The 143,612-nt window shown below is 45.1% G+C and overlaps 4 protein-coding genes across 10 annotated transcripts; 2 read left to right on the forward strand and 2 right to left on the reverse strand.

Moving 5' to 3' along the window:
• Positions 1-3,204: 3,204 nt before the first annotated feature.
• Positions 3,205-19,268, reverse strand: LOC124011373 (ras-related protein M-Ras-like). Of its 3 annotated transcripts, none has more exons than XR_006834576.1 (6): positions 19,123-19,268; positions 5,916-6,001; positions 5,698-5,760; positions 5,412-5,508; positions 3,487-4,810; positions 3,205-3,243 (listed from the first exon to the last, which is right to left on the reverse strand). XR_006834576.1 is itself a non-coding variant. In XM_046324687.1 (3 exons), exons 2-3 carry the CDS (start codon positions 17,471-17,473, stop codon positions 16,698-16,700), a joined length of 486 nt encoding a protein of 161 aa, XP_046180643.1. In that variant the 5' UTR covers positions 17,474-17,480; positions 19,123-19,268; the 3' UTR covers positions 15,783-16,697. The 3 variants fall into 3 exon arrangements, 1 of the variants encoding a protein (XP_046180643.1); XR_006834575.1 differs by having other exon boundaries at positions 5,916-6,696; XM_046324687.1 differs by lacking the exons at positions 3,205-3,243; positions 3,487-4,810; positions 5,412-5,508; positions 5,698-5,760; positions 5,916-6,001 and adding exons at positions 15,783-16,978; positions 17,269-17,480.
• An 809-nt stretch (positions 19,269-20,077) lies between these two features.
• Positions 20,078-62,930, forward strand: LOC124010802 (tyrosine-protein phosphatase non-receptor type 4-like). Of its 2 annotated transcripts, none has more exons than XM_046323477.1 (26): positions 20,078-20,496; positions 26,706-26,854; positions 42,144-42,251; positions 42,886-42,928; positions 43,026-43,104; positions 43,244-43,288; positions 43,384-43,436; positions 44,726-44,846; positions 45,153-45,240; positions 45,386-45,474; positions 46,333-46,396; positions 47,935-48,107; positions 49,240-49,308; positions 49,549-49,695; positions 49,925-50,086; positions 51,663-51,813; positions 51,927-52,067; positions 52,190-52,349; positions 53,726-53,922; positions 55,474-55,564; positions 55,712-55,776; positions 56,077-56,223; positions 56,411-56,539; positions 56,726-56,874; positions 57,220-57,355; positions 59,487-62,930. In XM_046323477.1, the coding sequence occupies exons 2-26, from the start codon at positions 26,717-26,719 to the stop codon at positions 60,015-60,017; spliced, it is 3,276 nt and encodes a 1,091-aa protein (XP_046179433.1). In that variant the 5' UTR covers positions 20,078-20,496; positions 26,706-26,716; the 3' UTR covers positions 60,018-62,930. The 2 variants fall into 2 exon arrangements, with proteins under 2 accessions (XP_046179433.1, XP_046179434.1); XM_046323478.1 differs by having other exon boundaries at positions 49,928-50,086.
• Positions 62,931-66,260: 3,330 nt separating this feature from the next.
• Positions 66,261-70,156, reverse strand: LOC124010885 (ras-related protein ralB-B-like). 4 transcript variants are annotated; one of them, XM_046323639.1, is made up of 5 exons: positions 70,015-70,156; positions 68,517-68,692; positions 68,116-68,324; positions 66,627-66,804; positions 66,261-66,395 (listed from the first exon to the last, which is right to left on the reverse strand). In XM_046323639.1, exons 2-5 carry the CDS (start codon positions 68,628-68,630, stop codon positions 66,285-66,287), a joined length of 612 nt encoding a protein of 203 aa, XP_046179595.1. In that variant the 5' UTR covers positions 68,631-68,692; positions 70,015-70,156; the 3' UTR covers positions 66,261-66,284. The 4 variants fall into 4 exon arrangements, with proteins under 4 accessions (XP_046179595.1, XP_046179596.1, XP_046179594.1 ...); XM_046323640.1 differs by having other exon boundaries at positions 68,517-68,695; positions 70,015-70,154; XM_046323638.1 differs by having other exon boundaries at positions 70,098-70,142.
• A 9,662-nt stretch (positions 70,157-79,818) lies between these two features.
• LOC124010884 (inhibin beta B chain-like) lies at positions 79,819-90,126 on the forward strand. Its single transcript, XM_046323637.1, has 2 exons — positions 79,819-81,017; positions 87,746-90,126. The coding sequence occupies exons 1-2, from the start codon at positions 80,603-80,605 to the stop codon at positions 88,519-88,521; spliced, it is 1,191 nt and encodes a 396-aa protein (XP_046179593.1). The 5' UTR covers positions 79,819-80,602; the 3' UTR covers positions 88,522-90,126.
• The last annotated feature ends 53,486 nt before the right edge of the window (positions 90,127-143,612 follow it).

The raw sequence follows: 143,612 nt of genomic DNA on the forward strand, positions 1-143,612 counted from the left end.
ACAACAGTGTACAAGGCATATTGACATTTGAGAGAGACATACAGCGAGGCATAAAGTAATCGCAGGTGTTGATTGGGAGAGCTAGCTAAAACAGCAGGTGAGACAACAACAGCTAATCAGCTAACACAACAACAGCAGGTAAAATGGCGATGACTAGGCAAAGAGGGTCGGATTAACTACACACAGAGCCTGAGTTTGCGTGCTGGGGCCAACAGATAAAAAATTTATAAACAGAATGGAGTACCGTGATTAATGACAGTCCAGCAGGCATCAGCTATGTAGCCAAGTGATCATAGTGTCCAGGGGGCAACAGTAGATGGAACAGGGAAGCCACCACTACGCTAGCGAACACAGCGTTCGCTAGTCTAGTAGTAGCCCTGGGTAGCCCTGGGCTAGTAGGAGCGTCTGCTCCGACGGAGGCCGGATGAAGGCACAGCGGACGGAGTATTCGTCGGCAGACCAGTCGTGGTGGTGCGGCAGGGCGCTGCGTCGACAGAGAATCCAAGCCAGATGGCGAAAGAGGTATTGTGGAATTTAGTTTGCTAGCCGGGAGATGTGCCTGGCTCACGGCTAACTGGTGCTAGCTTCGTGGCAGTGACGTTAGTCACTATATCCAATCGGTAGCAGCAGTGATCCGGTGCCAAGGTCCAGAGTTTACAGCAAGGATCCGGAGGAGTATTGGGCTCTAGCCGTGAATGAGTGGGGTTCGGGTGAACAGCTGAGTAGGCCGGGAGGTGGGCCTCAGGGATAGCTTCCGTACTGGGTACCACGGTGAGTGCAAGCTAGCTGTGAGCTAGCTAGCTGCAAGCTGTGAGCTAGATAGCTGCAAGCTAGCTGTGAAGATCAGAAGTAGTGGTCCAGGGATTCCGGCAGGAATCCGGCGTTGTTGTGGAGAGACAGTCCGATACTGGTAGACTAGCGAGTATTATTCAGGCTAAAAACAGGGCTGGTATCTGTGCAGAAGGTAAAAGCCGCTAGCAGTGGCTAACAATGACTAAATAGCTTGTAGCTAATTAGCTGGTTAGCTGCTGGAGGTTCTTGAATGTGTTCTAAAATGTAAAATAATAGCGATTCCGTATCACAATGGGTGAGTTATCAGGTTATCGGAAGGTATAATCTTATTAAAAATCGAAAAGAGATTGAAAATTAATTGAAATATATATACAAAAAATACGGGCTCCCAAGCCTCAGCGGGCTCGACGGGCTCCCACACCTCAGCGGGGGTGACCGGTCCACTCCTGATCCCCGGGATTGTCCCTTTGGTTGGCGTCCTGCAGCTGGAGCCGAACGCGCCAGGGAGGGGGTACCGTCACGTATGCTCTCTCCAGCACTCTAGGTTACCATGCTCCCGCGAGGTTCTTGAATGTGTTCTAAAATTTTAAATAATAGCGATTCCGTATCACAATGGGTGAGTTATCAGGTTATCGGAAGGTATAATCGAATTAAAAATCGAAAAGAGATTGAAAATAAATTGAAATATATATACAAAAAATATGAAAAATATGAAAAATACAAAAGTACATGAGAGGACAAACAAACATGCTTGTCTTCACTGCTACGCCATCTTGCCCAAAGGGGAGCATCAGGGAGTTTTTTTGTTTTCGTGTTGTAGGTGATGTCGGGTCCTGGTGTCAGAACTGGAGCTAAGGCCTCAGCCGTTTTGTTTGATTTCCACACCTCGGCTGGTTCGACCGGCTACCACGCTTCAGCGGGCTCGACGGGCTCCCACACCTCAGCGGGGGTGACCGGTCCACTCCTGATTCCCGGGATCGTCCCTTTGGTTGGTGTCCTGCGGCTGGAGCCGAACGCGCCAGGGAGGGGGTACCGTCACGTATGCTCTCTCCAGCACTCTAGGTTACCATGCTCCCCCGCGCCTCAGCAGAGGTGACTGGTCCGCTCCTGATCCCTGTTTGGTTGACATCCTGCGGCTGAAGCCGCGCGTCGGGGCGGGGGTACTGTCACGTGTGCTCCCTCTCTGGCCTATAGGTCACCAGGCTGCTCATCATGGCTCACACCTGTCACCATCGTTACGTGCACCTGCGCGTCATTACTCACCTGGACTCCATCACTTCCCTGATTACCTTCCCTATGTATGTCACTCCCTTTGGTTCCTTGCCGAGGCGTCTTTGTTTCAGTTTCTTGCCTGTGCACTGTTCGTGTTTTGTATTATGTTTTCATTTATTAAATTATTCACTCCCTGAACTTGCTTCCTGACTCCCAGCGCACACGTTACATCTGTAGCAATAATAATGTTTGTTTCTAAATCAATTAAAATTCCAGGTTTTCCCGAGAGATTGCGCAAGACACAAACGTTTGCAGAAACAGGGCGTGCCACAAAACAGCAATTGTGTTCGACATTGGGACAGGGTGTAAAGAGACTTTTGAAATATCAAACCTCAAAAAAAAACTGACTGGTGTGCGTAGTTTATGTAAGAGTTGGTGTTGGATGATGAATTATTCATATCACATGTAAACAACTTATGAAATTTCGACATGTTGAAATCAGGAACCAAAGTTCCAAATACAGCCCTGCCATTAGTTGAAGGCAGCCAATCATATAGTTTGAGAAAAGTAGTCACTTCCTGTGATCTGTATTCAAAAACTTTTTGAAGGAGTTGCTTTCTCAGATCTGTATTCAAATAGTTTTAAAAAGTGGTCAATTTCTGAGCGCTGTAGTCATTTTTTGGAATCTATATTTAAAAACTTAATTTCCCGGAAAAACGTACATTCTGCAAAGCATAGTTAAAACTATAGTTATCCACGGTCTGCTCTGTTCCGTATGTGGACATTCCACATCGGGACAGTGTGTAATGATAACTAAATGGAGTTGATATTTTCTGTGGTATTGGGTAATACATAATATAGACTATAAACTAGTTCTGTATATGACTTGTATATGACTTATCATATATAAACTGAACTTGCTTAGTGCAGTGCTCATGTTCCAGGCCATCACCTGGCTAATCACAGGTGAATTATGTCAAACAGAAATAATAATTAAATGCAAACTGTTTGGAAAAAAGTTTAACTTTATGTTACTTCTTAACAGTTTCAATCATGTGCATTGATTAGTGATATTCAGCTTAGTACAATAAATGGACTGTATAGTATACAGTATGTTAGACAGAGTATGTGTCTCTCAGTTGCATTGGTTGGTGGTGCAGCAAAAGGCATCAATGTCCTTGTTGCTTCCCAGCAGCATGCATTCTGACATCTTCATGCATCTCTTGAAGTACGAGATAGCTGTGGAGAGAGAGAAGCGAGACAGGGTAAAACACCAGATATGGAAGACACAAACCAGCACATTTTCTTGATTGGAAATAGCAAACGTTTCCTTAGATGTCAATCAAAAGGATCAGCTTTTTGTGTTTTACCGATTGGTTACTGATCCTCGGGTTACACACATAGTAAAGTGCCTAGTGAAGGGATATACACAGATGAAACTCAGGGTATACTGCCTAGTGAATGGGGATAATAGATACGTACGGAGTGGGGGCTTGAATAAGACCGTGCCGCATGTGTTATGGTCAATACGGCAGGTCTCCACTGTGTTCCTGCAGCCTTTGCCAACACAACGGTTGCATTTCAGGCCCTCTCCTGGAGAAAACAGAATAACAACATGACCTCTGTTGTATTAGAGGGAGTCTGGTTATCCATTGTGTAAACTGGGAGACTGGAGATTAAAGAATGGAGATAAGAATAAGCAAGCAAGCTTTAATCTGGTACAGATGAATGTGTTTATTTGGCATTGTCCCTGTCAAACTTTGATGGGCAGACTCACCAAAGCTACATGCCAGCAGCAGGAGAAGGAGAGAAAAACATATAGCTTTCATCTTTCCTTTGTCTTTCTTCAGGAGTCTGTTGAACTGTCGTTCCGACAATAGAAAAAAGGCATAACCAAAGACTCCCTCTCTGCAGTGGGATGTTCAACAATTGCTACATTTATTTTATTTTTTACCTTTATTTTACTAGGCAAGTCAGTTAAGAACAAATTCTTATTTTCAATGACAGCCTAGGAACAGTGGGATAACTGCCTGTTCAGGGGCAGAACAACAGATTTGTACCTTGTCAGCTCAGGGATTTGAACATGCAACCATTCGGTTACTAGTCCAACGCTCTAACCACTAGGCTACCCTGGTTTATTTGAGCACAGTATCATGAGACAAAGTTATTAGGTGCTGTAGATAGTAGAGTAGTTGCTCACCTGATTGTATTTCCTTTAGGTGTATTGAGCTTCCTTTACTCTCCTCTCCTTCTTCTTCTCCTTTTATACAGCATAGTATGCTAATAAAGCTGTTATCTATGAGTCACTTGTGTGAGATATTGGGCAATCTATTTACTCAGGTTTAGCACAAGTAGTACCCTATGTCTCTCTGTAAAGGAATGGAAATTCCCGGATTTCAAGTGTCATGTTCCACACTGGGACATTCCATATTGGGACAGGGTGTAAAGAACCTTTAGAAATATCAAAGCTCAACAAAACTGACTGGTGTGCATAGTTTATGTAAGAGGTGGTGTTGGGTGATGAATCATTCGTATCACATGTAAACAAGTTCTTCTTATGACATTTCGAGACATATGAAATCAGGAACAAAAGATAACAAATGCCATTTTCATATACTGAATGTATTCCATTGCCATTTGAACTGGGCTCCAGCCACACTCATACCAATGATACAGAAGGTGAGTATGGGCCATGGGTCTTATACGTTGCAGTTGTCCCAGTTGCAGCAGGTGACTCTCAGACCCTCGGTCACACCAAGCTTCAGGCACTCCATCATCTTGAAGCAGGACTTCTGGAAGGTGTTCTCTGGAGAAATAGAGAGAGAAAGATAGAGGGGGGGGGTGATGATGACGATACCCACTGGGCACAGGCATCAGTTCAACATCTAGTTCTGATTACATTTGGTTGAGTTGTCAACTAACGTGAATTCAACATGAAATCAACAAGAAATGTCACCATGACATTGGATTTAGGTTAAAAGCTGGGTGAAAAAAAGAGGAAATGCCCTAACATTGATTAACTTTTGCAAATCCAATTAGTCATCACATAGATTTTGGGGGGGTTAAAATGACGTGGAAACACCGTTGATTCAACCAGTTTTTGTCCAGTGGGTAATGACTGACGACTGAGTGATAATCTTGTAGGTCTACCTAGTAAATAGATTTTTGTTGTGTGTGTGTGTGTGTGTGTGTGTGTGTGTGTGTGTGTGTGTGTGTGTGTGTGTGTGTGTGTGTGTGTGTGTGTGTGTGTGTGTGTGTGTGTGTGTGTGTGTGTGTGTGTGTGTGTGTGTGTGTGTGTGTGTGTGTGTGTCTTTGATTGATTTTCTGGTCGGATTAATAAGGCACTGTGGCGTCTCTGCAGTGATTGTGGCTATATGCCATGCCGACTGAATGGTGTTGGGACTCACCATAAGGGGAAGGTGTCCAGCTCAGGAGGACAGGTCTCCACACAATCACCACTGCCTGGCGTGGCCCCGATACAGTTATGGCACTGCAGGGCCTCACCTGAGAGAGGGGAGAGAGAAAGAGAGAGAAATAGAGAAACATGAACGAAAACTCAACCTTGAAAGTCACTGGCCATAGTCATAGTGCGTAGTCTAGTGCACACTATCGACCTACTATCAAGGTTTTTTTTATCTGAACTTTTGAAAATAAAAACATTAGGATGGTTCAACATGAAGAGATGATATTTACCATAGATGACGGCCACCAGGAGCAGGAGACCAAAAGCAAAGACTTTCATGTTTGGATGTGGTTCTAGGAGATAGAAAGACACATTTCAACAGTATAACCGATATAGACACGAACGTTAACATATTGTTCAATGCCTGAAAGTCTTTCTGTCCTAGGCTCAGACAGACGTTTCAAGCAGGTTCAAAAAGTGTGAGGCAGTGCCCTTTCGCCCATCTTACCTTCTGGACCTCTGCAGGTTTCAGTGTAACTCTCCTTCCTCCGGCCCCTCCTGTTATACAGCAATATGAGACTGATAAAGACAGTGCTGTGGGTAAAGAACCAGATTTTATTTTTTTAAAGTGTTATTTTTAAAGCAAGGACAATGGTGCAGTGTCAGACGTGAATACATACAGTACTGGAATGGGTAGCCTATCACTCAAATGAACGGATCATTGGGTTTAATATCCTGAACTGGCATCAGCTGTAATTGTGATGTAGCCATGTGATTGTGCTATATAGCATTTACAGTAGCTAAATACACCTTTTCATCTTCCACCTATTTTTCATTTTTTTTAAAGGGTTGAAAAAGGTGGGGGGGAGATGAACTATTTGAAATAAACCTGTAAAGCTTTGAAAATTACAATTAAAACATTGAAAAGAAAAAAGGGGAAATATAAAGAGTTGAAATGTTAGGCCTTCCTAGCATGCCAAAGTGGTGGGTAACCTTGAAGAGAAGCCAAACCAAAGGATGAGGAGGCTGTGCAGCTCGCGCTGTGAACCTACCTGATGCTGCAGGTCTGAGTGGGTCCCATTTTGCCTGGCAAAAAAACAAAAAACACTGCATTCCACAGTAAGAACCTTATACAACCGGTCAAGCATGGTGGTTGTCGTGTCATGGTTTGAGAATGCTTTGCTGCCTCAGGATCTGGACAACTTGCCTTAATAGAAGGAACCACAAATTCTGCTCTGTATCAGAGAATTCTACAGGAGAATGTCAGGCCATCCGTCTGTGAGCTGAAACTGAAGCGAAGGTGGGTCATGCAGCAAGACAATGATCCAAAAACACACAATCAAGTCTACATGAAAATGGCTAAAAATAAAGAAATTTGAGGTTTTGGAATGACCTAGTTAAAGTCCAGAGCTAATCTCATTTGAGATGTTGTGAAAGGACTTGAAAACCCACAAATGTTGATGAGTTACAGCAGTCCTGCATGGAAAGGTGGGACAAAAGTCCTCCACATTGACGTGAGAGACTGATCAGCGACTACAGGAAACGTTTGGTTGGAGTCATTGCAACTACAGTGCCTTGCGAAAGTATTAGGCCCCCTTGAACTTTGCGACCTTTTGCCACATTTCAGGCTTCAAACATAAAGATATAAAACTGTATTTTTTTTGTGAAGAATCAACAACAAGTGGGACACAATCATGAAGTGGAAAGACATTTATAGGATATTTCAAACATTTTTAACAAATCAAAAACTGAAAAATTGGGCGTGCAAAATTATTCAGCCCCTTTACTTTCAGTGCAGCAAACTCTCTCCAGAAGTTCAGTGAAGATCTCTGAATGATCCAATGTTGACCTAAATGACTAATGATGATAAATACAATCCACCTGTGTGTAATCAAGTCTCCGTATAAATGCACCTGCACTGTGATAGTCTCAGAGGTCCGTTAAAAGCGCAGAGAGCATCATGAAGAACAAGGAACACACCAGGCAGGTCCGAGATACTGTTGTGAAGAAGTTTAAAGCCGGATTTGGATACAAAAATTTCCGAAGCTTTAAACATCCCAAGGAGCACTGTGCAAGCGATATTATTGAAATGGAAGGAGTACCAGACGACTGCAAATCTACCAAGACCTGGCCGTCCCTCTAAACTTTCAGCTCATACAAGGAGAAGACTGATCAGAGATGCAGCCAAAAGGCCCATGATCACTCTGGATGAACTGCAGAGATCTACAGCTGAGGCGAGAGACTCTGTCCATAGGACAACAATCAGTCGTATATTGCACAAATCTGGCCTTTATGGAAGAGTGGCAAGAAGAAAGCCATTTCTTAAAGATATCCATAAAAAGTGTCGTTTAAAGTTTGCCACAAGCCACCTGGGAGACACACCAAACATGTGGAAGAAGGTGCTCTGGTCAGATGAAACCAAAATTGAACTTTTTGGCAACAATGCCAAACGTTATGTTTGGCGTAAAAGCAACACAGCTCATCACACTGAACACACCATCCCCACTGTCAAACATGGTGGTGGCAGCATCATGGTTTGGGGCTGCTTTTCTTCAGCAGGGACAGGGAAGATGGTTAAAATTGATGGGAAGATGGATGGAGCCAAATACAGGACCATTCTGGAAGAAAACCTGATGGAGTCTGCAAAAGACCTGAGACTGGGACGGAGATTTGTCTTCCAACAAGACAATGATCCAAAACATAAAGCAAAATCTACAATGGAATGGTTCAAAAATAAACATATCCAGGTGTTAGAATGGCCAAGTCAAAGTCCAGACCTGAATCCAATCGAGAATCTGTGGAAAGAACTGAAAACTGCTGTTCACAAATGCTCTCCATCCAACCTCACTGAGCTCGAGCTGTTTTGCAAGGAGGAATGGGAAAAAATGTCAGTCTCTCGATGTGCAAAACTGATAGAGACATACCCCAAGCGACTTACAGCTGTAATCGCAGCAAAAGGTGGCGCTACAAAGTATTAACTTAAGGGGGCTGAATAATTTTGCACGCCCAATTTTTCAGTTTTTGATTTGTTAAAGTTTGAAATATCCAATAAATGTCGTTCCACTTCATGATTGTGTCCCACTTGTTGTTGATTCTTCACAAAAAAATACAGTTTTATATCTTTATGTTTGAAGCCTGAAATGTGGCAAAAGGTCGCAAAGTTCAAGGGGGCCGAATACTTTCGCAAGGCACTGTAAATGTGGCACAACCAGTTATTGAGTGAAAGGGGTTATTTACTTTTTCACACAAGGGCATTGAGTGTTGCATAACTTTGTTTATGAAATAAATGAAATAAGTATATCATTGTTGTGTTATTTGTTCACTCAGGTTCCCTTTATCTAATATTAGGTTTTGGTTGAAGATCTGATAACATTCAGTATAAAAATATGTAACAATAGAGAAGATTAGAAAGGGGGCAAATACTTTTTTTACAGCACTGTACTGACAATATGCCAAATAAAATGGGACTATACTGTACGTTTAAAACAGGTTAAAACAATAATGTTCTCACTTTATTTGTCACGCCCTGACCTTAGAGAGCGTTTTTATGTCTCTATTTGGGTTGGTCAGGGTGTGATTTGTGTGGGCATTCTATGTTCTTTATTTCTATGTTTTGGGTTTCTATGTTTTGGCAAGGGTATGGTTATCAGGGACAGGTGTCTATCGTTGTCTCTGATTGGGAATCATATTTAGGCAGCTTCTTTGGCCACCTTAGGTTGTGGGATGTGACGTTCGTTGTTCTTTTGGTTGGTGTTCAGATTAAATAAAGTATCATGAACACGTACCACGCTGCACCTTGGTCCACTTCTTCCGACGAGCGTTACATTATTTGCTTCCAGAGAAATAGAATACAATACATATAGAATAAAATGGATATACAGTGGGGCAAAAAAGTATTTAGTCAGCCACCAATTGTGCAAGTTCTCCCACTTAAAAAGATGAGAAAGACCTGTAATTTCCATCATAGGTACACTTCAACTAAGACAGACAAAATGAGGGGGAAAAATCCAGAAAATCACATTGTAGGATTTTTAAAGAATTTATTTACAAATTATGGTGGAAAATAAGTATTTGGTCAATAACAAAAGATTCTCAATACTTTGTTATATACCCTTTGTTGGCAATGACAGAGGTCAGACGTTTTCTCTAAATCTTCACAAGGTTTTCACACACTGTTTCTGGGATTTTGGCCCATTCCTTCATGCAGATCTCCTCTAGAGCAGTGATGTTTTGGGGCTGTTGCTGGGCGACACGGACTTTCAACTCCCTCCAAAGATTTTCTATGGGGTTGAGATCTGGAGACTGGCTAGGCCACTCCAGGACCTTGAAATGCTTCTTATGAATCCACACCTTCGTTGCCTGGGCGGTGTGTTTGGGATCATTGTCATGCTGAAAGACCCAGCCACGTTTCATCTTAAATGCCCTTGCTGATGGAAGAAGGTTTTCACTCAATCTCATGATACATAGCCCCATTCATTCTTTCCTTTACACAGATCAGTCGTCCTGGTCCCTTTGCAGAAAAACAGCCCCAAAGCATGATGTTTCCACCCCCATGCTTCTCAGTAGGTATGGTGTTCTTTGGATGCAACTCAGCATTCTTTGTCCTCCAAACACGACGAGTTGGGTTTTTACCAAAAAGTTATATTTTGGTTTCATCTGACCATATGACTGTCTCCCAATCTTCTTCTGGATCATCCAAATGCTCTCTAGCAAACTTCAGACGGGCCTGGACATGTACTGGCTTAAGCAGGGGGACACGTCTGGCACTGCAGGATTTGAGTCCCTGGCGGCATAGTTGTGTTACTGATGGTAGGCTTTGTTACTTTGGTCCCAGCTCTCTGCAGGTCATTCACTAGGTCCCCCCGCGTGGTTCTGGGATTTTTGCTCACCGTTCTTGTGGTAATTTTGACCCCACGGGGTGAGATCTTGTGTGGAGCCCCAGATCGAGGGAGATTATCAGTGGTCTTGTATGTCTTCCATTTCCTAATAATTGCTCCGAAAGTTGATTTCTTCAAACCAAGCTGCTTACCTATTGCAGATTCAGTCTTCCCAGCCTGGTGCAGGTCCACAATTTTGTTTCTGGCGTCCTTTGACAGCTCTTTGGTCTTGGCCATAGTGGAGTTTGGAGTGTGACTGTTTGAGGTTGTGGACAGGTGTCTTTTATACTGATAACAAGTTCGAACAGGTGCCATTAATACAGGTAACGAGTGGAGGACAGAGGAGCCTCTTAAAGAAGAAGTTACAGGTCTGTGAGAGCCAGAAATCTTGATTGTTTGTAGGTGACCAAATACTTATTTTCCACCATAATTTGCAAGTAAATTCATTAAAAATCCTACAATGTGGGGCTTCCCAGGCTCTGTCGTAACCGGCCGCGACCGGGTGGTCTGTGGGACGACGCACAATTGGATTAATCCTAAATTGGATTATCATGAATTGAACATCACTGGCTACATAAAGGGCTACATAAATCTGATTTGATATTTTCAGTCTCTAAATCTAAGAAACAACAAATTGATTCATTACGTAAACTAGATTTGGTTATTTCAATACTTAGATTTATATGGGATACAGTGCTTTCAGAAAGTATTCATACCCCTTGAAAATTGAAAATGGTTTAAATCTGTTTTTCTTTCATTACCCATCTACACACAATTCCCCATAACAAAAAATTAAAACATGTTTTCAGAAATGTTTGCACATTTATTGAAAATTAAATACATAAATATCTAATTTACATAAATATTCACAGCCCTGATTCAATACAAGTTAGAATCACTGTTGGCAACAATTACAGCTGTGAGTCTTTCTGGGTAAGTCTCTAAGAGCTTTGCACACCTGGATTGTACAATATCTGCACATTATTCTTTTAAAAATTCTTCAAGCATAGATTTTCAAGTCAAAACTGTAACTAGGCAACTCAGCAATATTCAATGTTGTCTTGGTAAGCAACTGCAGTGTATATTTGGCCTTGTGTTTTATGTTTTTGTCCTGCTGAAAGGTGAATTTGTCTCCCCATGGTCTGTTGAAAAGCAAACTGAACCAGGTTTTCCTCTAGGATTTTGCCTATGCTTGGCTCTATTACGTTTATTTTTACACTTAAAAACGCCATCGTCCTTGCCAAAGACAAGCATACCTATAACCTGTTGCAGCCACCACTATGCTTGAAAATATGAGTGTTATTCAGTGATGTGTTGGATTTGTCCCAAACATAACACTTTGTATTCAGGACATAAACTTAACTTCTTTGCAGGTTTAATTTAGTGCTAACAGGATGCATGATTTGAAATATGTTTTATTCTGAACAGGCTTTCATCTATTCACTCTGTCATTTAGGTTGGTATCGTGTTAGGAAGGACACCTGTCTAAGCAAGATTTGGTGCCCCGTCACCAAGAGGGCAAAATGTTTTAGTAGCCCCCCCTCTTGACGGCAGAGAGAAAAATGTATGTTTTAAAGTTAATTTGCAATTCTACCCATTTTGTCATGAGGCATACAGAAAATGTTGCAGTTTTAAAACATTTTCTGCAGTGCTACACATTTTGTCATGGGGTGGAGAGAAAATGTAGCAATTTTATAACAGATTTCAAACAATTCTGCTAATTTTGCAATTTGGCAGAGATACATTCTGCATTTTTAAAGCACATTTCCTTCAATTCTACCCATGTGGAGACTTAACCTAATGATGAACCTCGTATTCATAATTTTCAGCAACAAACCAGTGTCTACATACAGTGCCTTCAGAAAGTATTCAGAGCCCTTGACTTTTTCCACATTTTGTTAAGTTAGAGCCTTATTCTAAAATGGATTTTAAAAATCCTTAGCAATCTACACACAATACCCCATAATGACAAAGCAAAAACAGGTTTTTAAAATTTTTTGCAAATGTATTAAAAATAAAAAACAGAAATACGTTATTTAGATGTTTCTACAACTTGTTTCGAGTCTACCTGTGGTAAATTCAATTGATTGGACATGATTTGGAAAGGCACACAACTGTCTATATAAGTTCCCACAGTTGACAGTGCATGTCAGAGCAAAAACCAAGCCACGACAGAAGGAATGTCCGTAGAGCTTTGAGACAGGATTTTGTCAAGGCACAGATCTAGGGAAGGGTAGCAAAAAATGTCTGCAGCATTGAAGATCCCCAAGAACACAGTGGCCTCCATCATTCTTAAATGGAACAAGTTTGGAACCACCAAGACTGTTCCTAGAGCTGGCCACCCGACCAAACTGAGCAATTGGGGGAGAAGGGTCTTGGTCAGGGAGGTGACCAAGAACCTGATGGTTCCTCTGTGGAGATAGGAGAACCTTCCAGAAGGACAACCATCTCTGCAGCACTGCACCAATCAGGCCTTTATGGTGACCAGACGGAAGCCACTCCTCAGTTTGTTTGCACATGACAGCCGATTTGGTTTTTGCCAAAAGGCACCTAAAGACTCTCAGACCATGAGAAACAAGATTCTCTGGTCTGATGAAACCAAGATTGGACTCTTTGGCCTCAATGCCATTCGTCACGTCTGGAGGAAACCTGGCACCATCCCTATGGTAAAGCTGTGGGGATGTTTTTCAGCAGCAGGGTCTAGGAGACTAGTCAGGATCGAGGCAAAGATGAACAGAGCAAAGTACAAAGAGATCCTTGATGAAAACATGCTCCAGAGGGCTCAGGACCTCAGACAGAGACAAAGGTTCGGTTCCCCTTCCAACAGGACAACGACCCTAAGCACACAGCCAAGACAATGCAGGTGTGGCTTCGGGACAAGTCTCTGAATGTCCTTGAGTGGCCCATTAAGAGCCCGGATATCAAACATCTCTGGAGAGACCTGAAAATAGCTGTGCAGCAACACTCCCCATCCAACCTGACAAAGGTTGAGAGGATCTGCAGAGAAGAATGGGAGAAACTCCCCAAATACAGGTGTGCCAAGCTTGTAGCGTCATACCCAAGAAGAATCAAGGCTGTAATCACTGCCCAAGGTGCTTCAACAAAGTATTGAGTAAAGGGTCTGAATACTGATGTAAATGCATATTTTTTTATATTTTTTTAAAGAAATAAGCAAAAAATTCTATAAACCTGTTTTGGCTTTGTCATTATGTGGTATTGTGTGTAGATCAATGAGGGGAAAAAATAAAGGCAGTGAATGTGAAAACAGTGCGCGTCTATGATCTGTGGTTAAAAAGATAATGTCCTAAAACAAATGCTTCTCTGTGACATCACATGGTAGGATTAGAAGTACAAAACAGTGATTTTCAAAACCTGGATGTCACGGTGGTATGAAGAGAGTCGGGAGACAGGCGCAGGAATGTGTAATAGGGTTTTTTATTAATCCCAAATTACAGAGTGCCGTGTAAGGGCACGGCGACGAAGACCAAATAAACACACAATAAAAACACAGGGTTGAAACCCAAACAAAAGAGAGAGGAGTACCTTGAATAAATACACACGCGTACAATGATTAACCCACAGGATGAGACCTGTAATCATCTGCGCAATCCACAAGGGCACGAAAGCCAAAACACACAGCACAGGTACTCACACAGCACCAGCAGACATAGTAACAATAATCGACAAGACTATGGAAACCAAAGGACACATATATTCAAATGCTAATCAGTGAGAATAAGGGACAGGTGTGCGTGATGAAAGTTCCGGAGGGATTCGTGACACCTGAACGAGTATCTAGCACACGGTAGGGTATTTTCTTGCTCCCCACATCACCTTGAATCTCATATTGCCTAAATTTTTTTAACCTTTTGATGATGTCATCGGGTAGAACATTTCAACTTTATATTTAATTCTACAAAACTTAGAAATGAGCCAATTTCACATATGTTGACACTGGTATTGTGCTAACCCTAACCCTAACATGCAAATGAGGTTGAAAAGTTGCCCTTTAAAGCAAATTACCTGCCATTCTAATAATTTTGCCATGGGGCAGAGATTATTTTTTAAAACAGCACATTTTATTTGCTGGAGCACCCACCCATAGCACGCGCTCCAGCAGGTATATTTCACGGGTCACCTCCAATACCAATTCCTCCTTTGGTCGCCTTTCCTTCCAGTTCTCTGCTGCCAATGACAGGCACGAACTGCAATAATCACTGCAGCTGGAGACTCATATCTGCTTCACTTGCTTTAAGCACCAGCTGTCAGAACAGCTCACAGATCACTGCACCTGTAAATAGCTCATCTGTAAATAGCCCATCCAACTACGTCATCCCCATACTGTTATTTATTTTGCTCCTTTGCACCCCAGTATCTCTACTTGCACACTCATCTTCTACACACCTATCACTCCAGTGTTTAATTGGTATATTGTAATTATTTCGCCACTATGGCCTATTTATTGCCTTACCTCCCTTATCCTACCTCATTTGCACACACTGTATATAGACTTTTTCTATTGTATTATTGAATGTATGTTTGTTTATTCCATGTGTAACTCTGTGTTGTTGTTTGTGTCACACTGCTTTGCTTTATCTTGGCCAGGTCGCAGTTGTAAATGAGAACTTGTTCTCAACTAGCCTACCTGGTTAAATAAAAATAAATAAATAACACATTTAATGCAGTTGTACACATTTGCCATGGGGCACAGAGATATTTTTGCCGTTTTAAAGAAAGTTTTCTGCAGTTCTACACTTTTGCCATGCAGTGGAGAGAAAATGTTGAAATGTTATAACACGTTCTATGCAATTCTACTCATTTTGCCATGTGGCAGACAGAACTATTTGCCGTTTTAAAGCCAATTTACTGCATTTCTACAAACATGCCCCAAGTTTAGATAACTGGCCAGTCAAACTTAGCAATCTAAAAATTGTTAGCTGACATAGCTAATTGAGTGACTGTCAGTGACAGACAAAACAATATTTTGAACTTGCACCTTGTGTATTCGGCTATTTTAACTCGCAACAATAAGTTCAGACCCCGACTTAGTTCCAAAAAAAACACACATAAGCGACTACTTATGTCACTTATGCCTGGAGCCGGCCTTGGTAGTGACTTGGTGTATTGATACACCATCCAAAGTGTAATTATAATTATAATTACAACTTCACCATGCTCAAAGGGACATTCAATGTCTGCTTTTTAAAGTTTTTACCCATCTACCAATAGGTGCCCTTCTTTGCGGGGCATTGGAAAACCTCGCTGGTCTTTGTGTTTGAATCTGTGCTTAGAATTCACTTTATGTGTGGGGTACAGAGACGAGGTAGTCTTTTAAAAATCATGTTAAACAATATTATTGCACACAGTGAGTCCATGCAACTTATGTGACTTGTTAAGCTAATTTGTACTCCTGAACTTATTTAGGCTTTCAACAACAAAGGGGTTGAATACTTATTGACTCAAATGGAAGGCTGACATTTCAGCTTTTCATTTTTAAATCATTTATAAACATTTTGAAAAAACGTGATTCCATTTTAAAATGATGGGGTCTTGTGTGTAGACCAGAGACACAAAATCTCAACTTAAACACTTTTAAAGTCAGACTGCATCACAACAAAATGTGGAAAAAGTCAAGGGTTGTGAATATTTTTCTGAATGCACTGTATATCCCCAAAGCAAAGGACCAAATGTACAACCATGCTAAATGTTGTTCCATTCTTGCAATTACATTTATATCCACTGGAGGGCACTATTAACACACTAATATCCACTGAGAATGACAGATAGACAGACTTCTGTGTCATAATTATGGTTTTATCCAGACAAAACCAGTTTACCCGAGATGTGTACACATATAATAGAACACAAAATGTATTAACACACATTTATTACTTTGCTTACAAATGTTTTGTTCCTTCAATTTCTTAGTTAAGCTCTGTGCTTTGTGCTCTCTGGAGTAGCCTTGTACTAATGATAACACAGCTATAAATGACTTATATAAAATAAATAGTGAAATAGTAGCAAAGCAAAATAATATTCAAATGTGAAAATTAGATTTCATCGTCTAGGCCACAACATATCCAGGGCACTCATGCACACACAAACACACACACACACACCACAATTGTGTGTTTAAAGTGTTTTGGGAAGTACACAACTACATCCAGTGAGCACTGATAAGTCAAAATTGTCAAGGTTCATAAATGTACATTCAAATAAAGACATTTGGTGTGTTCAATAAGCTTACAATGCAGTTATATAACAGTCTTGTTCAGAGATTATAAAGACATTCTCCCTGTATAAGCTATGGGGCTACACATTGGCTGCCTCCCAGGCTTTGACACAATGTCTGGAGTCCCTTTGCCAGCTGCTATGCATTTGGAATCTCTCTTTCTCTCTCTGTATCTCTTTCCTCACTTTCTCTTCTTCTCTCTGTTGTCTGACAGGCCCACTGATTCTAACACAAACAGACACATCCTCTCCCCTCCTCCTGTTGTCCTGGCCACGGCCACCAGTGGGAAGTTAAGTAGTAAATCCCACCGGTCCTTCACCCTGAGGATGAGTTGATGGAAGCAGTCCACATGTTCAAAGCTGGCCTTGTCTGTGACAGAGAACACGATGAGGAACCCTTCCCCAGTCCTCATGTACTGTTCCCTCATAGCACTGAACTCCTCTTGGCCTGCTGTATCCAGAACTGCAGAGACAAGCACGATCAGACAGGTCCCACATGTAACATCTACACTGAGAACAGTATTATGAATGATCCTGGTTATCCATAAATATGTGTAGCTGTGTGCTGATCCCTCAGATCTAACAATGGCTGCACAATAATATGATCCTTTTTTCTCCTTATCACAGAACATTCCATCGTGTTCTTCAGTACATTGGAAAGATTATTACGGGGAAAACGAGATAGTACTTTTGCCAGGTTAAGAGGTTGGGCTTCTTATTTGTAATGTATGTGCTATCTATAAATCCATTTACCGTCCAATATGGCCCACTGGGCATCAATCTCAGTGTGTTTGAGGTAGGAGTCCTCGATGGTGGGGTCATAATCAGGGACAAAGATCTTCTGAAAGAACTGAATGGTGAGAGCACTCTTCCCCACTCCCCCATCCCCCACCACTACCAGCTTATACGTGGGGAGATTGTCGCTGAGAACAGTGCTCGTTGCCATAGTGACAGCCATGCTATACCTGAACACAGAGGGAAGACAGAAGATGGTGTATGTCTAAACTGATGCCATTTAGAATGGGCTTTTTGGCCCTCTCTTGCTCTGGACAAAAATACCTGACAAAAATCACAAATGAAATGCCACAGGTAATAGTGTGGTAATAGAATACATCTTAAAATGAATATTATAAAAGCAGAGATCCTTCTTTTCCACTGCAATGCATAGAAAACATGGTAATCATAATGTTTTATCTTCCATTCCTTATATAGTTGCTTACTCACTGGGCATAAAACAGTATCATTCTTATGTTGGAATACCCACACCTTCTCACTGAAAACATCAAACACTCAAACAAGGCTGAGGTCTGTACTGTAGCTGTCTATCCCTCGTCTGCTGGATCTTCACTGACGTACTTAAGTCAGGGAATCACCCACACACACACGCCATGAGTAAGCAAACCCAGCCTGCAGCTCCATACAATGGCACTGGCCTAACAGGATGAGGTCACACAGAGAGTTCTTCCTTCCTGCAGTCAACAATGGCGGGACGTGGATGGTTTCCTTTCTCGGTGGATACTGTAGCCTGTGTCCCTGGCCAAAGCAGGAAAGGGACCCAGATGCCCGTGGAACTTACAGGCCCTCCAGAACAATGTTGTAGCCAGAGAATGGGCCAAGGGCCGACCAACTCCAACAATTCTCAGTCAAACCTGGGGGCTGGGGGAGACCCTATTCTGAGGGATACTTCTCTGGGTTCCAAGGGGTATCATATTCTCTAGGGCAGGTTTGGCCCACATGGAGGGGGGGGGGGGATTTGTCCCCAAAGTGTTCAGGGAACAACAAAAATACATTTTTTTTACATAAAAGACTGTAAAAACACAAGGAAATCAGCTTCAAGTTATTTTAATCTAAGAAATATATTAAAGTATTCCCACGCATAATAGAGAGACACGTGATCTCATTCAAATGATAGCAAGGTTTTAAATAATTGTTGTAGATATTATATCTATTGGGCTTCTTGTGTACAATTTGATGTCTACAAATTATTTGCAATTATGTTCCAGCCCCCCGCCCACCCGCTCAAGAAAAACATCGGCCCACGGCTGAATCTAGTTGATGATCCCTGCTCTAGGGTCGTTATGAAAATACTGTTTTTTTTTGTTGAAGTATTCAAGATAGACCTTTAAGTTATTTTTCAGTTATATGTCATCAAAGGCTGTACTAATGGCATATTATGTAGGCCTACCTGCAGAGCACAACCTTTTGATCAAGAGGACTAATAATGTATGTAGTCTAACGTGGGTGAATCCTTATTTCTCAGACACATTTCGCGCACACATTCACCTCATTTGTGATCAGTCAGATCTGTGACTCATAAATCCCCATTCGTCTGTGATTCACAAATCCCATAACCCCACTGAACACTTTAGTTTTTATTGTGCCATATTCGACCCAATAACAAGGTTGAAAAATGATTTGCTTAGGCATAACCAGATACAGTGGGATCTCGTATTGTAAAATGCCTCGCCATACCATATTATGCCAAGGTATAATTTGATTTCACACACATTTCAGTAGGATACAGCTAGTTGTGACTTTACATCTGAAAACACCAGACATCTCAAAGCAACGCAATCTGTAGTAGCCGATTAAATAAAAAAAGCTTACCCCAATATATTTACTGTAAAGTCGCCTGCATGAAGTCACATTTCTTGCCTTCCCATGTTGACTTCATTCAGATCTGTACATTTCTATCCAATCAATTTCATATCACAGCTGCTGGAAAAGCCAGCATCTGCCACAAAAATGGAACAGTTACTTTGCGTTGCAACAGCTGATACGATAGGTTTGCTCCAAGCGGGAGAAGGGGGGGTCAACATTTCTTAATGGAAAATAAGCCATTATTTGAATGATTATAGGTCACATTTAGAGTTTGTCGGGCTTAATTTAAGTGCTTAAATTATTATTATGTTTTTTAGCCTGCCAGTTTTGGAGGGTAAGTAAAACAATATTTGAACAGGAGCCCCATGATGTAGAAATGGAGCATTCCACAATGTCTCAAGTCCAGATGTGATCATATACAAATAATGTAAGTAATTTTCAACCAGTGTATAGCCTATTGCTTATTTACAAAGTATCTATAAACTATCTACAAAAACGAATAAAGAACCATTTATTAACAACTTACAAACTCTCCATGAATCATTTTAAGTAGGCAACACCTTAATGTTACTTACGATTTACCTACAAGTGGGCAGTTCTAGATGAGGATGTACAATATCAGAGTTTCTGCATTTCATTTTGAAACTCCTTTCGATATACACGTTATTACCATTCATCTCAAATAGAAGTTGCATGAACATAGAATTGGCCACAAGATGGGAGTATAGGATATTTAATTGCAAAGGTAGATAAATGTTTAATAAGCGTTTAATATATCACACACAAACTACCTTTATGGAAAAATATTTGAAGTTACGTACAATCTAATAATATTAGTATTAATATTTGATATTTTTCCCATTTCTCACAATGTAGGCAGCACGCGCGTGCGTGTTGTGAAACCTGCACCTCAAATGCCACGCCTACTAGTTTGACAGACATCACCCCCGTTCAAAAAAAATCTGTTGTGGAGTTTACGCCATATTTCGTTGCTGCCCCATGGTTTATGCTGCACGGTTTAAATGATCAACGTCTTCAAACGAGGTTGTATTTGAATTGAAACTGCAGTTTGGTGACCGCGGAAAGGAAATTCTGTTTTTGTGTGGTCATACCTACCTGCTCGTGCTTGCCTTGCTCGCATTACAATGGTTGCGTCCTGTATTGACGTTTGCCTGGGTCCATCATCGCTGTGGTGCTGAAAAGAAACGAACCTGTGCGGCCGAAACGAACCTGTGCGGCCGTAGCGAGTGTATGCTGCTGCGAAGGATGAGGAGGTTTCTGTGGATCTGCAGCGGTTGAATTGCACCACCTCGCCCACTTATTGCTGTGTTCTTGATTTTATCCCTCAAAACCTGGACTCTACCGGCGCAGTTTATGAAGGTAACGTTAAGCAACCTGCATAATAATAACGTCATGCCATGGTTAGCTTGCTAGCTTGCATAGCCCAGCTGTTGTAGCAAGTTAGCTAACTAGATGTTAATCTATCCAGAGACAGTATAGCTACACCTCTACGTTAGCTGATGCTAGTCTTAGTGACAGTGACAACTATTTGATGGCCTGGTGGTTGACTTTCTAGCTAACTAACATCAATGTGTTGTTCTTTTTTCTCTGTCATATGCCAGTTGACAGCCATATGGGCTACAGTTAACTAGAATAGAATGAAACAGAACAGAATAGAGTGTGCATTTCTAACCTATGGCATGTTTTGGGAGAGGGAGGGAGTGTAGGACAGGGGAGAAGGTAGAGGCTAAATATATGTCTGGGTCAATAGATGGATAAACCTGTTTCTTGAATCAGTAAACAGAGAGACCCCACTGATTCTGATTACAGGTAGGCTACACACTGGTTTAGCTGGTTGACATAATAAACTCCACTCGGATTTCATACAAGTCCTGTTTGCCTAAAATAATGCATTTATAACACGTATTCATGTTGTATTCATGCTGCTGGATGCAAGACCCAGTGCTCGGTTCCTATCACAAGAAATGTGGAAGCTCTAGTCTAGTGCACTGAATGACTTCATAGAAACACTCCGTTTCTAATCTACCTGCTGCTACAAAGAAAGACTGAGTGAATAGAGCTTCGCCGAAATGGCATTGTCCCTGGAATCTATAGATTCCCCAGTGATGTCATCATGATATTTCCTTCTCTGCCTCCTTTGCTGACCATAGTGGAATATAGAGCTAGAGGAGCAGCCATTTGCTATCACATAATCTCTCTCTCTCTCTCTCTCTCTCTTTCTCTCTTTCTCTCTTTCTCTCTCTCTCTCTCTCTCTTTCTCTCTTCTCTCTCTCTCTCTCTCTCTCTCTCTCTCTCTCTCTCTCTCTCTCTCTCTCTCTCTCTCTCTCTCTCTCTCTGACCAAGAGGTGCAGGGCTATAGTGGAATATCAAGAGAAAGAGTAGAAAGGAGAGGATAATTGTATCCTCCATCTCTCTCTCTGTCTGTCTAAAGCAGCCTCACACTTTTAGAGACTGGGTCAGTTGTTGTCAAGTGCAAGGCTTTTGACAGTGCAGTGAATGAGAGTGATGGAGTACATTGGATTTGTTGGGGGAGAAGGGGGGGGGGGTGTGCTGCAGACAACGGAAAAGTGTGTGGTAAATGACATAAAACACATATGTGCTCATGAAGCTCTAAAACAGGATGAGTCACTAGGGTGTCTACACTGTAGCGTCCCCACCTCCGTGGTTGGGGGTGGTGGGTAAGTAGCTACACTGCTGCTGGGGCTAAATATTAGAATGAATGAGATCGATAGCAACAAACACCTCTGGAGCTTTAAGAACGGGAGAGAGAGGCAGGAAGGAAGGAATTAGGGAGAATGAGAATGGGGTTTTATCAATGGCAAAGTTCTCTAACCTCGAGCTCACAGCAATCGACAACGTAATGGTGTTTGTTAGGTTGTTCATCATTATGCACAATTCTGTGTGGACATAATTGATAGCCTATGTTGCACAGGAGTGCAGGTGATTTTAATTTGCGACCCAAAAGCCTTTTCAGAGTAAATCTCTTGTGTCATGAACAATGTTGTTTAGATTTGTGCCCAGGGTTAAATGGCTTGTTAGCTACTGTTGGCTTTAGCCTCACAAAGCTACGAAGGCTTGCTAGACCACGCACGGAAAAAAACTGAGAATAGTGGAAAGAGAGAAAAAAAGAGCGCAATACGCTCTCTAGTGTCACGCACGAGTGTGTGATCTGTGATGCATGTGTGGCGCTCCACATTTGATCTAATGATGGCAGCCCACCAAATGGCATCCTATTCCCTACATAGTGCACTACTTTTGACCAGAGCAATATGGTGAATAGGGTGCCATTTGGGATACATCTGTGGTGACTGAGGTCTGCAGAGTGGAAGATCTGAGAGGAAGGGGAACTCCCTTTGTGTGTGGAACATAACCTATCTGGGTTGTGTTCAGTAGGCCATATTGTAGCAAAACGTGTTGAAACGAAAATGAGTGTTTGTTATAGAGGTCGACCGATTAATCGGAATGGCAGATTAATTAGGGCCGATTTCAAGTTTTCATAACAATCGGAAATCTGTATTTTTGGACACCAATTTGGCCGATTTATTATTATTTTTTTACACCTTTGTTTATTATTATTTTTTACACCTTTATTTAATCTTTATTTAACTAGGCAAGTCTTATTTTCAATGACAGCCTAGGAACGGTGGGTTAACTGTCTCGTTCAGGGGCAGAACGACAGATTTTCACCTTGTCAGCTCAGGGGATTCAATCTTGCAAACTTATAGTTAACTAGTCCAACACTATAACCACCTGCCTCTCGTTGCACTCCACAAGGAGACTGACTGCCTGTTACGCAAATGCAGTCAGCCAAGTTAAGTTGCTAACTAGCGTTAAACTTATCTTATAAAAAACAATCGATCAATCATAATCACTAGTTAACTACACATGGTTGATGATATTACTAGTTTATCTAGCGTGTCCTGCATTGCATATAATCGATGTGGTGCGTATCGTTGCTCCAATGTGTACCCAACCATGAACATCATTGCCTTTCTTAAAATCAATACACAGAAGTATATATTTTTAAACTTGCATATTTAGCTAAAAGAAATCCAGGTTAGCAGGCAATATTAACCAGGTGAAATTGTGTCACTTCTCTTGCATTCATTGCACGCAGTCAGTGTATATGCAACAGTTTGGGCCGCCTAATTTGCCAGAATTTTACGTAATTATGACATAACATTGAAGGTTGTTCAATGTAACAAGAATATTTAGACTTATGGATGCCACCCGTTAGATAAAATACGGAATGGTTCCGTATTTCACTGAAATAATAAACGTCTTGTTTTCGAAATGATAGTTTACGGATTCGACCATATTAATGACCTAAAACTCATATTTCTGTGTGTTATTATGTTATAACTAAGTCTATGATTTGATAGATCAGTCTGCCTGAGCGGTGGTAGGCAGCAGCAGGCTCATAAGCATTCATTCAAACAGTACTTTCGTGCGTTTTGCCAGCAGCTCTTCGTTGTGCGTCAAGCATTGAGCTGTTTATGACTTCAAGCCTATCAACTCGCGAGATGAGGCTGGTGTAACCGAGGTTAAATGACTAGCTAGTTAGCGGGGTGCGCGCTGCATGGGTAACGCTGCTTCGAGGGTGGCTGTTTTCGTTGTGTTCCTGGTTCGAGCCCAGGGAGGAGCGAGGAGAGGGACGGAAGCTATACTGTTACACTGGCAATACTAAAGTGCCTATAAGAACATCCAATTGTCAAAGTTTAATGAAATACAAATGGTATAGAGAGAAATAGTCCTATAATTCCTATAACAACTACAACCTAAAACATCTTACCTGGGAATATTGAAGACTCATGTTAAAAGGAACCACCAGCTTTCATATGTTCTCATGTTCTGAGCAAGGAACTTAAATGTTAGCTTTCTTACATGGCACATATTGCACTTTTACTTTCTTCTCCAACACTTTGTTTTTGCATTATTTAATCCAAATTGAACATGTTTCATTATTTATTTGAGGCTAAATTGATTTTATTGATGTATTATATTAAGTTAAAATAAGTGTTCATTCAGTATTGTTGTAATTGTCTCTGATTTCTGTTTTATAACCCATAGTGATTACTGTATCAGATAGGTAATGCTGTCCTGTTGAACTTGGTGTGAAAGCACTAAAGACAACGGTAGGCCAATATATCACCTAATGGATCTGTAAAGCAATGTGTATCCTACTTTATTCAGGAGTTAGGTTACTAACTTCGGTCTAGGGCCTAGGAGTTGCATTGGGATTCAAGGTAGGCTAGCTACTCTGCATTTGGCATGGTGTCTGTCTGGTCTCTCCACCCAGCTCCAGCAATTCAGAGCTGTGGCTCTATTACTGAAAGGTCACTCAGCCCCATAGACTCATTCTATGATTTGGACTCTGTTATGGAGGGGGGTGGTGTTGGCAGGCGAGCCAGGTTGGAAGCGGGTTACACTGACACACAGTCTATCTTCTCCCATCCCTCAAGTTCATGGCTATTGGATGGGACCCACCCTCCACTCAAGGCTAGCTGCCATGGCCATTCACTGCCAACTTTGTGTGGTTGTCCTGGATGCTAGAGTGACAGAAAGTGCAGTAAATGAACACAGTGACAGACAGTAAAGGTCAAAGTAGGTATTTATGGATCAGTATGTTAACTAGGATTCTGCTGTGACTGTTCCATGTGTTGACATCTGCACACTGAAGGTGATGTTTTTGGACTGCAACTTTGTTCAAAGGAGGGCCTACGTTGTAAATAACATTAGTCTTTTTCTTTCTTTTTTTTGCACCCTTTTTTCTCCCCAATTTCGTGGTATCCAATTGTTAGTAGTTACAGTCTTGTCTCATCGCTGCAACTCCCGTACGGACTCGGGAGAGGCGAAGGTCGAGAGCCATGCTGTCAGGGCGTTTTATTAAACCAGCTCACAAATCACAGGACACTGGACTACAGCAGTAGCCACAAAACCCCACTCAGACACAGTCCAGGGAAACACAAGCCTTCGTTAAACATGAACTAAAGAAAACGCAACCCAAACTAACTGACAGTCAAACGCAAAAACAATCCTGCACAAAAACCCAAAGGAAATGTCGAGATAAATACCCTCCCCCCAATGAACCAAAATGAAACCAGGTGAAACACAAAACAGACATAACCAAAAGAAAAGGAAAAAGGATCGGTGGCAGCTAGTAGCTAGTAGACCAGCGCCACCCGGGAATAACCTTAGTCCTGAGACTCGTTGGGACATTTGACCTTTTTCTGTTGGTAAGCGATAGTAAACAAAAAAGGGTCATTTCCTGAATAGACTTGACTAGATAATAAGGTATGGTTCAAGCCAGGACAGCTCCACTCCCTAGATATTGTTTAGGCCTAGTTTGACCATTTCATTCAAGCATTCAGAACATGGAAAACATAGACAAAGTGCATGTGAACTGTTAAAAACATTAAATAATGGGAATGCTAAACATGGTAGAATAATAGCTAGTAGGTTTTTGAAGCGTCTGATCCCTGATCCCCCTGCTTTAACCTCTCTCTGACTGTGAGAAGTTGAGACCCGTGACATGGTATTGACCCATGTGGGCGTCTTTGAGAGGGGGCCAGTGTGACGACACCGTACAGCGCCTCAGCGTGTCTTTGTGTGTTGCACTGTGACATTCACAGGAACACCATTGTCACTGACAAAAGCCCTGCTGCTGGTGTGGCCATGGTTTATTTCGGGACCTTTCTGTGTGCAGTCAATGGATGATGTCATGCAGGGGTAAGGTCAAAGGTGACATAGCCTATCCTAGTTGTTTTAAAACTCTTTCTATGTTTCTGCAGTCACTTTTCTCCCTAATATTTGATATGATTGTGAAATATGATTTTAATAATTATCATCCTTCCCCCTGTTATTACAACTTTATAAATCAGAATTAGGCCTAACAGCATCCATCCGTGCGTGCATGCGTGTGTGTGGACTCTGGTAGGGACGTGAAGACTGCTAACCCTCCTGGGGAAGTCCTCTGTAGTGTGTGTAGCTCTCTTCCTCCCAGCGGTAGTGAACTGGGTCATGCCTCACTGAATCACTGAATCCTTTCATCGTACTGCAGCCTGACTGTGAGAGCATAGACCATAAAGGATCAAGGGCCTTGGATCTGCTAGGGATCTCTTTCTAGACAATACTAGAATGAAGTATGACATCCTCAGCATCAGTCACAGATTTAAGGAGTGTGTTGTCTTACTTGACTCAAATATGCTGTTGCCGACTGTTTAAATAAGAAGTGGTATAGTGGAGGACGAGGCTAACCATTCGCCATTGCAGAATTTTTATTTTTTATTTAACTAGGCAAGTCAGTTAAGAACAAATTCCTACCCCAGCCAAACTCTCCCCTAACCCGGATGATGCTGGGCCAATTGTGCAACGCCCTATGGGACTCCCGATCATGGCCGGGTTGTGATACAGCCCGGGATCGAACCAGGGTCTGTAGTGATGCCTCTAGCACTGAGATGCTGTGCCTTAGACCGCTGCACCACTCTGGGGCAATGTAATGTATTTAAATGCAGTATAATAAAAGGTCCCTCACCCTGCTGTTTTCTTTCTATGTGTTGCGGACCCAGTGTGGACAGTAATGACCTCACCCTTCCAGTTGCCAGCTGGCAGTAACTACAATGACCGAGCATCAGAGCTGGCACAAGACAGGCAGCACACAGAGGTGGTCTGTAATGTTCTTCTGCTGGATAACACAGTTCAAGCCTTCAAAGTTAACGTAAGTACTGTGCTATACTACTCCCGGCATCTACACTGACTGTACAGTCCTACATATCACCATAGAGAATGACTGGGTCAGGGCCTGCTCTCTCTTCTCTCAAGACCAGTTGTCTATCAATAGGCTACGCAGTAACCAAGTAGGCCTATAAAGATAAATTAGACTTTGTTTAAAGGGCAATTCTACCGCTTTTCAACCTGTTGTTCATTACCTCCAGCACCATACCAGTGTCTACGTATGTGAGAACGGCACGATTCTATGATCTGTGGTTAATTTTTTTTTTTTAAATGCTTCTCTGTGGACATCTCAGGGTAGGATTAAAACTAAGAAGAATGATGCATTTCAAAACTTGCAATGAGTTTCTAGCCAGAGGGAGGCTATTTTCTTGCTCCCCACAAATCTTATAGTGTTTAAAAATGTCATCGGGTAGAACTTTTTAACTTTATATATTTTTCTACATAATGTAGAAAAGCGCAATTTTCACACAGTGTCTTCGGAAAGTATTCAGACCACTTGACTTTTTCCACATTTTGTTACGTTACAGCCGTATTCTAAAATGGATTAAAACATTTTTTTTCGTAATCAGTCTACACACAATAGCCCATAATGACAAAGAAAAAACAGGTCTTTAGTATTTTTGAATATAAAAAAATAAACTAATACAAAATAATGAAATATCACATTTACATAACTATTCTGACACTTTACTCAGTACTTTGTTGAAGCACCTTTGGCAGCGATTACAGCCTCAATTCTTCTTCGGTATGACGCTACAAGCTCGGCACACCTATATTTGGGGAAGTCATTAAACAGTCATTCTTCTCTGCAGAACTTCTCAAGCTCTGTCAGGTTGGATGGGTAGCGTTTCTGCCCAGGTCTCTCCAGAGATGTTCGATCGGGTTCAAGTCCGGGCTCTGGCTGGGACACTCAAGAACATTCAGATTCTTGTCCCAAAGCCACACCTGCATTGTCTTGGCTGTGTGCTTAGGGTCGTTGTCCTGTTGGAAGGTGAACCTTTGCTTCAGTCTGAGATCCTGAGCGCACTGGAGCAGGTTTTCATCAAGGATCTCTCTGTACCTTGGTGGTTCCAAACTTCTTCCATTTAAGAATGATGGAGGCCACTGTGTTCTTTGGTACCATTTCCCAGATCTGTGCCTTGACACAATCCTGTCTCTGAGCTCTACGGATAATTCCTTTGACCTCATGGCTTGGTTTTTTGCTCTGACATTCACTGTCAAATGTGGGACCTTATATAGACATGTGTGTGCCTTTCCAAATCATGTCCAAACAATTGAATTTACCAAAGGTTGACTCCAATCAAGTTGTAGAAACAGGATGCACCTGAGCTCAATTTCGAGCCTTATAGCAAAGAGTCTGAATACTTATGTAAATACGGTATTTCTGTTCTTTATTTTTAATAAATGTGACTCACCACCTAGATTTTGTCTGATGTAGCAACATTTGAATTTCATTTATTTTTTATTTTTACATTGGATAAAAATAGACAGATCTACAAAATGGTGTATCATACACAGCATTTTTGAGGAACAATGGGAAAGTAATTCTACTTTGAAAGTTTATCCACTTGTAAACTCACTTTTGAGAAAAGGGCCTTTGAATGTTTTGATACCTACTAGAGAGCTCTCCTTTGTCTACACCCATTCAGCATTGTTCACACCCTCTTAAGCCAGGCCCACCCATCTCTTTAAGGATTCACATGACACTAAAAGTGGTAGTATCTTACAACAAGGAAACATTCCAGGTTAACAGAAAGTGTCCAGATATTTTTTTTTAAAATAAATATTAGATGACGCTTACCCAGTTACACTTGTCTAAATTGATGGGTCATGTGAAAGAAATGCTATAACCCGCCAGCCACATCCAGTGGTGGAATAAGTACTACATTGTCATACTTGCATGAAAGTGTAAATCATTTTAAATTCCATATATTACACCAGACGGCACAAATGTATGATAAGAAATAAATAATTTGATGGATCGTCAGGGGCACAATGTATTTAAGTATCAAAAGTAAAAATAAAAGTATTTCATTTCAACTTCCTTATGTTAAGAAAACCAGACGGCACAATTGTATTCTTTTTTGACAGATAGCCAGGGGGGACACTTCAACACACTTTGCAAACAAAGCATTTGTGTGTAGTGAGTCTGCCAGATCAGAGGCAGTGTGATGACCAGGGATGTTCTCTTGATAAGTGTTTGAAATTGACAATTTTCTTGTCAAAATGTAAAGAGTACTTTTGGGTGTCAAGGAAAATGTATGGAGTAAAAAGTACATTATTTTATTCACAAATGTAGTGAAGTAAAAGTTGCAAAAAAATATGAATAGTAAAGTAATGTAAAGTAAACTTCTGAAGTAGTGCTTTAATGTATTTTACCTTAAGGACTTTACAATCACTGTCCAAATGCTTTCACACCAGCACATTAGAATACTTTATATACTGTTACACATGCACTTATCACATAGTATTCCATACATAAGTTAAGGCCATGCAACCTGAGTTGAAACCTGAGTGAGGTACACATGCACAGTACATATATTTAAGTGGTGGGCACTTAATTCAGTCACATGATATTGTTGTGGAATGTCACAAAATCATGTTACGACCACACATACCAACAATATCAGCAACGGATGGCGTGTGTGTTAGGAGAGAGTGAATGTGAATAGAGGCACTGCAGATAGTGCTGATAACTTGTCCGTCCGAACCACGCATCAACAAGGGAATCTATAGTCGGAGAACCTGTTTCTGTCCTGCCCTTGACTTTGGTGCAGGGCATGTGATGTCCATAGCCTCTTCGTCGCAAAACTCCATGATCTTGTCAAAAAGATAGTTTGTCTAGCTTTGTCCAGTCCAGGTGGTGCTTTTACAGGCTATCTATGGGAGGAAGGATGCCAGCGTTGCGCTTCAGCTGAAACCTGGTCCCGACCGTCCGAACGCCCCTTGGCGACAACACCAGGCTCCAGAGCACCGAAGGTGTAAAACAGCAAAGAACAAAAAAAAAATCTGAATACATAAAATAATAACCTCATACAAATAAAAAATAAAATAATAATAATAAATAAATAAATAACTAGTAAATAATAAAAGCTGCTTGATGCGGCTGAAGCACAAGTCAGGGGCAAACTTGGTGTGGCCTGTGATCAGGTAGTGAAGGTCCAGATTGTTGTGGAGCTTGTGCATGGTCCACCAGGCACAATAGAAGAGCACAAACTTGCTCTTGTTTTGGCCGCTGCAGTTTTCACAATTCAGGTCCACATGTTTTCCCAACTCCGTAGCTGGTGAAGAAATGGTGCATGTAGTCGATGACTGCGCTGCTGCCTTTGCTTGCTTGGGCCAGCTCTCGTTTTGATTACTGTACTGACTGGTGTGTTCTACTGATGCTGAAAGACAAATTCCAGATACAAATATTTTAGCATTATTATACAATAGATACGAAATGGCATTCTGAGAACATCACTACACACAGTTCATACAGGTAATGCTTGCTACTGTAGTTAACCAGCCATCTAACGACAGCTGGCTAGCTAACAGCAAGCTTTAACTAGCAATACAAACGGATTGTCATAGCTATAAGTTCAATGTTAGCTATCTGACATTAGGCTATAACTAGGAATGCGAAATGGCATTCTGAGAAAACATCACTAATGTTAAACACACTTCATACACGTACAGCTGAAGTCGTAAGTTTACATATACCTTCGCCAAATACATTTAAACTCAGTTTTTCACAATTTCTGACATTTAATCTTAGTAAAAATTCCCTGTCTTAGATCAGTTCAGATCACCAATTTATTTTAAGAATGTGAAATGTCAGAATAATGATTTATTTTTGCTTTTATTTATTTCATCATATTCCCGGTGGGTTAGAAGTTTACATACACTCAATTAGTATTTGGTAGCATTGCCTTTAAATTGTTTCACTTGGGTGAAAGCCTTCCACAAGCTTCCCACAATAAGTTAGGTGAATTTTGTCCCATTCCTCCTGACAGAGCTGGTGTAACTGAGTCAGGTTTGTAGGCCTCCTTGCTCGCACACGCTTTTTCAGTTCTGCCCACAAATTTTCTATGGGATTGAGGTCAAGGCTTTGTGATGGCCACTCCAATAACCTTGACTTTGTTGTCCTTAAGCAATTTTGCCACAACTTTGGAAGTATGCTTGGGGTCATTGTCCATTTGGAAGACCCATTTGTGACCAAGCTTTAACTTCCTGACTGATGTCTTGAGATGTTGCTTCAATATATCCACATAATTTTTCTACCTCATGATGCCATCTATTTTGTGAAGTGCACCAGTCTCTCCTGCAGCAAAGCACCAACACAACATGATGCTGCCACCCCCGTGCTTTAAGGTTGGGATGGTGTGGTTTTGGAGCAGTAGCTTCTTCCTTGCTGAGCGGCCTTTCAGGTTATGTCGATATAGGACTCGTTTTACTGTGGATATAGATACTTTTGTACCTGTTTCCTCCAGCATCTTCACAAGGTCCTTTGCTGTTGTTCTGGGATTGATTTTTACTTTTCACACCAAAGTACATTCATCTCTAGGAGACAGAATGCATCTCCTTCCTGAGCAGTATTTCTTTTATTTTTTACCAGGCAAGTCAGTTAAGAACAAATTCTTATTTTCAATGACGGCCTAGGAACAGTGGATTAACTGCCTGTTCAGGGGCAGAACAACAGATTTGTCCCTTGTCAGCTCGGGGATTCGAACTTGCAACCTTTCGGTTACTAGTCCAACACTCTAACCACTAGGCTACCCTAGTCGGTATGACGGCTGCGTGGTCCCATGGTGTTTATACTTGCGTACTATTGTTTGTACAGGTGAACGTGGTACCATCAGGTGTTTGTAAATTGCTCCCAGGAAGAACCAGACTTGTGAAGTTCTACCGTTTTCTTTCTGAGGTCTTAGCTGATTCTGTGACTAAACCAACTAGGCTCATAATTTAACAATTGTATTCGTATTTACAGATGACATGCACGTTTGATATTAAGCCACATGAAAGTTCACATATTTGAGAAGGCATTTCTGACAAAAAAAAACTCATTTTGATTAAAAAAAGTAAATCATAATGTTCAAAAGGCTCTCCTGGGAAGTCGTGACTTGCGACATACCCCTAGTTTCCTGAATCGGGTCACAAATGTGCAAACATTTCTAAAAACCTGTGTTCACTCTGTCATTATCGGGTATTGTGTTTAGATTGATGAGGAAAAACATTTAATTTAATCAATTTTAGAATAAGGCTGTAACGTAACAAAATATGGAAAAAGTTAAGGCGTCTGAATACCTTCCGAATGCACCGTATATAGACACTGGTATTGTGCTGGAGATAATGAAAATGTGGCTGAAAAGTGATGGAGTTTCACTTTAAAATACAGATGCATTGTAGTAGTTGGGACCAAAGGAGCCCAGGTCATTTTAGATATCTGTCATTAATAGCAGCATAGCAGAAGACATAGCAGAATGTCTGGCATTCTGGTTTAAAAAGAGACTCCAGGGGTTACTAGCCAATGGAGTAAACACTTACACCAGGACTGAACTGCACACATCACAAAAGCGTGGGGGATATCTGGCCCGTGTGGTGGACTGTGGGGAACGGGGGCAGAGAGGCACAATGTTAATGCATTCCCCTCTGTGAGGTACTCTAATTACAACACACACACACACATAGGACCTCAGTCTAACCCCCCGACCATCTCTGTTGCCCCGATACTCTTTGTTCTGTTCTGGGTCAAATAAGTCTGCTCAGCTGCTGACCACTAATCCCCTGGTCATGAATTAAGATGAGTTCATTTCAGGGACTACAGAGTTGTCATTATGGAGTCCTCTGTCTTTACTAGTGCCATGCGGGGCCGAACCAGGTCAGGGCTTCACTGCCAGTCAGGATTAGGTGAATACAGGCCCTCATGTTTGTGTGCATATGTGTTTGATTTACTTTGTTGGCGTTGATGTGGGTTCTATCCTCTGGGAACCATCCAGTGTGCACAGACACACATCATGTATACACAGGTGAAGTTAGTACTGAATGACAACTGACAGCTCCATTATCATCTCCTCTGGCATTCTACCGCCATGCGGGCGCCACCTCCGATACTTGCACTGCACAGGGAATCTACAAGAAGGCTTCTAGTAGGCATCTATTTAACTTCTAGAGCTGGAGAGTTTCAGTAAAGCCCCTCGTTAGCTGGTAGTTTGGTTCCCAACGTGGCTGCTGTGCATTAGCCTAGTGGCTGGACAGAGTATGACCTGATAGCTGCTGAACGCTATGGTTAGAGCTCATCTCCAGGTTGACACACAGCACTCTGATTTCACCCGTTGGCGCCACATAGACTTGTGTGTGGTGTTTAGGGCTGTTGCGGTTACCGTATAACCGCCACACAGGCAGTCATGAGTCATGACCGTTGTAAAATTCCACGTGACTCGTAATCTCCTCTCATGCACTCTGGAATTGTTGTGGTAGTACCTAACTCGCTAACGGTCACATCAAACACTTAGTACCTAACTCACATCAAACACATCAAAACAGCATGTGCTTTTAAAACTCGCCTCACTGTGATGATCAATTTGAAGCAAGGAGTTCAGCAGCAGGTTGAAACTGAGTGTGAAACATGGTCCTTGTGGATGTTGTTTCAAAGCCTAACAACGAAATGGACAGCACTTTCTAAGGTGATGATTCATTCAAAACATATTAGAGCTTATGAATCAAAATGATAATTGTGCCGTTATACAATATAGCCTTCTGCATATTTCAAGTTTTCATAACAATCGGAAATCTGTATTTTTAGACACCGATTTGGCCACTTAAAAAATAAAAAAAAGTGTGTGTGTGTGTAATTCTTTTTTTTACACCTTTATTTAACTAGGCAAGTCAGTTAAGAACACGTTCTTATTTTCAATGAAGGCCTAGGAATGGTGGGTTAACTGCCTTGTTCAGTGGCAGAATGACAGATTTGTACCTTGTCAACTAGGGGATTTAATCTTGCAACCTTACAGTTAAATAATCCAACGCTCTAACCACCTGCCTCTCATTGCACTCCACGAGGAGTCTACCTGTTACGCGAATGCAGTAAGATGCCAATGTAAGTTGCTAGCTAGCATTAAACTTATCTTATAAAAAACAATGAATTATAATCACTAGTTAACTACACATGGTTGATGATATTACTAGTTTATCTAGCGTGTCCTGCGTTGCATATAATCGGTGTGGTGCCGATCGCGGAAAAAAGACTGTCGTTGCTCCAATGTGTACCTAACCATAAACATCAATGCCTTTCTTAAAATCAATACACAGAAGTATATATTTTAAACCTGCATATTTAGCAAAAATAAATCCAGGTTGGCAGGAAATATTTCTTTATTCTTTTGTGTGAATTTTACCAATTTTTCTCCCCAATTTCGTGGTATCCAATTGTTAGTAGCTACTATCTTGTCTCATTGCTACAACTCCCGTACGGGCTCGGGAGAGACGAAGGTTGAAAGTCATGCGTCCTCCGATACACAACCCAACCAAGCCGCACTGCTTCTTAACACAGCGCGCATCCAACCCGGAAGCCAGCCGCACCACTGAAACATCATGCACCTGGCAACCTTGGTTGGCGCGCACTGCGCCCAGCCCGCCACAGGAGTCGCTGGTGCGCGATGAGACAAGGACATCCCTACCGGCCAACCCCTCCCTAACCCGGACGACGTTTGACCAATTGTGCGTCGCCCCACGGACCTCCCGTTCACGGCCGGTTACGACAGAGCCTGGGCAAGAACCCAGAGTCTCTGGTGGCACAGCTGGCGCTGCAGTACAGCGCCCTTAACCACTGCGCCACCTGGGAGCCCCTAGCAGGCAATATTAACCAGGTGAAATTGTGTCACTTCTCTTGCGTTCATTGCACGCAGAGTCAGGGTATATGCGATAATAATAAACGTTTTGTTTTCGAAATGATAGTTTCCGGATTCGACAATATTAATGTCCAAAGGCTCATATTTCTATGTGTTATTATGTTATAATTGAGTATATGATTTGATATTTGATAGAGCAGTCTGAGTGAGCGATGGTAGGCAGCAGCAGGCTCGTAAGCATCCTATTCAAACAGCACTTTAGTTCGTTTTGCCAGCAGCTTTTCGCTGTGCTTCAAGCATTGCGCTGTAATGACTTCAAGCTTATCAACTCCCGAGATTAGGCTGGTGTAACCGATATGAAATGGCTAGCTAGTTAGCGGGGTGCACGCCAATAGCGTTTAAAACATCACTCGCTCTGAGACTTGGAGTAGTTGTTCCCCTTGCTCTGCATGGGTAACGCTTCCTCGAGGGTGGCTGTTATCGATGTGTTCCTGGTTCGAACCCAGGTAGGGGCGAGGAGAGGGACGGAAGCTATACTGTTACACTGGCAATACTAAAGTGCCTATAAGAACATCCAATAGTCAAAGGTATATGGAATACAAATGGTATAGAGAGGAATAGTCCTAAAAATACCATATTAACTACAACCTAAAACCTCTTACCTTGGAATATTGAAGTCTCATGTTAAAAGGAACCACCAGCTTTCATATGTTCTCATGTTCTGAGCAAGGAACTTAAATGTTAGCTTTCTTACATGGCACATATTGCACTTTTACTTTCTTCTCCAACACTTTGTTTTTGCATTATTTAAACTAAATTGAACATGTTCATTATTTATTTGAGGCTAAATAGATTTTTATTGATGTATTATATTAAGTTCAAATAAGTGTTCATTCAGTATTGTTGTAATGTCATTATTACAAATACATTAATTGGCCGATTGATCGGTATCGTCTTTTTTTTGGTCCCCCAATAATCGGTATCGGCGTTGAAAAATAATAATCGGTCACCCTCTACTTTTAGCTACAGAATATCTCACCACTATGTGTTTCCATCTCCTCCTCTCTCTCCTTTTATTGCTTTCTTCAGCACACAGAGGGGCTGTCAACAGTTTAGTGAACTTTGTTTCCTATGGATGTTCCTGAACAGATTTCACTTAGTTTCCCAAATGAAGTACAGGGTAGCGGCAGGAACAGGGTTGGAGAGCCCATGGCATACAGAGTGTGGGCGGAATATCACCTGTCTCGCAGCGAGTGAAATAAGTGTTGTATTTATTTCTCAGCTGCTCATATAAAGCACAGCTCCGCTATAAAACCTAAGTAGCCTATTTGCGTGCATATGGATGGCTCCCCCCCCCACCTGTTCATGCTCATTTGATAATGGGCCAATCTAAATCAAAACTAATTTGACATATTTGTAAAGACAGGATAAAAAAATAGTCTGATGGGTGAAAATAGGATCACTCGATGAGAGAACAACTGTGCAGCCTGAGGCAAGGAAAAGTGTGCAACCTTTTTTTTTTGCTACTTTGTCAAATCATCAATAGTCGCATCATATATGTTTTGATTTCTAAAACATTGAGGTTTGTATCATTCATAACTAAAGTTGCCAAATAACTGTAAATCTAGCATATAGGACTTGTTTCAAATGATCACTTTTACACTCGACATAGCCACTTCATATGCGCACTCGCTCTGTAATGGGAAAAATATATTTCTATTTCATTCAGCTAAGTTCAATTACATCCTTCTTACTATTGCACGACAATAACTGTCTGACAAAATGTCATGACTGCCACAGCCTTAGTGGTGTTTACTAATTTATGCAGATACTTAAAGGTTTCCAGTTATTATTCATTTCCTCTACATTATTGATCACTTAATGCCAGTTACACAGTCAAACACAGTCATGGAAATACTTCCGTTTCAGTGCATGGGGGCATAGTGAAGCTCTGTGAAAGTCACTGTTTCACTGAACAAGCCAGTCAACTGGTTGGTCCGGTTTATTTACATTACTGAGAGATTGGCGTATGTAGTTAGGTAATTGAAACATGCTTGTTCTGCTTTCTTGCCTGGTTGGCATTACAAGGTAGACTGTGATTGTGGAGCCTCAGTTGAGATTGAGAAGTATGGTGTTCCTCAAGGCTCCATGTTCGGACCAATGGTCTTCCTACTAGTAGTAGGGCGTCTGTTTGTCTTGTCCCATCCCATGTATATATCTTTTTCTTCGTATATATTTCGTATATATTTTTATATTTCAATTTCCAATTTACGGAAATTTTATACTTCAATTTCCATCTACGGACTAAACATACTCTCCTGCAACCCGCCTCTGCTATTTTTTACACCGGAACCCCCATCAGAAGCTAGCCATCTAACTAGCTAGTAGTCAGTTAGCCACTGCTAGCGGTCATCACTGTTAACTCGGACATCAGCCAATCTCAGCCCGGTCAATTCCTACCAGTCTGCACAGCGCGATATCAACCCAGAGCATATCGGACTGCTTTGTCTCTACCACATCTCCGGATTCCTACCGCAGACTCTGAACCTTTACACCGGATCATAGCAGCTAGCTAGCTGCTATCCGAGTGGCTACTCCTGACTAATGTCTCTATCCCGAAGCAAGCACCAGCTAGCCTCGAGCTACGCCCATCTCCCGGCTAGCTGAACAGGTCCATCAGACAATTATTGTATTCTACGTATTTTACCAATTGGCCTGGATCCCTTTTACTGTCGACACAGAGCCCCGCCGATCCATCACGACTGGTCTGCTGACGTAACCGTCCGAGGGGGTTTCAACAGGCTCTTCCGTTACGACGTCCCCTGAAGGACCATCTGCTTGCCTGCTATCCCCAGCCCGCTAGCTGTCTGAATCGACGTGTCTCCAGCTCGCCTAGCTACTCACTGGACCCTATGATCACTCGGCTACACATGCCTCTCCCTAATGTTAATATGCCTTGTCTATTGCTGTTTTGGTTAGTGATTAATGTCTTATTTCACTGTAGAGCCTCCAGCCCTGCTCAATATGCCTTACCTAGACATTTTGTTCCACCCCCCACACATGCGGTGACCTCACCTGGCTTAAATGGTGCCTCTAGAGACAAAACTTCTCTCATCGTCACTCAATGTCTAGGTTTACCTCCACTGTATTCACATCCTACCATAGCCTTATCTGTACATTATGCCTTGAATCTATTCTTCCACGCCCAGAAATCTGCTCCTTTTACTCTCTGTTCCGAACGCACTAGACGACCAGTTCTTATAGCCTTTAGCCGTACCCTTATCCTACTCCTCCTCTGTTCCTCTGGTGATGTGCTGAGAACCTGCAGCCCCCAGCACTACTCCCATTCCCCAGACGCTCTCATTTGTTAACTTCTGTAACTGTAAAAGCCTTGGTTTCATGCATGTTAACATGAGAAGCCTCCTCCCTAAGTTTGTTTTATTCACTGCTTTAGCTGCTTTAGCACACTCCGCCAACCCCGGATGTCCTAGCCGTGTCTGAATCCTGGCTTAGGAAGGCCACCAAAAATCCAGAAATTTCCAACCCTAACTATAACATTTTTCGACAAGATAGAACTGCCGAAGGGGGCGGAGATAGCCTGCAGAGTTCTGTCATACTGTCATACAGGTCTGTGCCCAAACAATTCGAGCTTCTACTTTTAAAAACCCACCTTTCCAGAAACAAGTCTCTCACCGTTGCCGCTTGTTACAGAGCCCTTTCAGCCCCCAGCTGTGCCCTGGAGACCATATGTGAATTGATTTCTCCCCATCTATCTTCACAGTTCGTACTGTTAGGTGACCTAAACGGGGACATGCTTAACACCCCGGCCATCCTACAACCTAAGCTAGAGGCCCTCAATCTCACACAAATTATCAGGTACAACCCTGAATCCGTAACCAACAACTAAATACAACTCTGCCTGCTTCAACCAGGATCTCAGCAATCATTGCCTCATTGCTTGCATGCGTAATGGGTCCAGGGTCAAACGACCACCCCGCATCACTGTCAAACGCTCCCTAAAACACTTCAGCGAGCAGGCCTTTCGAATCGAACTGGCCCGGGTATCCTGGGAGGATATTGACCTCATCACATCAGTAGAGGATGCCTGGTTTCTCTTTAAAAGTGCTTTTCTCACTGTCTTAAATAAGCATGCCCCGTTCAAAAAATGTAGAACTAAGAACAGATATAGCCCTTGGTTCACCCCAGACTTGACTGCCCTTGACCAGCACAAAAACATCCTGTGATGTTCTGCATTAGCATCGAATAAAGTACATGGAGAATAAGAGCACCTCCTCCCAGCTGCCCACTGCACTGAGGATAGGAAACATTGTCACCACGGATAAATCTACGATAATCAATCATTTCAATAAGCATTTTTCTACAGCTGGCCATGCTTTCCACCTGGCTACCCCAACCCCGGCCAACATCTGAGCACCTGCTGCAGCAACTTTCCCAAGTCCCCCCCCCCGCTTCTCCATCACCCAAATCCAGACAGCTGATGTTCTGAAAGAGCTGCAAAATCTGGATCCCTACAAATCAGCTGGGCTGGACAATCTGGACCCTCTCTTTCTAAAATTATCAGCCGAAATTGTTGCAAACCCTATTACTAGCCTATTCAACCTCTCTTTCTTATCGTCTGAGATCCCCAAAGATAGGAAAGCTGCGGCTGTCATCCCCATCTTCAAAGGTGGTGACACTCTAGATCCGAATTGTTATAGACCTATATCCATCCTGCCCTGCCTTTCTAAATTCTTCAAAAGCCAAGTTAACAAACAAATCACCGACCATTTCGAATCCCACCGTATCTTCTCCGCTATGCAATCTGGTTTCCCAAGCTGATCATGGGTGCACCTCAGCCACGCTCAAAGTCCAAAACGATACCATAATCGCCATCAATAAAAGACAGTACTGTGCAGCCATCTTCATCGACCTGGCCAAGGCTTTTGACTCTTTCAATCACCGCATTCTTATCGGCAGACTCAATAGCCTTGGCTTCTCAAATGACTGCCTCGCCTGGTTCACCAACTACTTTTCGATAGGGGCGGCAAGGTAGCCTAGTGGTTAGAGCGTTGTACTAGTAACCGGAAGGTTGCAAGTTCAAACCCCCAAGCTGACATGGTACAAATCTGTCGTTCCGCCCCTGAACAGGCAGTTAACCCACTGTTCCTAAGCTGTCATTGAAAATAAGAATTTGTTCTTAACTGGCCAGTTAAATACAGGTAAAATAAAAAATAACAACTAGAGTTCAGTGTCTCAAATCAGAGGGCCTGTTGTCCCAGACCTCTGGCAGTCTCTATAGGGGTGCCACAGGGTTCAATTCTAGGACTGACTCTTTTCTCTGTATATATCAATGATGTCGCTCTTGCTGCTGGTGATTCTCTGATCCACCTCTACGCAGACGACACCATTCTGTATACATATGGCCCTTCTTTGGACACTGTGCTAACAAACCTCCAAACGAGCTTCAATGCCATACAACACTCCTTCCGAGGCCTCCAACTGCTTTTAAATGCAAGTAAAACTAAGTGCATGCTCTTCCACCGATTGCTGCCTGCACCCTCCCGCCCGACTAGCATCACTACTCTGGACGGTTCTAACTTGAATATGTGGACATCTACAAATACCTAGGTGTCTGGTTAGACTGTAAACTCTCCTTCCAGACTCACATTAAGCATCTCCAATCCAAAATTAAATCTAGAATCAGCTTCCTATTTCGCAACAAAGCCTCCTTCACTCATGCGGCCAAACATACCCTCGTAAAACTCTACTCAGCAAACTGGATGTAGTCAATCACAGTGCCATCCGTTTTGTCACCAAAGCCCCATATACTACCCACCACTGCGACCTGTATGCTCTTGTTGGCTGGCCCTCACTACATATTCGTCGCCAAACCCACTGGCTCCAGGTTATCTCAGCTCACTGGTCACCATAGCAACACCCACTTTAGCACGCGCTCCAGCAGGTATATTTCACTGGTCACCCCCAAAGCCAACACTTACTTTGGCCGCCTTTGCTTCCAGTTCTCTGCTGCCAATGACTGGAACGTATTGCAAAAATCACTGAAGCTGGAGTCTTATAGCTTTACTGATCACACCCAACTACCTCATCCCCATATTGTTACTTATCCTCTTGCTCTTTTGCACCCCTGTATCTCTTCTTGCACAGCATCATCTGCACATCTATCACTCCAGTGTTAATGCTAATTGTAATTATTTCACCATGGCCTATTTATTGCCTTTATTGCCTCCCTACTCTTCTACATTTGCACACACTGTACATAGATTTTTCTGTTGTGTTATTGACTGTACGTTTGTTTATGTGTAACTTTGTGTTGTTGTTTTTGTCGCACTGCTTTGCTTTATCTTCGGCCAGGTCGTAGTTGTAAATGAGAACTTGTTCTCAACTGGCCTACCTGGTATTTTATTTTTTACCTTTATTTAACTAGGCAAGTCAGTTAAGGACAAATTCTTATTTTCAATGACGGTTTAGAAACAGTGGTTCAACTGCCTTGTTCAGGGGCAGAACGACTTTTCACCTTGTCAGCTCGGGGATTCAATCTTGAAACCTTTCGGTTACAAGTCCAATGCTCTAAACACTAGGCAACCTGCCACCCCACGAAATAAATAAATAAATAAATAAATAAAGGTGAAATAAGAAATTACAAAAATATTAGCCTAGTGGGTAGCCTATATGACATGGGCCAATCAAATCAGGCAAAGAGAAGTCACTGTGTGTAGTATAATTTGTGTTCCTTCCTTCTCCCAGCTCTCTGTAAATAATACATGGTCTAGTTCTGTGTTCCGGAAGCCTGTGGCTGCAGATTGCCCTGACACTTCTAGAAGGCAGGCTGTGAGGCCTTGTTGTGAAACCCTTACAATGCCCAACCTCCAGTTAGAAACCCAGTAGGGTAAGCATTACACATACTTGCCCAACCTCCAGTTAGAAACCCAGTAGTGTAAGCATTACACATACTTGCCCAACCTCCAGTTAGAAACCCAGTAGGGTAAGCATTACACATACTTGCCCAACCTCCAGTTAGAAACCCAGTAGGGTAAGCATTACACACACTTGCCCAACCTCCAGTTAGAAACCCAGTAGGGTAGGCATTACACACACTTGCCCAACCTCCAGTTAGAAACCCAGTAGGGTAAGCATTACACACACTTGCCCAACCTCCAGTTAGAAACCCAGTAGGGTAAGCATTACACACACTTGCCCAACCTCCAGTTAGAAACCCAGTAGGGTAGGCATTACACATACTTGTGTAATAGTTTTGCAATAACCCTCTATCAATTAAGTCTTTTTTTAGGCTACACTGTATTGGAGGTGTCAATCGCTTTATGGCCAACACACTTCCCAGTCCTATATTGCTTCAGTCATCTGTGTTATGAGATATCTGTACTACAGAATTTTGACGGCCTTGTCTGGTTTCTCTCCCTGCAGAAGCACGATCAAGGACAGGTCCTGCTGGATGTAGTGTTCAAGCACCTGGAGCTGACGGAGAGCGACTACTTCGGCCTACAGCTGGCCAACGACTCCTCAGACAGTCAGGTGAGGCCTCTTATCGGAACCCGGAACCAAATCCTGCTCGATTTGACTCGTTTATTTTCGACAGGCTGTCGCAAGAGATCAGGTGAGGCCATGAGATTGTGCACGTTGGACTACATTTGCGGTCGGGCGGCGCAGAATCACTGATCTGCAAATCAACTGGCTTTCGAAATGACTAATTATTATGTGATCAGGATTAGCGGATCTACTCAGAGCCCTGCTCTGGCTGATCCCCTCAAACACTCTGATTGGCAGCATAGCAGCATCTCATGAATGGGCTCTCTCCAGCCCCGTCAGCAAACGGTGGCGTTTCTGCAGCAAACAGATTGAGATACTAAGACGATTATGGGTCATGGTCTGCAAACAATGGAGTTGAAACAGTGGCTAGAATAGTGTGTAGAGACTGCGGATTGTGTTTCTGAAAGTTCACAACTACCAATGTAAATATTCATTTGTGACAGCAGAAATTCAGACTTTTATCCATATGTATATTTTTGATGATGCTGTCTCGCAGAACAGTTGGATTTCTAATTTCTGGATTTCTTGCTCTAATGTTTTGAGTAAAAATGTATCTTAATTTTCTTCATGGCCTATTTCCCCCCTTGTGTGTGAGGTTGTCTTCATCCATATTTTACAGAGGTGGCTGGATCCAACCAAACCCATAAGAAAGCAGTTAAAAAGTATGTTTGATACATTTGGAGTATTCTCTAGTATTTGCAATATTCTATTTATCGCTCGTTTTTAGTTCCATTAATCTGGCTGTTTGTTTTCCTTCAGGGGGGTCTCCACACAGTTTAAATTTTAGGGTTAAATTCTTTGTAACCGACCCCAATAAACTTCAGGAGGAGTATACAAGGTAAGTGCTTAATGGGTGGCATTGTGACAGAAACAGGCAGTACACAATAGGCCTCCGTCTATGCTACTCTCCATACAGTTTGATTAGAAGGGGACTTAAAAGCTCTGTATTGATTTTGCTTGTTTTGGGTCCCCTTTAGGTACCAGTACGTGTTGCAGATTAAACAGGACATACTTAGTGGAAGGTGAGTGTGGATTTGTATCTGGTTGGTTTATTCAAACATTTTGAACAATCCTCATGTCGTGAATTTGAGTTTATAACTGATTCCTCGGCTCGCAGGCTGCCGTGTCCGTACATCACAGCCGCTCTTCTTGCTTCATACGCCGTTCAGTGTAAGTCCTTCAATTATTCCTCTCTGCTATTCAACTAGAACTATACTACTGACTTATGGTCGCATAAACTCTGCCTGAAACCTGTAACTAACTGTACTAATGATAGAATATGTTCAATAGTGTATTTTCCCTATCACCCTCCTAATAGCCACCATGTGATTTCAAGCATTGAGAGTATGGGGGATCAGACTATTACAGTGGCTTGGAAACCCCAGACCGAAACACAACTGTAATACTACTTCATACTGTACTTGGCTTGTAATGATGCTGCTTTCATGTAGCCTGGCTGTTTACACATTGACCCCAATACGCCGCTGAGGGGGGAGGAGTAACAGCACAATCACCACAACTAGGCTGGCAGCAGGGCAGAAGAACACTGCTCATTGGTTGTTAGCTTAATAGGCTGGCTGGCTGTCTAGCTGGCTGACTGGATGCCTGTGATAATTGGCTGACTGGATGGCTGGGATCGCTGGCTGACTGGCTGGCTGACTCCCTCGTGGGGTTGTAGTAAACGTATCACGCTGTGTGGGAGGTATAGAGGTCACAAGAGGAAATGGAAAGTGGCCATGGTGGTCTCACCACAATTACTGTAATAACAACAATAGAATGGAGGATATTTCACAAGTGCCAGTCTGTCTGTCAGTCACAATTCTGACCAGGATAGTTAGTGTATACTGGGCTATTACTGTTCATTTTCCCTCTGTGTTCACATACTGATATAGTTTCTATTTAAATGAAAGAGCGAGGCTCTTTATTAATTGATTCACATTATTGTGCTACGTACTTTTCTCAAAGTGCTTTGGAAATAGAGGCACTTAACCCCCAACTTCCTCATGTCTGCTCCCTTTTCATTATGGAAGACGGGATGTGTCCCAAATGGCACCCTGTTCCGTATATAGTGCACTATTTCTGACCAAAACCCTATGAGCCCTGGTCAAGAGTAGTGCACTATATAGGGAATAGGGTGTGATTTGAGGAGAGGGCAGACTGTTTATACAGTATGGAAACACTGAGACACTCAGCAGGAGGACTCGTCTCTCTGTCTCTCTTTTCTAAACATTGACACAAAAAAAAGGCAAGTGTTCGGCTCCTCTCAAGCTGCAAAAGTCCTGCTTCTTTCCGTTCGCACACAAAGGAGAAGGTTGACCAGAAAATTAGTGAATGAATGGGAGCTGTGCAGGAGGGAGAGAAGGAGAGGATTAAAGGCCTCATTGTGCTCTATGACACACACACACACGCACACTTGCACTTACACACTCACACACTGTGTGCTTTGTGTTGTGTTGCAGCTGAGCTAGGGGACTACAGTCAGAACGAGAACTTGCCCGGCTACCTCTCCGAATACTCTTTCATCCCCAACGCACCACAAGACTTTGAGAAAGAGATTGCCAAACAGCATCAGCAACACAAGTAAGAAGCAATCTCTCAACTGATATTGTGTGAGTTTGTGGATACATTGGTGTAAAATGGGAAATGCACAGGAAATATCAAATAACTTGTAGATTAAACAGGGATGGACTCTGCTCATTCACTGCAGCTGAGGCTGAGGCGGCTCAGACTTTGTGCCCAGGTCAGAACAAGGGCTGTCATTGTGTATCCTCTCACGTAGATGGTAGGGTGGCCTACTCTCTGCTCTCTGAATGGCCTGTGTGGAGCCAACTAAAGTGTCTCTCGCTCTCTCTCTGTATCTCGCACTCTCACTCTTTTTCCTTTCAGGGGACTGCCTCCTGCCCAGTCAGAGTTCAATTATCTAAACACAGCACGGACGCTAGAGTTCTATGGAGTCGAATTGCACTATGCAATGGTAAGTGTTCAGGTGTGAAATGGAGTGGTGCAGGCATACTATGTTCCCCAATCAACCTCTGTTAAGTAGAACCCATCCATAGGGAGTCAGAAAGCTGGGCACCTTTACAATCCTCCTTGTCCCTCTTTCCGCTCCTCCGTGACAGGATCAAAGCAACACAGAGATTTTAATCGGAGTGATGTCAACTGGGATTGTCACCTATAAGAACAGGGTACGAATCAACTGCTTTCCATGGTGAGTCAGATCAATTGAGTATGTTTCCACATTCAGCCACATTCTCCATATAGGGGAGCCATTGGATGGGACACACAGAACCTAAAGAGTATTATAAATTGGGTGGTTCGAGCCCTGAATACTGATTGGCTGACAGCTGCGGTATATCAGACCGTATACCATGGGTATGACAAAACATGTATTTTTACTGCTCGAATTACATTGGTATCCAGTTTATAATAGCAATAAGGCACCTCAGGGGTTTGTGGTATAAGGTCAATATACCACGGCTAAGGGCTGTTTTCAGGCACTCCGCGTTGCATCGTGTCTAGGAACAGCCCTTAGCCGTGGTATATTGGCCTTACAAACAGTAGTAGCAAACATTGGATGAATAGCGTTTATGATGCTCTTCTTCTTTTCATGGCCCATGTTCAGCCATAACTTACTCGAGCTCTACTGTAAAGTGACAACATGAGCCCTCTCCCCACTGTTTGATCTTGCCCTACTCCCTTTGATGGTATATTACGGGGAGAGTTTATCTTCATGAAAAGAGACTTCTGCAGAAATGAGTAATAGTGTAATTGTGTCAGGTTGCGACAGTGCGGTCTATATTTAGATTCTCTCTCTGAGTCATGCTTTAAGGAACCGGGGAAATAGGCCAGCAGGCACAATGGAACTTTAGAACACCTGAAAATGATTGGTTTCTGATTGAGGAACGGAGGGGATTCTTATGGATGATCACATGGGTGGCAAAGGGGAGTATGTATTCTATAAGCTTATCCAGTGGCTTCAGAATACTGGATACGGTCTCTGTTATGGAGGAAATAAAGGAGAGATTCCTTCCTATGGGTGGTAAAAGCTTCTTTTTCTTTCTTTCAGGCTACAGATTGTAAAGATCTCATTTAAATGTAGACAGTTTTTCATTCAACTCCGAAGAGAATTGGTAAGTATGTCCTAGTTTCAACTGTGATTGCATCCCTACTATTCTGCCCTACCAAGAAAAAAAGGCAGTAACTGCTCATTTGGTTGAAAATGAGTTAATGTCATTTTTGCTACATGAAATGCATGTTTAATCATGTGGACAAGTATCCTGCCTCTATTGTACTGTGTTTAGGAGAAAATGGGGGTCATGTTAGCAGTAAAATGCATTAAGTTACTGTGAAACCAAGGTAAATTTGTAAGTCGCTCTGGATAAGAGCGTCTGCTAAATGACTTAAATGTAAATGTAAATAAAAGCCATTTCTCTCAGTTCCACGCTATGAGCAGCTACTACCTTTTTTCTTGGCAGTGTTGTGCGAGCTCAAATTCTCTCTCATCATTATTCATGTCGGAGAATACATAATGCACGTGTGTGTGTGTGTGTGTGTGTGTGTGTGTGTGTGTGTGTGTGTGTGTGTGTGTGTGTGTGTGTGTGTGTGTGTGTGTGTGTGTGTGTGTGTGTGTGTGTGTGTGTGTGTGTGTGTGTGTGTGTGTGTGTGTGTGTGTGTGTGTGTGTGTGTGTGTGTGTGTGTGCTAGGCTGGTCATATGAAACTAAATCTAAAAGGATTTGATCCCAACCTGGGTGTCTAGTAGTGGAAGACACACAAAAACACCTGGTTGAATATTGCAAGCCAAGGAGACCTTTGAAAGCAGTTGTACTGTACTTGATATCTAGATGAAAATGGGGGTCATGTTAGCAGTAAAATGCATTAAGTTACTGTGAAACCAAGGTAAATAAAAGCCATTTCTCTCAGTTCCACGCTATGAGCAGCTACTACCTTTTTTCTTGGCAGTGTTGTGCGAGCTCAAATTCTCTCTCATCATTATTCATGTCGGAGAATACATAATGCACGTTGTGTGTGTGTGTGTGTGTGTGTGTGTGTGTGTGTGTGTGTGTGTGTGTGTGTGTGTGTGTGTGTGTGTGTGTGTGTGTGTGTGTGTGTGTGTGTGTGTGTGTGTGTGTGTGTGTGTGTGTGTGTGTGTGTGTGTGTGTGTGTGTGTGTGTGTGTGTGTGTGTGTGTGTGCTAGGCTGGTCATATGAAACTAAATCTAAAAGGATTTGATCCCAACCTGGGTGTCTAGTAGTGGAAGACACACAAAAACACCTGGTTGAATATTGCAAGCCAAGGAGACCTTTGAAAGCAGTTGTACTGTACTTGATATCTAGATGAAATGATGTCATGTGCTATAATTCATGTATCCGAGTAGAGAAGTACTATAGCGCACACCATAGCGTCTGGCCTAGAAGAAGCCATCTCATGGCCAGCTATGCAAGTCGAAGGGTGATTTCTTCCTCTGTATCCGTGTTCTTTTGGCGAGATCTGTGTGACATCAGTAGATCATGTGTGGTAATCACACACACCTACTGTACCATGCTTCATGCTGTACTGTACGCCTAAGTGTGCTGAGCCCACCACTGACCTCTCGCTCTCTCATCCTCTCTCTCTCTCTCTCTCTCTCGCCCTCACCCTCTCTTTCTCTCCCTCTCCCTCCCTCTCCAGAATGAGAGCCGTGAGGCGCTGTTAGCCTTTAACATGGTGAACTACCGAGCCTGTAAGAACCTATGGAAGGCCTGTGTAGAGCACCACACCTTCTTCAGACTAGACCGACCCTTACCACCACAGAAGAACTTCTTTGCACATGTCTTCCAACTGGGCTCCAAGTACCGCTACTGGTGAGTGGGCCTTGGGAATGTGTCTCTGTTTCCCAAATGGCACCCTATTCCTTTTATAAAGTGCACTACTACTTTAGACCAGGCCGTGGTCAAACGGAGTGTACTATGTAGGGAATATGGTGCCATTTTGAAGTGCATAGTCTCTGGTGACGTTAGCCTTTAGCCGATTTGGTTCTTGGTGCTGAGGTTGCATGTTAAAATGTGTTTTGAAAGAGAGTTAGTTATGTAGTTGTGATCCCAGCAGGCAGAACTGGCTGTAATGATGGCGTTAAAAACCAACTTTTCCCGCTAAGATTGTGTTTGTTTGTCAATATTTACAGGAGTCTTGTGAGCGATAGTGTGTGTAACTGTATAGCTGATGCCTGAAGGTGTCTAAACCTCACCAGAGAAAACAGTACACTCTTAGAAAAAGGGTTCTGCAGTTGTCCCCATTGAAGAACCCGTTTTGGTTCCATGTAGAACCCTCTGTGGAAAGAGTTCTACATGAAACCCCAAAAGGTTCTACCTAGAACCAAAAGAGGTTCTTCAAAGAGTTCTCCTATGGGGAAAGCCGAAGAACCCTTTTTGGTTCTAGGTAGCACCTTTTTATCTAAGAGTGTAGGCTACACATGACCTAATCCTTTCAATTTCCCCTGATTCACTCAGTTCAGATCCAGTTCTTCCTATTTTGTGTTGCCCTCAGGATAACACCATCATCATTTTGCTGAAGCATATTTGCATTTTTGTACCAATCACGACGGTGCCATTTGACCCATTGTGCCGCGTATCACAGAAATCGTGTGGGCTGGTTTGCATAACACAGGAATATGTTTACTGTGCCTCCTACAACTGCCAGTAGAGACCCAAAGCTCCAGTCCACTCAGCTTTGCCAATGCCATGTCACGCCGTGTGAGTGACTGACTAATAGTGTGACAGAGTGAAAAGAGCTGTGGTTTCACACACTGGGGCGTGTCCCTCTTAATACATCCTGCTGGCTCACTACACACATTTTTTTAATGTCTGAACCGTGTGCTAGTGCAACACTGGTTTGGGTCCCCTCTTACTCCAGGAAATGAAAGTGTGAGAGCAGAGGTTGTTGGTGAATGTTTTCCGTTAGATGATAAAAAAGATAATGTTTCTGTGTTATATGCAGTGGTAGGACAGAGGTGCAGTCTGTCCAGTACGGCAAGGAGAAGGGCATCAAGGACAGGGTGTTCGCCAGGTAAGACACATTCTGAAGCCCAAATGAAGTGACACTATTGCTTACTGATACTAAGAGAATGACGTTAGAAATGTGAGAACATGAAGAGACGGGGATGGAGGAATCTTACACTGAATAAGGAGCAAAAGTCTAATGAGTGGTAAACCATTCTCATCCTGCTAAATTGAAATCTGATGAACATGTTACCTGCTGCAATCCAAACTATCAATAACAATGACCTCCATATCATCAACCCATCAGGTCTCCCAGTAAGCCCTTGGTGAGGAGGCCGATGGGTGGAGGGATGGACTGGGAGTCAGTCAGCCGGAACTCCAGAGCCTCTCTGTCTGACGACCGCCTGGAGACCCAGAGCCTGCCCACACGCTCCCCACCAGGCACCCCCAACCAGTGAGTAGCCCTAACCTGTAGTGTAAGCAAACAGTACATTCCTTAGTGTCAAATCCATGAGCGGGACTGAACAAGTGCACACTTCGGGGAGACGGAGGTTAAGGAAATTGGGCAAAAGATGTAACCTACTGCTGAGGAGCGATGTCAAGTAACTCTAAATAACCTTGGATGACAGTACACTCAGGTACCTTACATGACCCTCCCTCCTCCTCTGTCCTCTTGTCTTTAGCAGGAACTCCAAGTTTGCACAAGAGCGCCTGCGGCCGTCCTCCGTGGGACACCTGCTGGATCATGTGATCTACTACGACCATGCCTCGCCCTGCCCGACCTTCACCAATCACAAGTCGGCCTCCTCAACCCAGGCCAACTCCATCAGCCTGGATTCTACCCCGTAAGTCTGTCTGCCACACACGCCCACGCACACACAGCCCTGAGGTCAATTCAAACCAAAACATCAGAGAAAAGACGAAGCTTTAGGTATCGGCCTCGGGGCCTCCGTCAGAGCGTTGAGGCCGATACCTAAAGCTTATTAAAGAGCAGTGATACTATCAAGAGCGGTGCCCATGTTTCTTCTTTTTCCTCATCTTATTCAACTGTTACCATGCACCTGCAACAAAGATCAGCTCAGATGTGCCTTTTGAATTTTCAAACAAAAAAAGACCAGGCCATGAGCATCTCTTTCATCGAGACTTGATCGGGTTGAATGTCCTCATACCGTGAATACACACACACACACACACACACACACACACACACACACACACACACACACACACACACACACACACACACACACACACACACACACACACACACACACACACACACACACACACACACACACACACACACACACACACACACCGCCTTCTAATTTCTATGTCTTTACAAACCATTTGTTTTTATTATGCAAATACCCTGGGGCTGTAACAAGCTCCGGCTGCCTGACGACTACAAAATAGGCCTCTTTCATGGCTGTCATTTAAGCGTCCATAATGAGGTCGGTGCTTGGCAGGCAGGCCGAAGCCAAAGCAGTAGGTTGGGGCTGCAGGCACATCACAATGGTGAATGCTTGTTATGTTAATAACACAGACAGAGTGGGCTGAACCATTGCAAATCTTCTCATAACATCAAGGAAATATGCCATTACCCAGTTTCTCTTTCACTCTTGTGAAGGATCATGACACATTCTCTGAAAGAGCAGAATTCTTTAAAGTGGTTTGGCGTGTTTGTTTCGACTTGGATCGTTTTTTTTCTCTCTCTCTCTCCTCTCTCTCTCGCTCGCTGTTTCCCTCTTTCTTTGGATAGGCACTTCCTCAGTGTACCTGTGCCTGTCGTTTTTGACCTTATCGCTCTCTGTGGTCCTCTGTGTATCTCTGTGGTCCTCCCTTTGAGGAGTCCATAGCGCTAGACGCTGTTTGTTTTGGTGAGTGCTGTCCCAACCAGTTAACCTCCACCAGGGTCAGCTCAGGGCTTCTCCGAGGCAGACAGCAGGCTAGACAACATGGATGCTCTCAAGCTGAGGGTAATATCCTGTTAGGACACACAGCGCCTCTCCAAGGGGCTAGTAAGCTGTTCTCGTCCACAGGTTGAGGCTATAGCACTGAGCAATGTTAGGAAATAGGGGGAAGAGTTCCTATGAACTGAGAAAGCCCTCTGCTCTGACTGAGCCCTGTAATGATTCAGTGGACACAGAAGATGATCATTGCCTTCTGAGAAATGGGGTCAGGTGAAAGGACCATATTCCATTGAGAGGTTAAGCTCTGGAACGTTGCAGTTTCCACTGTGTCGTTAATGTTGAGTCAGAGAGCTCTCGACTAAGCGTGTGTGTTTCCAGGTTCATATATAACCCTCAAAAGGGGGGGGAAAGCACACGCAATAACACGCCAGCACTGGGATGAGGTTTGAATATATATTCTGTATTCGAATTTTGCCGCAAGGACTCATTTGGATTTGTCTGTGTCCAGGTCACCAGACTCGGCCGTCGACGGCCAGCCGCCCGCTCTGCCCCCTAAGCAGACCAGGAGGCCTCTGTCCAGCCAGTCCCACTCTCAGCAGGAGTTGGACAACCACATCAATGAGCTGTATGACACGCCTCTGTCAGAAGAAAAGACAATGGTAGGAGAGAGACCATATGCGCGCACAGACGCACGCGAGCGCGCGTGCGCACGCTGTCATTTCGTTTGACTAAAAATGTGTTTTGTGCTCTGTGTTTCCTCTCACTCTCACAGCCCAATGGAGTGCTTCCTCATGACAATCTGGTGTTCATTCAAATGTGCCCCGACGAACAAGGACGATTTGGATTCAATGTGAAGGGTGGGCTGGACCAGAAGATGCCTGTGATCGTGTCCCGAGTGGCCTCGGGAACAGTGGTACCAGTCCTCTACTACCTGGGCCACCGTCACTGCCAAACCCCTGAACTTCTCAAATGACCTTCACAGGTACTGAATAATGAAAAACACACTGTTCTATTCTGTTTTAATGCCCTCCCCAGGCTGACCTGTGTGTTCCCCGGCTGAACGAGGGAGACCAGGTGGTGCTGATCAACGGTCAGGACATCTCAGAGCACACCCACGACCAGGTGGTCATGTTCATCAAGGCCAGCTGTGAGGAGAGCGACTCAGGAGAGCTGAACCTGCTGGTCAGACCCAACGGTGAGGAGAGAACAGAACAGCCCTATAACCGGCCTTGTGGTCCTTTACGGTCATTTATGATCCTTTGCGGTCCTCTGTAGCTCAGTTGGTAGAGCATGGCAACGCCAGGATAGTGGGTTTAATTCCCAGGACCACCCATACATTAAAAAAAGAAATGATGCACGCATGACTGTAAGTCACTTTGGATAAAATATTTTGCTAAATGGCAGATATTATTATTCGATTGTTTTACAGCAGGGTTTGTAAAACCATAGCTTGCCTGTCCCTGACACAAGAGGGAGTGAGGGACCATAGCTTGCCTGTCCCTGAAACAAGAGGGAGTGAGGGACCATAGCTTGCCTGTCCCTGAAACAAGAGGGAGTGAGGGACCATAGCTTGCCTGTCCCTGAAACAAGAGGGAGTGAGGGACCATAGCTTGCCTGTCCCTGAAACAAGAGGGAGTGAGGGACCATAGCTTGCCTGTCCCTGAAACAAGAGGGAGTGAGGGACCATAGCTTGCCTGTCCCTGAAACAAGAGGGAGTGAGGGACCATAGCTTGCCTGTCCATGAAACAAGAGGGAGTGAGGGACCATAGCTTGCCTGTCCCTGAAACAAGAGGGAGTGAGGGACCATAGCTTGCCTGTCCCTGAAACAAGAGGGAGTGAGGGACCATAGCTTGCCTGTCCCTGAAACAAGAAGGAGTGAGGGACCATAGCTTGCCTGTCCCTGAAACAAGAGGGAGTGAGGGACCATAGCTTGCCTGTCCCTGAAACAAGGGGGAGTGAGGGACCATAGCTTGCATGTCCCTGAAACAAGAGGGAGTGAGGGACAATAGCTTGCCTGTCCCTGAAACAAGAGGGAGTGAGGGACCATAGCTTGCCTATCCCTGAAACAAGAGGGAGTGAGGGACCATAGCTTGCCTGTCCTGTATTAGATCAATACAGATCCACTATACTATAGGCATTGGTTTGATTAAAGCTGGAATCCTTTGCAGTGAAACGGCCACGTCCGTGTTGGATATTAAAACAACAAAGGCATTACTTGAAACAACAAGCACTGTTTGATTCCCTCAGACACGCGTGATAGAGCAGCAGTGTGTTCTACAATTTATTTTTATTACGTTTCTGGACGCTCATCTCCTTTTCAAAACCGAAACGACAACAAATGCGCCTGGGGGCAGCCAGAGGCGCTGTCTCGCCTCATCTCAGCTTTAAGGCAGAGCATCAGTCGGACAGTGTAATGACTTAGGAGGGACATTTTTCATTTGGCTGCTGCCTTTTCGCCGTTCCCTTTTCTGTGTTCTACTGTCGTCGTTGCTTAGTTTGTCTGAGCGCCTGTCACCTGCAATGGATGTGCAATGTTCAATCACGCTGTCATCCTTCCTGTCGTTCCTCCAGCCATGTATGACCTGGTGGAGGAGGAGAAGCTGGAGGATGGAGATACGGAGTCTAACTACCAGTACTCCCCAGAGAGGGCTCCCCAAGACCAGCCTCAGGACCAGCCCCAGCCAGACCACCACCCATCCTGCTGGAGAGACTCCATACTACAGCTGAAAGAAGGCTTGGGCACTGGGGCCGTACAGCAACAGTTTGATGTTAGTCCACATATGCTAGAAAATATAGTTTATGTTTAGCTTAAGGAGGGCTTGAGTACCTGGATGGTTGGCGTTTATTGGAATGAATCTTGTCCTGGAGGCAGAGCTCAGCGATTGGCCAGATGGGCCAGTTGCAGTCAGAATTGGCTATATTGTAAAAAATAAACAAATATTTAAAAAAAAGTTTAAAAAAGGTTAGGCATAAGGTTAGTAGTGTGGCATTATTGTATATATTTTTTGTAGGTAACGTTAGGTTTAAAATCCGGTTTTATGACTTTGTCGGTGACTTCCCCACAGACCTGCCTCCAATACATGAGTCATCCCAATAAGAGATTTAATTAATGAGGGTTGCAGGTAGCCTAGTGGTTAGAGAGACAAAGTGAAAAATCTGATGTGCCAATGAACAAGGCACTTAACCCTAATTGCTCTGGGGTCGCCGTTGACAATGGCAGACCCTGGTCGTGACCTCACTCTCCGAGGGGTGCCTCAAAGGGAGTTGGGATATGCAAGAAAACACATCAAATAGGACAAATATAAGCACCCACCAAATTATATTATAATTAAATGCCAACCTGCGAGTACTGTGTCCATACAGGCACAGTTTGATCAAAGATTTTTATAACTAACCCAAGACTGCTCCATTGGGAGCAAATTAAGCATAGTGGGTAGAACAAACAAGGAGGTGGGCAAAGACAAGCACGAGCTAGTGAGATCCTATTGGTGCATTTTAGCATGTATTTGCATAATTCCACTGGGGAACGCCTACTCTGTGAAGTGCACATGTGTAATAACTAAATTTGCCTTTGCACTTTTAAACAATGCAATCTATGGAAACGTTGGCAAAAGGGTAAAGTTCACAAACTTAGCCCTTCCGTAAACAGATTCTTCTTTTGGGAACAGAAAACTGTATGGAGATCAAATTCTTCTTCGATGAGAAAATCTACAGAATCTCACTCCATATTCTCCCACTGCTGGCCACCAGGCTTCCTCTCCTCACCATATTTGGTGGGGAGTGGAAATTTCAACTGGATGCTTCAAATTTATACATCCAGTGTAACATCTGGTTCCTTGCTCTATCTGTGGTGTGATGTTAGTCCACTCATCATAACTATAGTAATATGCTTGTTGTTCACATGGGCCAAATAACCAGCATTACCTCTGTGGCCCCATGGCCCCTGTGACTCTAAACTGCTCCATGTCCACTTTGATATTAGTAAATACAGTTGGTTATTCAAAGTTTCCACTGGTTCTAGAAAGTATTTCACATTGCACATGGCTAAGACTGGTCAGATAGCATCTAAGTCATTTACCAGAAAGAGAGCGATGGAAGAGAGTAAAATAGAGAGATGAAAGGAAATATTGAAAGTCTATTGCTTCCTGTTATTGTTCCACACTGTCTTAAACATTTCCTGTTTGTGTTCCACTGATGGGTTATCAGTGAGAATGTGGTTTAGTGTAACGTAGAAACCAAGCTCATGTCAAGGCCCAGTCTGAACTTCAGTTAACTTGGGACAAATGTTAACCATTGTTTTTTGTTGCGATGTTTCTCAGCAACTCTACCGGAAAAGGCCTGGATTGACAATGTCATGTGCCAAATTACCTCAGAACATTTCCAAAAATCGATATCGAGACATTTCACCATGTGAGTACACTGAACCATCAGAACTGACCTCTTCTGTCACATATGCTGTACGTCCTCATACAGTGACGTAAGTAAATGCCCTCTGTCTCAACTGCCACCGCTTTCTTCTCTCCTCCTCTCTCTCTTCCTGTATCTGCCGTCTCACAGATGACGCCACCAGGGTTATTCTGAGGGGCAAGGACGGGGACTATATCAATGCAAATTACATCAATGTGAGGGCCTTCTCCCTTCTTCTTTTCTTGATACTCAACACTCTTTGATATATACGCCACAATCTTAGATTTTATTACCAAGACCGGACGCCTTCCTTCGACCGAGGTAAATGAATATCTCACACAGACAAAAACACCACCCGGAAAGAGACAGACTTGACTTTGCTTGATAGATACTCACTTCTTAAAGTGTGTGTACATAGACTGAAACATGGATTATGCTTACATATATGAATTTGCCAATATGCAGCTGTACGTATGTGTATATTTGCCAACCCATGCCATTCTCCTGACCCATAGATGGTGATTGCAGCGTCCAGTGCTGTAAACCGCTACATCGCGTGCCAGGGCCCGCTGCCCGCCACCTGCTCTGACTTCTGGAGGATGACTTGGGAACAGGGCTCCAACATGGTGGTCATGCTCACCACGCAGGTGGAGAGAGGACGGGTATGTCACATCCCCAAAAAGGGCTCGCTCTCTCCATTGTAGCCCCTTCCCAATGCTTGTGGTCTCGTTTTGGAATTTCTTGTGATAACGTTTGAGGTGAAAATGAAAGACGTTTCCAATCCCCACAAAGACAATAGACAAACTATTCTTCCTCTTATCTCCAATGATCTTTTTGTTTCATTCCCAGGTGAAGTGTCATCAGTATTGGCCCAATTCTGGTGCCATCGCTACCCATGGGGACTTCCAGGTCTCCTGTGTGACAGAAGAAGGGAAATCAGCATTTCTTGTCAGAGAGATAACTCTCACACACCTGGAGGCAAGGACCATTTCTTGTATCGTCTCTCGTGGACAGACTACGTAAACATCGAGCATCTGACCAAAATGACTTGAGATTTTATTTCTGGGTTAACCGAGATTACTTCTTGCACTTGGTGAAAACTGTATGAAAAAGTATAAAAACATAATCTTACATTTGATTGATTGATTGATTGATTATATTCAGAGTGAAGAGAGCAGGCCACTGACTCAGATCCAGTACATGGCCTGGCCTGACCACGGTGTTCCAGACGACTACACTGACTTCCTGGACTTTGTCAGTCTCGTCCGCACAAAGAGGGAGGGCAAGGAGGAGCCGGTGATAGTACACTGCAGGTAAGGTCTAGTTCTTACGCAAAACACTGCATACACTAACAAGTATCCCCTCAACTAACATCTATAAGCCATATCACTGTTGAAACAGCTTCGAAGTAGGTCTAAGGCATTTTACGCAACATATTTGAAGAATATAAGCCTTTGTACATCTGCCTCATAACCTGACTTAAAGAAAAACAGGTTCCCTTTTTCTTCGAATCAGACATTAAGACACTTTGCATGTTGTTGTAGCAACAGTGATTGATGACGGTGTAAGTCGAGGGAATGAGGATTTGAATCCTCTTCTGTCATTGCTGCCATCTTCAGCCTCATCTCACTCACCTCGTCCTCTGTGTCTCTGTGCAGCGCTGGGATTGGTCGGACTGGGGTGCTCATCACCATGGAAACAGCCATGTGTTTGATTGAGTGCAATCAGCCCGTGTATCCATTGGATATCGTGAGGACAATGAGAGACCAGAGGGCCATGATGATCCAGACCCCGGTAATCTGATCTGTCATGCATAGAAATGAGACTAAGAGAACAGCGGAGGCTCTTACCGCAATAGACGGGGTGGTTGTTTAGCAACAAAGCCGACACATGCGCAACTATGGGGCAAAACAGACAGGGTTGGCTTAGACCAGGGGTCTCCAAACTTTTCTAGCATGAGAGCTACTTTTAAAAGAATTGACATGTCGCGAGCTACACATTTTTTATTTTATAGCTTTCAAATAGGCACATTCTTCTCTTCCATGCAACTATTCCCCGGGTCCTTGGTGTACAAGATAAACTCAGCAAAAAAAGAAACGTCCCTTTTTCAGGACCCTGTCTTTCAAAGATAATTCGTAAAAATCCAAATAACTTCACAGATCTTCATTGTAAAGGGTTTTAACACTGTTTACCATGTTTGTTCAATGAACCATAAACAATTAATGAACATGCACCTGTGGATCGGTCATTAAGACACTAACAGCTTACAGACGGTAGGCAATTAAGGTCACAGTTATGAAAACTTAGGACACTAAAGAGGCCTTTTTACTGACTCTGAAAAACACCAAAAGAAAGATGCCCAGGGTCCCTGCTCATCTGCGTGAACGTACCTTAGGCATGCTGCAAGGAGGCATGAGGACTGCAGATGTGGCCAGGGCAATAAATTGCAATGCCCGTACTGTGAGACGCCTAAGACAGCGCTACAGGGAGACAAGGCGGACAGCTGATCGTCCTCGCAGTGGCAGACCACGTGTAACAACACCTGCACAGGATCGATACATCCAAACATCACACCTGCGGGACAGGTACAGGATGGCAACAACAACTGGCTGAGTTACGCCAGGAACGCACAATCCCTCCATCAGTGCTCAGACTGTCCGCAATAGGCTGAGAGAGGCTGGACTGAGGGCTTGTAGGCCTGTTGTAAGGCAGGTTCTCACCAGACATCACTGGCAACAATGTCGCCTATGGGCACAAACCCGTCGCTGGACCAGACAGGACTGGCAAAAACTGCTCTTCACTGACAAGTTGCTGTTTTGTCTCACCAGGGGTGATGGTCGGTTTTGCGTTTATCGTCGAAGGAATGAGCATTACACCGAGACCTGTGCTCTGGAGCGGGATCGATTTGGTGGAGGGTCCGTCATGGTCTGGTGCGGTGTGTCACAGCATCATCGGACTGAGCTTGTTGCCATTGCAAGCAATCTCCACGCTGTGCGTTACAGGGAAGACATCCTCCTCCCTCATGTGGTACCCTTCCTGCAGGCTCATCCTGACATGACCATCCAGCATGACAATGCCACCAGCCATACTGCTCGTTCTGTGCGTGATTTCCTGCAGGACAGGAAGGTCAATGTTCTGCCATGGCCAGCGAAGAGCCCATTGAGCATGTCTGGGACCTGTTGGATCGGAGGGTGAGGGCTAGGGCCATTCCCCCCAGAAATGTCCGGGAGCTTGCAGGTGCCTTGGTGGAAGAGTGGGGTAACATCTCACAGCAAGAACTGGCAAATCTAGTGCAGTCCATGAGGAGGAGATGCACTGCAATACTTAATGCAGCTGGTGGCCACACCAGATACTGACTGTTACTTTTGATTTTGACCACCCCCCTTTGTTCAGGGACAAATTATTCAATTTCTGTTAGTCACATGTCTGTGGAACTTGTTCAGTTTATGTCTCAGTTGTTGGATCTTGTTATGTTCATACAAATATTTACTGAAATAAAGTTTGCTGAAAATAAACGCAGTTGACAGTGAGAGGACGTTTCTTTTTTTGCTGAGTTTATGGATTATCTGTCAATATACCTGGTAATATACTGGTACATTAAAAATTCTACGGGGTCTGAATTTCGTTTTCTCTGTGAATTTTTTTCTTCAGTTTTTAACTGTCAATATTACAATTATTCATAGACAAACAACAGAAATTCATGTCAATGCCTAAATCACATCCGAAGACAATTTGAGGTCTGGAAAAAAATACTAACAAATTTAGATTTTTGTGTATAATTCTAGCACATCTATCAAGAGAGGAATGTGTTGGCCTAAGCTAAGTTTCTGCTGTTTAGGCTGAATCTAGTTACTCTATGTCGTTGGTGTCATCAGTACTGTTCACTCTTATTTAACCTCTGTCTCTTTGCTCTGTTTGCTTCCAGAGCCAGTACAGGTTTGTCTGTGAAGCGATCCTCAAGGTGTACGAGGAGGAGCTGGTCAAACCCCTGACGCCCACAAAGCTCCTAACACCCGTAGAGTCTCTGACGCCTACAAAGCCCTTGACGACCTTAGAGCCCCTGACACCCACAAAGCCCCTGACACCCGTAGAGTCTCTGACGTCTACAAAGCCCTTGACGACCTTAGAGCCCCTGACACCCACAAAGCCCTTGACACCCGTAGAGCCCCTGTCACCCACAAAGCCCGTGACGACCTTAGAGCCCCTGACACCCACAAAGCCCCTGACACCCATAGAGTTTCTGACGCCTACAATGCCCTTGACAACCTTAGAGCCCCTGACACCCGTAGAGCCCCTGACACCCGTAGAGCCCCTGACACCCACAAAGCCCTTGACGACCTTAGAGCCCCTGACACCCACAAAGCCCCTGACACCCATAGAGCCCCTGACACCCACAAAGCCAGAGGTAGAGACAGAGACAGAGTCGGCTTTAGACCTCCTGGGACTGACTGACTGACTGACTGACTGACTGACTGATTGACTGACATACGGCTGCATGGGCCTAAGCACCACCCTCTTCTTCCACAGCCTGTCTGTCTGTCTCCCATTGTCTCAGTCACAATAGTTTCTTCCCACATCTTGAGTCTGGCAAGAGAAACTAGTCACAACCATGGAGACAACTACCGACAACCACTCAAACTGGCCTGGGAGGGGAAACAAAGCACTGTTGTACTGTTGCACTTTATGATGACAAAACGTGATACTTTGGAGAATTAACGAAAGAAGAAAAAAAAAAAGCAGAAGTTACGATGATCAACTGGAATTTGGGATGTAAGCAAGTGTGCCGGATCAAGAGAGAAGTGAGAAACAGAACAGTAGCTGGGTTGGATTATATTGCTGTAGTGTCATTACTTTCAGACAAACCTTCATAATGAACAGGACAACTTAATGGAAAGTGGACTGGCATTTGTTTTCAGCTCGTCAGTGTGCCATCACCAAGTGTCATATCAGTGGTTTCTTCACAGACTAGTCTTTCTGTCTTTGATTACTCCATAGACTTAAGAGTCAATTTTCTTTTTTAAGTCAAAAACTATTCGTCGTCAACTGAAGATCTGTTCAGAAGTGGGTTGACCCTCTATGTAAGGTCCTGGTAAAGCGCTCTGACTTCTACTCTATGGTACTACTCATCATCTCGTTATTCCCCTCATTTGAGGCTATAGGTTGTCTGATTGTTTCGATCAGATGGGTACCTTTTTGAGCTTTTATATTTATTAGTCTGCAGATTGGAATCATCTCCCGTGCAAGTTATTACAGCTCCAAGTCCTTTTGTGAAGGTGTTCCAAACCAAGGTAAAGGCAGGGTAGGTTAGGTTAGGCGCAATGGATGCTGCTGAGGGGAGGACAGCTCATAATAATGGCTGAAGTGCAGTCACTGGCACTGGCAAACCACGTGTTTGATACCATTCCGTTGACTCTATTCCAGTCGTTGTTATGAGCCGTCCTCCACTGGTTAGGAGAGGCATCCCGCCTCCTTTACCATCTCATTAGCTGATTACCTGTCATTGAGCTCAGCACTACGTGGTGGTGTTGTTGCTGTTTTTTTTTTTTGAGGCAGCTATTCAACTTTGATTCAAGATGGCTCATCATGTGATGTTACATCGGTCTCTCCAAGATACTATATGACTAGCCCAAATCTGGGTAGTATTTTTATGCTGGTTTTGTTATTGCTTGTAACAGAATGATCTTGACATGCTGGATTGGGTTGGTACAGTACCTAGATGGTTTATCAAGTGTCATTGCATCAGATTTTGAAATTGAATATGAGGTATTCAGAGCTCTCTGAATAAGAGTATTGTGGGATTTGGTACCATGGTACTGTACATCAGGATTTTAGGCTGTTGGTGTACAGTACATACAGACAATACATACATTACATAAAAAGACTGAGCTTTCAGGACCAATAGGTTTTTAGCCTTGTGAGTAAAAAGAAATGTTTTCAAATTAACCATGTGTCGAAAAGGCTCAAGCTATAGATTTGCTTCTGATATTTTTTCAAAGAGACCCTTTTTACTTCTTGGGAATGGACAGCACTTTTCAACTGAACGTGTAGCATATTTGCTGCTATGCATGATTAGACCCCCCCAAAATTATTTTGGAATTGTATATAATTTTATCAATTTTTGTTGGATAAAGACACCACTATAGGACATGTAAGTTATATGGTGTCATCTAGATGTGTGTAATGTAACTAGTGTAAATGTACTATGTTATAAATTAAGGCTTAATGAAATTAAAATAATGTGAGACAAAGTTATTTTTATAAGAACAGAAAAGTTCAAAACTTTTCCACTGTAAAGTCTTTCTGGATTTAGAAAGTATTGTTATGGGAAAGCTTTGCAATAGATGTATGCTGTGTAAAAGTCCTCTCCTTAAGTCCAGTGGGAGCGGAAAGAGTTGGGACGGCAACATGAAGCTCTGTACAATGACAAATAGATTCATTAATCACCATTAATACTGTTATTTTTTTGACAATTGAAACCCACATAGTGATTTTATTCCCATGATTTCTGATTGAATGAATGTGATTGTGCTTTTGAAATCAGAAAGCTGGCTTGGTTGGCTTGGTCAAACATGTCGCTGATACTTCTGCAGTGGGTTTACGCAGTACCTTGCTGACAATGTTTACAATGGTTTGTGAGTTAGTTTTGTGATTTAAAAAGGATCTGTATCTACTGAAAGTCTGTGTGTTTACAAAAGCTGTTGTGCAGTGGGGAACTTTGGCCCAATCAGATCGCTCACCCTCTGCGGCCCAAATGGCACCCTATTCCCTATGTAGTGCACTACTTTTGACTGGGCTCTGGCCCAAAGTTGTGCACTAGATAGGGAGCCATTTGGGACTAGACAGTGTCTATCACTTCACCATGAAATAGACTGAGGCACTGGAATGTTTATTTTACCAGGTCATCCCATTCAAGGTCCAACACCTCTTTTTCAAGGGAAACCTGGATCATATGTTTGGTTTTTATTGCGCAATGCTGTTCTACCTGATCATCGTCATCATCACTTAGTAATAGTACAACATTCTGCACAACTGTGATGTAAATATAAGCTTCATCTGTGAACTAGTGAAATATATTTCAAGATCAATCAGGATGATGTACAAATGTAATGTTTGTGGTGAAGCTGTACAGAAATTGAATGTATCCATTTCAGTCTTTTAGTTGCTCGAAAACGTAAGGGATGTACAATTTGACTTTTGAGGGGAAATATTTTTCATACTACTGTGCTTGTAAATGCAGGTAAATATCAGATTCTCAATTGTGTCTCAATGGGCTCTGCCTGGTCTGCGACAGTGTTTTTGTTGTAAATAGGAGCCATATCATGTCAGTGAAGTGCCAATGTACTGTAAGTAAAGTCTCATTTCTGCTGTATTTTTTTGTTGACATGGTCCTTTCTTTCTATGCCTTAACTGTGAATATGTACCCAGCACCAACACTGCGTCGTTTTCCTTTCCACATTCACCATTCTAGATTCAACACTGCAGCAACAACCACCATAGAATCAGAATTCTGCCCATTATATTTCTACTGTATAGTCTTTTCTATGATGTGAAAATAGTATGTACACAGTAACACTAATAGCCAGGTCAGATTAGGGCAGTCAGCTGGAAGGAGTGGAGTCAGGCTGTATCAGTCACACGCTCAGCACCCCCCTCTCTACTGTTGAGGCAGGCCTAGTTGCCCATGTTCAGCAGAAGGAAACAAAAATTATTCTTGCCTTTCTATCAAGTCTCTGCCTCCACCTAGTGTTCAGTTTCAGACTGCTATGGCTGATGATCCTGAGACAACCAACTCAACTAGGCTACAGCAAAGATGTTGTATTGTATTCCTTCTGACCGCAGGACATTATATTGGAAAAATCCTGACATCTACAGAGGCTATAGGTCTGATGAAGATGTGGCTTGTCTCTTATTCTGTGTTGAGTGACTTGAGTCAGTAGTGGGCTCTCTTGCCAAACTAGAAAGGTCTTCAGAACTAGTTGAGGTTTCTCAGGCCATAGGTGTTGTAGCGTATCAGTGAGATAGTATGTACTTGGGGCGTGGGAAGAGGTTAGCCAGCCATCAATGGGATATGCCATCCGTGTGCTACTGGATCTAAGGCTGACCTGGATCGTATTCATTAAGCACCAAACGGAAGAAAACAGGCTAAAACAGGGAGGAATTACCTGGACTTGTCCAATAATAATATATAATAATATATATGCCATTTAGCAGACGCTTTTATCCAAAGCGACTTACAGTCATGTGTGCATACATTCTACGTATGGGTGGTCCCGGGAATCGAACCCACTACCTTGGCGTTACAAGCGCCATGCTCTACCAACTGAGCAATAAGAGAGGCTTTAGTTTGGTTTAGTTTTATGCAGCAAAAATGGTTTACAATATGCACTAATGGATATGACCCTGTTCTGCTCCTTTGCAACAGTGTTAAGACTGAAGGCCACATAAGGCCTCTGTCGTCCATTCAAAGTCAAGTTGAACAGCACTGGAATGGTGTTTTACGACACTCATAAACATAAAACCTTTTGGTGCTCTGCTACCCTCAAACACAAAGGCAAAACACACCAGCAACATCTGACAAGGCCACAATTCCTTACCGCACTCTTTTCAAGCACATTTTGAACAGCACCTTTGACCTTGAATGACTGGCAACTGATAAGAGACACTCAGATGACAGTCCCAGAAGTTGGACAGCAGGGTTGGGATCATTTACATTTAGGATGTATAGGGGCTACTTTAAAACACTGAGCCCACTGCAAATTCATTACAAAAGAGAACAACTTTATTTGGCAACACAAAGACAGTTTGAATATAACCCATAATAAGTGTGCATACAAACAGTAATTTAGTTTAATGCTTCAGTTTCAAGTGTAGAATTAGAAAGGCAACACTGAAACAGACATTTTTGTGGAGAAAAAGTGCAGTCAATGTGTTCACAAAAAAAAAGTACCAGTCAAAAGTTGACACATTTCAGGATTTCTTTATTTTTACTATTTACTACATTGTAGAATGAAAACATCAAAACTAGGAAATAATAGTAACCAAAAAATGCTGCATGAGGTAGTCACCTGGAATGCATTTCAATTAACAGGTGTGCCTTGTTTAAGTTTATTTGTGGAATTTCCTTCCTTCTTAATGCGTCCTTCTCAGAGTTCAAGTAACAGACATCTCAGAGGAGACTGCATGAATCAGGCCTTCATGGTCAAATTGCTGCAAAGAAACCACTACTAAAGGACACCAATAAGAAGAAGAGATTTGCTTACCAAGAAACACGAGCAATGGACATTAGACCGGTGGAAATCTGTCCTTTGGTCTGATGAGTCCAACTTTGAGATTTTAGGTTCCAACCTCCGCATCTTTGAGAGACACAGAGTAGGTGAACGGATGATCTCCACATATGTGGTTCCCACCGTGAAGCATGGAGGTGATGGTGTAATGTGACACGGTCTGATTTATTTAAAATTCAAGACACACTTAACCAGCATGGCTACCACAACATTCTGCAGCGATACACCATCCCATCTGGTTTGCACTTAGCGGGACTATCATTTGTTTTTCAACAGGACAATGACCCAACACACCTCCAGGCTGTGTAACAACTATTACACCAAGAAGGAGAGTGATGAGTGCTGCATCAGATAACCAGACCTCCATAATCCCCCAACCTCAACTCAATTGAGATGGTTTGGGATAAGTTGGACCGCAGCGTGAAGGAAAAGCAGCCAACAAGTGCTCAGCATGTGGAAACTCCTTCAAGACAGTTGGAAAAGCATTCCAAGTGAAGATGGTTGAGAGAATGCCAAGAGTGTGCAAAGCTGTCATCAAGGCAAAGGGTGGCTACTTTGAAGAATCTCAAATCTATTTGGATTTAACACTTTTTGGGTTACTACATGATTGAATGTGTCATTTCATAGTTTTGATGTCTTCACTATCATTCTACAATGTAGAAAATATTTAAAAAAAAGAAAAGCCCTTGAATGAGTAGGTGTCCAAACTTTTGACTGGTTCTATATATCATGTGGATATAGTACATGTTGGATTGTACATGTGGATAATATGTTGGATTATGAATAAAGTGACTTAATAATCTGACTGATTTTCATGCAGTGGACCATAAATTAAAAAAATAGTGTAGTAGTGGAAGTAGGAATATAAAATTGATTGCAATGCAAATAGTAAGACATAAAACAGCATAGCCAATTTCTCTTGATGATGAGGCTACTTATTCCTACAAGTGAGTATCAAACCAAGGCCATATTTAAGTAGTGTGCACGTGAGTGATTGTGAATATATAGGTTATGATCGCAGACAATCAATGTTGAGGCACTTCATCTAAACAGTCCCCTCTGGACCAGTCCCCAACAGTGGCACAAAGGATGGTTTGCAAAACTAACATAGGTTAGTGATAAGGCCACCCCTCTGACTGCCACAATGTGAGAGGTATTGTACATGGATTTGATATGCGTGTGTTAAAGGCTCAGTTCAGTGGGAAGGATCTGTAGATCTGGGTTGTGTTCAGTAGGCAAGAAACTGAAGAAAATGCTCCAAAGGGAGACATAAAATATTGTCCAATAAGAAACACACTTTTTTTCCCCCCATTGCAAAAGGTTTCAAAACATTTTGCTACAGTATGTCCTAATGAACATGTCCCGGACTAATGCCACTGTGCTGCGGAGGCTCTGGTCTGGTTTGGTTCTGTGTGTCTGACTGAAAGGTTTGGTCTAGATCAAAGCAGACAACATTTGAAAGCCTTCTTGATCTTGCCTTCTTTTCCACCCTTGTCTTTACTCTCTGACATTTTCTTTTTTCGCACCTCCCTCATAAGATCAAAGAACACCTGAAAAGAGTGGACAGTTATTATTTCAGCCATATAGTTACATTGAAAGTTGATTTACTGTAAAGGTAGTTTTTAAATCATGCTTCTGGTATCCCATGTCTTGACACATTTCTATAACCTAATCCCCCCCATCTAAAAATGTAGAAATCCTAAGTAAGAAATGACATGGTGTATTGTTTCTAGTCCTACTGTAGCGAAGTGCACCATATGTTTAAAAGTTTGGTTACATACCTTGTCAACGTTGGCTCGTGTCTTGGCTGAGGTCTCCACGTACTGCACCCCCCACTCCTCTGCCTTGGCCCGGACCTCGTCCAACGACACCTGCCTGCGGTCCTCCAGATCAGACTTGTTCCCCACCACCAACAGAGGGATGGTATCGTTCTCTGCTTTCACCCGCATAATCTGCTCCCTAGGAAGACCCGTACAATACATTAGTCCTGATGAAGAACCAGTTGGATCTAAACACTGTTGGGGTGTAATTAGCAGTGTGGAGCTGCATTTTTAGTTCTGGGCATTTACATCTAAAAAAAGACCCACGAGCACCAACATGAAGTACATAGGAGCATATCAAATGAGGTGTCAAATGAAATATATACTTTTTTATTTTATGGCATAAGTAAAGGCTTTGATTTCTGGATAAACAGATGGGGGAAAGCATCAGAAATACATCAAAACACAATGTTGACGTAAAGACGCCTGCTAACTAATATTAACACATTTATTGCCTTGTGATTACGTTACCAAAAACACATCTTTAAGGTATACACCCCACTTGACTTACAGCCTGAATTGAACATTTATTTAATTGAGATTTAATGTCACTGACCTACACACAATACTCCCTAAATGTCAAAGTGGAATTGTTTTTAGAAATGAACAAATTAATTAAAAATGAAAAGCTGAAAAGTGTGGAACACTTATTGACTCAATCCCTTTGTTATGGCAAGTCTAAATAAGTTCAGGAGTAAACATGTGCTTAACAAGTCCCAAAATCATTTGCATGGACTAGTGTTTAACGGGATTTCTGAATGACTACCTCATCTCTATACCCCACACATACAATTATCTGTAAGATCACCAAGTCAAGCAGTGAATTTCAAACACTGAATCAACCAACGGCCAGGGTGAATAGAAGGAAGCCTGTACAAAATACAAATATTCCAAAACATGCATTCTGTTTGCAACAAGGCACTAAAGTAATACTGCAAAGAATGTGGCAAAGCAATTCACTTTTTGTCCTGAATACAAAGTGTCATATTCGGGTCAAATCCAATACAACACATTACGGAGTACCATTTTCAAGCATAGTGGTGGCTGCATCATTTTACTGGGTATGCTTGTAACATTAAGGGGTTGTTCAGGATTAAAGAAATACATGGAATGGAGCTAAGCACAGGCAAAAGCCTAGAGCAAAACCTGGTTCAGTCTGCTTTCCACCAAACACTGGGAGATTAATTCACCTTGTAGCAGGACAATAACTTAAAACACAAGGCCAAATCTACACTGGAGTTGCTTATCAAGAAGACAGTGAATGTTCCTGAATGGCTTAAAGTTTATATAAAGCACTAAATGTTCTAACTATATACAAGTATATATCCAGAATGTGTCCTGGTCAGGTGGTCCTGGCCCTATATTGTACATGGGTAAGGCATAGCCTGTCATTTGTCAGTTGATCATGCGTTTGATGTACTATAAAATCGGCCTATCAGAGTGGACGTACCGGAACTCTGAGGTGGCGGTGAACGACTCATGTTCAGTGATGGAGAAGACTAGCAGGAAGCCCTCTCCGCTCCGGAAGTAGTTGTCTCTGATGGCAGCATAGTCCTCCTGTCCAGCTGTGTCCAGGATGTCGATCTGGACCTCCTCTCCATCCAGCACCACCTTCTTCCTGTAGCTGTCTGCCTTGGTGGGCTCATAATCCTCCACAAACTAGGAGAAGGGAAGGAGTGAGTAAGGGAATTATTTTATTTAGAGAATCGTAAACTCTTTTCAATGGAAAAGCAGTATTGGAGGTTTGAGTGGTGGCTTGCCCAAGTCTCTCTTTAGCCTGGGCGTCCAGACCACATTCTACAAAGGGAGCAATGTACAGAGTCTGGTAAGGACCAGACTTATCGCGCTTACCTCATCATACATGAACTGCAGAGTGAGGGCTGACTTGCCGACACCGCCACTTCCCACCATGATCACCTTGTGCAGCACCAGAGAGCTCTGGTTCTTACTCTTTCCGGTAGACATCTTTGGATTTGGACACTGTCTGCAGCTACTATACTAACGGAAACCGCCTCCACCAGAACTTCCTACAGTTGGACACAAACATGTAAATTAGCCACTAAAACATCTTTTAAAAGTTGCAAAAAAGTGTCCAGAAAAAGGCAGGGTTTTGTATATGCATGTACATCTAATGTCAAAACAGATCCACATGGATGTAAAAGGTTGACAAAACAGCCCATCTCAAAAATGGCAGCTGACTGAAACATAGGCTGACCCCTATAATTTCATTAATGAGTTCAGCAGTGGTGGCAGCCTTCTAGGGCAAAATGATGTAGGCCTAACCTACTGCACTTTCAGCACACACCTTCACAGCCAATAGGTTGGGAAATGAAGCAAACATGTGCTTAGCCAAGTACCTCCTCCACAGAGTTGAGTGCTTACAGCAGTTTGTATATGAGCCTCCGACTCGCTATGCAATCGCTCCGTAAAAAAAGTGTATGTTTGTCCTCTGTTGAAGCATGTCTTTGTTTGCTGAACACCCCCCCCCAACATTTAACATTTTTATGGAGTAGAGACATCTCAAGGACCCCAGATAGCAAGGACCATAGTTACAATAATCTGAAGGAATGATATCAGTAGATCATGAAATGGATGTATAAATCAAGCATACAACAAGAGTGGAAAGCAGAAGAAGAAAGTGTGTGACAACCTCATGTCATCAACTGAATGAAGGCATCATGTCTAGTGTAGCTGCTGCAAAATGTAATGAGGACCCAAATATGATTATTATTATTTTTTTAATATAGAAAACAATGTATTGCTACAAGACCAGAGAAAACGTTCCCACAATGTAATAGGCCGTATTGTCAGTTCCAAAACAGAAATTAAAAGCATAATAAAACACTGTTCTCTGGAACTATAAGACCTTCACCATAGCCAAAAGTTATTTTAAATACAATACAGCTAAATGCATGCCCCTTTTAAGTGCCCTAACTACTGCCCTAAAATCCAACTTTGGCACAACTTATGTTTGGGGGGGGGGGGGACATTATACCGTTGCCGTGTTTTGTATCACATTCCAAAGATAAAAATGTCATGTCTCCCCTCTCCCCAGTGAAAATTGCACCCCTGCCAAAATCTAAATTTGATTTTAGACTTCTGATACTTTCTTCCTGCTACTTTTCTAGACCCGCCACTTTCTCTCAAGGAGCAGCTCTCGATTGGATATATACAAATTAGAACGCTGTGGTCAACCGAATATTGGATGAGAATCTGTCAATCAAATGACGTTCGTGCAAACTTCGGTATGTTTGACCAAGATAAAATATAAATCAAAACACGCTTTCTAATATCGATTTCCACTTGAACATACTTCTACAAAAGTGCATAGAGATAGCAAACGTCTCACCTCGTAATGCGTTTGGTGTATTTCTTGGCTGTTATCCGGTATACACCATGGGAACGCTGAAGTAGAGGACAAATTTCACTTACCAGCCTCAAATGCGGATATTTTGACCACTCCCGGACGTCGTGTGAAAAAACGTTCTATGAACAGGATGTGATGTCATATGGAATTTTGCCATCAAAGACAGTACAATATGAACAAGATGGGCTAAGACGGCTTCTCTCCGATCACACTTGTCGGCGATGTCATGGCGACGTTGAATAACTGATGCCGAGGTAAAAACCAAATCATGGTGTCAGTGATTTTCACATTCGGAAAGTCGGAGCTCTAGAAAGAGGCCCGAGTTCCCGAGTTAGAAATCCGAGTAGAATGACTGTTCGAATGGCATGCGCCATTTTTGAAGACTGCATGTAAAAAAAATATTAATATTTAGAAACTTGGCGCACACCATACATGCATTTTTCCCTTTATAAAATCAAACCGCCCCCGAAACTGTGCGCAGGTGAATGAACTAGCATTAAAACTGCCTGAAAAACGCCCATCATTCAACTTTTATTGTGACAATTATGCCTTTGTTTGCTGCATGCTTTTGATGTATAGAGTAGAGGAGACTGGATGGTTGTAACACTTTTCACCTTTTCGTCAGTTTCTCAGAGATTGTTTATGGGGGTGTATTTGAAACTTGACACAAACATCCTACAGCTGTCCTTTACAAATTGGTGTGGTTATTACATATGTCAATCAAATTGCAAATGCACGGTGTTGCCTTAAATACAAATCGTGAAGTGTTACAATTTACCCAATGGTCTAGGTTAGTAACAGTGCTTGGGGTGAATTGTAACAGAATGAAAAGTGCATATAATATAATAATAATATATGCCATTTAGCAGACGCTTTTATCCAAAGCGACTTACAGTCATGTGTGCATACATTCTACGTATGGGTGGTCCCGGGGATCGAACCCACTACCCTGGCGTTATATCATGACATGCGACTAATAATTAAACACCTTTATTGAGAACATGAGAGCAACATTGCCATGTTTAGCATTCTGTATGGCAGAGATAATAATACACTTAAATAATCAAATGTATTATTTTACCCTCTAAATGGTATTTCTCAACCATACAACAACTAGGCTAAACTAAACACCTACACCTGAATGTTTGTGGTGTGTGTCTGTGAGACTTTTATAACCGGTGCCTGTTTGATGGGTGTATCTGTCAAAATCACAGTTTTTCTCCTCTTCCTACCCCTTGTTGTAATTTTCTGGGGCCCTGCTTTTGGGAAGGGGCGTACATCAACTGGATTGATATTAGAAGGGTAACAAGGTGTTTCCCAGCCACAGCCTGATACATGTGGGGAGTTGTCCTGTGAGGTGACTGGAGAGGTGGCCGGGAAGGCAGCTGGAGAGGTGGCTTGGATAGCTGTGGGTACAGTGGGCACAGTAGCCTGAGGGGTCTCTGAAGAGGTGACCTGGAAGGCAGCTAGCAAGACCAACTTGTCAGCTGGAGCAGTTCTATCAGTGACAAGTGAGGGTGCAAAGTCACATTCCTGAAATATATCAGGGTTGTATGACCAAATGCCAGTGCACCTGAACCCAGCCAGTACATCGGTGGGTGTTGTGGCACCTGTTTTGACGAGGCCTGGAATGTCATATATGGGCAGTTGGAGAGGTGGCCTGGAAAGCTGTGGGCACAGTGGGCAAATTGGTCTAAGGGGTGTCTGAAGAGGTGAGCTGGGAGGCAGCTGGCAAAACCAGTGTGTCAGCTGGAGCAGGACGGTCAGTGACAAGTGAGGGTGAAAAGTCACATTCCTGAAATAGTCACATTCCTGAAATATATCAGGGTTGTATGGCCAAATGCCAGTGCATCTGAACCCAGCCAGTATATAGGTGAGTGTTGTGTCACCTGTTTTGACAAAGCCTGGAATGTCACATATGGTCAGTTGGAGAGCTGGCCTGGAAGACAGTTGGAGAGGTGGCCTGGAAAGCAGTTGGAGAGATGAACTGGAAAGTAGTTGGAGAGGTGGCCTGGAAAGCAGCTGGAGAGGTGGCCTGGAAGACAGTTGGAGAGGTGGCCTGGAAAGCAGCTGGAGAGGTGGCCTGGAAGACAGTTGGAGAGGTGGCCTGGAAAGCAGCTGGAGAGGTGGCCTGGAAGGCAGCTGGAGAGGTGGCCTGGAAGGCAGCTGGAGAGATGGCCTGGAAGGCAGCTGGAAAGCAGTGGCCTGGAAAGCAGTTGGAGAGGTGGCCTGGAAGGCAGCTGGAGAGGTGGCCTGGAAAGCAGCTGGAGAGGTGGCCTGGAAGGCAGCTGGAGAGGTGGCCTGGAAGGCAGTTGGAGAGGTGGCCTGGAAAGCAGTTGGAGAGGTGGCCTGGAAGGCAGCTGGAGAGGTGGCCTGGAAGGCAGCTGGAGAGGTGGCCTGGAAGGCAGCTGGAGAGGTGGCCTGGAAAGCAGTTGGAGAGGTGGCCTGGAAGGCAGCTGGAGAGGTGGCCTGGAAGGCAGCTGGAGAGGTGGCCTGGAAGGCAGCTGGAGAGGTGGCCTGGAAGGCAGCTGGAGAGGTGGCCTGGAAGGCAGCTGGAGAGGTGGCCTGGAAGGCAGCTGGAGAGGTAGCCTGGAAGGCAGCTGGAGAGGTAGCCTGGAAGGCAGCTGGAGAGGTAGCCTGGAAGGCAGCTGGAGAGGTAGCCTGGAAGGCAGCTGGAGAGGTAGCCTGGAAGGCAGCTGGAGAGGTAGCCTGGAAGGCAGCTGGAGAGGTAGCCTGGAAGGCAGCTGGAGAAGTAGCCTGGAAGGCAGGTAGCCTGGAAGGCAGCTGGAGAGGTAGCCTGGAAGGCAGCTGGAGAGGTAGCCTGGAAAGGCAGCTGGAGAGGTAGCCTGGAAGGCAGCTGGAGAGGTGGCCTGGAAGGCAGCTGGAGAGGTGGCCTGGAAGGCAGCTGGAGAGGTGGCCTGGAAGGCAGCTGGAGAGGTGGCCTGGAAGGCAGCTGGAGAGGTGGCCTGGAAGGCAGCTGGAGAGGTGGCCTGGAAGGCAGCTGGAGAGGTAGCCTGGAAGGCAGCTGGAGAGGTAGCCTGGAAGGCAGCTGGAGAGGTAGCCTGGAAGGCAGCTGGAGAGGTAGCCTGGAAGGCAGCTGGAGAGGTAGCCTGGAAGGCAGCTGGAGAGGTGGCCTGGAAGGCAGCTGGAGAGGTGGCCTGGAAGGCAGCTGGAGAGGTGGCCTGGAAGGCAGCTGGAGAGGTGGCCTGGAAGGCAGCTGGAGAGGTGGCCTGGAAGGCAGCTGGAGAGGTGGCCTGGAAGGCAGTTGGAGAGGTGGCCTGGAAAGCAGTTGGAGAGGTGGCCTGGAAGGCAGCTGGAGAGGTGGCCTGGAAGGCAGCTGGAGAGGTGGCCTGGAAGGCAGCTGGAGAGGTGGCCTGGAAAGCAGTTGGAGAGGTGGCCTGGAAGGCAGCTGGAGAGGTGGCCTGGAAGGCAGCTGGAGAGGTGGCCTGGAAGGCAGCTGGAGAGGTGGCCTGGAAGGCAGCTGGAGAGGTGGCCTGGAAGGCAGCTGGAGTGGTGGCCTGGAAGGCAGCTGGAGTGGTGGCCTGGAAGGCAGCTGGAGAGGTGGCCTGGAAAGCAGTTGGAGAGGTGGCCTGGAAGGCAGCTGGAGAGGTGGCCTGGAAGGCAGCTGGAGAGGTGGCCTGGAAGGCAGCTGGAGAGGTGGCCTGGAAGGCAGCTGGAGAGGTGGCCTGGAAGGCAGCTGGAGAGGTGGCCTGGAAAGCAGTTGGAGAGGTGGCCTGGAAGGCAGCTGGAGAGGTGGCCTGGAAGGCAGCTGGAGAGGTGGCCTGGAAGGCAGCTGGAGAGGTGGCCTGGAAGGCAGCTGGAGAGGTGGCCTGGAAGGCAGCTGGAGAGGTGGCCTGGAAGGCAGCTGGAGAGGTGGCCTGGAAGGCAGCTGGAGAGGTGGCCTGGAAGGCAGCTGGAGAGGTGGCCTGGAAGGCAGCTGGAGAGGTAGCCTGGAAGGCAGCTGGAGAGGTAGCCTGGAAGGCAGCTGGAGAGGTAGCCTGGAAGGTAGCTGGAGAGGTAGCCTGGAAGGCAGCTGGAGAGGTAGCCTGGAAGGGAGCTGGAGAAGTAGCCTGGAAGGCAGGTAGCCTGGAAGGCAGCTGGAGAGGTAGCCTGGAAGGCAGCTGGAGAGGTAGCTGGAGAGGTAGCCTGGAAAGGCAGCTGGAGAGGTAGCCTGGAAGGCAGCTGGAGAGGTGGCCTGGAAGGCAGCTGGAGAGGTGGCCTGGAAGGCAGCTGGAGAGGTGGCCTGGAAGGCAGCTGGAGAGGTGGCCTGGAAGGCAGCTGGAGAGGTGGCCTGGAAGGCAGCTGGAGTGGTGGCCTGGAAGGCAGCTGGAGAGGTGGCCTGGAAGGCAGCTGGAGAGGTGGCCTGGAAAGCAGTTGGAGAGGTGGCCTGGAAGGCAGCTGGAGAGGTGGCCTGGAAGGCAGCTGGAGAGGTGGCCTGGAAGGCAGCTGGAGAGGTGGCCTGGAAGGCAGCTGGAGAGGTGGCCTGGAAGGCAGCTGGAGAGGTGGCCTGGAAGGCAGCTGGAGAGGTGGCCTGGAAGGCAGCTGGAGAGGTAGCCTGGAAGGCAGATGGAGAGGTAGCCTGGAAGGCAGCTGGAGAGGTAGCCTGGAAGGCAGCTGGAGAGGTAGCCTGGAAGGCAGCTGGAGAGGTAGCCTGGAAGGGAGCTGGAGAAGTAGCCTGGAAGGCAGGTAGCCTGGAAGGCAGCTGGAGAGGTAGCCTGGAAGGCAGCTGGAGAGGTAGCTGGAGAGGTAGCCTGGAAAGGCAGCTGGAGAGGTAGCCTGGAAGGCAGCTGGAGAGGTGGCCTGGAAGGCAGCTGGAGAGGTGGCCTGGAAGGCAGCTGGAGAGGTGGCCTGGAAGGCAGCTGGAGAGGTGGCCTGGAAGGCAGCTGGAGAGGTGGCCTGGAAGGAAGCTGGAGAGGTGGCCTGGAAGGCAGCTGGAGAGGTAGCCTGGAAGGCAGCTGGAGAGGTAGCCTGGAAGGCAGCTGGAGAGGTAGCCTGGAAGGCAGCTGGAGAGGTAGCCTGGAAAGCAGCTGGAGAGGTAGCCTGGAAGGCAGCTGGAGAGGTGGCCTGGAAGGCAGCTGGAGAGGTGGCCTGGAAGGCAGCTGGAGAGGTGGCCTGGAAGGCAGCTGGAGAGGTGGCCTGGAAGGCAGCTGGAGAGGTGGCCTGGAAGGCAGCTGGAGAGGTGGCCTGGAAGGCAGCTGGAGAGGTGGCCTGGAAGGCAGCTGGAGAGGTGGCCTGGAAGGCAGCTGGAGAGGTGGCCTGGAAAGCAGTTGGAGAGGTGGCCTGGAAGGCAGCTGGAGAGGTGGCCTGGAAGGCAGCTGGAGAGGTGGCCAGGAAGGCAGCTGGAGAGGTGGCCTGGAAGGCAGCTGGAGAGGTGGCCTGGAAGGCAGCTGGAGTGGTGGCCTGGAAGGCAGCTGGAGAGGTGGCCTGGAAGGCAGCTGGAGAGGTGGCCTGGAAGGCAGCTGGAGAGGTAGCCTGGAAGGCAGCTGGAGAGGTAGCCTGGAAGGCAGCTGGAGAGGTAGCCTGGAAGGCAGCTGGAGAGGTAGCCTGGAAGGCAGCTGGAGAAGTAGCCTGGAAGGCAGGTAGCCTGGAAGGCAGCTGGAGAGGTAGCCTGGAAGGCAGCTGGAGAGGTAGCTGGAGAGGTAGCCTGGAAAGGCAGCTGGAGAGGTAGCCTGGAAGGCAGCTGGAGAGGTGGCCTGGAAGGCAGCTGGAGAGGTGGCCTGGAAGGCAGCTGGAGAGGTGGCCTGGAAGGCAGCTGGAGAGGTGGCCTGGAAGGCAGCTGGAGAGGTGGCCTGGAAGGCAGCTGGAGAGGTGGCCTGGAAGGCAGCTGGAGAGGTAGCCTGGAAGGCAGCTGGAGAGGTAGCCTGGAAGGCAGCTGGAGAGGTGGCCTGGAAGGCAGCTGGAGAGGTGGCCTGGAAGGCAGCTGGAGAGGTGGCCTGGAAGGCAGCTGGAGAGGTGGCCTGGAAGGCAGCTGGAGAGGTGGCCTGGAAGGCAGCTGGAGAGGTGGCCTGGAAGGCAGCTGGAGAGGTGGCCTGGAAGGCAGCTGGAGAGGTGGCCTGGAAGGCAGCTGGAGAGGTGGCCTGGAAGGCAGCTGGAGAGGTGGCCTGGAAGGCAGCTGGAGAGGTGGCCTGGAAGGCAGCTGGAGAGGTAGCCTGGAAGGCAGCTGGAGAGGTAGCCTGGAAGGCAGCTGGAGAAGTAGCCTGGAAGGCAGCTGGAGAGGTAGCCTGGAAGGCAGCTGGAGAGGTAGCTGGAGAGGTAGCCTGGAAAGGCAGCTGGAGAGGTAGCCTGGAAGGCAGCTGGAGAGGTAGCCTGGAAGGCAGCTGGAGAGGTAGCCTGGAAGGCAGCTGGAAGGCAGGTAGCCTGGAAGGCAGCTGGAGAAGTAGCCTGGAAGGCAGGTAGCCTGGAAGGCAGCTGGAGAGGTAGCCTGGAAGGCAGCTGGAGAGGTAGCTGGAGAGGTAGCCTGGAAAGGCAGCTGGAGAGGTAGCCTGGAAGGCAGCTGGAGAGGTAGCCTGGAAGGCAGCTGGAGAGGTGGCCTGGAAGGCAGCTGGAGAGGTAGCCTGGAAGGCAGCTGGAGAGGTAGCCTGGAAGGCAGCTGGAGAGATGGCCTGGAAGGCAGCTGGAGAGCAAATCAAATGTATTTATATAGCCCTTCTTACATCAGCTGATATCTCAAAGTGCTGTACAGAAGCCCAGCCTAAAACCCCAAACAGCAAGCAATGCAGGTGTAGAAGCACGGTGGCTCGGAAAAACTCCCTAGAAAGGCCAGAACCTAGGAAGAAACCTAGAGAGGAACCAGGCTATGAGGGGTGGCCAGTCCTCTTCTGGCTGTGTCGGGTGGAGATTATAACAAAACATGACCAAGATGTTAAAATGTTAATAAATGACCAGCATGGTCAAATAATAATAATCACAGTAGTTGCCAAGGGTGCAGCAAGTCAGCACCTCAGGAGTAAATGTCAGTTGGCTTTTCATAGCTGATCATTAAGAGTATCTCTACCACTCCTGCTGTCTCTAGAGAGTTGAAAACAGCAGGTCTGAGACAGGTAGCACGTCCGGTGAACAGGTCAGGGTTACATAGCCGCAGGCAGAACAGTTGAAACTGGAGCAGCAGCACGGCCAGGAGGACTGGGGACAGCAAGGAGTCATCATGCCAAATAGTCCTGAGGCATGGTCCTAGGGCTCAGGTCCCCCGAGAGAGAGAGAGAGAGAGAAAGAAAGAGATAATTAGAGAGAGACACCGGATATGACAGAAGTACTCCAGATATAACAAACTGACCGCTTCAAAATGAAAAAAAAAGAATTGCAAAATGTTGTGGACCTGTAAACAGATTGTTTGAATTCAAACATATTTTGCATTTACTTTTCCCCAAACCTAAATATGCTGCACTGCCCGCGAATTCTGAAACGTTGTCTAGCATGCTCGATAAAATCTAAAACCTACTAGGCCTAGTTACAGTGGTATCCTACACTCTTCAAAGCAAAATATCAACTGTCTGTTCATCTGTTAAATTCTACTGTAGGCTTTATTATAAACCACGCTCCCTTTTGGATGCATAGAACAAAATACTTGAAATTAATAGCCTACCTAATAGGCCCAATTAAATGAGAGATGAGCATTGTAATTTGTTGTAGGTTAAAACTTCTTCTGTAACATGAACCTATCATGGCCAGGAAAGGTGGTGTGGAATTTATTCTGCATGAAAATATGTATTATGTTTATAAATGAAATGTTTAGTTGAGGCATTTGAAATTACAGTAGGGTATTCAGATATACAGTAGCCTAGCCTAAAATAAAAATGTACATGGAAAAGGTGAAAGGCCTGTTCTACCATTAAACTGCGCTCCGAATCGGATCGCATGGAGTAAAATTGGCTACTTGAAATAAAGTGGGTCCACGTTTTAGGCGAAGGGGGAACGTCCCTCCCACATTCTGAAATTGCATTTTTTTATCCCGGGTTTTATCATTGGAATGTAATACAAAACGAGGCAACCGTGTGCTTTAGGACCATGCGGACGCCTCAGAGCGGTCGGTAGGGTGTTTGGGAGTGTTAATCAGACTGCCTGTTGGGTACTTCGTGACTATGAAACTGTCAGTCAGAAAATGTGAGGAATTTATTCTGCAATGATCATAGGAAATACCTATTTTAGAATGCAAAGTTGCAGAAAAATTGATCTTCACTCTTCGAAATACTCGGCTGCTTGCTTGCAAGGCAATACTTCATCCAACCACTAGAAACTGTGCGTACGCATGGTCTAACTTTGCGAAAGCTAAGAACATTCGCAGATCAAGTTCAGTTTCTTTTTTAGTGGCGCACACGTGTTTTTGGGGAGCCTATATATTTGGTAAATAGGCCTACGCAACGTTTATAAATTAGGCCTCATGGGTAATTGCAATTAACTACAGGTAGAACCAGAATCCAAAAGTGTTTCTGCCCTCCAGGACCTTAATTGCACAGACTTGCGTTTGACAAATACATCGGCGTATATATTATTATTGTTATTATTACAGATATTATCTCTAGGCCTATAGGTCTATGACAATTAGAAACGGATGAAAACGTTTTAATTTATCACACATAATTACCTAATTAATGACTTAATTACACAGTCATTGTGCATTGTTTTCCCTCAATATTATCCAGTAAATTTCATGATTTGTGCTGTAAATTCATTGTTTTATTGTTCAACTGTTAGATAGATATGCCTATATAGGCTATATGGCTCAGGCCTATCGGTTTATTGCCTTGCCTGGCTGCAGATTGTAAAAAAATGTGTACGATTCATACAATGTGTAGTTGCAATATTTAGTAGAAGGGTGGCAGCATTTAACAACTTTCAACTTGATCTTTTTGTTTTTGTGTTGGGAGAGCGCACATAAAACAATTGCTGGGCATTCACAAATGACTGTTGCCAATGTCCGGTAAAACGTATTATGTGATATATGTATTAGACTTATATTTCACTCATATTTGAGTGACGACAAAACAGAGCTCTGACTTGAATTGGTCAATGTGTTTGTATCACTTAACATAATAAAAGTGATGCCTTGGCAGGGTCACCTTTTGGCGCTTTAATTTGTATTACCTTGGTGTTGTTTCCAATTCACCCAGTGTTGTTTGGGAGATGCTTATGGTCGCCATGCTGTCATGCGTAAGCCACAACAAGAAAGGCTTGTCAAAAATCTGTCGGTACCATTTATTTATTTTTTCATTTGGAACATCTATAGGGAACGCGTTTCATATTTGTTTGATGCATGAAAAGGCAACAACAACTAAACCCAGTACATTTGGATAGCATGTGTTGATGGTAATGTTTTATATTAAAACATGGTCTTGTCTAGGCTATTAGACATACAGGCTTCATAAGGAACATATCAAATGTGAATTCATTATATAATTGAAGTTTATTGATGTAATCCTGGTTCTTATTTCTAAAGTAGATAGTTTCCACTGTAAAGATAGCCTATGCTAATGATTCTATATATTGTGCGCAAATCAATGCATTATATATATTCTATGTATTGTGCACAAGTCATCAGGCAGTCTGGTAAACAATTGGTTACTTCAATTCGTACGTTTTTTTTTATCTCTCCTAATTCGTTTTGCATGGGCCATAAGCATTTTCTCTGGACAGGAGAGCTAAGGAGGATAGTTTACCTTAAGCCTACGCATAATCTCCTACCAAATACTAGGAGTCTGTTTAGTTGGTGGGACGTCCCACGTGGTTTCAACTCCTTGTATAAAAACGTTCAGTCTATGGAGGACTCCTAAATCGACATAGCAAGAGAAAGGTTCGTCCGATCGTTAGACCTCTTTGTGCTCAAGTATATCAGGGCAATTTCATATCGGGAATTCAAATCCAATTAAGGGGAATTTGAATAAGGATACACAGGAACAAAAACTGAAGGAATAAGTCCAAAGCAAATGACAAACTGGATGCTACAATATGCGATAAGTTATTATTTGACCGACCCTTCAGCTTTTTCCATTTATGGAATATCCTGATTTGTGTTTATCAACCAATGGGTGATTTTTCCTTTCGTTTAGTTTGTCCTCTTCTATTCGTTTCTAAATGATGATTATTGCGAATTGCAGTTCAATTAAACCATGGCATGATACGTCAGGCATTGAACTGAAACTCAATTGACGGATAATGGTAGCCTACTGATTTTTAAATTGTGTTACCTTGAAAGGGTGAAGCAAAGGCATTGAGACAAGCAGAACGGACTTGACTCCCAATGTGCCCCTGAAGTGAAGTCAACTGAGTGACAGACATCGGGAATGAAAACAGACACGAAATAAGGGGAATATTTCAAGTTACGGTGAATGGAATAGTTAATTCCATCAAAATGCGTCTGAATTGAGTGAAATATTTATTATTGCTTGGACTCCTTACAAAGTATACGGACTAACGGGATTCTACAACATTATCTTTCTTTTCATTCGAAATCGTATTTTCTTAAAAACGCCAAGTGAATAGCCTACATTTGACAGAAATATTGTGCATACATTTTTATAGTAGAAAACTAATTATTGCACTACAAATATCACGACTTTTCTTCTTCGTAAAGAAAATGATTAACTGTATAATCAAAGTGGCATTATTTGTGGCTTGCGTGCTGTCTGTCCGCTGCAAAGAAGCGGCGCCGGGATCCTTGAACCCTTTGCCGGGAATGGAGACGCAAACCGGAGCTCAGGAAACTTGCTCTTCGTGTGGCATCGGTCAGCCCGAAGAATCGGGACAGGTGGACATTGACTTTCTGGAAACGGTGAAAAGGCATATCTTGAGCAGGTTACAGATGAGGGTAAGACCCAACATCACCCATCCTATCCCGAAGGCGGCGATGGTGACTGCGCTTCGGAAACTACACGCGGGTAAAGTGCGCGAGGATGGGAGAGTAGAAATCCCGAATCTGGATGGACACGCGACCAGCAATGCCAATGACGTGCTGGAGGAAAGCTCGGAGATAATCAGTTTCGCAGAGACAGGTGTGTAATTATTATATATTACAGGCAAGCTACCGTTTACTCTATTGTATTAGGGAAAAATGAACAAATAAAACCACTTTTACGCAAAGACCAAGCTGGGTATGGTGCCTAAGGTTTGGACTAAACATTAGACCAAGGTGATGTAGCGCATCATTCCCCGCTAAGAGCAGAACGGCTCTGTGATTTGAAAATAATACATTCACAAATTCCTCACAGTAGGCATAGTAGTACCCTACTTTCTAAATATTGTATATTTATATTTAAAGGGTGGGGAGCATGAAACCAGACATCAACTGATGCGGGTTCCATGCATACAGGACAAGTCAGTCAAATAGCTTGAAATATAAAACTAAACAAAACCAAATGTTGTTTCTGTTTTAAATTATTATTTTTTCCAATCTATTCTGCAAACACTTTGGGTTATTTGGTAACCCAGCGCTGGTTAATTAGTGGACAGAACACATGTTTGGTTATTTTGACCCAGCCAGTTGGGTTGGGTGAATAACCCAACATGTTGGTTTGTTGGGATTACCCAAACATGGGTTAATTTAACCATCAGTTGGGTATTTTTTTTGACTCGCATGCTGGGTGGACCAAGCAGCTTGGCCTTTTTGAATGTAATCCTTAGGTCATTTTCAGGAGGCGTGTCTTATTAGGGGCGTGGCTTTCAGCTACATCTTATTGGCCACCCTTGAATTTAGATTATTAGGATCCCCATTAGCTATTGTCATGGCTAGAAGGATCCAGGTTTTGTCAAATTAACAGTTGACATTTATTGGAAACCATGTGTTTGTTGTATTTGATACCATCACACCTATGCCACTCCAGCCATTACCACGAGCCCATCCTCCCTGTTATTGTGCCACCAACTTCTTGTGGTCCACATAGAAACCTACAAATACATGACAAAGTATAGAATAGTAATAGACAAGAACAACACAAAATATTACATTAAATAAAACATAAAAATAGTTGTGTGTGTATATATAGGAAAGCACACCAAGAATCAACAAAAACACTATTCACATATACATATCAATATTCTTTATGTACAGTACAGTTAAATTAGATCTTTAGAAATAGGAGAAGCGTTGTGATACAATATGTTTTTTAAATCTGTTTTTAAAGTTAGACTTGCTGTTTGCCTGTGTAACCTCTGATGGATGAGCATTCCATGATGACATGGCTCTATAAGTACTGTAACTGACCGATGCATTCAATCTGTTTTTGGTTTGGGTACTGTAAGAGACCAATAGTTGCGTGTCTGGTGCGGTACAGTTAAAGTCTGAAGTTTACATACACCTTAGCCAAATACATTTAAACTCCGTTTTTCACAATTCCTGATATTTAATCCAAGTAAAAATTCCCTATCTTAAGGTCAGTTAGGATCACCACTTTATTTTAAGAATATGAAATATCAGAATAATAGCAGAGAGAATGATTTATTTCAGCTTTTATTTCTTTCATCACATTCCCAGTGGGTCAGAAGTTTACATGCACTCAATTAGTATTTGGTAGCATTGCCTTTAAATTGTTTAACTTGGGTCAAACGTTTCGGGTAGCCTTCTACAAGCTTCCCACAATAAGTTGGGTGGATTTTGGCCCATTCCTCCTGACACAGCTGGTGTAACTGAGTCAGGTTTGTAGGCCTCCTTGCTCGCACACGCTTTTTCAGTTTTGCCCACACATTTTCTATGGGATTGAGGTCAGGGCTTTGTGATAGCCCCTCCAATATGCTTGGGGTCATTGTCCATTTGGAAGACGCATTTGCTACCATGCTTTAACTTCCTGGCTGATGTCTTGAGATGTTGCTTCAATATATCCACATAATTTCCCATCCTCATGTAGCCATCTATTTTGTGAAGTGCACCAGTCCCTCCTGCAGCAAAAGCACCCCCACAACATGATGCTGTCACCCCCGTGTTTCACGGTTGGGATGGTGTTCTTCGGCTTGCAACCCTCCCCCCTTTTTCTCCAAACATAATGATGATCATTATGGCCAAACAGTTATATTTCTGTTTCATCAGACCAGTGGAAATTTCTCCAAAAGTACGAGCTTTGTCCACATATGCAGTTGCAAACTGTAGTCTAGCTTTTTAATGGCGTTTTTGGAGCAGTGGCTTCTTCCTTGCTGAACGGCCTTTCAGGTTATGTCGATATAGGACTAATTTTACTGTGGATATAGATACTTTTGTACCGGTTTCCGCCAGCATCTTCACAAGGTCCTTTGCTGTTCTGGGATTGATTTGCACTTTTCGCACCAAAGTATGTTCATCTCGAGGAGACAGAACGCGTCTCCTTCCTGAGCAGTATGATGGCTGAGTGGTTCCATGGCGTTTGTACTTGCTTACTATTGATTGAACAGATAAATGTGGTACCTTCAGGCGTTTGGAAATTTCTCCCAAGGATGAACCAGACTTGTGGAGGTCTACCATTTTTTTTCTGAGGTCTTGGATGATTTCTTTAGATTTTCCCATGATGTCAAGCAAAGAAATACATCCACAGGTACACCTCCAATTGACTCAAATTATGTCAATTAGCCTATCAGAAGCTTCTAAAGCCATGACATCATTTTCTGGAATTTTCCAAGCTGTTTAAAAGGCACAGTCAACTTAGTGTATGTAAACTTCAGACTCACTGGAATTGTGAAACGGTGAATTATAAGTGAAATAATCTGTCTGTAAACAATTGTTGGAAAAAATACTTGTGTCATACATAAAGTAGATGTCCTAACCGACTTGCCAAAGCTATAGTTTGTTAACAATACATTTGTGGAGTGGTTGAAACACTTAGGTTGGAGTCATTAAAACGTGTTTATGTAAACTTCAGACATCAACTGTAGTCACAGTAAGATGCTTCATCTTGAGAGGACAACTGTTAGTATCAGAGACCTTATCTAACATCATAAATGACATTCCTGTTCATCATACTGCAAATATATATATAGATTTTTATATATTTAAAAAAATATATATATTATTACATATTATAATAAGGTATACCACCTTATTGTGTCCCAACAATGGGATTTACAGTGGCTTTTAGGGAACTCATACACTTCTATAAGCATCATTAAAGCTACAAAGAAGTCCATGTTTAACCATAGCATGTGATAGCTATTCAACAGAACAGATGAACAGGAATGACATTTGCTCAGGTGGCTAAAAATAACTATCTGAATGCCACGCCCCCTACTAAACTATGCCTCCATTCTTCAGATCCTCTGGGTCATATCTCAATAACCCAGCGTCAATAACCCAGCATCAATAACCCAGCAGTTTTAAAAGAAAACAACCCAACTAAGTGACCCAACACCTGCAACCCAGCAGTTAGGTCAACCAAACAACCAAGCATTTGTTAGTGTGAGCACAGAAAAAGTGTGTCCTCGGGTTGAGGTTCACACCCCTAGAGACTCACAACAACAAAAAAATCACTATAACAGCCGCATAGCACTCATCTTCAAAACAACAGAATAGATTAAGGGTAGGTATAATATCGCATTCACATTCAAAGGAATGATGTGGACAATCCCAAAAAGATTTGAAGCCCCGTAATATTTTCACATTATTCACAAAATCTCTGTAACTTTGTACTGTACATTTGTGTAGATTCAGTTGGGTTTCCTTCCTTTTGTTGCTCTTTGCCCTCCTTGCCAGTTGGCAGTATTACCCAGGGTGGTAGCTGCTACCAGCTGGTCGTGGCACTGAGAAGAGCTCACAGAACAATTTGCTTAGAGATGATTAAAGGGGGACTGGAAATGATCAATGATACCACCTGCTTGGGCCCACGTGTATTCAAATCAAACCTCTTATTGCCTCTTATTTTTATAGCAGTTTAAGTCACCCCAGATTTTCTCTAACCGGCTGCGCATCTCTCCAACACAATTAGTGTCAGTGATTTGGTTAGCTGATCAGAGACATGTTCAAAACCAACCCTGTTTGGTACTTCTCAAATACACTTAGCACAATGTCTTCTATCTAGTACCTAAAAGGGTTATTCGGGCTGTCCCCATAGGAGAACCATTTTTGGTTCCAGGTAGAACCCCTTTGGGTTCCAGGTAGAACTCTTTTCACAGAGGGTTCTATATGGAACCCAAAAGGGTTATTTTACCTGGAACCAAAAATGGTTCTCCTATGGGGACAGCTGAATAATTCTTTTGGAAGCCTTTTCTCTAAGATTGACTGCACAATCTAAGGACACCTGATAAAAATCTTAATGTTCACCCATGCTGAGCGTTTCATCTGAACGCCGCCCACATAATATGATTCGACTGTGATCTTCTGTTGAGAGTCCTGGTACCAGCTATAAGCTGACCTGAAAGAAGGGCTGCTGTAGAATGGCTGTACATCTACACAAGGTCAGCGCTTTGTGCCAGAACCATGCATGCTGAATGTAGAGTGAACTGGAATGGTGAACTCACTGCCACTGACTCTTCCATATTAAAATGCATGGTGTGAGGGACCATCTCCCTTATATAGTCCTAGAGTGGGACTTGGTTCCTGCCTGCACAGTACTCATTGACTTCGTCATGCTTGTATGTTAGACCTTGTATTTGCCGTTGTTGCGTACGGTTACTACAGCAGTCGCCCGACAAAGATGCCACAATGTCAGCTATAGTGATAGCATCTGAAGACGCTTTCTCTGCAACTCTGTTTCTGTCCCTGAGAAGGATAAAGAAAGAATGCTGTATACTGCTTTGGAGCTCTCATAAGATCACCTGACAAACCCCTTTCTGATTGGATGTGTCTTTTTGGGGAGTATTCCGTTCTTGAGTATCCTGTTCCATCTGAGACAATTTCCCTCTTTACTCACCGAGTGAAAAATGGACCCCTTAGGTTTGTTTCACAAAGCCCCCCTCTTCCCGCCTCCCCTGTTGAAAGAAGAAATAACTGATACAGTAATATATCAAAGTCATCCATTGGTAAACAGAAGATAAATAGAACCTCCATTTCAAATCAGGAGACACTTGGACTTAGCGTTTTGCTTATTGTTGGTCACGTCTTGACAGCTGTGCTGCCACCCATGGCCTGGTACTTGTACAGTCAGAGTGTGGTCTTTAGCTGTCTGTTGACTAAGTCTTTAAGTTGAGTAATAACAAAGAGATTACCTGTCTTGTGTTGTGTGAGGCAGTGCAGATGGAGACTGGCTGAGCAGGCCAGGGCAGCCTCCATTATAGCTGATGCCTGACGATGGGGCCCAGGCCTGCCCAGGTCGGGTCCCCTCGCTTTGGGCGGCAAGCAAACAGGCAGGCAGCACAGCTCACTGTTCAGGCTGGAGAGGTGACCCTTGACATGTGTGCGTTTTCCAACTTTCCTTCACCTGACAGCATGTTGCTCAGTCAGTCACAGAGTATCTATGTAGAGTGTTGCTGATGGTCTCTCAGGTTCGAGGTTTTCACTCTCACTGGAGGCCTGGGGAGAAACCATCTATTTCAGTTACTGCCTTAGCTACTGAAGATGTCACTGTCTCTTGGGTTTCTTTAGGTAGTTCAAGGTTCAGATCTTCTCTTGATCAGCTGCACGGTGGTGCAGGGAGCCTGACCAGGCAAAGTCAGTGAGTGTGGGCGAGTAGGAGTTGTTTTGGTCATGTGACAAGTGCAAGTTAGATTTGAATTGGACTTTGGACCCTGACCCTACCCGAACCCGAACCTACCCACTCATGAAAACAATATGGCACAAACCTAAAACGAGTAAACATTGGCACACACTGTGCAGCCAGAAAAGGTTTCTGTGGTGATAGTTGGGTTGTTGGGAAGGCCAGCTAGTTTCATGTAAATTCCTTTTTTCCTTCATCATTAATCCACAGTGAAGCTGTGCTCCTCTTCACTCAATGTGCCTGGCTTTACTATGCCTTTGCCTCCTTTACATCACATTACTGTGCATTGTGTAAGCAGTTAGGCTCAGTAAGCTCTCGTTTTTCTGCAGTATTCACAGCAAAGCCTTTGAGCCTTTGTACTTGGCCCTGATAAACCCTCTTCTCCATACCCAGCCTGACTCAGGGCCAGGGGCAACTTCAAGTGGGCCTGATCCCAGATCTGTACTGTCATGTCACAGTCAAGGCTCCCTATAAGCAAGGGCCAGCTGGAACTGATTTCAGACCTGCTGATGCTGCACTGTCGTTGCAGACCTCATGTAGGCCTATGTGACAAGACCAGGGCCTGTATTCATAAAGCCTCTCAGAGTAGGAGTGCTGATCTAGGAACAGGTCCCCCCTCTTTTTCATGATGATCTATAATACAAAATTGATCCTGGATCAGCACCCTGAGACGCTTTCTGAGTACGGGCCCTGGACCAAGAAGAGGCTGAGTGTCTCTGTTAGAGCCGTCTCCCAGTGTACACCCATAAATGTAAATGTAAATCCCTTTAGTACCAGTCCAAACTCTGTTTACATCCCAGGCCAGATAAAGATGACATTAAGACAGGCTATAACCAGGGAGGCCATAGTAACCGCCTATCTCAATTTAATCCCAAACTCTTGAACTGTTCCCAATGTGCCCAGTTCTTGTCCATCTATTCATCCAACAATCCAAGCTTGGGACCACCCAGTGTGATAGTATCTTCTTGACGCTTTGTCCAATAGCAGTAAGGTTTTTGAAAGATGTTTGTTTACACCATATAGCCAATGAATCTGTGTGTTTGTCTATTTTCTTTAGCATTGCCATACTGACCTTTATAGGTTTAAACTGACTTTTAACAGACCTTTTCCTACTCTCTTCCTGTCTTTCCCAGATGAGCAGGTATCATCCAAATCCAGCCTGTTCTTCCTGATCTCCAATGAGGGAAACCAGCACCTGTACGTGACCCAGGCCACCCTCTGGCTGTATTTAAGGCTGCTTCCCAACACCCTGGACATGGGCCAGAGGAGGAAGGTCACAGTCAAGGTGTACTACCAGGAGCCTGGCCTTGGCAGCAAGTGGAGCCTGGTGGAAAAGCGTGTCGAGCTGAAGAGGAGCGGCTGGCACACCTTCCCCCTGACCAACGCTATCCAAATGGTGTTCGAGAAGGGCGGCCGGCGGCAGAACCTGGACGTGCGCTGTGAGGGCTGCGAGGACCTGGCGGTCTTCCCGATCCTCGTGAACCAGAACGACGAGTCCCACAGGCCGTTTCTAGTCGTACAGGCCCGGCAAGCGGACAACAAGCACCGCATCAGGAAGAGGGGGCTGGAGTGTGACGGGAGCAGTAGCCTGTGCTGCAGGCAGCAGTTCTACGTAGACTTCCGCCTCATCGGCTGGAACGACTGGATCATCGCGCCGTCGGGGTACTTTGGGAACTACTGCGAGGGCAACTGTCCACCGTACATGGCAGGAGTGCCAGGGTCGGCGTCGTCCTTCCACACTGCAGTGGTCAATCAGTATCGGATGAGAGGCATGAGCCCCGGCTCCATGAACTCCTGTTGCATCCCCACCAAGCTCAGCACCATGTCAATGCTCTACTTCGACGATGAATACAACATCGTCAAGAGAGACGTGCCCAATATGATCGTGGAGGAGTGTGGATGCGCTTGAGTTGAGACCGCACGTGCTTCAAGTGGACTTTTATGAACATTTGTAAACAAGAAAAGGATATTCCAAAATGAATTATAGAAATCAAAGTGATATTTATGGACAATTATAAGGCATACACACATGCACACACAGCTTCATTCATTCACACATATCCTACACACTCATTCTCACATATGCCTGAACAAACACTTGTATATATATTTATGTTTGTTAATAATATTCTCTGGTAGAAGCCTTTTTTCTTTTGCCAACATATGAACATGTGATTCAATCCCATTTTTTGTGAACATGTGTTTGCAAATTCATGTCGGTGTCCTTATCAGAGGGATTGGAACTAAATGGTACTTATCGCATTATATCTTTTCCAAGATTGCCATTTCTATTCTGAAAATGGAGAGTTCTATTTCGATACTCTGACCAAGGTGGAAAAGAGCCTGAGATTATGAAGGAGGTGCGCTTGCTGATAGACAATTCCAAAACCACGCCTCTCTCAAGAAAGTATGAGTGCAAAATGTATAGTGAAAGCCCCGACAACTCACCTCTTGTACAACTTCAGCACTTCTACCAAGAAATACATCTTGTCGATGTGTCACAAGATTTCATTTTTCTGTAAAAAAATAAAAAAGTTTAACGTTTACATTTCACGGGCCAGCATCCGGAAATCAAAATGGCTTCCATGTCAGAAGAGTGAGCGGAACTGTCATCAAAACCTGGGAGTTTAAGCTGTGATGTGAAACAGTGACAATAGAGGGAAGAAACACTGACCTTCCTGTTACTTCCTTCTGAATCCTTTCTTCTTTTTCGTTCACACTTTGAACGGGAAGAGTCGACATTTCATCAACAGCCAAAGCACAACCTCTCATTTCAGTCAGCCAATCAAAAGCGAAGAGTTGCCATGTTGTTTGGTTAAAGTCCTGGCGCAGCATAGCACTTCCTAATGCACATTAAATAGCACTTGCAGATTGAAATGCCTTTAAAGAGTACAATGTGGTACACCGACCCTTGCTCACAATCCTTTTAAATATAAGTGCCCCACGAGGTATGCAATGTATAGTATTGACCCACAGACACCAGACAAACTGAACTTTTAGTTACAGTTATTAACTATTACCAGTACTTGAAATGTAATCTTTCGCTTCCTCTTCAAAGTGAATGATAGTTACAATATTTGCACTGAAAAGTTGCGTGATTAGTTAAAAAAGAAAGAAACTGCCATTGGAAAAAAAATATTTTTATAGAAAGCAAATTGAGTTCTGTTCAAATGTATTATACCTAATCATGGAACCAAAGAGGCTAAGATTATTTTTTTTGCTATTATAAGAGGCAATGGTATTATTTTGCAAAGTACTTTGTGACCAGATAAGAGGCCTAAACACTGCATCAGGGTACAATATTATGGATTCCATTTTCAGTTATTTTTTTCTATTTTGTATAGACAAATATTTTTTCATCGACTTAAATACTCTTAGGTTTTCTAGTTCAGTTATTGTTCCAGAATCATTTAGAAAAAACACGTAATCTCTGTACAGCTGATGTAAGATATAAATATGATTTAAAAATATTTTGTTCTTTGTAATTGTTGAAAAATAAATGTCTTATTCTGAATTAGGTTGGAACTCCCTTGAGTCTTTCTGAGGGATATTTCCATTTTTATTTAACTAGGCAAGTCATTTAAGAACAAATTCTTATTTTCAATGATGGCATAGGCCTTGTTCAGGGGCAGAACGACAGATTTTTACCATGTCAGCTCGAGATTTGATCTTGCAACCTTTTGGTTATTAGTCCAACGCTCTATGTAAGATATGGCAGGAGTGGTCAACTCTAATCTAGCTGTTAAACGTGTGACCACTCAAACTTGAACACACACACACACACACACACACACACACACACACACACACACACACACACACACACACACACACACACACACACACACACACACACACACACACACACACACACACACACACACACACACACACACACACACACACACACACACACACACACACACACACACACACACACACACACACACAATAATTAGTGCAGAGTGAATCTGGGCAGGGCTCCAGGACTCAAGTGGTTGGCCCTAGGTCACACTCTCAGTGATTGGTAAACAGAAGCAATCAACAGCATTAGCTGATAGCGTCCGATCTGGTTACTTATAGGCTCCCGTTTGTTTTGCAGTAGTGTTTTTAAAGAACGCAACTCAGTGTCAACCTGAGGATGAACAAAATACCTCACACGTCAGAATCAGTGAGAGAGACAGACAGGGCAGGACTGCACACGCACAAGCACTTGTGCGCGCATACACACACACGTGCGCACACACACACACACACGTGCGCGCACACACACACACACACACACACACACACACACACACACACACACACACACACACACACACACACACACACACACACACACACACACACACACACACACACACACACACACACACACACACACACACACACACACACACACACACACACACACACACACACACACACACACACACCAATGCCAGGAGACCACACATGACAGCCTAGGCCTCTTGAAAACACGATGCTGTGTCTCTCACATCCATCAGTAAGATAATCACTTTAAATGTATCTATCACTGTCTGCCAAGGGAATTAAGTGTCTTTGTCAACTGGGTGAATTGACATGTTTCAGATAAAAACAGACTGTCTCTCAATCTGGCAGTGAAGGGATGAGTCAGTGTTATAATCTGATGTTGTGAGGGAGAAGGGGAGAGAGAGAGAGAGAGAGAGAGAGAGAGAGAGAGAGAGAGAGAAGGAAGGAAGGAAGGAAGGAAGGAAGGAAGGAAGGAAGGGAGGGACAGAGATAGAGAGAGAAGGAAGGAAGGAGGGAGGGACAGAGATGGAGAGAACGAAGGAGTGCAAGAGTGAGAAATAACAGAAAGAGAGATGTTTCCTAAATTACAGAGAGACGGAGACAGAGAGACAGAGAGAGAGATGGAGAGAGAGACAGAGAGACAAAGAGGGGAGGACAGACAGAGCGAGACAAAGAGAGACAGGCAGAGAGAATAAGCAGGCTGAGCTAAGCAGGCAGGGAATAGGCCAGCTCTGTGTTTTGACGCTAACTGACAGCATGATCCGATTAGAATCACATGGCATGAACACAGCTAAAGCCAAGCGTATGTTGCTAAAGGTATATTGATTTATGGTATGGTGATTCGCTAATCTCATTTTTAGATCATAAATTCATACGAGCATAAATCCCTATGTCAGCGTATGCACCAGCTCATACCAGTCAATAACACCTCTTAAGACAGTTATTGTTTAAGTCATGTGTTCCATTTTCTAATAACTTTTGAAGATATTTTAGTGAGATGTCATTAGCCATAACCTATGCAATTGATCTGTGGGCTATATACAAGACTTATCACTCTGTGAGTTGGTTATAGGTTCAACTGGGGTTGAACATGTAGCTGCAGGTTTTCATTTAGCTGAACCCATCAAACCGTATACCAGTCATAACCTACAGAGCGTCTTATTACATGTTCAATCAGAAAAACCTTGCATGCCCCAAGACCCTTCTGCCCTTCAGTACTATAAACTACCCCAATATCCACAAATATGTCACACGTGGCCTCTTCTGTACAGTAGGAATGCTCTTCGGTTTCATGGAATTGACTCAGCTCCCCTCTCAAGGGGCTTTATAGCTAAAACAAGAGACAACAAAGAAACATCTGAAGAGCCATAACATGTTGTCATCGACCCCTAGTGACTTGACCCAACTCCAACCTCACCCCTCCTCCACCCACTTCTCATTCCTCCTAACTCTGAACTCATCCTCTCCTCTCCCCCTTCCTAAATCCAACCTCCCCCCCTCCTAACTCCAACGTCACCCCTCCTCACTCCAACGTCACCCCTCCTCACTCCAACCTAACCCCTCCTCACTCCAACCTAACCCCTCCTCACTCCAACCTAACCCCTCCTCTTCCCCTTCCTAACTCCAACCTCCCCCTCCTAACTCCAACGTCACCCCTCCTAACTCCAACGTCACCCCTCCTAACTCCAACGTCACCCCTCCTAACTCCAACCTAACCTCTCCTCTCCCCCTTCCTAACTCCAACCTCGCCCCTCCTCACTCCAACCTCCCCTCCTCTCCCACTTCCTAACTCCAACCTCCCCCTCCTAACTCCAACCTCCCCCTCCTAACTCCAACGTCACCCCTCCTAACTCCAACGTCACCCCTCCTAACTCCAACGTCACCCCTCCTAACTCCAACCTAACCTCTCCTCTCCCCTTCCTCACTCCAACCTAACCCCTCCTCACTCCAACCTAACCCCTCCTCTTCCCCTTCCTAACTCCAACCTCCCCCTCCTAACTCCAACGTCACCCCTCCTAACTCCAACGTCACCCCTCCTAACTCCAACGTCACCCCTCCTAACTCCAACCTAACCTCTCCTCTCCCCCTTCCTAACTCCAACCTCGCCCCTCCTCACTCCAACCTCCCCTCCTCTCCCACTTCCTAACTCCAACCTCCCCCTCCTAACTCCAACCTCCCCCTCCTAACTCCAACGTCACCCCTCCTCACTCCAACCTCAATGAGATGGCTGGGTGTGGCCTTGACAGGGTGACAGGACAAGTCGATGTTGTTCTCGACCAGAAAGTCAAAGTTCGCAACAAGTTCTCAACAAAACTATTGATTGATCTATACACAACAACAGGCACATTCTTGTAAACGTTAGGGAGATGCGTGCGGTGTTGAAAATCCCTGAGTGTATATGCACGAATGAACCTTATACGCTCTACGAGTGCACTTCAATGGAATGCGGTAACGTAACACGTCTATAACTTCTGTTTCAAAGACAGAACACAGGAACAAGAGAGGATTCAACGCTGTTATTATGACAGAGATAACGCTCTCTTCGACAACTTTAAAGTGAACACAGGTACCCGTCGATTATGGACTGTGATTATGGACTCTAGCCTCCCTCCTTCCCTTGTAGTTAGTTCTCTTCTTCTTCTGTCTTTCTTCTTCTCGTTATGTAGGGACTTTTTTCTGTCCTGAAAAATCTTCGAAATGGTGACTGAATTACGAGGCTTGGCCTGAGAGTCCCCTTCTTGGATATGAAAAATACCATTCCATGTGAAATGAATTAAATTGAGATTTTTGGTCACTGGCCTACACACAATACCCCATAATTATGTTTTTGAAAATGTTTATAAATGAATTAAAAATTAAAGCTGAGCATCGTGGTTGGAATGTCTTGAAATGTCTTGAGTCAATAAGTATTCAACCCCTTTGTTATGGCAAGCCTAAATAAGCTCAGGAGTAAACGTTTGTGCAATAATAGAGTTGAACATGATTTTTTAATAACTCCCTGGTCTCTGTATCCCACACATACAATTATCTGTAAGGTCCCATTGTCGAGCAGTGAATTTCAAACACTGAATCAACCACAAAGGCAAGGGATGTTTGCAATTCTCTGCAAAGAAGGGTACCTATTTGTAGATGGGTAAAAATAAAAAAGCAGACATTAAATATCCCTTTGGGCAATGGTGAAGTTTTTATTACATTTTGGATGGTGTATCAATACACTCAGTCACTAACAAAAACACAGACATCCTTCCTAACTCAGTTGCCTAAGAGGAAGGAAACCGCTCAGGGATTTCACCATGAGGACAATGGTGACTTTAAAACAGTTACAGAGTTTAGTGGCTGTGATAGGAGAAAATGGAGGATGGATAAACAACATTGTAGTTACTCCACAATACTAACCTAATTGACAGAGTGAAAACATGGAAGCGTTTACAGAATAAAAATGTTCCAAATCCATCATCTTTGCAACAAAGGTACTAAAGTTATACTGAAAACCATGTGGCAAAGTAATTAGCTTTTTGGCCTGTTTGGGAAATCCAATTCAACACATTACTGAGTACCACACTCCATATTTTCAAGCATAGTGGTGCTGCATCATGTTATGGGTATGCTTGTAATCACAAAGGACTGGGGAGTTTTTCAGGATAAAAAATAAATGGAATGGAGCAGGCATAATCCTACTGGAAAACCTGGTTCAGTGTGCTTTCCACCAGACTGGGAGATTAAATCACCTTCCATCAGAACAATAACCTAAAACACAACGCCAAATCTACATTGGAGTTGCTTACCAAGAAGACCGTGAATGTTCCTGAGTGGCCAAGTTACAGTTTTGACTTAAATCGACTTGAAAATCTATGGCAAGACCAAAAATAGTTGTCTAGCAATGATCAACAGCCAATTTTACAGAGCTTGAAGAATTTTGAAAAACATAATGGGCAAATGTTGCACAATCCAGGTGTGGAAAGCTCTTACAGACTCACAGCTGTAATCACTGCCAAATGAGCTTCTACGGTGCTGACTCAGGGCTGTGAATAGTTATTTATATGTCTGTATTTCATTTTCAATACATTTGTAAACATTTCTAAAAACAAGTTTTCACTTTGTCATTATGGGGTATTGTGAGTAGAGGGTTGAGGGAAAATATATTTAATCCATTTTGATTCCAGGCTGTAACATAACAAAAGTTTTTATAAGTCAACCAGATATGGATACTTTCTGAAGCCATTAACATAATTCCTAGTTAGGGAAAAGGATGTAATAACAAGATGGGATATTCATGCCAGCCCATTAGCAGCCTCAAAATAGAATAATTTCACATTTTTGCAAAAAATCTGGTGTTAACCAATTGATGCTTATGTCAATTGGCCATGCGCCCATCAGGTTTTGCGGTGCCAATAGGAAAAGATGAGTGTCAATCAACTGATGCTTATGCAGTGGCTTGCCAAAGTATTCACCCCCCTTGGCATTTTACAACCTAGAATTAAAATAGATTTTTTGGGGGGGGTTTGTATCATTTGATTTACACAACATGTCTACCACTTTGAAGATGCAACATATTTTTTTTGTGTGTGAAACAAACATGAAAAAAGACAAAAATACTGAAAACTTGTTTTCCGTTTCACTTCACCAATTTGGACTATTTTGTGTCTGTCCATTACATGAAATCCAAATAAAAATCCATTTATATTACAGGTTGTAATGCAACAAAATAGGAAAAATGCCAAGGGGGGTAAATACTTTTGCAAGGCTCTGTATCAATACTTTGTATTTAATATGAAATTGGTTGACACTGTCTATTGGTTGACACTGTCTATTGGTTGACACTGTCTATTGGTTGACACTGTCTATTGGTTGACACTGTCTATTGGTTGACACTGTCTATTGGTTGACACTGTCTATTGGTTGACACTGTCTATTGGTTGACACTGTCTATTGGTTGACACTGTCTATTGGTTGACACTGTCTTTGGTTGACGGTCTATTGGTTGACACGGTCTATTGGTTGACACGGTCTATTGGTTGACACTGTCTTTTGGTTGACACTGTCTATTGGTTGACACTGTCTATTGGTTGACACGGTCTATTGGTTGACACGGTCTATTGGTTGACACGGTCTATTGGTTGACACTGTCTATTGGTTGACACTGTCTATTGGTTGACACTGTCTATTGGTTGACACTGTCTATTGGTTGACACTGTCTATTGGTTGACACTGTCTATTGGTTGACACGGTCTATTGGTTGACACGGTCTATTGGTTGACACTGTCTATTGGTTGACACTGTCTATTGGTTGACACTGTCTATTGGTTGACACGGTCTATTGGTTGACACGGTCTATTGGTTGACACTGTCTATTGGTTGACACGGTCTATTGGTTGACACTGTCTATTGGTTGACACGGTCTATTGGTTGACACGGTCTATTGGTTGACACGGTCTATTGGTTGACACGGTCTATTGGTTGACACGGTCTACCAATTGATGCTTACGGTCAATGGGAAAGATGAAAAGATGAAAAGATGACACTCACAGTCTTTTTCTCTCTCTCTCTCCCTCCTCTCCCTCCCGCCTTCTCTCTCCTTCTCTTTGCCTCCTTCTGTCTCTATCTCTCTACATCCTCTTTATCCCCCTCCTCTTCTCTCCCTCCACTTCTTTTACTCCCTCAACCTCTCCCCCTCTCTCTCCCTCTCTCTCCCCTCAGTCCCCCTCCTCTCATCACTCACTCTCTCTCTCTCTCTCTCCTCCCTCCCTCCTATTTCTCACCTCTGTCTGTCTGGTGACTCTCTCTCTCCCTCGCTCCCTCCTCTCTCTCACCTCTGTCTGTCTATTGACTCTCTCTCTCCTCCCTCCTCTCTCTCACCTCTGTCTGTCTGTTGACTCTCTCTCTCCCTCCCTCCTCTCTCTCACCTCTGTCTGTCTGTTGACTCTCTCTCTCCTCCCTCCTCTCTCTCACCTCTGTCTGTCTGTTGACTCTCTCTCTCCTCCCTCCTCTCTCTCACCTCTGTCTGTCTGTTGACTCTCTTTCTCCTCTGTCTGTCTGTTGACTCTCTCTCTCCCTTGCTCCCTCCTCTCTCTCAGCTCTGTCTGTCTGTTGACTCTCTCTCCCTCGCTCCCTCCTCTCTTTCATCTCTGTCTGTCTGTTGACTGTCTCTCTCCCCCTCTCTCTCCCTCTCTCTCCCCTCAGTCCCCCTCCTCTCATCACTCACTCTCTCACTCTCCTCCCTCCCTCCTATTTCTCACCTCTGTCTATCTGTTGACTCTCTCTCTCCCTCGCTCCCTCCTCTCTCTCACCTCTGTCTGTCTATTGACTCTCTCTCTCCCTCCCTCCTCTCTCTCACCTCTGTCTGTCTGTTGACTCTCTCTCTCCCTCCCTCATCTCTCTCACCTCTGTCTGTCTGTTGACTCTCTCTCTCCTCTGTCTGTCTGTTGACTCTCTCTCTCTCCCTCCCTCATCTCTCTCTCCTCTGTCTGTCTGTTGACTCTGTCTCTCCTCTGTCTGTCTGTTGACTCTCTCTCCTCTGTCTGTCTGTTGACTCTCTCTCTCCCTCCTCTCTCTCACCTCTGTCTGTCTGTTGACTCTCTCTCTCTCCTCCCTCCCTCCTCTCTCTCACCTCTGTCTGTCTGTTGACTCTCTCTCTCTGTCTGTCTGTTGACTCTCTCTCTCTCCCTCCCTCATCTCTCTCTCCTCTGTCTGTCTGTTGACTCCCTCTCTCCTCTGTCTGTCTGTTGACTCTCTCTCTCCCTCCCTCCTCTCTCTCTCCTCTGTCTGTTGACTCTGTCCCTCCTCTTTCTGTCTGTTGACTCTCCCTCCCTCCCTCCTCTCTCTCACCTTTGCCTGTCTGTTGACTCTCTCTCCCTCTCTCCCTCCTCTCTCTCACCTCTGTCTGTCTGTTGACTCTCTCTCTCCTCCCTCCCTCCTCTCTCTCACCTCTGTCTGTCTGTTGACTCTCTCTCTGCTCTGTCTGTCTGTTGACTCTCTCTCCCTCCCTCCTCTCTCTCTCCTCTGTCTGTCTGTTGACTCTCTCTCTCCTCTGTCTGTCTGTTGACTCTCTCTCCTCTGTCTGTCTGTTGACTCTCTCTCCCTCCCTCCTCTCTCTCACCTCTGTCTGTCTGTTGACTCTCTCTCTCCCTCCCTCTCTCTCCTCCCTCCTCTCTCCTCCCTCCTCTCTCTCACCTCTGTGTCTGTTGACTCTCTCTCTCCCTCCCTCCTCTCTCTCACCTCTGTCTGTCTGTTGACTCTCTCTCTCCCTCGCTCCCTCCTCTCTCTCAGATCTGTCTGTCTGTTGACTCTCTCTCTCCCTCGCTCCCTCCTCTCTTTCACCTCTGTCTGTCTGTTGACTCTCTCTCCTCCCTCCCTCCTCCTCTCTCACCTCTGTCTGTCTGTTGACTCTCTCTCTCTCCACCATCCTTCCTATTTCTCACCTCTGTCTGTCTGTTGACTCTCTCTCTCCTCCCTCCTCTCTCTCACCTCTGTCTGTTGACTCTATCTCTCTTCTGTCTGTCTGTCTGTCTGTTGACTCTCTCTCTCCCTCCTCTCTCTCACATCTGTCTGTCTGTTGACTCTCTCTCCTCCCTCCCTCCTCTCTCTCACCTCTGTCTGTCTGTTGACTCTCCCTCTCCCTCCCTCCTCTCTCTCACCTCTGTCTGTCTGTTGACTCTCTCTCTCTCCTCCCTCCCTCCTCTCTCTCACCTCTGTCTGTCTGTTGACTCTCTCTCTCTCCACCATCCTTCCTATTTCTCACCTCTGTCTGTCTGTTGACTCTCTCTCTCCTCCCTCCTCTCTCTCACCTCTGTCTGTCTGTTGACTCTCCCTCACCCTCCCTCCTATTTCTCACCTCTGTCTGTCTGTTGACTCTCTCTCTCCTCCCTCCTCTGTCTCACCTCTGTCTGTCTGTTGACTCTCTCTCTCCCTCGCTCCCTCCTCTCTCTCCTCTGTCTGTTGACTCTGTCCCTCCTCTTTCTGTCTGTTGACTCTCTCTCTCCCTCCTCTCTCTCTCCTCTGTCTGTTGACTCTATCTCTCCTCTGTCTGTCTGTTGACTCTCTCTCTCCCTCCTCTCTCTCACCTCTGCCTGTCTGTTGACTCTCTCTCCCCTCCCTCCCTCCTCTCTCTCACATCTGCCTGTCTGTTGATTCTATCTCTCCCTCCCTCCCTCCTCTCTCTCACCTCTGTCTGTCTGTTGACTCTCTCTCTCCTATGTCTGTCTGTTGACTCCTCTGTCTGTCTGTTGACTCTCTCTCTCCTCTCCCTCTCCTCTCTCTCTCCTCTGTCTGTCTGTTGACTCTGTCTCTCCTCTGTCTGTCTGTTGACTCTCTCTCCTCTGTCTGTCTGTTGACTCTCCTCCTCCCTCCTCCTCTCTCTCACCTCTGTCTGTCTGTTGACTCTCTCTCTCCTCCCTCCCTCCTCTCTCTCAACTCTGTCTGTCTGTTGACTCTCTCTCTCTCCACCCTCCCTCCTATTTCTCACCTCTGTCTGTCTGTTGACTCTCTCTCCCTCCCTCCTCTCTCTCACCTCTGTCTGTCTGTTGACTCTCCCTCACCCTCCCTCCTATTTCTCACCTCTGTCTGTCTGTTGACTCTCTCTCCTCCCTCCTCTGTCTCACCTCTGTCTGTCTGTTGACTCTCTCTCTCCCTCCTCCCTCCTCTCTCTCCTCTGTCTGTTGACTCTGTCCCTCCTCTTTCTGTCTGTTGACTCTCTCTCTCCCTCCTCTCTCTCTCCTCTGTCTGTTGACTCTATCTCTCCTCTGTCTGTCTGTTGACTCTCTCTCTCCCTCCTCTCTCTCACCTCTGCCTGTCTGTTGACTCTCTCTCTCCTCCCTCCCTCCTCTCTCTCACCTCTGCCTGTCTGTTGATTCTCTCTCTCTCCTCCCTCCCTCCTCTCTCTCACCTCTGTCTGTCTGTTGACTCTCTCTCTCCTCTGTCTGTCTGTTGACTCTCTCTCTCTCCCTCCCTCCTCTCTCTCTCCTCTGTCTGTCTGTTGACTCTGTCTCTCCTCTGTCTGTCTGTTGACTCTCTCTCCTCTGTCTGTCTGTTGACTCTCTCTCTCCCTCCTCTCTCTCACCTCTGTCTGTCTGTTGACTCTCTCTCTCTCCTCCCTCCCTCCTCTCTCTCACCTCTGTCTGTCTGTTGACTCTCTCTCTCCTCTGTCTGTCTGTTGACTCTCTCTCTCTCCCTCCCTCCTCTCTCTCTCCTCTGTCTGTTGACTCTCTCTCTCCTCTGTCTGTCTGTTGACTCTCTCTCTCCCTCCTCTCTCTCTCCTCTGTCTGTTGACTCTATCTCTCCTCTCTCTGTCTGTCTGTCTGTTGACTCTCTCTCTCCCTCCTCTCTCTCACCTCTGTCTGTCTGTTGACTCTCTCTGACTCTCTCCCTCCCTCCCTCTGTCTGTTGACTCTCACCTCTGTCTGTCTGTTGACTCTGTCTCTCTCCCTCCCTCCCTCCTCTCTCTCACCTCTGTCTGTCTGTTGACTCTCTCTCTCTCCTCCCTCCCTCCTCTCTCTCACCTCTGTCTGTCTGTTGATCCTCCTCTCTCACCTCTGTCTGTCTGTTGACTCTCTCTCTCCCTCCTCCCTCCTCTCTCTCACCTCTGTCTGTCTGTTGACTCTCCCTCACCCTCCCTCCTCTCTCTCACCTCTGTCTGTCTGTTGACTCTCTCTCCTCTCTCTCTCTCACCTCTGTCCTCCCTCCTCTCTCTCACCTCTGTCTGTCTGTTGACTCTCTCTCTCCCTCGCTCCCTCCTCTCTCTCTCTCTGTCTGTCTGTTGACTCTGTCCCTCCTCTCTGTCTGTCTGTTGACTCCTCCTCTCTCTCTCTGTCTGTTCTCTCTCTGTCTGTTGACTCTCTCTCTCCTCTGTCTGTCTGTTGACTCTCTCTGTCTGTCCCTCCTCCTCTCTCACCTCTGTCTGTCTGTTGACTCTCTCTCTCCTCCCTCCCTCCTCTCTCTCACCTCTGTCTGTCTGTTGACTCTCTCTCTCCTCCCTCCCTCCTCTCTCTCACCTCTGTCTGTCTGTTGACTCTCTCTCTCCTCTGTCTGTCTGTTGACTCTCTCTCTCTCCCTCCCTCCTCTCTCTCACCTCTGTCTGTCTGTTGACTCTCTCTCTCCTCTGTCTGTCTGTTGACTCTCTCTCTCCTCTGTCTGTCTGACTCTCCTCTCCTCTCCCTCCTCTCTCTCACCTCTGTCTGTCTGTTGACTCTCTCTCTCCCTCCCTCCCTCCTCTCTCTCAGCTCTGTCTGTTTGTTGACTCTCTCTCTCTCCACCCTCCCTCCTATTTCTCACCTCTGTCTGTCTGTTGACTCTCTCTCTCTCCTCCCTCCTCTCTCTCACCTCTGTCTGTCTGTTGACTCTCCCTCACCCTCCCTCTGTCTATTCTCTCACCTCTGTCTGTCTGTTGACTCTCTCTCTCCTCCCTCCTCTCTCTCACCTCTGTCTGTCTGTTGACTCTCTCTCTCCCTCCTCCCTCCTCTCTCTCCTCTGTCTGTTGACTCTGTCCCTCCTCTTTCTGTCTGTTGACTCTCTCTCTCCCTCCTCTCTCTCTCCTCTGTCTGTTGACTCTATCTCTCCTCTGTCTGTCTGTTGACTCTCTCTCTCCCTCCTCTCTCTCACCTCTGTCTGTCTGTTGACTCTCTCTCCTCCCTCCCTCCCTCTCACCTCTGTCTGTCTCTCTCTCTGCCTGTCTGTTGATTCTCTCTCTCCCTCCCTCCCTCCTCTCTCTCACCTCTGTCTGTCTGTTGACTCTCTCTCTCCTCTGTCTGTCTGTTGACTCTCTCTCTCTCCCTCCCTCATCTCTCTCTCCTCTGTCTGTCTGTTGACTCTGTCTCTCCTCTGTCTGTCTGTTGACTCTCTCTCCTCTGTCTGTCTGTTGACTCTCTCTCTCCCTCCTCTCTCTCTCTCTCTCTCTCCCTCCCTCTCTCTCACCTCTGTCTGTCTGTTGACTCTCTCTCTCTCCTCCCTCCCTCTCTCTCTCACCTCTGTCTGTCTGTTGACTCTCTCTCTCCTCTGTCTGTCTGTTGACTCTCTCTCTCCCTCCCTCCTCTCTCTCTCCTCTGTCTGTTGACTCTGTCCCTCCTCTGTCTGTCTGTCTGTTGACTCTCTCTCTCCCTCCTCTCTCTCTCCTCTGTCTGTCTGTCTGTCTGTCTGTCTGTCTGTTGACTCTCTCTCTCTCCCTCCCTCCTCTCTCTCACCTCTGTCTGTCTGTTGACTCTCTCTCTCCTCCCTCCCTCCTCTCTCTCACCTCTGTCTGTCTGTTGACTCTCTCTCTCCTCTCCCTCCCTCCTCTCTCTCACCTCTGTCTGTCTGTTGACTCTCTCTCTCTCCTCCCTCCCTCCTCTCTCTCACCTCTGTCTGTCTGTTGACTCTCTCTCTCCTCTGCCTGTCTGTTGACTCTCTCTCTCCCTCGCTCCCTCCTCTCTCTCCTCTGTCTGTTGACTCTGTCCCTCCTCTTTCTGTCTGTTGACTCTCTCTCCCTCCTCTCTCTCTCCTCTGTCTGTTGACTCTATCTCTCCTCTGTCTGTCTATTGACTCTCTCTCTCCCTCCTCTCTCTCACCTCTGCCTGTCTGTTGACTCTCTCTCTCCTCCCTCCTTCCTCTCTCTCACCTCTGCCTGTCTGTTGACACTCTCTCCTCCCTCCCTCCTCTCTCTCACCTCTGTCTGTCTGTTGACTCTCTCTCTCCTCTGACTGTCTGTTGACGCTCTCTCTCTCCCTTCCTCATCTCTCTCTCCTCTGTCTGTCTGTTGACTCTGTCTCTCCTCTGTCTGTCTGTTGACTCTCTCTCCTCTGTCTGTCTGTTGACTCTCTCTCTCCCTCCTCTCTCTCACCTCTGTCTGTCTGTTGACTCTCTCTCTCTCCTCCCTCCCTCCTCTCTCTCACCTCTGTCTGTCTGTTGACTCTCTCTCTCTCCTCCCTCCCTCCTCTCTCTCTCCTCTGCCTTTCTGTTGACTCTCTCTCTCCCTCCCTCCTCTCTCTCTCCTCTGTCTGTTGACTCTGTCCCTCCTCTTTCTGTCTGTTGACTCTCTCTCTCCCTCCTCTCTCTCTCCTCTGTCTGTTGACTCTATCTCTCCTCTGTCTGTCTGTTGACTCTCTCTCTCTCTCTCTCCCTCCTCTCTCTCACCTCTGTCTGTCTGTTGACTCTCTCTCTCCTCTCCCTCCTCTCTCTCATCTCTGTCTGTCTGTTGACTCTCTCTCTCCTCCCTCCCTTCTCTCTCTCACCTCTGTCTGTCTGTTGACTCTCTCTCACCTCTGTCTGTCTGTTGACTCTCTCTCTCTCCCTCCCCCTCCTCTCTCACTCTGTCTGTCTGTTGACTCTCTCTCCCTCCCTCCCTCCTCTCTCTCACCTCTGTCTGTCTGTTGACTCTCTCTCTCCTCCCTCTCCTCCTCTCTCTCACCTCTGTCTCTGTTGACTCTCTCTCCCTCCCTCTCCTCTCTCTCACCTCTGTCTGTCTGTTGACTCTCTCTCTCTCCTCCCTCCTCTCTCTCCCTCTGTCTGTCTGTTGACTCTCTCTCTCCTCTGTCTGTCTGTTGACTCTCTCTCTCCCTCTGCTCCTCTCTCTCTCTCAGCTCTGTCTGTCTGTTGACTCTCTCTCCCTCTCCCTCTCCTCCTCTGTCTGTTGACTCTCTCTCTCTCTGTCTGTCTGTTGACTCTCTCTCTCCCCCTCTCTCTCCCTCTGTCTGTCTGTTCTCTCCCTCTCCTCTCATCACTGTCTGTTGACTCTTCTCTCTCCTCCCTCCTCCTCTCTCTCTCTCCTCCCTCCTCTCTCTATTTCTCACCTCTGTCTGTCTGTTGACTCTCTCTCTCCTCCCTCCCTCCTCTCCTCTCTCTCACCTCTGTCTGTCTGTTGACTCTCTCTCTCTCCCTCCCTCCTCTCTCTCACCTCTGTCTGTCTGTTGACTCTCTCTCTCTCTCTCTCCCTCCCTCCTCTCTCTCCTCTCTGTCTCACTCTCTCCTCTGTCTGTCTGTTGACTCTCTCTCTCTCCTCCCTCTCTCTCTCACCTCTGTCTGTCTGTTGACTCTCTCTCTCCTCTGTCTGTCTGTTGACTCTCTCTCCTCTGTCTGTCTGTTGACTCTCTCTCTCTCTCCTCTCTCTCTGTTGACTCTGTCTCTCTGTCTGTCTGTTGACTCTCTCTCTCTCCTCCTCTCCTCTCTCTCTCACCTCTCCCTCCCTCCCTCCTCTCTCTCACCTCTGTCTGTCTGTTGACTCTCTCTCTCCTCTGTCTGTCTGTTGACTCTCTCTCCTCCCTCCCTCTCTCTCTCACCCTCTGTCTGTTGACTCTGTCCCTCCTCTGTCTGTCTGTTGACTCTCTCCTCCCTCCTCTCTCTCACCTCTGTCTGTCTGTTGACTCTCTCTCCTCTGTCTGTCTGTTGACTCTCTCTCTCCTCTGTCTGTCTGTCTGTTGACTCTCTCTCTCTCCCTCCTCTCTCTCACCTCTGTCTGTCTGTTGACTCTGTCCCTCCTCTCCTTCTCACCTCTGTCTGACTCTCTCTCCCTCTCTCTCTCTCTCCTCTGTCTGTCTGTTGACTCTCTCTCTCTGACCTCTGTCTCCTCTCTCCCTCCCTCCTCTCTCTCACCTCTGTCTGTCTGTTGACTCTCTCTCTCCTCCCTCCCTCTCTCTCTCACCTCTGTCTGTCTGTTGACTCTCTCTCTGTCCTCCCTCCTCTCTCTCTCACCTCTGTCTGTCTGTTGACTCTCTCTCTCCTCTGTCTGTCTGTTGACTCTCTCTCCTCTGTCTGTCTGTTGACTCTCTCTCTCTCTGTCTGTCTGTTGACTCTCTCTCTCTCTCACCTCTGTCTGTCTGTTGACTCTCTCTCTCTGTCTCTGTTCTCTCTCCTCCCTCCCTCTCTCCTCTCTCTCACCTCTCTGTCTGTTGACTCTCTCTCCCTCCCTCCCTCCTCTCTCACCTCTGTCTGTCTGTTGACTCTCTCTCTCCTCCTCCCTCTCCTCCCTCCTCTCTCTCCTCTGTCTGTCTGTTGTCTGTTGACTCTCTCTCCTCCCTCTCCCTCCTCTCTCTCACCTCTGTCTGTCTGTTGACTCTCTCTCTCCTCTGTCCTCCTCTCTCTCACCTCTGTCTGTCTGTTGACTCTCTCTCTCCCTCCCTCCCTCCTCTCTCTCACCTCTGTCTGTCTGTTCTCTGTCTCCCTCCCTCCCTCTCTCTCTCACCTCTGTCTGTCTGTTGACTCTCTCTCTCCTCCTCCCTCACCTCCCTCTCTCTCCTCTGTCTGTTGACTCTCTCTCTCTCACCTCTGTCTGTCTGTTGACTCTCTCTCTCTCTCTCTCTCTCTGTCTGTCTGTTGTCTGACTCCCTCTCTCTCTCTCTCCTCTGTCTGTTGACTCTATCTCTCCTCTGTCTGTCTGTTGACTCTCTCTCTCTCCCTCCCTCCTCTCTCTCACCTCTGTCTGTCTGTTGACTCTCTCTCTCCCTCCCTCCCTCCCTCTCTCTCTCACCTCTGTCTGTCTGTTCTCTCTCTCTCTCTCCCTCCCTCCCTCCTCTCTCTCACCTCTGTCCTCTGTCTGTCTGACTCTCTCTCTCCTCTGTCTGTCTGTTGACTCTCTCTCTCCCTCCCTCTGTTGACTCTCTCTCTCCTCTGTCTGTCTGTTGACTCTGTCTCTCTCTCTGTCTGTCTGTTCTCCTCTCTCTCCTCTGTCTGTCTGTTGACTCTCTCTCTCTCCCTCCTCTCTCTCACCTCTGTCTGTCTGTTGACTCTCTCTCCCTCCCTCCCTCTCTCTCTCACCTCTGTCTGTCTGTTGACTCTCTCTCTCCTCTGTCTGTCTGTCTGTTGTCTCTCCCTCCCTCCTCTCTCCTCTGTCTGTCTGTTGACTCTCTCTCTCTCCTCCCTCCCTTGACTCTGTCCTCTCTCTCCTCTGTCTGTCTGTTGACTCTCTCTCTCCCTCCTCTCTCTCTCCTCTGTCTGTCCTCCTCTCTCTCCTCTCTCTCTGTCTGACTCTCCTCTCCCTCCCTCCTCTCTCTCACCTCTGTCTGTCTGTTGACTCTCTCTCTCCTCCCTCCCTCCTCTCTCTCACCTCTGTCTGTCTGTTGACTCTCTCTCTCCCTCCCTCCCTCCTCTCTCTCACCTCTGTCTGTCTGTTGACTCTCTCTCTCCTCTCTGTCTGTTGACTCTCTCTCTCCCTCTCCCTCCTCTCTCTCTCTCTGTCTGTTGACTCTGTCCCTCCTCTTTCTGTCTGTTGACTCTCTCTCTCCTCCTCTCTCTCTCTCCTGTCTGTCTGTTGACTCTATCTCTCCTCTGTCTGTCTATTGACTCTCTCTCTCCCTCCTCTCTCTCACCTCTGTCTGTCTGTTGACTCTCTCTCTCCTCCCTCCCTCCTCTCTCTCACCTCTGTCTGTCTGTTGACTCTCTCTCCTCTCCCTCCTCCTCTCACCTCTGTCTGTCTGTTGACTCTCTCTCTCACCTCTGTCTGTCTGTTGACTCTCTCTCCTCTCTGTCTCTCTCCCTCCCTCCTCTCTCTCTCTCCTCTGTCTGTCTGTTGACTCTCCTCTCTCTCCTCTGTCTGTCTGTTGACTCTCTCTCCTCTGTCTGTCTGTTGACTCTCTCTCTCCCTCCCTCCTCTCTCTCACCTCTGTCTGTCTGTTGACTCTCTCTCTCTGTCTGTCTCCTCTCTCTCCTCTGTCTGTCTGTTGACTCTCTCTCTGTCTGTCTCCCTCCCTCTCTCTCTCACCTCTGTCTGTCTGTTGACTCTCTCTCTCCCTCCCTCCCTCCTCTCTCTCTCACCTCTGTCTGTCTGTTGACTCTCCCTCCTCTCTGCTCTGTCTGTCTGTTGACTCTCTCTCTCCCTCCCTCCTCTCTCTCCTCTGTCTGTCTGTTGACTCTCTCTCTCCTCTGTCTGTCTGTTGACTCTCTCTCTCTCTGTCTGTCTGTTGACTCTCTCCTCTCCTCTCTCTCACCTCTGTCTGTCTGTTGACTCTCTCTCTCTCCCCTCCTCCTCTCTCTCACCTCTGTCTGTCTGTTGACTCTCTCTCTCTCTGTCCTCCCTCCCTCCTCTCTCTCACCTCTGTCTGTCTGTTGACTCTCTCTCTCCTCTGTCTGTCTGTTGACGCTCTCTCTCTCCCTCCCTCCTCTCTCTCTCCTCTGTCTGTCTGTTGACTCTCTCTCCTCTGTCTGTCTGTTGACTCTCTCTCCTCTGTCTGTCTGTTGACTCCTCTCTCTCCCTCCTCTCTCTCTGTTGACTCTCTCTCTCTCCCTCTCCTCTCTCTCTCACCTCTGTCTGTCTGTTGACTCTCTCTCTCTCCCTCCCTCTCTCTCTCACCTCTGTCTGTCTGTTGACTCTCTCTCTCCTCTGTCTGTCTGTTGACTCTCTCTCTCTCCTCTCTCCTCTGTCTGTTGACTCTCTCTCTCCTCACCTCTGTCTGTCTGTTGACTCTCTCTCTCCCTCCTCCCTCTCCTCTGTCTGTCTGTTCTCTCTCCTCCTCTGTCTGTCTGTTGACTCTCTCTCCCTCCCTCCCTCCTCTCTCTCACCTCTGTCTGTCTGTTGACTCTCTCTCCTCTCCCTCCCCTCTCTCTCACCTCTGTCTGTCTGTTGACTCTCTCTCTCCCTCCCTCCCTCTCTCTCCTCTCTCTCACCTCTGTCTGTCTGTTGACTCTCTCTCTCCTCTGTCTGTCTGTTGACTCTCTCTCTCCCTCCCTCCCTCTCTCTCTCTCCTGTCTGTCTGTTGACTCTCTCTCTCCTCTGTCTGTCTGTTGACTCTCTCTCTCCTCCCTCCTCTCTCTCACCTCTCTGTCTGTTGACTCTCTCTCTCCTCCTCTCTCTCTCTCTCCTCTGTCTGTCTGTTGACTCTCCTCTCTCTCACCTCCTCTGTCCTCCCTCCCTCCCTCTCTCTCACCTCTGTCTGTCTGTTGACTCTCTCTCTCTCCTCCCTCCTCTCTCTCACCTCTGTCTGTCACTCTCTCTCTCCTCTGTCTGTCTGTTGACTCTCTCTCTCTCCCTCCCTCTCTCTCTCCTCTGTCTGTCTGTTGACTCTCTCTCTCCTCTGTCTGTCTGTTGACTCTCTCTCCTCTGTCTGTCTGTTGACTCTCTCTCTCCCTCCTCTCTCTCACCTCTGTCTGTCTGTTGACTCTGTCTGTTCTCTCTCTCCCTCCCTCCCCTCACCTCTCTGTCTGTTGACCTCTCTGTCTGTTGACTCTCTCTCTCCTCTCTGTCTGACCTCTCCCCTCTCTCTCACCTCTGTCTGTCTGTTGACTCTCTCTCTCTCCCTCTCCTCTCTCCTCTCACCTCTGTCTGTTGACTCTCTCTCTCCTCTGTCTCCCTCCCTCTCTCTCTCCTCTGTCTGTTGACTCTCTCTCCTCTGTCTGTCTGTTGACTCTCTCTCCCTCCCTCTCTCTCCCTCTGTCTGTCTGTTGACTCTCTCTCTCTGTCTGTCTGTTGACTCTCTCTCCCTCCCTCCTCTCCTCTGTCTGACTCACCTCTGTCTGTCTGTTGACTCTCTCTCTCCCTCCCTCCTCTCTCTCACCTCTGTCTGTCTGTTGACTCTCTCCCTCCCTCCCTCCTCTCTCTCACCTCTGTCTGTCTGTTGACTCTCTCTCCCTCCTCTCACCTCTGTCCTCCTCTCTCTCCTCTGTCTGTCTGTTGACTCTCTCTCTCTCTGTCTGTCCTCCCTCCCTCCTCTCTCTCACCTCTGTCTGTCTGTTGACTCTCTCTCTCCTCTGTCTGTCTGACTCTGTTGACTCTCTCTCCTCTGTCTGTCTGTTGACTCTGTCTGTCTGTTGACTCTCTCTCTCTCACCTCTGTCTGTCTGTTGACTCTCTCTCTCTCCCTCCTCCCTCTCTCTCTCTCACTCTCTCTCCTCTGTCTGTCTGTTGACTCTCTCTCTCTCACCTCTGTCTGTCTGTTGACTCTCTCTCTCCTCTGTCTCTCTCTCCTCCTCTGTCTCTCTCACCTCTGTCTGTCTGTTGACTCTCTCTCTCCTCCTCCTCCTGTCCTCTCTCTCACCTCTGTCTGTCTGTTGACTCTCTCTCTCCTCCCTCCCTCCTCTCTCACCTCTGTCTGTCTGTTGACTCTCTCTCTCTCTCCTCCCTCCCTCCCTCTCTCTCACCTCTGTCTGTCTGTTGACTCTCTCTCTCCTCTCCTCCCTCCTCTCTCTCACCTCTGTCTGTCTGTTGACTCTCTCTCTCCTCTCCTCCCTCCCTCCTCTCTCTCACCTCTGTCTGTCTGTTGACTCTCTCTCTCCCTCCCTCCCTCCTCTCTCTCACCTCTGTCTGTCTGTTGACTCTCTCTCTCCCTCGCTCCCTCCTCTCTCACCTCTGTCTGTCTGTTGACTCTCTCTCACCTCTCTCTGTCTGTTGACTCTCTCTCTCCTCTGTCTGTCTGTTGACTCTCTCTCCCTCCTCTCTCTCTGTCTGTCTGACCTCTGTCTGTCTGTTGACTCTCTCTCTCCTCTGTCTGTCTCTGTTCCTGACTCTCTCTCTCCTCTGTCTGTCTGTTGACTCTCTCTCTCTCCCTCTCTCTGTTGACTCACCTCTGTCTGTCTGTTCCTCTCTCTCACCTCTGTCTGTCTCTCTCTCCTCCCTCCTCCTCTCTCTCACCTCTGTCTGTCTGTTGACTCTCTCTCTCCTCTGTCTGTCTGTTGACTCTCTCTCTCTCCTCTCTCTCTCTCCTCTGTCTGTTCTCTGTCTCTCCTCTGTCTGTCTGTTGACTCTCTCTCCCTCTGTCCTCCCTCCTCTCTCTCACCTCTGTCTGTCTGTTGACTCTCTCTCCCTCCCTCCTCTGTCTGACTCTCTCTCTCTCCCTCCCTCCTCTCTCTCTGTCTGTCTGTTGACTCTCTCTCTCTCTCCCTCCCTCCTCTCTCTCACCTCTGTCTGTCTGTTGACTCTCTCTCTCCTCTGCCTGTCTGTTGACTCTCTCTCTCTCCCTCTCTCTCTCTCTCCCTCTCTCTCTCTGTCTGTCTGTTGACTCTCCCTCCCTCCTCTGTCTGTCTGTTGACTCTCTCTCTCTCTCTCCTCCTCTCCCTCCTCTGTCTGTTGACTCTCTCTCCTCTGTCTGTCTGTTGACTCTCTCTCTCCCTCCTCTCTCTCCTCTGTCTGTCTGTTGACTCTCTCTCTCCTCCCTCCTCTCTCTCTCACCTCTGTCTGTCTGTTGACTCTCTCTCTCTCACCTCTGTCTGTCTGTTGACTCTCCCTCCCTCCTCTCTCTCTCACCTCTGTCTGTCTGTTGACTCTCTCTCTCTCTCTGTCTGTCTGTTGACTCTCTCTCTCCCTCCCTCCTCTCTCTCTCCTCTGTCTGTCTGTTGACTCTCTCTCCCTCCTCTGTCTGTCTGTTGACTCTCTCCTCTCCTCTGTCTGTCTGTCTGTTGACTCTCTCTCTCCTCCCTCCTCCTCTCTCACCTCTGTCTGTCTGTTGACTCTCTCTCTCCTCCCTCCCTCCTCTCTCTCACCTCTGTCTGTCTGTTGACTCTCTCTCTCTGTCTCCTCTCCCTCCTCTCTCTCTCTCTCTCTGTCTGTCTGTTGACTCTCTCTCTCCTCTGTCTGTCTGTTGACTCTCTCTCTCTCTCTCCCTCCTCTCTCTCACCTCTGTCTGTCTGTTGACTCTCTCTCTCCTCTGTCTCCTCCTCCCTCCCTCTCTCACCTCTGTCTGTCTGTTGACTCTCTCTCTCCTCTGTCTGTCTCTCTCTCTCCTCTGTCTGTCTGTTGACTCTCTCTCTCCCTCTCCCTCCTCTCTCCTCTGTCTGTCTCTCTCTCCCTCCCTCTCTCTCACCTCTGTCTGTCTGTTCTCTCCCTCTGTCTGTTGACTCTCTCTCCTCCCTCCCTCCTCTCTCTCACCTCTGTCTGTCTGTTGACTCTCTCTCTCCCTCCCTCCCTCCTCTCTCTCACCTCTGTCTGTCTGTGACTCTCTCTCTCTCTCCCTCCCTCCTCTCTCTCACCTCTGTCTGTCTGTTCTCTCTCTCTCCTCCCTCCCTCTCTCTCTCACCTCTGTCTGTCTGTTGACTCTCTCTCTCCTCCCTCCCTCCTCTCTCTCTCTGTCTGTCTGTTGACTCTCCTCCCTCCCTCCCTCCTCTCTCACCTCTGTCTGTCTGTTGACTCTCTCTGTCTGTCTGACTCTCTCCTCTGTCTCTGTTGACTCCTCCTCTGTCTGTCTGTTGACTCTCTCTCTCACCTCTGTCTGTCTGTTGACTCTCTCTCTCTCTCCCTCCCTCCCTCTCTCTCTCTCCCTCCCTCTCTCCTCTCCTCTGTCTGTCTGTTGACTCTCTCTCTCCTCTGTCTGTCTGTTGACTCTCTCTCTCCTCTTCTCCCTCCCTCCTCTCTCTCACCTCTGTCTGTCTGTTGACTCTCTCTCTCCCTCCCTCCCTCCTCTCTCTCACCTCTGTCTGTCTGTTGACTCTCTCTCTCTCCTCTGTCTGTCTGACTCTCTCTCTCCCTCTCCTCTCTCTGTCTGTTGACTCTCTCTCCCTCCCTCCCTCCTCTCTCTCACCTCTGTCTGTCTGTTGACTCTCTCTCTCCCTCCCTCCTCTCTCTCTCACCTCTGTCTGTCTGTTGACTCTCTCTCTCTCCCTCCCTCTCTCTCTCCTCTGTCTGTCTGTTGACTCTCTCTCTCTCTCCTCTCCTCTGTCTCTCTCTGACCTCTGTCTCTGTTGACTCTCTCTCTCCTCTGTCTGTCTGTTGACTCTCTCTCTCTCTGTCTCTCCCTCCCTCCTCTCTCTCACCTCTGTCTGTCTGTTGACTCTCTCTCTCTGTCCTCCTCCCTCCTCTCTCTCACCTCTGTCTGTCTGTTGACTCTCTCTCTCCTCTGTCTCTGTTGACTCTGTCTGTCTCCCTCTCCTCTCCTCTCTCCTCTCACTCTCTGTCTGTCTGTTGACTCTCTCTCCTCCCTCCCTCCTCTCTCACCTCTGTCTGTCTGTTGACTCTCTCTCTCCTCTCCTCCCTCCCTCCTCTCTCTCACCTCTGTCTGTCTGTTGACTCTCTCTCTCCCTCCCTCCCTCCTCTCTCTCACCTCTGTCTGTCTGTTGACTCTCTCTCCCTCCCTCCCTCTCTCTCTCACCTCTGTCTGTCTGTTGACTCTCTCTCTCCTGTCTCCTCCCTCTCTCTCTCACCTCTGTCTGTCTGTTGACTCTCTCTCTCTCTCCTCTCTCCTCTGTCTGTCTGTTGACTCTCTCTCTCCCTCCTCATCTCTCTCCTCTGTCTGTCTCTGTCTCTCCTCTGTCTGTCTGTTGACTCTCTCTCTCCTCTCTCACCTCTGTCTGTCTGTTGACTCTCTCTCTCTCCCTCCCTCCCTCCCTCTCTCTCACCTCTGTCTGTCTGTTGACTCTCTCTCTCTCCCTCCCTCCCTCTCTCACCTCTGTCTGTCTGACTCTCTCTCCTCTGTCTGTCTGTTGACTCTCTCTCTCTCCCTCCCTCCCTCCTCTCCTCCTCTGTCTGTTGACTCTCTCTCTCCTCTGTCTGTCTGTTGACTCTCTCTCTCTCTCCTCTGTCTCTCTCTCCTCTGTCTGTCTGTTGACTCTCTCTCTCCCTCCTCTCTCTCACCTCTGTCTGTCTGTTGTTCCTCCCTCCCTCTCTCTCTCACCTCTGTCTGTTGACTCTCTCCTCCCTCCCTCCTCCTCTCTCACCTCACCTCTGTCTGTTGACTCTCTCTCTCCCTCCCTCTCCTCTCTCTCTCTGTCACCTCTGTCTGTCTGTTGACTCTCTCTCTCTCCTCCTCTCCTCCCTCTCTCTCCTGTCTGTTGACTCTCTCTCTGTCTCCCTCCTCTCTCTCCTCTCTCTCTCTCTCTGTCTGTTGACTCTCTCTCCTCTGTCTGTCTGTTGACTCTCTCTCTCTCTCCCTCCCTCCTCTCTCACCTCTGTCTGTCTGTTGACTCTCTCCTCCTCTCCTCTGTCTGTCTGTTGTGACCCTCCCTCGCTCCCTCTCTCTCACCTCTGTCTGTCTGTTGACTCTCTCTCTGTCCCTCCTCTCTCTCTCCTCTGTCTGTCTGTTGCTCTCTCTCTCTGTTGACTCCCTCCCTCCTCTCTCACCTCTGTCTGTCTGTTGACTCTCTCTCTCCTCTGTCTCCCTGTTGACTCTCTCTCACCTCTGTCTGTCTGTTGACTCTCTCTCTGTCTCCCTCCTCCTCCTCTCTCTCACCTCTGTCTGTTGACTCTCTCCTCTGTCTGTCTGTTGACTCTCTCTCTCTCCCTCTCTCTCTCTCCTCTGTCTCCTCTCTCTAACCTCTGTCTGTCTGTTGACTCTCTCTCTCCTCCCTCCTCTCTCTCACCTCTGTCTGTCTGTTGACTCTCTCTCTCCCTCCCTCCCTCACCTCCTCTCTCACCTCTGTCTGTCTGTTGACTCTCTCTCTCCTCCCTCCCTCCTCTCTCACCTCTGTCTGTCTGTTGACTCTCTCTCCTCCCTCCCTCCCTCCCTCCTATTTCTCACCTCTGTCTGTCTGTTGACTCTCTCTCTCCCTCGCTCCCTCCTCTCTCTCACCTCTGTCTGTCTGTTGACTCTCTCTCTCCTCTCCTCCCTCCCTCCTCTCTCTCACCTCTGTCTGTCTGTTGACTCTCTCTCTCCCTCCCTCCCTCCTCTCTCTCAGCTCTGTCTGTTTGTTGACTCTCTCTCTCCCTCGCTCCCTCCTCTCTCACCTCTGTCTGTCTGTTGACTCTCTCTCTCCTCTGTCTGTCTGTTGACTCTCTCTCTCTCCCTCCCTCATCTCTCTCTCCTCTGTCTGTCTGTTGACTCTGTCTCTCCTCTGTCTGTCTGTTGACTCTCTCCTCTGTCTGTCTGTTGACTCTCTCTCCCTCCTCTCTCTCACCTCAGTCTGTCTGTTGACTCTCTCTCTCTCCCTCCCTCCTCTCTCTCACCTCTGTCTGTCTGTTGACTCTCTCTCTCCTCTGCCTGTCTGTTGACTCTCTCTCTCCCCCGCCCCTCCTCTCTCTCACCTCTGTCTGTCTGTTGACTCTATCTCTCCTCTGTCTGTCTGTTGACTCTCTCTCTCCCCTCCCTCTCTCTCACCTCTGTCTGTCTGTTGACTCTCTCTCTCCTCCCTCCCTCCTCTCTCTCACCTCTGCCTGTCTGTTGACTCTCTCTCTCCCTCCCTCCCTCCTCTCTCTCACCTCTGTCTGTCTGTTGACTCTCTCTCTCCCTCCCTCCCTCCTCTCTCTCACCTCTGTCTGTCTGTTGACTCTCTCTCTGCTCTGTCTGTCTGTTGACTCTCTCTCTCCCTCCCTCCTCTCTCTCTCCTCTGTCTGTCTGTTGACTCTCTCTCTCCTCTGTCTGTCTCTTGACTCTCTCTCCTCTGTCTGTTGACTCTGTCCCTCCTCTTTCTGTCTGTTGACTCTCTCTCTCCCTCCTCTCTCTCTCCTCTGTCTGTCTGTTGACTCTATCTCTCCTCTGTCTGTCTGTCTGTTGACTCTCTCTCTCCCTCCCTCCTCTCTCTCACCTCTGTCTGTCTGTTGACTCTCTCTCTCCTCCTTCCTCTCTCTCACCTCTGTCTGTCTGTTGACTCTCCCTCTCCCTCCCTCCTCTCTCTCACCTCTGTCTGTCTGTTGTCTGTCTCCCTCCCTCTCTCTCTCCTCTGTCTGTCTGTTGACTCTCTCTCTCTCTCTCTGTCTGTTGACTCTCTCTCTCCTCGCTCCCTCCTCTCTCTCCTCTGTCTGTTGACACTGTCTCTCCTCCTTCTGTCTGTTGACTCTGTCTCTCTCCCTCTCTCTCTCACCTCTGTCTGTCTGTTGACTCTATCTCTCCTCTGTCTGTCTATTGACTCTCCCTCCCTCCCTCCTCTCTCTCACCTCTGTCTGTCTGTTGACTCTCTCTCTCTCCTCCTCCCTCCTCTCTCTCACCTCTGTCTGTCTGTTGACACTCTCTCTCCTCCCTCCCTCCTCTCTCTCACCTCTGTCTGTCTGTTGACTCTCTCTCTCCTCTGTCTGTCTGTTGACTCTCTCTCTCCCTCCCTCCCTCCTCTCTCTCTCCTCTGTCTGTCTGTTGACTCTCTCTCCTCTGTCTGTCTGTTGACTCTCTCTCCTCTGTCTGTCTGTTGACTCTCTCTCCTCCCTCTCTCTCACTTCTGTCTGTCTGTTGACTCTCTCTCTCCCTCCCTCCCTCTCTCTCTCACCTCTGTCTGTCTGTTGACTCTCTCACCTCTGTCTGTCTGTTGACTCTCTCTCCCTCCCTCCCTCCTCTCTCTCACCTCTGTCTGTCTGTCTGTTGACTCTCCCTCCTCTCTCTCACCTCTGTCTGTCTGTTCTCTCTCTCCTCTGTCTGTCTCTCTCTCCACCCTCCCTCCTATTTCTCACCTCTGTCTGTCTGTTGACTCTCTCTCTCCCTCGCTCCCTCCTCTCTCACCTCTGTCTGTCTGTTGACTCTCTCTCACCTCTGTCTGTCCCTCCTCTCTCCTCTCACCTCTGTCTGTCTGTCTGTCTGTTGACTCTCTCTCTCCTCCCTCCCTCCTCTCTCTCACCTCTGTCTGTCTGTTGACTCTCTCTCTCTCCTCCCTCCCTCCTCTCTCTCACCTCTGTCTGTCTGTTGACTCTCTCTCCTCCCTCCCTCCTCTCTCTTACCTCTGTCTGTCTGTTGACTCTCTCTCCTCCCTCCCTCCTCTCTTTCACCTCTGTCTGTCTGTTGACTCTCTCTCCTCGCTCCCTCCCTCCTTTCTCTCAGCTCTGTCTGTCTGTTGACTCTCTCTCTCCTCCCTCCTCTCTCACCTCTCTCTAACTGTTGACTCTCTCTCTCTCCTCCCTCCCTCCTCTCTCTCACCTCTGTCTGTCTGTTGACTCTCTCTCTCTCCTCCCTCCCTCCTCTCTCTCACCTCTGTCTGTCTGTTGACTCTCTCTCCTCCCTCCCTCCTCTCTCTCACCTCTGTCTGTCTGTTGACTCTCTCTCCTCCCTCCCTCCTCTCTCTCACCTCTGTCTGTCTGTTGACTCTCTCTCCTCCCTCCCTCCTCTCTCTCACCTCTGTCTGTCTGTTGACTCTCTCCTCCCTTCTCTCGCTGCAATGCACTGATGTAAACGTCAACCATTTGACACTTATCTTTTCCCATTGACTGTGATGTATTGACATGAGCGTCATGTGGTTGAAGCTCATCTTCTCCCATTGGCACAGCAAAGCTTGCTGGGAGCATGACCAATTGACAGAAGCTTGAATTGGTTGACGAATAACTTTTGGCAAGAACATGACAAGATTTTGTTTTCCTATGGAATCATCTTGCACGTGACCAAAAATACCAGCAAACTCCATTGGCACACTGTATCTGTAGCTATGGGCAGAAGTAAAGTGTCTTGTTTAAAATTGAGTCACCACTTTTCTGGCTCTTGTTCTCATGAGTTTATTACCGGGAATGACTGGAATGTTCCACTTCAGCTATCAAAATAAGTACATCTCTAGATATTTCTACCCAAGGCATCAACACACAACGATTCAGAGCTCTTACATTTAAAGTATTCCCTCTTCCTCGAGTTTCATTAGGCAGATCTCTCTTTGTCTGACCTCCGTAGCCCAGTGATGTTTTCAGACAAAATGTTTAACTTGTGAGCGGTCTGTTAAAGAGACACTCAGACAGGCCAGTCAGGCCACACAAGATGAAGAGTCCTGTAATGACTGTGTTTTCACCAACTCATTAAAGCAACACAAGAACTGCAATCCATTCAAACCTGACACACACACACACACACACACACACACACACACACACACACACACACACACACACACACACACACACACACACACACACACACACACACACACACACACACACACACACACACACACACACGCACACAAATACATGTCCCTACACACACACACACACACACACAAACACGCACACACATACACACATACACACACCCACACACACACACACACACACACACACACACACACACACACACACACACACACACACACACACACACACACACACACACACACACACACACACACACACACACACACACACACACACACACACACGCACACACGCACACAAATACATGTCCCTACACACACACACACACACAAACACGCACACACATACACATACATGTCCCCACACACACACACACACATGTCCCCACACACACACACACACACACACACACACACACACACACACACACACACACACACACACACACACACACACACACACACACACACACACACACACACACACACACACACACACACACACACACACACACACACAATGGTCAAGCTGTTAGTCAATGCTTCTCTCCTGCAGCCATCCATCCCCACGCAGCATCAGTGCCCTGCATACTTATCCTCTCCAGTCAGGTTCCAGGCATTCAACCCAACCCAAGTCTCAAGATGAGGGATAAGTCAGATGCTCAGCCACCCCGTCCCAAACACTTGGCTGTACATGGGATAACGTTGGAGAGAAGATTGCTAGTTGGTACGATAAGAACAGAATGATCTCGAAGAAATAGCTAATGTCTTCATCTCTGAAAATAACCTGTAGGTCATTACCCCTGACAATCCCAGTGGCCTGTGGTCGGTAACGTGATGTGTACACTGATGATGAACCAACAGATGACCTTCACCGATACCGTTGTCATGACGAAGAGGGCATCTAAGAAGAGAGAAAACGCCGTTGTAGAGGAATGAATGACAACAGGCTAACATTCCCCACTATTCTGCAGGTTTGATCAATTATTCAATGAACATGGATGAAGAATGGAGAAAGAACACCAAGTGATTGGCCGAGACAGTGCAGATCTAGACGGTCTCCTTAACAGGTGATATGGCGGTCAGCTAGGACAGTCGTGTAATGTTTTCTAGTAAAAGCATGGACAGAGAAACGTGGTCCACTCTGGAGGCTTGTAGAATGTCCTTTTACCTTTGAGACCTGGCAGAGACCTACAGATGGAGTGTTGCTTTTACTGTGGAACCACTGAGCCCCCCGCAACAAACACGCGCACACACACACGCGTACGCAAACGCGGCCTGCGCGCCGTTGGAAACACGGAGCAGCATCGCAGCATCTTTCCATCATGAATATTGATGCAGGAAGTTTGTTGCTTATTGGGAGGGAAGACAGCCACACCCCCCCTCCCCAGCCTCATTAGAATATTCATATTGCTCAGAGCTCATGAGAATGACGCCTGCCTGTCCTGCTCACAAATAGGAATGGAAACATTCCTATGAAGATTTTCGATAATGCAGTACGCTACGCTGTGACACACCTCTCACAGTAGATCAGTAACCTTAAATAACGAGAGCGATTCCAAAAATAAAATACTGTGAAGTAGCGGCACAACAATAACTTTTCTTTCTGCAAGGATTGGACTGATGACTTGCATTTCATTAGTTCGTAAAGACGAATACATTCACTTATACCTTAGTTTTACTAGGAGATCTCCAATATATGTATTTTTATACTGTTTATAGGGAGATCTAAGTCAGCGCATGTAGTATGTTGAGTACATAACAGTGGGCCTTAATTGCCCATTCCAGTATCTTCTGGTCAAGTTTTGTAGGACTACCATTTTAGTGATAGGCCAAAGAGGTGTCAAAAGCACCCTAAAACCTATAACTCTATCAAATTAGGTCACAGCAGACGTCTTCACCCTGACATCTATATTATTTAAGATTACATACATACAGTATCAGTGTGGCATCTCTAGAAGCTCTAGAACACCTCAGAACCATTTGCAGTGTTCCGTTGGCAGAGTGATTTGCAGTGTTCCGTTGGCAGAAGGAAGAAGATTAACTGGCCGAGAGGGCCTATAGGAGACACAGGATTCTACCCAGGCAGGTTCCAGCACGCTCCTGGAGTCCCAGGGTAGCTAGGTGGGGCGTGAGGGGTTAATATTTCCAACAAGTGCATTTCTGGGTGATTTTTCTATAGGGTGTTGCCTGCCTGCCTCCAAGTCCCTGTACTTCTGCTTAGCTTGCTGCATCTTTTTAGGGCACATACTTCTGGGCCACATATTCACAGTCATTAGTTCCAGAGATTTGGGGGGCCCCCAGAGTGCTCCTCCTGTGTTGAGTAGTGCAGTTCCCATTGTACTACGCAGTAACGCTGGGGCCTGATTGAGTTGCTGATTGCCTCAACGTTTAGAGGGAGCAATTACTGTGTCTTGCAGAGTCTGTCTGGCTGATGTATGTAAGGGGCTATAGGGAATAGGAGCACACAGACACATGCACACACGCATACGCATACGCACACGCACTCATGCGCACGCACACACACACACACACACACACACACACGCACACGCACACGCACACGCACACGCACACGCACACGCACACGCACACGCACACGCACACACACCCAGGGTCGTTGTTGGGTAACAGTCCGGGGCCGAGGGACCTACGAAGACCTGTCAGTGTGAAAGAGTAATGGAATTTGGCTCTACCACCTGATGATTAACTAACTCCACATTCCTAATTATTGGTAATCGTGTGCTTCCGTGAAAAACAGAAAGACATGTGCATCGAGGTTGCATGGCCTCTATAGAAATCCATACACACTCTGGAGGGTAAAAGCAGCTCAACCAATAGGCCAATCTGATGCATGTTTATTATGGGTCAGCTGCAGACCAGCCATGCTATTTTAGGGTCACAGCCTCACAAGCAATCCACTAATCTGCTGGTATTAGTGACTTCACCAGTGAAGAACGCAGTCGCCAAAAAGATTGTACAACACAGATGATTAACAGGGCTTAAAGAAACTTGTGTGGGAATACCAAAATGCTATTATGGTCTTAGGTGGATTTCATGTTGGAATGTTTGCTTTAAAGCCTCACTCTTTTTGTTCCTAAAGAAAGAGGACTTATTATGCCATATTTCTTTAAGCTGAGTCACTAAGTTGTTTACTACGATGACTTAAAGCTGCATTTTGGGCAGACCCGATCAAATTCATGTAGAAATGCATGTTATAGATCTGTCATTCTCATTGAAAGCAAGTCTAAAAAGCGATAGATCTGTTCTCCGTGTGCTATTTCTATGCTTCTTAAGTTTAGTTTTTTCATCTTTTACTTTCGGTTTTGTACACCAGCTTCAAAAACCTGAAAATACAATATTTAGGATTTTGGTAAAGATATTTCACAGCGGTTTACATGATATAATGATTCTCTACACCCCCTTCAGAACAGCCTCAATTCATGGACTCCAATGCTTCCCACAGTTGTGTCAAGTTGGTTGGATGTCCTTTGGGTGGTGGACCATTCTTGATACACACAGGAAACTGTTGAGCGTGAAAAACCCAGCAGCGTTGCAGTTCTTGACACAACCCGGTGCGCCTGGCATCTACTAGCATACCCTGTTCAAAGGCACTTAAATCTTTTGTATTGCCTATTCACCCTCTGAATGGCACACATACACAATCCATGTCTCGATAAAAAATAAAAAATCCTTCTTTAAGGTGTCTCCTCCCCGTCGTCTACACTGATTTAACAAAGTGACATCAATAAGGGATCATAGCTTTCATCTGGATTCACCTGGTCTGTCATGGAAAGAGCATGTTTTATACGTTCAGTGTAAATCAGGCAGTTTAACCATATAAAGCAACCAGGGCTGGTAAAACCCTGGATCATTGTTATTCTAACTTCCGCAACGTATATAAGGCCCTCCCCCACCCTCCCTTCGGAAAAGCTGACCACGACTCCATTTTATTGCTTCCAGCCTACAGACAGACATTACAGTGGTAGGCTTGATTACCAACAACGACGAGACGGCCTACAGGGAGGAGGTGAGGGCCCTCGGAGTGTGGTGTCAGGAAAGTAACCTCACACTCAACGTCAACAAAACAAAGGAGATGATTGTAGACTACAGCAAACAGCAGAGGGAGCACCTCCCTATCCACATCGACGGGACAGTAGTGGAGAGGGTAGTAAGTTTTAAGTTCATCGGCGTACACATCACGGACAAACTTAAAACGGTCCACCCACACAGACAGCATTGTGAAGAAGGCGCAGCAGCGCCTCTTCAACCTCAGGAGGCTGAAGACATACGGCTTGTCACTAACAGCACTCGCAAACTTCTACAGATGCACAATCGAGAGCATCCTGGCGGGCTGTATCACCGCCTGGTACGGCAACTGCTCCACCCACAACCGTAAGGCTCTCCAGAGGGTAGTGAGGTCTGCACAACGCATCACCGGGGGCAAAGTACCTGCCCTCCAGGACACCAACACCACCCGATGTTACAGGAAGGCCATAAAGATCATCAAGGACAACAACCACCCGAGCCACTGCCTGTTCACCCCGCTATCATCCAGAAGGCGAGGTCAGTACAGGTGCATCAAAGCAGGGACCGATAGACTGAAAAACAGCTTCTATCTCAAGGCCATCAGACTGTTAAACACCACTAACATTGAGTGGCTGCTGCCAACATAGTGACTCAACTCCGGCTCACTTTAATAATGAAAATGGATGGAAATTGATGTAAAAAATGTATCACTAGCCACTTTAAACAATGCCACTTAATACAATGTTTACATACCCTACATTACTCATCTCATACAGTGGGGCAAAAAAGTATTTAGTCAGCCACCAATTGTGCAAGTTCTCCCACTTAAAAAGATGAGAGGCCTGTAATTTTCATCATAGGTACACTTCAACTATGACAGGCAAAATGAGGAGAAAAAATCCAGAAAATCACATTGTAAGATTTTTAATGAATTTATTTGCAAATTATGGTGGAAAAAAAGTATTTGGTCACCTACAAACAAGCAAGATTTCTGGCTCTCACAGACCTGTAACTTCCTCTTTAAGAGGGTCCTCTTGTCCTCCACTTGTTACCTCTATTAATGGCACCTGTTTGAACTTGTTATCAGTATAAAGACACCTGTCCACAACCTCAAACATTCACACTCCAAACTCCACTATGGCCAAGACCAAAGAGCTGTCAAAGGACACCAGAAACAAAATTGTAGACCTGCACCAGGCTGGGAAGACTGAATCTGCAATAGGTAAGCAGCTTGGTTTGAAGAAATCAACTGTGGGAGCAATTATTAGGAAATGGAAGACATAAAAGACCACTGATAATCTCTCTCGATCTGGGACTCCACGCAAGATCTCACCCCGTGGGGTCAAAATGATCACAAGAACGGTGAGCAAAAATCCCAGAACCACACGGGGGGACCTAGTGAATGACCTGCAAAGAGCTGAGACCAAAGTAACAAAGCCTACCATCAGTAACACAATACGCCGCCAGGGACTCAAATCCTGCAGTGCCAGACGTGTCCCCCTGCTTAAGCCAGTACATGTCCAAGCCCGTCTGAAGTTTGCTAGAGAGCATTTGGATGATCCAGAAGAAGATTGGGAGAATGTCATATGGTCAGATGAAACCAAAATATAACTTTTTGGTAAAAACTCAACTCGTCGTGTTTGGAGGACAAAGAATGCTGAGTTGCATCCAAAGAACACCATACCTACTGTGAAGCATGGGGGTGGAAACATCATGCTTTGGGGTTGTTTTTCTGCAAAGGAACCAGGACGACTGATCCGTGTAAAGGAAAGAATGAATGGGGCCATGTATCATGAGATTTTGAGTGAAAACCTCCTTCAAGGTCCTGGAGTGACCTAGCCAGTCTCCAGATCTCAACCCCATAGAAAATATTTGGAGGGAGTTGAAAATCTGTGTTGCCCAGCAACAGCCTCAAAACATCACTGCTCTAGAGGAGATCTGCATGGAGGAATGGGCCAAAATACCAGCAACAGTGTGTGAAAACCTCGTGAAGACTTACAGAAAACGTTTGACCTCTGTCATTGCCAACAAAGGGTATATAATAAAGTATTGAGATAAACTTTTGTTATTGACCAAATACTTATTTTCCGTCATAAAATCCTACAATGTGATTATCTGGATTTTTCTTTCTCATTTTGTCTGTCATAGTTGAAGTGTACCTATGATGAAAATTACAGGCCTCTCTCATCTTTTTAAGTGGGAGAACTTGCACAACTGGTGGCTGACTAAATACTTTTTTGCCCCACTGTATATGTCTATACTGTACTCTATCATCTACTGCATCTTGCCATCTTTATGTAATACATGTATCACTAGCCACTTTAAACTATGCCACTTTTATGTTTACTTACCCTACATTACTCATCTCATATGTATATACAGTACTCGATACCATCTACTGCATCTTGCCTATGCCGTTCTGTACCATCACTCATTCATATATCTTTATGTACATATTCTTTAACCCTTTACACTTGTGTGTATAAGGTAGTAGTTGTGGAATTGTTAGGTTAGATTACTCGTTGGTTATTACTGCATTGTCGGAGCTAGAAGCACAAGCATTTCGCTACACTCGCATTAACATCTGTTAACCATGTGTATGTGACAAATAAACAATTTAATTTGATTTGATTTGAAGATGTACAGGTATATTCTTGACTTTCAGAAACTACAGAGAACACATAAACAGAAACAATATTTTGAAAATGACTCAATGCTTGCCATTAAAACAGTACCTTTCTTGTGATCAACAGAAATGTGCACATACTGTAGGTGACTCGATTTAAAGACAATGGACACAATGAACCACTGTGCTCTTAGCTTATATTTCTTTTGCAATAAATCTAACCCGATACTGGCACATCGCTTATTTATTCAAGATCTATTTGCATAACTCATCACTCACAATGGTGGTTTTGACTCCCAAAACAGTTCAGCCAACATCTCATGGACTCATTAGCCTTCCTTGTTTCCAGTCTGACTGACTGCCGACTGACCTGGTAAGTGCACGTGCTAACAAGTGTAGAAGAAAGAGAGCTCGGGCTCCACACACCATTCCCCAGGAGAGATGGCAACCGTTCAAGAAACCAGCTAGGGAGCTAGGGAGCTAGGGAGCTAGGGAGTTGCTGCCTGCAACTAATCTGTTCCCATTCACAATTCATTACTGGGATTCAAACCCCAGGTCCCCGGCTCAATGAATGACATCACTCGCAGCTTGTGTTCATACAACATTCAGCCGGGCTGAGATCTCAGTTGAGGGAACATGAGCAAATATTGGCAAGGAGCCTCTAGGAACTGAGGGTGGACACGTCTCTTCCGCCTGCCAGCAGGGCCTTGCTTTCCGGCACCAACTTCTCCTAATCACACTTCTCATATTAGATATTGGATGGATACCCCATAAAGATGTGATCACCATAGTCAAATCTATAGGGAATGTATGGTGAATGTATGGTGAATGCATGGTGAGTGTATGGTGAATGCATGGTGAGGGTATGGTGAATGTATGGTGAATGTATGGTGAATGTATGGTGAATGCATGGTGAATGTATGGTGAATGTATGGTGAATGTATGGTGAATGCATGTATGGTGAATGTATGGTGAATGTATGGTGAATGTATGGTGAATGCATGGTGAATGTATGGTGAATGTATGGTGAATGTATGGTGAATGAATGCATGGTGAATGTATGGTGAATGTATGGTGAATGGTGAATGTATGGTGAATGTATGGTGAGTGTATGGTGAATGCATGGTGAATGTATGGTGAATGCATGGTGAATGTATGGTGAATGTATGGTGAATGTATGGTGAATGAATATGGTGAATGTATGGTGAATGTATGGTGAATGTATGGTGAATGTATGGTGAATGTATGGTGAATGTATGGTGAATGTATGGTGAATGTATGGTGAGTGTATGGTGAATGTATGGTGAATGTATGGTGAATGTATGGTGAATGTATGGTGAATGTATGGTGAATGTATGGTGAATGCATGGTGAGTGTATGGTGAATGTATGGTGAATGTATGGTGAGTGTATGGTGAATGTATGGTGAATGCATGTTGAGTGTATGGTGAATGTATGGTGAATGTATGGTGAGTGTATGGTGAATGTATGGTGAATGCATGGTGAGTGTATGGTGAATGCATGTTGAGTGTATGGTGAATGTATGGTGAATGTATGGTGAATGCATGGTGAGTGTATGGTGAATGTATGGTGAATGTATGGTGAATGCATGTTGAGTGTATGGTGAATGTATGGTGAGTGTATGGTGATGTATGGTGAGTGTATGGTGAATGCATGGTGAGTGTATGGTGAATGTATGGTGAATGCATGGTGAATGTATGGTGAATGTATGGTGAATGCATGGTGAGTGTATGGTGAATGTATGGTGAATGTATGGTGAATGTATGGTGAATGCATGGTGAATGTATGGTGAATGTATGGTGAATGTATGGTGAATGTATGGTGAATGCATGGTGAATGTATGGTGAGTGTATGGTGAATGCATGGTGAGTGTATGGTGAATGTATGGTGAATGTATGGTGAATGCATGGTGAATGCATGGTGAAATGAGTGTATGGTGAATGTATGGTGAATGCATGGTGAATGCATGGTGAATGTATGGTGAATGTATGGTGAATGTATGGTGAATGCATGTGAATGATGGTGAATGCATGGTGAATGTATGGTGAATGCATGGTGAATGTATGGTGAATGTATGGTGAATGAATGTATGGTGAATGCATGTTGAGTGTATGGTGAATGTATGGTGAGTGTATGGTGAATGCATGGTGAATGTATGGTGAGTGTATGAATGCATGTTGAGTGTATGGTGAATGTATGGTGAATGTATGGTGAGTGTATGGTGAATGAATGTATGGTGAATGTATGGTGAATGTATGGTGAGTGTATGGTGAATGTATGGTGAATGCATGGTGAGTGTATGGTGAATGTATGGTGAATGTATGGTGAATGTATGGTGAGTGTATGGTGAATGTATGGTGAATGCATGGTGAATGTATGGTGAATGCATGGTGAATGTATGGTGAATGCATGGTGAATGTATGGTGAATGTATGGTGAATGTATGGTGAGTGTATGGTGAATGCATGTTGAGTGTATGGTGAATGTATGTTGAATGTATGGTGAGTGTATGGTGAATGCATGGTGAGTGTATGGTGAATGTATGGTGAATGTATGGTGAATGCATGGTGAGTGTATGGTGAATGCATGGTGAATGTATGGTGAATGTATGGTGAATGTATGGTGAGTGTATGGTGAATGCATGGTGAATGTATGGTGAATGTATGGTGAGTGTATGGTGAATGCATGGTGAATGTATGGTGAATGCATGGTGAATGTATGGTGAATGTATGGTGAATGTATGGTGAGTGTATGGTGAATGCATGGTGAATGTATGGTGAATGTATGGTGAGTGTATGGTGAATGTATGGTGAATGCATGTTGAGTGTATGGTGAATGTATGGTGAATGTATGGTGAATGCATGATGAATGTATGGTGAATGTATGGTGAATGCATGGTGAATGTATGGTGAATGCATGGTGAATGTATGGTGAATGCATGGTGTGTGGTGAATGTATGGTGAATGCATGGTGAGTGTATGGTGAATGAATGTATGGTGAGTGTATGGTGAATGTATGGTGAATGGTGAATGCATGGTGAATGTATGGTGAATGTATGGTGAATGTATGGTGAGTGTATGGTGAATGCAATGGTGAATGTATGTGAATGAATGTATGGTGTGAATGCATGGTGAGTGTATGGTGAATGTATGAGTGTATGGTGAGTGTATGGTGAATGCATGGTGAGTGTATGGTGAATGTATGAGTGAATGTATGGTGAATGCATGGTGTATGGTGAATGTATGGGAATGAATGGTGAATGTATGGTGAATGTATGAATATGGTGATGGTGAATGTATGGTGAATGTATGGTGAATGTATGGTGAATGTATGGTGAGTGTATGGTGAATGTATGGTGAATGTATGGTGAATGCATGGTGAATGTATGGTGAATGTATGGTGAATGTATGGTGAATGTATGGTGAATGTATGGTGAATGCATGGTGAATGTATGGTGAATGTATGGTGAGTGTATGGTGAATGTATGGTGAATGTATGGTGAATGTATGGTGAATGTATGGTGAATGCATGGTGAGTGTATGGTGAATGTATGGTGAATGCATGGTGAATGTATGGTGAATGCATGGTGAGTGTATGGTGAATGCATGGTGAGGGTATGGTGAATGTATGGTGAATGTATGGTGAATGCATGGTGATGGTGAATGTATGGTGAATGTATGGTGATGTATGGTGAATGTATGGTGAGTGTATGGTGAATGCATGAATGTATGGTGAATGTATGGTGAATGTATGGTGAGTGTATGGTATGGTGAATGTATGGTGAATGTATGGTGAATGTATGGTGAGTGTATGGTGAATGTATGTGAATGTATGGTGAATGTATGGTGAGTGTATGGTGAATGTAATGTATGGTGAGTGTATGGTGAATGTATGGTGTATGGTGAATGTATGGTGTATGGTGAATGAATGCATGGTGAGTGTATGGTGAATGTATGTGAATGTATGGTGAATGTATGGTGAATGTATGGTGAATGAGTGTATGGTGAATGTATGGTGAGTGTATGGTGAATGCATGTGAATGTATGGTGAATGTATGGTGAATGTATGGTGAGTGTATGGTGAATGAGTGTATGGTGAATGTATGGTGAATGTATGGTGAGTGTATGGTGAATGTATGGTGAAATGTATGGTGAATGTATGGTGAGTGTATGGTGAATGAGTGTATGGTGAATGTATGGTGAATGTGTATGGTGAATGTATGGTGAATGCATGGTGAGTGTATGGTGAATGCATGGTGAATGTATGGTGAATGCATGGTGAGTGTATGGTGAATGTATGGTGAATGAATGTATGGTGAATGTATGGTGAATGTATGGTGAATGAATGGTGTATGGTATGGTGTATGGTGAATGTATGGTGAGTGTATGGTGAATGTATGGAATGAATGTATGGTGAGTGTATGGTGTGTGAATATGGTGAGTGTATGGTGAATGTATGGTGAGTGTATGGTGAATGTATGGTGAATGTTGAGTGTATGGTGAATGTATGGTGAATGTATGGTGAGTGTATGGTGAATGTAATACATGGATGGTGATTTAAGGTGGGTGTGTGTTATTAGGGAGAGAGGCCTGATAACAATCATGTGGGGCCTGTGTATGTATTTGTGTGTGTGAGTGCGTGCGTGTCTGTTGTGAGTATGTTGAGGAGCACATTTGAGAGATTTGTAAGGGGCTTAGAGTTCTGTAACCCCCCATGGGGCCAGAACAGAGTGTCTGCAGTCTGTGTGCTCCAAGGGCCGAACCCAGGACACTGAGCCACCGTCCCCCACTATGACCCTGTCCATCATTTACTACGGTAGCACCACAAGTGGAGCCAAACACTGTCTATCAAACTAACGCTAGTGTAGCCAAATGATGTCCATCACACTACCACCAGACCAGCATGGAAGAAGCCCGAGAAAGAACAACGTTGGAAGTACAACTGAGAGAGGTTGGTTGGTCAGGGTACAGAAGTGACTGACGAAAGACTGAAGAAAAAAAACCCACTTTAGACAGATGTCGTGTTAAGAAAATAAATCACCATCGGCCTGGATCTCTCTCTCTCTCTCCCTCTCATACCTTCTAATCAAGCCAGGAGAGGACAGAAACCAGCTGGACTGCTGATATGAAAGGGATCGTTTCATGAGAAAACAGGTGAGAGGCCTCTCTCAAGTCTTTGATGATTTAGGGTGAGTTCTGAACAAAAGACAAATGGTTGCAGTATTTTCCTTTCCTATGTACCTACTGCAGCCCTCATCCTCCACATACAACACCTGTTCTGCCAGTCACAATCTGTTAAAGGTCCCTAAAGCACACACATATCCTGGGTCGCTCCTCTTTTCATTTCGCTGCAGCTAGCGACTGGAACGATCTGCAACAGACACTCATACTGGACAGTTTTATCTCCATCTCTTCAGTCAAAGACTCCATCACGGACACTCTTACTGACAGCTGTGGCTGCTTTGCGTGATGTATTGTTGTCTCTACCTCCTTGCCCTTTGTGCTGTTGACTGTGCCCAATAATATTTGTACCAAGTGTTGTGCTGTTACCATGTTGTTGTTCTGTTGTGCTGCTGCCTTGCTGTGTTGTCATGTGCTGCTATGTTGCTGTCTTAGGTTTCTCTGTAAATAGTGTTGTGTTGTCTCTCTCGTTGTGATGTGTGTTTTGTCCTATATTTATTTTGTATTGATCTTTTATTTTTAATCCCAGGCCCCCGTCCCCGCAGGAGGCCTTTTGCCTTTTGGTAGGCCGTCATTGTAAATAAGAATGTGTTCTTAACGGACTTGCCTAGTTAAATAACGGTTAAATACATGTCTATTTTTAAATGACGGTGGATCAAATATTACACAGCCCGTAACTCAAGTGTTTCAGGAGAAGTCTGAATCAGTTGCTGCTGCAACACTCGAATGAGGGGACCTTCTGGTTTCGTGTTGGGGTGGAGTGGACTTGCAGTATACACGAGAACAACAGTTGAAATAATATACGTGAATGAGTTACACAGCCATAACTCAAAACAATTCAAACGAGCTCTACTCCTCTGGTGAGGATGTACATGATAGTCCAGAGAGATGGGCTGGGGAGGAGGAAGGAGGAGGAACGGCATACACCACAGACCAAGATTGGGTTGGAAAGCTCAGCGAGAGAACCAGTGGCACTAGGCTGGATTCCTAATGCACTGACTATCCTCCTCCGGGCCGAGGTTTGGAGCGGTCGGCCTGTGCTGGGAATACCAAGCGCCTGGCCCTCTGCTCTGGGAACAATGGGAGAATGGGCGTGCTGCTGCTGCGCCAGTTCAACTTTCAAAGAGCGTGAAGCAGAGAGCAGGGAAATCACTGCTGCCTATTGCTACAGCCCTCTGACGGACATCTCTAAAGTGAACACAGAGACATTGTGGTGGAAATTGTTATTTCGGCACAATATTAACAGTGATTCTCCCTGATTAAAGACTAAACTGGGATTTGAAGGACAATGATTTTTAGGAAGTTAGCGTTCAATGTTAATTTGTTTAAGATAAGAGAGAGAGAAAGTATGTCTCCCCACCAAATGATGCATTGGTTCCAATGTGTTTATATAAGGCCATCAACATGACTGGAATTAGAGGCGACAGTGCCATCCATACATGTCAAGGTCTGGAGTAACGTACGAGATCTATTTCAGTGAATCTCTGTCATTTCTCCAATCCGTTATGAACTTCGCATGATGCAATCACTTTCCCAGGGTGTAGTTATGCTTCACATACACGTTTAAAGGAGGCAGAAGCATGCAGTCTGGAGCATCATGTTATATACAGTACACGCTTCCATATGATTACACATAGAATCCAGAGGTGTAATTTATGGGATCTCTCTGCGTGCTTCTGCATTCTATCAAGTTTGTGACTTGAAAACCAAACTCAAACATCTGAACCTAGAAAGAGCACTGCAGCCCCCGGTGGAGTGAAGGGAAGGTGGGACCTGTCTTCTTGAAGATAGCTCATAGTGACAACTTTGAGTTTTGTGTTTCATCCTCTGGCCTCGGCCAGTCATCCTGCCAGTCAGTCAGCTAGTCAGTCAACCAATCAGTCTGTCAGCCAATTAGCCAGTCAGACAGACAGACAATCAGTCTGTCCATACGTCCGTTAGTGAGATAGTAAGTCAGTCAGTGAACAAGTCAGCCAACCAGCCAGTCAGTCAGGTGGTCAGTCAGTCAGTTACTCGTTCCGTCAACCAGCCAGCCAGCCAGTCAGTCAGTTAGTCGTCAGTCCGTCAGTCCGTCAGTCCGTCAGTCCGTCAGTCAGTCAGTCAGTCAGTCAGTCAGTCAGTCAGTCAGTCAGTCAGTCAGTCAGTCAGTCAGTCAGTCAGTCAGTCAGTCAGTCAGTCAGTCAGTCCACGTGTCCTCTGTGATGATTCATCTGCCAGTAATTAGCCCTATACAGCCGCTGAAACCTGATCTCTTCACAATCACAGAAGCACTGCTCATGGGCGTCACGCACCCTGAAAATCTGAGTGGGCACAAAGTACATGAGGATAGCTGGGGGGGTCGAAGTTGTAGAATTTGGCATTTTTCAAACACCTGAAACAGCTTTTTCCTGCAATCTAGAACCATAATCATTATGCTTGATTCTATGTCAAAAATATGTTTATTATTTTGCATATCTAAGCATACCTCTTGAGCTGTCTGTATCCTCCTGACTGGTGGTTATTTTTTTAAAGAAACTAAATATGCTTCTCTGCTAAAATCTGGGTAAAAGATTGAAAGGAATGTTAGTCTTATTCAGTACATTAAGTAATTGCTTGATTTTCTACGGTCTACCAACCTTGCCAGCAGGCCTGCCAGCTATTATTAGACAAGCTAGCTGCTCTAACTTGATTGATAGCCTGAAATGGCTTCTTGGTACCTAGTTATGAGGTTGGGAGATTGGGAACCTATCTGGACTAGCTAAAGGAAACCACATAAAATTGCTAACCGGCTAGTAGTATTACACAGAAATATCAACAAACATTTTTACATTTTATGTTATATTATATGTACAGTTGAAGTCTGAGGTTTACATACACCTTAGCCAAATATATTTAAACTCTATAAACTGACATTTAATCCTAGTAAAAATTCCCTGTTCTAGGTCAGTTAGGATCACCACATTATTTTAAGAATGTGAAATGTCAGAATAATAGGAGAGAGAATGATTTATTTCAGCTTTTATTTCTTTCATCACATTCTGAGTGGGTCAGAAGTTTACATACATTCAATCAGTATTTGGTAGCATTGCCTTTAAATTGTTTCACTTGGGTCAAACATTTCGGGTAGCCTTCCACAAGCTTCCCACAATAAGTTGGGTGAATTTTGGCCCATTCCTCCTGACAGAACAGGTGTAACGGAGTCAGGTTTGTAGGCCTCCTTGCTCACACACACTTTTTCAGTTCTGCCCATAAATGTTCTATAGGATTGAGGTCAGGGCTTTGTGATGGACACTCCAATAGCTTTAATTTGTTGTCCTTAAGCCATTTTGCCACAACTTTGGAAGTATGCTTGGGGTCATTGTCTATTTGGAAGACCCATTTGCGACCAAGCTTTAACTTCCTGACTGATGTCTTGAGATGTTGCTTGAATGTAGCCACATAATTTTCCTTCCTTGTGAAGCCATCTATTTTGTGAAGTGCACTAGTCCCTCCTGCAACAAAGCACACCCACAATATGATGCTGCCACCACCGTGCTTCACAGTTGGGATGATGTTCTTCGGCTTGCAAGCCTCCCCCTTTTTCCTCCAAGCATAACGATGGTCATTATGGCCAAACAGTTCTATTTTTGTTTCATCAGACCAGAGGGCATTTCTACAAAAAGTACGATCTTTGTCCCCATGTGTAGTTGCAAACCGTAGTCTGGCTTTTTTGTGGCGGTTTTTGAGCAGTGGCTTTTTCCTTGCTGAACGGCCTTTCAGGTTATGTCGATATAGGACTTGTTTTACTGTGGATATAGATACTTTTGTACCTGTTTCCTCCAGCATCTTCACAAGGTTCTTTGCTGTTATTCTGGGATTGATTTGCACTTTTCGCACCAAAGTACGTTCATCTCTAGGAGACAGAACATGTCTCCTTCCTGAGCGGTATGACGGTTGCGTGGTCCCATGGTGTTTATACTTGCGTACTATTGTTTGTACAGATGAACGTGGTACATTCAGGCATTTGGAAATTGCTCCCATGGATGAACCAGATTTGTGGAGGTCTCCAATTGTTTTTTCTGAGATCCTGGTTGATTTATTTTGATTTTCCCATGATGTCAATCAAGAAGCACTGAGTTTGAAGGTAGGCTTGAAATACATCCACAGGTACACCTCCAATTGAATCAAATTATGTCAATTAGCCTATCAGATCTTTCTAAATAATTTTCTGGAATTTTCCAAGCTGTTTAAAGGCACAGTCAACTTAGTGTATGTGAACTTCTGACCCACTGGAATTGTGATACAGTGAATTATAAGTGAAATAATCTGTCTATAAACAATTGTTGGAAAAATGACTTGTGTCATGCACAAAGTAGATGTCCTAACTGACTTGCCAAAACTATAGTTTGTTACCAAGACATTTGTGGAGTGGTTGAAAAATGTGTTTTAATGACTCCAACCTAAGTGTATGTAAACCTCCGACATCAACTATATATATATAAAAAGGGCACATTTGAGGGGCACGTGCCCCCAATGCCTCTGGCACTGCTCACTTTTTGGTTTCTGCGCCCAAAGCTGAATTAGAGGGAGAATTAGCATACTAAACACAGGGCGCTGTCCCTGTCTGGAATGTTGGAGATTATGTCAGTCCTTTCCATAGCCTACATCATTCTGGAATCACACAACCTTCTGGAATCCTCCCTCTATGAATACATGCTGTTAGCACATTACATGACTCAAATATGTGCTCTATCCCACAAACCCAACCTTTTGAGGACCACAAGGACTCAACTAACCCCATTCCAGAAGTATTCAGGCAAGAATGTGATAACTTGTTTCTAGTTATCTCAACAAGGGAGTTCTTTTGGAGGATGTTATTCTGCAAAGGTTATGTTGGGATGTTGCCAGCCTGCTGCGTAGACACCAGGAATCTTGTGGATCCTAAAATAATCATAAATTATTGAAACCTTTTCTTAAATAAAACAGTCGTTTTCTGTGTGACATTTCTGCAAGCTTGTCCCTAAATGACATTCACTTAACACAAGATGGAGCGAGAGAGAAAAATAGAGTGAGAGCGAGAGAGAGCGAGAGCGAGAGAGAAAAATAGAGGGAAAGAGAGAGAGAGGAGAGAGGAGAGAGAGAGAGAGAGAGAGAGAGAGAGAGAGAGAGAGAGAGAGAGAGAGAGAGAGAGAGAGAGAGAGAGAGAGAGAGACAAAGAGAGACAAAGAGAGACAAAGTAGGAGAGAGAGACAAAGAGAGAGAGGACAATCTAGCCTGCATGTCCCATTTGAATACAAATGAATACGTAACTAAATACACTAATAATTAATCAGATATATGAATGAGTACACAATTAGCATAACCACATAAATATATCCCTTTGCCCCCAAAAGGCAGGCAATGGGTTCATTTCCATGAGAAGTGCTGCTCACACCAAAAGCCATTTTTACAGCCCTTTGTTTCAGCTAAGCAGCTGTCAATTGCCTAACATTATGCATTTTGCATTCTTCTATGCTAATTATTCCGAGGGACAATTTTTCTACAATAAGCACTCGGGCCACTAACAGAAAGCCCTTTTATGGCACAAACCCCAGGGAGCTATAAGCTGTTGCCAAGTCCAACAATGGCTTACTGCTCGCTCCGAGGCCGTCGGGCCCGGCTCTTAATATGGCATGACGTTCACAGCACACTGTATCCCCGAGCTCCACACACGCAGCACCTGGTCCGACGCCGCCTGGCAATTAATGAAGATATCAATCAATATTGACAAAAAAATATATATAGGGGCGAAATCACTTAGGGATGGAGCGTGGAATAGTTGTGACGTAGTATTCAAGTGGATCTGAGATTTTCTTCCAGTTTATGAATCAATAATGTGAATCGCGTCACGTGTAAAAGGGAACCCCTGACATTAGTCTTTATTTATTCACGCCACTTTTATGAATAATATCGTTCGTTGTTCATGACATTCGAGGGGAAATTACACAATATAATTACTATACACACATCAACCTTCTGAACATTCTCACTCGTTTGAGATTGTTTTGTTTAATTTCATAAATACTAGTTGATCGGAGGAGAAATGTGTTTCAATCTGCTGTGAGCGAGGGATGAATAGGTTTCTCATAACTCTGTTTTCACTAATTGCCCTGTTTAATGCAATTAAGGCACCATTTGGTCTGATAATCAGGAGTCAGCAGGGAGCTGGTTTAATTCATTTACATTTCATCCATGTTCTCTGATTCATAGTCAACAAAGACGTTTTTGTCCGTAAGTGAAGAATGACTCATGCATTGCCAAGGCTCAAGTTGAATAATTCAACTGAACAATAAAGTGTAGTTCAGATGCTCAACTACACAATTTTCATAATAATGAATGTTATAAAACTGTATTGAGATAATAGACAAAATTCAACGAGAGAATGTATCGTCTAGATAGAGCGAAGTAGAGTGGAGATATACTCCATATTGATCATCAACTACTGTAAATGTTGTGATTGCAATGCAGCCCCTAAAATGAAACGAATTAGCTCACTCAAGCATTGCACGTGAGTGTGTGTGTGTGTGTGTGTGTGTGTGTGTGTGTGTGTGTGTGTGTGTGTGTGTGTGTGTGTGTGTGTGTGTGTGTGTGTGTGTGTGTGTGTGTGTGTGTGTGTGTGTGTGTGTGTGTGTGTGTGTGTGTACATGTGTGTGCACATGTGTGTGTGCACGTGTGTGTGTGTGTGTGTGTGTGTGTGCACATGTGTGTGTGTGTGTGTGTGTGTGTGTGTGTGTGTGTGTGTGTGTGTGTGTGTGTGTGTGTGTGTGTGTGTGTGTGTGTGTGTGTGCACATGTGTGTGTGCACATGTGTGTGTGTGTGTGTGTGTGTGTGTACGTGTGTGTGTGTGTGTGTACATGTGTGTGTGTACATGTGTGTGCACATGTGTGTGTGTGTGTGTGTGTGTGTGTGTGTGTGTGTGTGTGTGTGTGTGTGTGTGTGTGTGTGTGTGTGTGTGTGTGTGTGTGTGTGTGTGTGTGTGTGTGTGTGTGTGTGTGTGTGTGTGTGTGTGTGTGTGTGTGTGTGTGTGTGTGTGTGTGTGTGTGTGTGTGTGTGTGTGTGTGTTCTATCTTTGACTTCATTGTGTTCCTTGAATTATCCCATTCCATAACCCCAGGCCACCTCTCTCCCTGGACAAGCAAAGTCAACTCAAATTGGGTTATTGGACACCTCAGGCTGAACAGGCAGGCAGGAGGGTCACCAGGAGTCCAGAATAAAGCATCTTCACTACTCCCCAAAATAGTTTCCTATTATAACCATCAACTCAGAATCAGGTTAAACCATGGAAACTTCTCGCTATGGCTAAGTGGGTTAAATGTTAAATCTAGGCTTCTTTATTGAGCTATGCAGCTATTTTGTTCTGACCCCATAGATATGTGTACTTTTCAAAATAAAAGTCCAACTCAAACAAATAAGGCTGGACAATAATTTAAAGGTCATTGCTAAGACCCCCAGGGGGAAATCAATTCCAATTCATTGTGAATGGTGCAAGGAGATTACTTTCAACTACCTGAGCTCTGTGAGGACATAGACAGGGAAAGTACCAGAAACAAATTCAACCCTTTATTCCTGCGGCACAATAAACAAACGATACAAATGGTAGTGTAGCCTACACTCTTGGTGGAAAGAAGAACCTAAAAGGGTTCTTCGGCTGTCCCCACAGGAGAACCCTTTGAAGAACCTTTTTTGGTTCCAGGTAGAACCCCTGGAATCCAAAAGGGTTCTACCTGGAACCAAAAAGGGTTCTCCTATGGGGACACCTGAAGAACCCTTTTGGAAGCCTTTTCTCTAAGATTGTACAGTCAATCATATCGAACACTGTACACATTCATTGTGGTGTAAAACCACAGTGAATGCTGCAAGTTTCAAACCACAGCATTATGTAAAGGGTATTCCTTTACACAGTCCCCACTGACACAGTGGTGACGCAAATGGTAAACTTAAACACTTGCCAATCAGGCATTAACGTGCTACAGTGCATGTCCTGTAGGAACCACGATACGTTTCCTAAAGACCCCACATTAACCAGGTGTTTCAGAAAGCACAGCTCAGCTTAGCATGGTCTTGTCCCAGCCGGCATCTCTCTCTTCCCTGCGTCTCTGACAGTATAGGATAAGACGGGCCTGCTATTAAGACAAAAGAAGGACTCTACTAAAACAAAAGAACAGATACCACCCAGCTACCCCTCAACTTCTTCAAAGAAGATGTACAATTTGTTTCATTTTTGTCATTTGTTTCATTCATACACTAGAGTAAAGAGTAGGCGTAAGTGTAAGGTGTTTACAGGTAGAGGTGGTCTCATCAAGAGGGAATACATCATTCTGGTGGATATATCAACAGAAAGAGAATGGATGCTTACCAGCCAGGCCCATGCATACACTGACAACTAGTGAATGAGAAGACCTGCAGTGCTGTCCACCTCTTATCCCAATCTATGCTTGTATGGGGCTTGATAAAGATTTATGGCCATTCTGCATCCCACACTGCAGGGCAGGGCAATGAATGGAATTTGAGTTCATTTGATAAATAGTTCTAGAACATTTCTCTACAGTGGAGAGTGATGGGACATGATTAGAACCCCATGGGGATGGGGGTGGAGGGTCTGTGTGCATGTGTGCCTTTGTAGCTTTGTCTATGTGTGTGTGTGTGTGTGTGTGTGTGTGTGTGTGTGTGTGTGTGTGTGTGTGTGTGTGTGTGTGTGTGTGTGTGTGTGTGTGTGTGTGTGTGTGTGTGTGTGTGTGTGTGTGTGTGTGTGTGTGTGTGTGTGTGTGTGTGTGTGTGTGTGTGTGTGCGCGCAGAGAGAGAGGTTTGGGCAGGGTGACAGGCAGGCCCTAAAGGATCTTTACACACATCGCCTTCATGGTGCCTGTCCCTGGCTCTGCCCTCAGATTAAGGGGAGCTGCCTAGGGGCCAGTGGTGTGGCGAGCCTCGCCACGGGCTCCTGCCATGTCAAGTCAATCTGTGTCAGTCCCACTCCATCCCACTAACCACAACTGGACTGATGGGCAGAGAGGAAAAGGACTGGATGTGACAGGACACATCAGATGCATTCTCCACGCCTATTAGCTAATGCTTCCGTTCCCGAAAGCGCTCATCTGCTGCGGTACCCAAACACACATGCTGGGTTAGGCTAGCTGTTCATGATAACTGATGTAAGACATGCGGTCTGGCTGACACATTACCGGCCTGGAAATGAGGGTGGAATTCACCCCCATGGAGGTTGATATCCTCTGGGATTTCTGACAGCAAAGTCTGCATTGGCACAAATCATTAGATGATGATGTGTCAATTCCTATTCCTTGTATTGCAGATTTTTTTTAAAGCTGGTTCCATATATAATTTCTGTAATAGGTAGACAAGGTTACAAAGTCTCCTTTGGTTCCTTTAAACTGACAAACATGCGCCCTCCCCACAGTGCTGTATTTGGAACAGAGTGCCTTTATATCCTTGTATTGTCCCTGGGTGGGTTCATAAGGTAGCCCCCCCTAAACTCTCCGAAACAACCCACCCCGACACACACCCCTCCCCACTACCCTCCCCACTATCCCACTCTACCCTCCCAATGTTTCTGCCTTTCTGGTCCAGTTCCCATTCATAAGCCCTGGGGTGTTGACAAGACCATATTTGATCATTGGGGTTCACATGCATGGCATGCCCAGCACAGCTCAGCTCATAGAAGGGCAGAAGGAGGGAAGGGAAGGCCCTCACACTCCACTGAATGCACCCTATTCCCTATATAGTACACTACTTTTGCCCAGAGCCCTATGAGCCCTGGTCAAAAGTAGTGCACTATTGTAAATAGAGTGTCATTTGGGATGCAATACTTTTATTACACAGGTGACCATGCAATAGTACAGGCCTTAGCTTAGTGCAGGAAGTGAAGAATGTCTTTGATCCTGTCTTTCCATTGATTTGGTACACTGCAGAGTGTAAACACTGTCTTTCCATTGATTTGGTACACTGCAGAGTGTAAACACTGTCCATTGATTTGGTACACTGCAGAGTGTAAACACTGTCTTTCCATTGATTTGGTACACTGCAGAGTGTAAACACTGTCTTTCCATTGATTTGGTACACTGCAGAGTGTAAACACTGTCTTTCCATTGATTTGGTACACTGCAGAGTGTAAACACTGTCTTTCCATTGATTTGGTACACTGCAGAGTGTAAACACTGTATTTCAATTGATTTGGTACACTGCAGAGCGTAAACACTGTCTTTCAATTGGAGTTTCTTTCATTCCTCATATTTACGATTGACAGGCTTATCTTCTCAGTTGGCTGAATGAGTAGATCTTCTGACCTTATGAGGAGATGGACAAAAGGAATATATTTTTCTAAGCTGTTCATTTACACATTTTGTGTGTGAACATCGACGTGACTTGATACAATAAAGTCAATGTGAGTTTAAAACTGGTGGTCCCAGAAAAAATAGGGGTTCCAGCCACGCCTCAAATTATTTATTTTTTAAATGGTGAAATAAAACTCAAGTAAAGTGACCATTGTGAAATTACCTTGGGGGTGGGAGCTCTTAGTGAAATGACCTTGGGGTGGGAGCTCTTAGTGAAATGACCTTGGGGTGGGAGCTCTTAGTGAAATGACCTTGGGGTGGGAGCTCTTAGTGAAATGACCTTGGGGTGGGAGCTCTTAGTGAAATGACCTTGGGGTGGGAGCTCTTAGTGAAATGACCTTGGGGAGGGAGCTCTGAGTGAAATGACCTTGGGGTGGGAGCTCTGAGTGAAATGACCTTGGGGTGGGAGCTCTTAGTGAAATTACCTTGGGGTGGGAGCTCTTAGTGAAATTACCTTGGGGTGGGAACTCTTAGTGAAATTATCTTGGGGTGGGAGCTCTTAGTGAAATTACCTTGGGGTGGGAGCTCTGAGTGAAATGATCTTGGGTGGGAGCTCTTAGTGAAATGATCTTGGGTGGGAGCTCTTAGTGAAATGATCTTGGGGTGGGAACTCTTAGTGAAATGATCTTGGGTGGGAGCTCTTAGTGAAATGATCTTGGGTGGGAGCTCTTAGTGAAATGATCTTGGGTGGGAGCTCTTAGTGAAATGATCTTGGGTGGGAGCTCTTAGTGAAATGATCTTGGGTGGGAGCTCTTAGTGAAATGATCTTGGGGTGGGAACTCTTAGTGAAATGATCTTGGGTGGGAGCTCTTATTGAAATGATCTTGGGTGGGAGCTCTTAGTGAAATGATCTTGGGTGGGAGCTCTTAGTGAAATGATCTTGGGAGGGAGCTCTTAGTGAAATGATCTTGGGTGGGAGCTCTTAGTGAAATGATCTTGGGTGGGAGCTCTTAGTGAAATGATCTTGGGTGGGAGCTCTTAGTGAAATGATCTTGGGTGGGAGCTCTTAGTGAAATGATCTTGGGTGGGAGCTCTTAGTGAAATGATCTTGGGGTGGGAGGTCTTAGTGAAATGATCTTGGGTGGGAGCTCTGAGTGAAATGATCTTGGGTGGGAACTCTTAGTGAAATGATCTTGGGTGGGAGCTCTTAGTGAAATGACCTTGGGGTGGGAGCTCTGAGTGAAATGACCTTGGGGTGGGAGCTCTTAGTGAAATGACCTTGGGGTGGGAGCTCTTAGTGAAATGACCTTGAGGTGGGAGCTCTTAGTGAAATGACCTTGAGGTGGGAGCTCTTAGTGAAAAGACCTTGGGGTGGGAGCTCTTAGTGAAATGACCTTGGGGTGGGAGCTCTTAGTGAAATGATCTTGGGGTGGGAGCTCTTAGTGAAATGACCTTGGGGTGGGAGCTCTGAGTGAAATGACCTTGGGGTGGGAGCTCTTAGTGAAATTACCTTGGGGTGGGAGCTCTGAGTGAAATTACCTTGGGGTGGGAACTCTTAGTGAAATTGTCTTGGGGTGGGAGCTCTTAGTGAAAATACCTTGGGGTGGGAGCTCTGAGTGAAATGATCTTGGGTGGGAATTCTTAGTGAAATGATCTTGGGTGGGAACTCTTAGTGAAATGATCTTGGGTGGGAGCTCTTAGTGAAATGATCTTGGGGTGGGAGCTCTTAGTGAAATGATCTTGGGTGGGAGCTCTTAGTGAAATGATCTTGGGGTGGGAGCTCTTAGTGAAATGATCTTGGGTGGGAGCTCTTAGTGAAATGATCTTGGATGGGAGCTCTGAGTGAAATGATCTTGGGTGGGAGCTCTGAGTGAAATGACCTTGGGTGGGAGCTCTTAATGAAATGATCTTGGGGTGGGAGCTCTTAGTGAAATGATCTTGGGTGGGAGCTCTTAGTGAAATGATCTTGGGTGGGAGCTCTGAGTGAAATGATCTTGGGTGGGAGCTCTTAGTGAAATGATCTTGGGTGGGAGCTCTTAGTGAAATGATCTTGGGTGGGAGCTCTGAGTGAAATGATCTTGGGTGGGAGCTCTGAGTGAAATGACCTTGGGTGGGAGCTCTTAATGAAATGATCTTGGGGTGGGAGCTCTTAGTGAAATGATCTTGGGTGGGAGCTCTTAGTGAAATGATCTTGGGTGGGAGCTCTGAGTGAAATGATCTTGGGTGGGAGCTCTTAGTGAAATGATATTGGGTGGGAGCTCTTAGTGAAATGATCTTGGGGTGGGAGCTCTGAGTGAAATTATCTTGGGTGGGAGCTCTTAGTGAAATGATCTTGGGGTGGGAGCTCTTAGTGAAATTATCTTGGGTGGGAGCTCTTAGTGAAATGATCTTGGGTGGGAGCTCTGAGTGAAATGATCTTGGGTGGGAACTCTTAGTGAAATGATATTGGGTGGGAGCTCTGAGTGAAATGATCTTGGGTGGGAACTCTTAGTGAAATGATCTTGGGTGGGAGCTCTTAGTGAAATGATCTTGGGTGGGAGCTCTTAGTGAAATGATCTTGGGTGGGAGCTCTTAGTGAAATGATCTTGGGGTGGGAGCTCTTAGTGAAATGATCTTGGGGTGGGAGCTCTGAGTGAAATGATCTTGGGTGGGAACACTTAGTGAAATGATCTTGGGTGGGAGCTCTTAGTGAAATGTTTTACTTTCGATGGTTGGAAAAGTCAAGGTCAACAAGGTGAGGGGGGGATTTACCGTAAATTTGCAGCCCTTATGGTGAGATATTTTTGATCAGATTACTCAATAATGAGTCAATTTCATTCAAGTAAAATGAATCAAGAATGGCTGGGAAATATCAGTGATACTGTAGTTACTCATGATTTCTTTCAAATTCCACTATGTTCTGAATTCCATTTGAGGTTTCCCAAGGAAGTGGAAGGACCTCGTCATTGAGGTGTCCCTTTCTATGAAATCCAATCAAAAATCATGAACTAACAGGCGATTTAAAGGTAATTTAAACCAGGGCTCTCCAACCCTATTCCTGGAGAGCTACCACCCTGTATGGTTTTCATTCCACCCTAATCTAATGCACCTAATTCTAATAATTAGCCAGTTCATAAGCTGAATAGGTTAATTACAACTGGGGTTATAGCAAAAACCTACAGGAGGGTAGCTCTCCAGGAACAGGGTTGGAGGTAAAAACCTACAGGAGGGTAGCTCTCCAGGAACAGGGTTGGAGGTAAAAACCTACAGGAGGGTAGCTCTCCAGGAACAGGGTTGGAGGTAAAAACCTACAGGAGGGTAGCTCTCCAGGAACAGGGTTGGAGGTAAAACCTACAGGAGGGTAGCTCTCCATGAACAGGGTTGGAGGTAAAACCTACAGGAGGGTAGCTGTCCAGGAACAGGTTTGAGAGCCCTGATCTAAACAGGAAAGACATTAACCCGGAGAAAAAAAATGGATTCCCTGAAGTGTTAGTTTTCACACAACTTTGAGAATGTGCTTGATAAAGGTGGCAGAACTCGTCCGAAATGGTGAAAATGTGTAAACAATGATATTCTGAAAGCTGTTAGTCATAACAAAAAACACTGCAAAGACTTTCTCGTGTTTTCTTGGTAATTGAACACGGGCTTTGAAGCTTGATCTAGCCTCACTCTGTAAGAAAGCAACACTAACAACAATCCAATGAAAGTAAAACCTACTGTCGTAGCCCCATGCATAGCACATCCATGCATAGCACATCCATGCATAGCACATCCATGCATAGCACATCCATGCATAGCACATCCATGCATAGCACATCCATGCATAGCACATCCATGCATAGCACAGCCATTAGCAGTTACAGGTCAACTTGGGCTCAATTCAGGGAAACGTCTGGAACGAAGGTGATCTTTGTCCAAGAAAGTGTCTAACCGGTCTGAAATGAAAATGATTCCCTGTCATTTTGTTATAAGTACTTATAGTGTCAAATCCAAATCGCTGACATTCGGTTTTAGCTAATTAACGTCAATGCAAATATTTTGATTGTTTACTTTCCTAGTGCTTTGTTCTATTGGGACAACCATCCTCTCTGTTCCATTTTTAGACCAGGAATCCCCAGCCAAGTCTGTAACTGACTGTTGCCACGTCATTGTGTATTCGCTGTTCACCTCCTAACAAGAACATCAATACGGGAATCAATTAACTAGTCATTTAATTAAACCTCTAGGAATTCCCTCACTCCCAAGGGAGAGGAGGCCCAGATTAGTCCATTACAAGCTCTATCGGATGCTACAGGATCTGTAAGAGGTGCTATATCTACAATGGTGGTAATTCTTCCCAGGATGAGGTGAAACTTAGAGAGGACAGAGAGACGAGAGAGGCCCTGTTTGTAGAAGACCGCTCCCTCTCTGATTGTTAGGAGAGAAGCCCAGGAACATAAGCTCCTCGGAACTGAAGAAAGATCACAACTCACAGGACACCCTTCAGCTCCTTGCCCCCTCGCCCCCTCGCCCCCTTTCAATCCCCTTTTTTTTGGTACTTACGGATCCAAAATCCTCTCTCTTGAGCGATTGTAGTGAACCACAAGATGGCCTGGTGCTTTGTTGTGTTGGAGTTGTGTGTGTGGTGGTGTGGGGGGGGTTGGGGGGCTGAGGCCTCACCACAGTGTGTGTTGGGCACCGGGCCCTGGCATCTCCACAGTAGTCTGATCCTCATTAACCCATGGATCTACTGCCATATTTGTCTGGCCTGCCAAACTACCAGCCAGCAGGAACAATACAATAGAACACTGATCAAGGAGAGAACAAAAATGTCCGCTTTGGCTTTATTCTCCAATACACATAAATCCAAAATGTCCATGAATATCAACACGACTATAGAGAGTTTTATGTAGTGGTTGGAGGAAAACAAGTTTTATGTTCAAAGAATGATGTCAAGAATTGAGTCCATGAACAGATGAATTAACATATAATATGCGGGACCATATAGCCTATATGAACATTTATCTATGGTGCTCATGGTTTT

Source organism: Oncorhynchus gorbuscha, linkage group LG23 (genome assembly GCF_021184085.1).
Source record: "Oncorhynchus gorbuscha isolate QuinsamMale2020 ecotype Even-year linkage group LG23, OgorEven_v1.0, whole genome shotgun sequence".
NCBI lineage: Eukaryota > Metazoa > Chordata > Actinopteri > Salmoniformes > Salmonidae > Oncorhynchus > Oncorhynchus gorbuscha.

Bases quoted from the DNA above. Each gene is read 5' to 3' on its own strand.
- LOC124010884 (XM_046323637.1), top strand. From the start codon at position 80,603: ATGATTAACTGTATAATCAAAGTGGCATTATTTGTGGCTTGCGTGCTG. The intron at 81,018-87,745 runs GTGTGTAATTAT...TGTCTTTCCCAG, and splicing joins AATCAGTTTCGCAGAGACAG to ATGAGCAGGTATCATCCAAA.
- LOC124010885 (XM_046323639.1), bottom strand. From the start codon at position 68,630: ATGTCTACCGGAAAGAGTAAGAACCAGAGCTCTCTGGTGCTGCACAAG. The intron at 68,325-68,516 runs GTAAGCGCGATA...CCCTTCTCCTAG, and splicing joins TGCAGTTCATGTATGATGAG to TTTGTGGAGGATTATGAGCC. The intron at 66,805-68,115 runs GTACGTCCACTC...GGGTCTTCCTAG, and splicing joins ACCGCCACCTCAGAGTTCCG to GGAGCAGATTATGCGGGTGA.
- LOC124010802 (XM_046323477.1), top strand. From the start codon at position 26,717: ATGACCTCACCCTTCCAGTTGCCAGCTGGCAGTAACTACAATGACCGA. The intron at 45,241-45,385 runs GTAAGTGTTCAG...CCTCCGTGACAG, and splicing joins TCGAATTGCACTATGCAATG to GATCAAAGCAACACAGAGAT. The intron at 50,087-51,662 runs GTAAGTCTGTCT...GTCTGTGTCCAG, and splicing joins ATCAGCCTGGATTCTACCCC to GTCACCAGACTCGGCCGTCG.
- LOC124011373 (XM_046324687.1), bottom strand. From the start codon at position 17,473: ATGGCTGTCACTATGGCAACGAGCACTGTTCTCAGCGACAATCTCCCC. The intron at 16,979-17,268 runs GTAAATGGATTT...TTGTCTCTGCAG, and splicing joins CCAGTGGGCCATATTGGACG to TTCTGGATACAGCAGGCCAA.